Source organism: Dendropsophus ebraccatus, chromosome 9 (assembly GCF_027789765.1).
Source record: "Dendropsophus ebraccatus isolate aDenEbr1 chromosome 9, aDenEbr1.pat, whole genome shotgun sequence".
Taxonomy (NCBI): Eukaryota; Metazoa; Chordata; class Amphibia; order Anura; family Hylidae; genus Dendropsophus; species Dendropsophus ebraccatus.
In genome coordinates, this window is record NC_091462.1 from 44,420,700 (window position 1) to 44,542,595 (window position 121,896).

Consider the following 121,896-nt stretch of genomic DNA (forward strand, 5'->3'; position numbering starts at 1 on the left):
GATCTGTCACAGAGTTTCCAATGATGTTACAAGGCCAGTAACGGTTTATTCAGCCATCCACCAAACTCCTCATCACTATGTTCCTGTTCTCAATGTTATGAGTCATTGACCATATGATCAAGAAAATCAAGTCTGTTTACAAGCTTTTACAGAACGGACATGTAAAAATGTCACATGTATAAGTAAATTCTATAAAGGCAATTGTCATTTGAATAAATATTACATTTCTCTGATGGATCAAGAAAGACATGATTTTTTTCAATTGAAAAAAAAAAAAAATTACTCCATTAGAATCAATGGAGCCGCGTCACAGAGGGGAGGGGAGATTTTCACACTGGGACTGACGGACCTGTTGCCAGTGCTTCATGCCCATCCGGTGCTCGGTAATAGACCGGCACCGCGCGCAGGAAGGCGGTTCAAAAAAAGGACCGGGCTACTGGCATGCCGGCTTTGGTCTGTTCGTGTAAAAAACAAAAAAGCCATGTACTAGTGGTACGTTCACTTTAAAATGGAAGTGTCATTCCTTTGCTACAGTACACTCACAGATCAGAACTAGGTACTAAAACACCTTGGACAGAAATCTTTGCAAGAACAAGTGTAAAACCTTAAAAAGGATTCTTAGTACGGACTAGTCCCAAGCTCCTGAAAGGTTCCTGTATGTGTTGATCCTTTCATGCAACAGCATTACTGGTAAATTGTCTGTCCATAAGTATCACAGGTAAATCTGTAATAAAGGTATCTGTTAGACACGGCAAAAACCTTTAGGGTTCTCTTTAAGGTTAAATTAGTGATAAGGTATTCTAAAGTTTCACCATTAGGTGTCAGTGTTTTATATATGCCTATGTATTTCTATGCACAGCTGCAGGACATTATGGGTTATTGTTTCTGTTATACCATGTGTCCGTTGCTAATCAGTAGGAGGTGCTTTCTCTTTCTTTGCCTATCCCTGCTCTTTACACACTCACCACCTGTAGGAGAAGTTGGTTAGCTCCATTTGGGAGGAAGTCAGTTAAGGCAGTTTAGACTAGACACCACAGTGTACAGATGCAGTTGGAGACAATCAGTTCTTTTACTGCTACTATTTTATCTATTATGCAGTGCTAAGCACTTTAAAGGGAGAGGTCACCAAGGAAGACCCTGACCCATGCTGAGAACATGTCTAAAAGGAGCAGGGCAGTATCCTAAACCAAGAGGAACTAGCCTCGATGGGACAAAGCAGCCAGTTCTGAAGGCCTACGTATCCTATCGCGCAGTGCAGGTAACTGGGACATCCCGGAAACTTAGCTAAACCCAGATAACCATGACTGGGGCTTGTATTATCCTACTGGGACAGATTCAACGATACCAGGGGGCAGAAGATGGTCAGACCAAAGAAGTCTATACACAAATACAAGTAAATTTCTCACTATAAAGATATTTTCAGGTTCCATTGCTACACTGGGTTGGGGCTCGTCTGGCCAACTCCTCTCCTCTACGCTACTCTACTTCAGTGCTTCTCAATTCCAGTCCTCAGGCCTCACCAACAGGTCATGTTTTGAGGATATCCCATACAAAGAACAGCTGTGATAATACCTGATGCACTGAGTATACTTACATCACCTGTGAAAGATTAAGGAAATCCTCAAAACATGACCTGTTGGTGAGGCCTGACGACTGGAATTGAGAAGCACTACTCTACTCTACTCCAGTCTACCTTACAAGCGCCGCTACAACTACCTCTCTTAATTCTTCTCAAGGACCTCCTTGAGTACAAAAGGTTAAACACTTAAGTCTGTGTAAAGAATTATCTATTTTGTGAAATGTGTACTGTTATCCTGAGAAGCCTTACAGTAAAGCTGTTTTATTTTTATATTATCGGGCCTATACACACAACACTGTAAACCTTGGGTCATTTTTCCCCTTTCTGTGGGTGGCGGTACTGAAAGCCTGGGTGGGTCAGTTGCCACTCAGGACTGCCGTGACAAGAGCCCAAGGGACCCACAACAACCAGGCAGGTTACCGACCATTTGGGGAACAGAGGCAGCTATACAACAAGCAGGTACCAACATCACTCTTGTGTGCTGGACAAGCACTGGTGTTACGACATTAACACCACCGGCTGAGCTGACACAGGCAAACAACATCTGCCTAACCGAGCCACCACACATTGACACCAGTGATGTAACTACAGAGGGTGTAAAGGCCCTGGTGCCTGAGGGTGACACCAGGAGTATAAATGGCATATGGTAGGTAACGGTGCTCTATTAATACGTTTTTAGTATATTAGACCCAGGAGCTTTAAGTTACATTTCTGAGTTAGGAATTTTTGGTTGCTGCTCGTAAATTTACAGTATTTGTTGTGATGAATAACAGCTAAGAATATTTCTATCAATTCCATTAAGAAAAATCTCAGCTATATAGAAAAGAATTGCAGACTGTCTCTGTAGCTTAAGTTTTGGTCATCGTTTTTCTTAGTCTGTGGATTCATATATTTTTTCACAGTTCCCCCTTTCCATATCACAGCATTACTCCAGACAATAGCAGCAAACGTTATTACAGCCTAAAAGAACTATGAGGCCACTCTCATGGAAACATAGATGATTGACAGCATTAAAAGACCATTTCATCTGCCCTTATATTGTTTCCTCTTCTTTCACTTGCAGAGTATTTTCTGAACATCTAGGTAATCTAATAGGCCACTGGTTATTATATTATTTGTCGACCTCTAACCTACAATTTTTTCTTTGAATTTATTGGTTTGAACTGTAACTAGTCCGGATGTGGAGCATTACACTGGTAAGAGTTTATGCTCATGTACATAATACTGCAGTCACTTTTCCTGTCAGACCTTATAGCGTCAGCATGCAGTTATTACACTGTGCTCCGATATACTACTGTGCAAAGGCAGGCAGGCATGGGGTAGCTCACCAGGATCAATGAAAAGTGAGGCCCCAGAATTCCACTGGTGGGCCTTAGGCAACCCAGTCCAAGACTATAAGAAGGTATAGAAATAAAGTTACATTGTAAGAAAAATCATTCAAACCTATAAGTATTAAAGGGGTACTCTGGGCGGGAGGGCTTTTTTCAGTATGGCCTGGGAAGGAGTGGATGAAAGCAACAACGTCCGCTTACCTTTCTGGTTTCAGCGCTGGGTCTCAGTTTCAGTGCTTTATGGTCTATGATGCGGCTTGAGACATGACGTTTCAAGCCCAGTCAGCCATTCAGCGGCTGTAGCAGGATTCCGCCTCTGAACTGGGGGGGTAAGAGGACCGTGTTGTTTTCATACACCCCCTCCCCAGCCATAGTGAAAAAAGCCCTCCCGTCCACAGTACCGCTTTAATAGCATTAAAGGGGTATTCCACTTAAACATTTGACTTTTGATATGCTGTCACCCATGGTGAGACTAACAATTCCTTCCATACTTGTTATTATCTATTCAGTCTCCTCCCCGTTCTCAGCGGCTTCCTTCGGCTAAAGACACAAAAATCTGTGCATGAGCCTTTTTTCTCACAGTGATTAATCCTCCCAGCATTACAAAGAAGCAGCAATGTTGCAGATAAAGCCAGTCAGGGACTTGTTTACATCAGCCATCTCAGAAGGGAGGGGGAAGGAGGGAGAGACAGAGAAAAAAAAGTTTCATGCACAGATTTTTTTTCTTTAGCAGAAAGGGACTTGTCAGGGACTTGTTTACAGCAGCCGTCTCAGAAGGGAGGGAAAGAGAGAGAGGCTCATGGACAGAATTTTGTGTTTTCAGCAGAAAACAGCAGCTGAGAACTGGGGGGAAAGGAGACTGATGAGATAATATCAAGTATGGAATAAATTGTCAGTCTTACCATGGGCAGCAGGATATCAAAAGTAATGTTCGAGTGGAATACCCCTTTAATAGTATTTTTATAATTTAATGAAAAGCAAAGTGACTGAATAGAAGAGAAATCAAAATCAGTTCTTGGTAGGTAAGTAGGCAGAGGTTGTTCCAAACATCTGGGAGAGGTGAGGCCAGATTCTATGGATGTAGGATTGCTCAAATCCTTCTTTTCATGTAGTCCCAGACAGACTAGCATCACTTCCAGGATCGCCCGTCTTCTTCTTTAGGCTGTAGATAGTTCTTAGATGGACATTGTCCTTTCATACAACTTAAAAAGTTGTAAATTACATTAACAAAATATAACTCCTTAAAGCGACTCAGTGCCCACAATCTCTCCCCCCCCCCCCCAAACCACTTGTACCTTCGGATAAAAACAACTTTTAATCCTGCAGCGCTGAGTCTAACGGCTGGGGCTTACATTTGTGTATGCATTCGGCTGGCACAACCTCTCTGTCCTTCCTCCCCACCCTCCTCATCATTAGGAATGATCCAGGAACATTTACTGCTGTTTAGGCTTTGCACAGGTGTATTAACGATCCAGCCCATGTTCATTGTAAACACAGGTGGGGAATAGTAAGCAATCTGCCTGGAGCATTCCTAATGCTGAGGAGGGTGGGGAGGAAGGACGGAGAGGTGGTGCCAGCCTAATGCATATACAAATGTAAGCCCCGGCCATTAGACACAGCGCTGCCGGATTAAAAGTTGTTTTTATGACAATAACTGCATCCCCTGCCAAACGGACCCAATGACAGATCTTGGATTAAAAGGAGCTATCTGAAGGTACAAGTGGTTTGGGGGGGTCAGATTGTGGGTACAGAGTCGCTTTAATAACCCAGAAAAACCCAGATTACATTACAAAAGGCTAGCTAGCAAATCTGTTATCTGTTTAGTGATTCTGCAAATATTCTATTTCAATGGTATGAGGATAAATGCTTTTAGTATGTTGTATGGATTCCCAGCAGAGGTCTTGCAGGGTTAGTTTATAAAAAAAAAAAAAGGGATATTCTGGATATATTAAATTCCTCCTAATTGAGAGAGCATTTCTGATGGGTCATTAGTGGTATTGCTGTAACTGCAGAAACTTATGCTACGTTTACACGGAGCGATAATCCGCCCGATCGTACAATTAACGATTTTGAAGTTACAATTTTTTTTTATAACGGTCAACGCTTAGATGAAACAATATATCATAAAGAAAATTCAATTTGCGATTGTTTTGCGATCAATTTGCCATCACTTAAGCCTATCTCGCACATAGGTAAAATCGGTGAATGATTGCTTACACAGAACGATCTGCGAACGACGATTTAAGAACATGTTCAAAGATCAAAATGAACGATTTCTCGCTCGTCGTTCGAGCGTTTGCTGCGTTTACACGTATGATTATCGTTCGAACACGATCGTTATTGTGCAAATTCGCACAATAATCGTTCCGTGTAAACGCAGCATTATCGGCATCAAAGGGCTTATCAGGGAGTATATAAAGAACTCAATTCGTTGAGTACAAGTAGTACACTGACTTCTTTATTTTTGGCCCAAACTAATGGTAGGAAATTTCAAACTGGACACATATAACGGATACACATTGACCCACTAATAGGCATACTATATTAACAGCTTGCCATCAAACTTTTTTAACCCCCTAGATGTTCCCTATTTTAATAAATCTGGAGACTGTATGGCGTGTTCTTGCTGAAAAGGAGCTAACAAATCGAACACAAGAAGATAATGTCCGAAAGAACATAAGTGTGTCCATCGCGTCCCTTTCAAGATCATTTATTTAAAAAAAAAAATGTCAACAGCACATATGGAAAGCAGATGACCCACCATCAGAAGGAGGATTTAGAGAGCCTAAATAATAAGATGATGAAGACTCTGGCATGTTAAAAGCAGAAGGGATGCATCAAAGACATCCAGATGTGAGGAGAAGAAAGTGAGCTCATCTCAAGGCACATGGCGCCTGCAAAAATTCCAGATGTTTTAAATACAATTCTTCTATCCTTAGTAAAAGACATGGGTGCCATCAGGTGTTGGATCTGTGCACCTAAATCTCAATATGTACTGTAATGTTGCAGAGTACTGATACCATGTGTGGAACTAGATGATGATTAGAGATGAGCTAATCCGTGTTTTCCCAGACTCCCTAGGGCTGCATCCAACTTCTTCAGGCACTGGTAATCAAATGCCAAATAAACAGACTCAAGCATGCTTAAGATAAGGGATGGTCCGAACCGAGTTCGGTTCGGATTCGTACAAACCCGAACCCTCTGTAATGATTCCTGCTGTCTGCCCGCTCCGTGGAGTGGGCGGATCCAGCGGGAGGACCGCCTGGAAAGCTGGGATACAGCCATAGCCATAGGCTGTATCCCAGTTTTCCAGGCGTTACTCCCGCTGGATCCTCCCGCTCCACGGAGCGGGCAGACAGCGGGAATCTGCTGCCGAGCGTTCGGGTTGTTACTGTCGTTGTAACTTTCAAAGTCTAAATCAACAGTAGATGTGATATAAAGCAAGTTTGCAATATACATTCATTATTTATGTTGTTGTTATCAGGCTGTAAAACAAGGCTAACTTACAAGGAATCCAGGTCCAGTCTCCTGAAGGCAGATTTTCAGACTTGTGCTGGTTAAAAAAAAAACAGACTAAGCACAGGAATTCCGGCCAGTACAGAGAGTCACGGCTCAATGTGTCCATCAGTCACATGACTGCCTTCTCTCTGTGAGCGCTCAGATGGCCTAAGATACACAGGACTTCCTGTTTTCTGACTGTATCCTGTTTTTTTTTTTTTTTTTTTTTTAAAAAAAGGTCAGAAAACAGGAAGTACTGTGTTTTCCATCATAACTAAAAAAAAAATGAATGTTAATTGCAAACTTGCTTTATATATATCTACTGTTGATTTAGGTTTTGAAAGTTATAAAGACGGTGACACTTTAAGTTGCGCTCATCTCTAATGAGGACTATCTGATGTTCAGTGGCTTGTAGAAAAAAGCTGGTCCTCAATAATAATACACTCAACCAACTATTACAATTTACATTAAACTGACTAAAGTAGAGATATTGGAGGAGCTAATAGTTAATCCTTAGCCTAGAAAAAAAGCTCAATCTACTTCTTCTACTGCCTGTTTTTAGGGTAGTCCTGTCATTAGGAACAGATAGGCCAGGGCAGAGCACAGAAAGTAGGGGTGGGGCTTAGATACTGCTATCTACAAGAAAGAGATATAGTTTGGGTTGGGCTGTGTTCCTGCAGCCTGTGAGCCTGTCTCCAGCCTCCTGAGGCTCCTTACTTTTCCTAAAAAGTAGATCAAGGTTTCCCTCTCACCTCAGCCGCATTAGCAGTAGTTAAATACCTACTGTTGCCAATTTCTTGATGTGCTGCTGCTGTTTCTTAAATGTATGCTCATACACCACAATGCAAAGCCAGGGCATCAGTTACACCTTCTCTCTTAACATGACATGTATAATACTGTTTTCCTGTGATTGGCTAGAGAAGTAAGACAAAGTGTGTACTACTGGCAAACAGCCCAGCTTCAGACCTGAAATGGAGAGAATGAGAAATAGATGTGCATCATGGAAGGGATTCTCATGGGCACTACAAACGCGGTAAGAGCGCTATTGTCACCAAGGGCCAAGATCTAAGAAAATCATGTAGGGAGAAGCGATAGGTACATATTAAGGCTATGTCCACACTACGTAAGTTTCCGGTCGTAGCACGTTCTGTGAATAAGCGGCCGGAGACTTACGTAGTTTGCGTACAATGGAAAGTATACGATGTACGGCTGCACAGTTCCCACTACGTACGAACTTACGCCCGGATCGTACGTGGCGCCGTAAAAAATAAACCAGACCATTGTTTGCTGACAAAAATGCCGTAACTTACGCCCGTAGTGTAACATGCGGTCCCGTACGTAGTGGTGATTTCTTCATTTTTGCAGCTTTTTGTGCCGATCCAAAAGGTTCTGTGGGGTGTCCGGGGCTAGGCGAAGCTTTCCAAGTAAAAGACCGCTGTCAGACCGCTACATAGGGCGCTCGGGAAGCGTAAGTAGACTACGGGCGTAAGTTCGCGGTCCGTACGTAGCCGGCCGGAGTTTACCGCTTATATGTCCGGCCACGAAAAAATGCGGCCGGAAATATACGCAGTGTGAACATAACCTAAAGTTCAAAATAAAAAGTGCCTAGATTTAGGCTTTGTTCACACATCGTATTTCCATTATTCTTCTAGGCCATCTTTTTTAACAAAAATTAGGAGAGGAACTTACAGGGCAAAATTATAATGGAAAGATTTGCTTAGTTTCTGTGTTTTCAACCCATATTTGGTTTTGGTTGAAAAAAGACTGACCAAAAGACTGATCGAAATATGTGTGAACGTAACCTAACACTGATGTCTGGGCCTCCTAAACTCAGACCTCTAAAATGATGGCAGCCAATGTCAGACTATCTTTCTGGAGCCCTAAGAAAATATCTAAAGGGTCTAGGTTCTGGGAACAAGATGCAAGATGAGTGCAACTCGAGCATTCTCTAGTCCAATGGTTCACCACTTAAATGCTGGTGGCTGAAGAAGTTGGATGCAGCCCTAGGGAGTCCAGGAAAACATGAATCCAGCCATTGGCTCCCTGCATCCAACTTCTTCAGTCTACTGTTGCTAAACGATTGGACTCTGATACTATCTATCTACTTGTGTCACGGGTCACTATAACACAGTACAGATCACTTTACAGCAGCCTCCTCTTATCACCACAGTCACAACAGAAAGTCCCAGTTTAAAGTGACACTGTCACCCCTTTCTATACTAGAAGTTCTCCACAATATCACCAAGATTACATGCAGCACATTCCCAATCTACCTCTATAAAAGTTGTTTTTTTTGCTGAAAAAAATGCCATATATCATATATCATTGGACAGCGTCTCGACAGGGGGGACTTCATGGCCGTTGAGTCCCTGCTCCTTGCCTCGGTTCAATGCCATACTACATGCCCCCCCCCCAGTAACGTTGCAAAGTGCTATAGTTGGAGGGGCCCATCAATGCAACGTTACTGTGGCTTAATATAGTATGACGCTGGACCAGGGCGTGAAAAGGGGATTAAACGAGCGGGAAGCCCTACCTCAGTACAGCACCATATCCCATGTGTTGTCGCATCATTGGGCCCATTCAAATTCTGCGCAATCGCTGTGTAGCGTCTCTGTGGCTTTACTGCCCCACCATGCCTGAGCCAGTGAGACATTACACAGCGCTTCTGTTGAGGTACAATTATGTAGCACGGCCATAAAGCCCTGCCTTAATGACACTGTCTACCAATGATATAAAACCTTTTTTTTTTTTTCAAAAGAATGATATGGACAACTTTTATAAAGGTAGATTGGGAATGTACAGCATGTAATCTTGGTTATGGTGCGGAGAACCCCTAGTAAAAGGGGGAGAACCCCAAGTACAGAAAGGGATGTTTCACGACAGTGTCACTTTAAAGGACAACTCCGGCGAAATTTTTTTTTTGGCTTATTTAACACACATTACAAAGTTATATAACTTTGTAATGTGGTTAAATACCCGGTCTGGCCCCCTTCCCCCACTTTCCGACTCCTGACCCCCCACCCCGGAAGTTAAAGAATGTATACATTACCTATTACGGTCGTCACTGTCCTCTTCTCCCGGGCGGCATCTGGTGACGGGTGACGTCAGAGCTGGGGGGCGGTCCGGGTCTTCTTCCTCTTCAGCATCTTCATTGAGAGTGAATGGGAGAGAAAAGGCTGCTGGTGCACATGCGCACCAGCAGCCTTTTCATTGGCTGGAGTGCATTACATGGCTTCCAGCTTGCTCAGCCCTGATTGGCTGAGCTTGCTGGAAGCCATGTGATGCGCTCCAGCCAATGAAAAGGCTGCCGGTGCGCAAGCGCACTGGCAGCCTTTTCTCTCTCATGGACGGAAGCAAGAGACATCGCTGGACGGCGGACGCAGGTGACGGTGAGGCGGACGGCGGGCGAATGGAGTGGCGATCGTCACCGGAGGGATGGTAAGTATGGTGTCTGTGTTTTTTTTGGGGGGGGGGGGGGTCCCGCCGGAGTTGTCCTTTAAGCTTAGTTTTAAGTGTAAGGATGAGAATGAAAACTTCAAGATTTTAGGATTATTTTCTAATATAGGTAGTAAAATGACAAATTTGAAGGAAAAAAAATTCTCAAAAATATGTTTAGCACAAAATCTTGATTTAAACAATAGGTCATTTTCTGATGACACATTCCCTTTCAAACTAGCAAAGAGACTTTTCACACATTGAAAGGAAAATTTATAATAAAGTAAAATAGTAAAAATATTTCTGGGTCTCTATGGTTTTTGTGAATCGAATATTAGGCATACGTGGAAAGTGAACAACAAATGAAGCTGTTAGTGTTGGTTTTAGAAAACGTAGTCATGTCTTGTGACCTTAAATTATGACACACTCATTTATATCAAGACTCAATGTACTTACACTAATATATGGAAAATCTTATAATACTCCTGTTTTGGTGCCCAAGCAATAAGATGTAGAAACATGATTTGTTCGTAACTCACATTAATTCCAGAATCCTTGGCTTCATTGTATCCTTGACGTAATTGTTCAAGAAGACTAACAAAGTTATTCTATTAAAACTTCTACCATGCCAATACGTCTCCTGGTTTTTTTTCTGTTTATTTGTATATGGTTAGGCACCTGGTCTCAATTTAAGCAGGCAAAGCGTTGTCAGCAAAGTTTGCCGTGAACTTACAATCACCTTTGATTTTTGGCAATTGATTTTTGTACTCTACATTACCAAAAGTAGGACACTTTGTTCTAGGATGACTGGCATTAATGCTCCATTTACACAGATTGAAACAATATGTAATATCCATTTGTTATATCCACTTGCACTTAGGCCAAATTGTTGTCACCATTTTACTTAATTATAATAGCATTCAAGCAGGCCCGCTTCTGCCATGAGGCGGAATGAGCATTCCGCCTCAGGCGGCAGATTTTGGGGTCCTGCAGGGGGCGGCATAATGTTCCCCCTGCTGTCATTTGTGTTAAGTTTCACTTAACAAAAATGAGAGCAGCCGTGCAGCCGCTCACCTGTCCCGCTGCAGCCAGCCCGCCGCCCACGGTCACTGCTGTCCCCACGTCCCGCTGGGCTCCTGCGACGTCACCCCGCAGCACTCCTTGGCTGTGGTGAGTGGCCGGGGTCGGCGGGGTTCGCGCTGCGGCGATCACTTCTCGGGGGGGGGGGGCGGTGCTTGCTGCGGGTTGGGCGTGGCGGTTCGGGGCTTGCTGTGGGTGGGCGCGCAGGGGGGGTTCGGGCGTTAGTGAGGGGGCGGCTGCCTGAGGTTTGCCTCAGGCGGCAGAGACCCCAGAATCGGCCCTGCATTCAAGGGAACAGGCCAAAGACTAGTTTTGTAACAGAACCAGTCAAACACCTGACAGATAATACGTTAAACAACGTGACAGCATTTTGATCTGAATAACTTTTGTGAATTATGAATTTGATGCCTTATTTTAAAAATGGGCAAGAGCTTTTAAAGCCTTTACCATTCTATTTAATTTCAATAAAGATTCAGTGAAATTTGAAGATGGAAACTGTTAAAGAGGCAGGTCCCCTATTTTTTTTTATTCTCCGCTTGGGAGTATGGTGGTACACTTATCCAGGCTGATCACTGCCTCCAGCCACCATGTTGTTTCCCGGTTCAGAGGCCCTTCTGGTCCTTCTGTGGGATCACATGATCTTGACTCTGACATTATATTATATAAGGGTCCCCACTTTATCATATAAGTGAAATAAGATTTTCTTTGGTGCAACTGCTGCCCCATTTACCTGTTTCAAGCAGTTCAAACAAATCCTCATAATTATTAACATAGCCCTCCACCCTGCCAACCTCGATACATGAGAAGAAACAAAATATAATCTAAGATCGGGCATGGAGAAGCCACCTTCCTTCCTAGGTCCACAAAAAGAACTACATTTAAGTCTCACACTGTAAACCCTGCTCACTCTCTTAGCTAGTACTTTAGCAAAGAGCTTAACGCCCATGTTCAAAAGTTAAATATGACTATATGAATTTTGGATCTTTCCCCTTTTTTCTTAGTAAGATCATGTGAGCTTACCTTATAGTCGGCGGCACCATCCAGACCTGGGGATGTATTACCTGTTATAGAACCCAGCACCTCCTCTAACTCTGGAAGTGTTATATCCTCATCCATCCCTTCTGTATCCTATATATCAAAAACAGGTGTGGGTAGTAGGGAGTTTAAAGTGTTCACCTATGTGGAATAATTTACATTTGCCAGAGTTCACAAAGATTCACAATTGGAAATTTTGGTATGATAAAGGTATGAGGAAGGGTAGACTGATAAGTTTGGACTAGAGGATAAGCAGTTTTTTATATTCAATTAGTACATGCTGTTACATTACCTGCTCCGTGATCTGGCTTCAGGGGTTCCCGGGGGACGTCCTGCTCAGCCAAACAGTGTGCTGCGGCAGGGCAGCACACTGATTAGCTGAACGGGATGTCTAGCCGAGAAGCCCCGAAGCCAGCCGGATAGCGGAGCAGGTAATGTATATGCTCTGGCAGGCGGGGGGTTAACGGAGCGGTCTCCTTACATACCCGCAGCTGTATGTCAATTCTACTGCGAGTATGCCTGCCCATAGACATTACAGGGCAGGTATCCACTGCAGATCTTGATGCAAATTCGCAGCGAGAAATCCGCTGCAGATCCGTTGTGTGTGTTTGTACCCAAAAACATTTCCTTAAAGGTAATGTATCACATTTGTTTTTACTGATTAGCTACAGATACTTTTTTTTAAGGCTAGGTTCACACTGCGTTTAACCCTTAGAGGACCGGGCCAATTTAAATTTTTGCGTTTTTGTTTTTCCCTCCTTGTGCTTAAAAGGTCATAGCACTTGCATTTTTTCACCTAAAAACCCACATGAGCCCTTATTTTTTGCGCCACTAATTGTACTTTGCAATGTCAGGCTGAATATTTTCATAAAGTACACTGCAAAACCAGAAAAAAATTCAATGTGTGGTGAAATTGAAAAAAAAAAACGCATTTCTTTTATTTGGGGTTTTTTCGTTTTTACGCCATTTGCCCTGGGATAAAACTGACTTATTATAGATGTTTCTCAAGTCGTTATGATTACAACGATATGTAACATGTATAACTTTCATTGTATCTGATGGCCTGTAAAAAATTCAAACCATTGTTAACAAATATAAGTTCCTTAAAATCACTCCATTCCCATGCTTATAGCACTTTTATCCTTGGGTCTATAGGGCTGAGTCAGGTGTCATTTTTTGCGCCATGATGTGTTCTTTCTATCGGTACCTTAATTGCGCATATGCAACTTTTTGATCGCTTTTTATTACAATTTTTCTGGATTTGATGCGACCAAAAATGTGCAATTTTGCACTTTGTGATTTTTTAGGCTTACGCCATTTACCGTGCGAGATCAGGAATGTGATAAATTATTAGTTTGGGCGATTGCGCACGGGGCGATACCAAACATGTTTGTTTATTTATTTTTATTTATAACATGGGAAAAGGGGGGTGATTCACACTTTTATTAGGGGAGGGGGCTTTTTATTAATAACACTTTTTTTTTTACTTTTACACTTATACTAGAAGCCCCCATGGGGTACTTCTAGTATAAGTGCACTGATCTCTCATTGAGATCTATGCTGCATAGATATGCAGCATAGATCGATGAGATAGGCACTTTGGCAATCGAGGGTTAAGCCAGGATCAGCGCCATTATGGAACTGAGCCTGGACGGAGGAGGATGTGTGGATCGCTCCTCCGGGACAACGACCCGGAGGAGCGATCCACCCCACTAGACAACAGGGATAGCTGTATTGAAGTAATAGGATGTCAACTTTGACAGCTGCATCAGGTTACTTTATTAGCGGGCACAGCGATCAGACTGTCACGGCCACGGCGGCGTCCCGTGTTCCGGGCCGCCGCCACGACCTCCTCCTGCCCCATGCAGCCGCCGGGGTCCTTGTGCAGGGACCCGGCGCTGCTGCTAGTTCGGCCCCTGGGGGCGCCTTACCTCTCCTCCGCTCCTGTCTCCGTCTGTGCCGGCCGGCGCGCGCGTCCCCGCCTCCTCGGGCGCGCGCGCGCCGGCTGTCTAAGATTTAAAGGGGCCAGTCCGCCCCTAATTGGTAGTTGCACCCAATCACTTCCTATAAATCCCAGCGTGCCCTGTCCCTCGCGTTGGAGCCTCTACATGCTTCCCATAGCGTTTGGCCCAGCCCCCTGTTGTTCCTGACCTTAGTCCTTGTTCCTGTCTCCAGTCCTTGTCCCTAGTCCTTGCCCGCTGCCTTCCCGTTGTTCCTGATTCCTATCCGCTACCTGGTCCCTAGTCCTTGTTCCTGGTTCCTGCTCCCCTGTTACACCACTGCTCCTGTGTTCAGCCTGTCACCTGCGGTTACGCCTACAGACCTCTGCCAGCACCATCTCCCGCCTACTGCTCCTGCCACGCCTCGCCTGCCGTCACTAGCAACCAAGCCAGGGGTAGCGACCTGGGGGTCGCCTGCCGCAGCAAGTCCATCCCGCCTTGCGGCGGGCTCTGGTGAATACCAGCGGCCCCTTAGACTCCGCTCCCTGGTAGTGCCATCGCTGGTGACGGATCCACTACTCCAGGCGTTACACGGACCATGCCCGCTAATAGCCGCGGCACCCGGGACTGCGGCGGTTTAGAGCGCGCCCGCCGCGCGGCCCCGCTCTAAATACATGTAGGCGGCCCTGGACATACAGGTACACCCAGGGTCGCCTAAGGGTTAAAGGGGGGAAAAACGGATGCAAAAACAGATGTTAAAAATATGGTGTTGTGTGCCATACTGCAGGATCTGTTTTCTATTCTGTTTTCCATTATTTTATTTTTTTTTAAAAGGGATCACAAATAATCAGTTTTTTATGTTTTTAATGTACACAAAGACGAGGTTGACCATGTTGTTTGTACACTAGAAATAAACATATTGTAACTGATACGGTGAAACAAATGCAAAAACCCAGTGTGGTTCAGTGTGGTAGCCTTATCTGTTTTCATTTTCCTTTTGTAAGTTTTTAACACATTATTTTTAGTATATTATTAGGGGTCTGCCATCTTTCCTCAGCTTTTTTTTTTTTAACAGCATTTAGTGACATGCTCTATGGCAACTTCATGGACATAGACATAATAATCATCTCCAGACCCTGTTCTGTGCATTTGTAAGTATGTTCCGTGTCCTGTAAAATAGTCATTCCACAGGGTAGGTTGAGCTGATAAAAGCTTAGTTTTAAGCCTGGTGGCCAGAATAAAGCAGCAAGATTTCCAGATTATTATTTTATAATAGTAAAATGGAAAATTAAATTTTTTTAAATGTGAAAAGAATCCCATTTCCAATTACACATTCCAGATAAACACAAAGCCACCAATTAAACTTACTAGCCACAGTCACACCTATTAATCACATCCCAGCTTATATGCTAAATGAAAGCTCATTGAGTTACTGCGTTTCCTGAAAAATTAGACCTACCCAGAAAATAAGACATAGCTTCAAGGTCAGCTGTCAGGATCACTGACATCTGATGCCAAGCACCAGCCAACCAGAGCCAGACTTGTTATGCTCCGCCACCAACTGCTTAACACGAGCTACAGGGCAGGCAATAGTGGCAAGTAGATGCGGAATGGAGGGTACATAGGCCAACTACAGAGGGAGGAAGGTTCTCGTTCCCATTTCACGTTGACAGCGCTGGTCTATTCCAGGTATGAAGCACTGGGGGCGGGCCCGTCATCACGTTGAGGTGAGCCTTCCAAAAATGGAGTTCGAGGCCCTTGATGTGAGCCCACAATAATAATTAAGTTTGAGGCTCTTACGGTGAGCCCTACAAAAATTTAGTTTGAGACACTTGAGGTGAGCCCTCCAAAAATTTAGTTTGAGACACTTGAGGTGAGCCCTCCAAATATTGTGTTTGAGGCCCTTGAGGTGGCCCTCCAAAAAAGAATTTTGAAGCCCTTGAGGTGAGCCCTCTAAACATTGTGGGAGAGAGTGTTGTGGCATCCTGCAATAAAAAATTACATGCAATGGCATGTTAATTTGGTTGTTAAGGAGGAGTAGAAAGAGAAAATGGTCTAAACGATGCACTTTATGTGCTTTGTTGGAGTGATAGGGGTGCATGGGAATTGTATTTCAGAGCTTAAGAAGACACATGGTACTTCATGTTTTGCTGCTTTCCACCGGTGAACAAATGGAATGGACCCAACTTCAGTGCTACCCTCTGCAGTATAGACAACAGCTTCCTTGTCCTCCTCCTCCTTTTGAAATTGGTGCTGAGAAACCAACACGAGTGTGCTCTGGGTTTCAGGTTTTCTCCCATCCTGGCCTCCTCTGTACGTAATGCGCTCTCCCTTATAGTGATCAGAGATTCTTTGAGTACACAGAGAAGTGGTATTGTTAAGCTGACAATAGCGTCATCGCAACTCACCCTCTTTGTTGACTCCTCAAAGATGTGTAAAACACTTTGCATATGTCAGACATCCATGGTCACTTATGGCTAGCAAACTGTGGACGCTGAGTGGGAGGCACATGGGGGTTTTGGAGATGATTCTCCATTAACACTCTCTGCTGCTCACAAACCCTGGCCAATATGTAGTATGTTGAGTTCCATTACTGACAATGCTGACATTGCACAACAGCCAGTGAGTGACAAATAGAATTTAACAGCAACTAGGTCAACACAGGCGTATTCAGGAGAATTAGCACCTTTCACTTAGAGCAGCGGCTTGGACATGACACAGCTGCTTTTATTATTTATAAAAGTAGCACAGAGTTCTAAAACTTGGCCCCCAACAAATAGAATGTAACAGAATTAGCACCTTCCACATATGGCAGCGGCTTGAACATGACACCACTTGTTTTTCGTTTGTTCTTTTTACGTAGCGGATAGAGCACAAAAACTTGTCCCGCAACAATTAGAATGTAACAGCAAATAGATCAACATAGGCGTATTCAGTAGAATGAGCACCTGCCTGCCTGTCTGTCTAAGTAGCTGATCTGCTGGTAGCCGGCCTATCCACTGTATGGATGGAGCTATACGCTGTGCTGGGTTTTTGGGGTTTTATCCGCCTAAGATCAGTTAAAATCCTAACTCTCCCTACTCCGAGATCTCTCCCTCAACTTGTCCTGCAACAATTAGAATGTAACAGTAAATAGTTCTACTGCAGCCTATTCTTCACAATTAGCAGCTGCCGGCCTGTCTGTGAGAATAAGCAGCTGATGTGCTGGTATCCTGCCTATTCACTCTATATGCTGTGCTGTGTAGTAAAATAACCCTAAGAAGGGCTTTTGGGGTATTGCCTGCCTAAAATCAGGAAAAATCCTCACTGTCCCTACTCCAGGATCTTTCCCTCATTAGCTTCAAGATTGCATCTGATAATGAGATGCCTGCATGCTCCTAGGGCCCATCACAGCCTCCCTGCATGGTTATTGGCTAGAAAAAAGTGCTAAGCATGGTGGGAGGAGAATCTAATTTTTTCTTCATTTTCACTCGGACACTTGATCAAAAATGTATACTGTATATCGAACTGTGCAATATTTAATAGAATTCAAGCTACTTGATCGAGTACTAATCATTCATCTCTAGATGTTACAGTACCTGTAGGAAAGTTGTGTACACCTTAGCTGGTTGTACAGATTAACTATTACCACATTATTCTCCTCTTATACACAGTGTTGCTAAGCATTATGTAACTATCAGCAATAATCAGTTATATTCTGATAAGTTTTTTAGTTCCAGTTAGCACCCAAGTACTGACCAGGTATTCATTCATGTAAATTGCAGAACAGAAGAAATAGAAAAGTAGCCAACAAGTGCTAACCATATAGCCAGAACTGCATCTAGACTGTTAGAATGATACTTCATGAAGTCACCTGAGAGAATGTAGAGAGTGTATAAAGCTGGTATCAGTGACTGTGTTGGCAGTGGATGAATCTAAGAATAAGTTACACTGTTTAATTACTGTATGTTTCCAGGTATTAAGTTAGGTTATTGAGTTTTGATGGGTTCACTGCTATCATTCTAGATTTCTTTAGACTATAAGGCGAACCTAGTTTATGTTTCATATGCGTGTCCATATGCATGTGCAAGCAATATGTTATAAACCAACTGCGCTTAACAAGCTAGAACCAATAATTATCAAGGCTGAACACATACACACAAGCCATCATATACAGGGATTAAGGAAGGAAGGAAGTGTAACGCTCTCATACAAGTAACAACCACTTTTTGTGGGAGTGTATTGTTTTTTTGTTTGTTTTTTTAATTTAGAAAAACAAACCAAAACAATCTATATAATGAAAACATTATGAGACTACACCACAACGTCAGAGGGTGGAAGATAGGAGGAGCGTGGGTAATGCTGGAAAATGTCGACCACAAACCCCATTATTCCCCCTCCCCATCTCTCTGGTGCCAGTGGTGCCCACTTGTGAATAAATTATTTGCAAAACAATAATTAGATTTATTCGCAAATGGGCCCTTTGCGCCACATGATAAATGTCTCCCAATATGTACATCTAAAGTACCAAAGATTAGTAATTTACTTTTATTTAAAAAATCTCAAGTCTTCCCATACTTATCATCTGCAGGAAGTAGTATTCATTCCAGCCTTTAGAGCAGGAGAGGTTTTCTATGGGGATTTGTTACTGCTTTGGACAGTTCCTGACATGGACAAATGTGGCAGCAGAGAGCACTGTGTAAGACTGGAAGGAATACACACCTTACCGCAAGACATACAACAGCTGAAAAGTACTGGATACTTAGAAACAGCTTGCAATATCCTACAATATTGTGGTGTCCTACCACGGGTGTTGCTATTGGTTACACCCCTAGTAAAAGCCTGTATTTGTTAGTAGTGATAAAGTTTCACCACTAGATGTCGCTGTTTTGGGTATGAGTACTCAGATGCTGCACAGCTGAAGTATGTAAAGAGTTAATGTTTATTTGTCTGTCACCTGGTTCTGTGAACCTATAGGAGACTTTTTTTCTTCTATCCTATCATCTCTCACTTTACTTCTTCTAATGCACTCTACACCCACGCACAGCGCACTTTAGACCCGCTGGGGAAGGAAGTCACGTGGGTGATAGTAAGTGTAGTTCAGTCTTAGTCAGATCCAGTATGGGTAGGAAGCAAGACAAGACACAGCTAACAGTTTCTTCTCAGTCTACGCTACACAACACTATGCATTGCTCTTCTCAGTTGCCCCTAGCAACCAATCAGATTCCACCTTTCATTCCTCAGACTCTTTGAAAAATGAAAGATGGAATCTGATTGGTAGCTAGGGGCAACAAAGCCAGTTCTACTTTACACCATGTTTGATAAATCTCCCCCTATAGTATCTAAATACCAACGAGACTGGTTGTGTTTTGTTAAATTGTTCTTGTACCTGTATGGGACGATTGTTCCTCAGCTGTTGTTGTATGTAGTTTAAAATAGAAACATTTTATAAAAATGTAAATAAAAAAAAAAGAAAACTAAAAATCTTTTTTGTATCTTTACTCTGCAGCAACACTACCATACCATATCAGCAAATGGGTGCTGATATCGATTGTCTTAGTTGACTGACATCATCATATAATAACATTTATCAACCAATCATCCTATAATATTAATTATTAGTATTGTTTAGCTTTTAAAAGTGGGAGGACGTTTGAGTCTTAATCTACCTCTCTGGTGGGAGACCCTACTAGATTTTTTCTCACCACCATAAAACTGTAGAAACTCCCTCTAAGCGTTCAGCCGTTACTTGGTAACTGGGGATCTGTTTGCCAAACCTCTGCAGTCACACCCGTTATAGCGGGAAATGATGATAAAAATAACTTTTCCTTGCTATTACCATAATTGCTTTAGCTTTTTTTCACTTAAGGAGCTTTTCCAAGCTCATGCTTCCCACACCCGTATTTCCATTCTGACACCAGACACCGTACACTAGTCACATTTATATCAGCTGAGGACTGCTACTGAGTGACATCAGTGACGGAAAATGTGGAAGGGCTTCAATATATTGGGTCCAAGTGCCACAACGTCTCTTACAGTGTAAATTAGTTCAAAGCTTCGGTTCACATAACGTATAAGGTTTCCATCATTTACATATGAAATATTTTTTAACAAGATTTTTTAAAGAAAATTTTTGGTAATGGATTTCTCGGTTACTGCTGCACTGTATGAAGTCTAAGCTGTAATTGTCGTAACCGAAGCACAGGGGGTTAAATTCTGATACCCCTATTTATAACCTCAGCTCTGCTGCTAGGCAACTGAAAATATTTGATGCTGCTCCACGGAGTCGCTCTGGCCCTTTTAGAGACAAACTGGTTGCAGATGTGTTCAGCAAATGTATTCCAGATGTTCCCTGAGATCCTGGCTGTTACTTGAACTCACCAATCTGCACCTTTTATGGCACATTTTTTCGTCTCCTGGAATTGTTCTTTCAGTTTCCAGCTATCTATTATTAAATCTACAGAAGTAGGGTATATAGAGATTCATCGGGAGATCCTATAGGGAACGCGTTCAATTACTGCTTATTAGAAAGTTAGGTCTTGTTGTAGGGGAAGGTGACTTATGGTCACATCATGGATGTTTTAGAGAAACAAAGTATACAACTTTTTATATTCGGCTTCATACACACAGCCATACGAAGCATCAACACCATGCAGTACTTTACAAATTCAAAAATAATACCTGTAAAGTTTTATATCGTATCATATTTTAGCCCTACATCTCGATATATGTACACCATATCGGCTCCATATCCTTTGGTATATGCTCCATAGGCTGTTCCGTACAGTGAATGTTCAGCTTCAAATCGACTCATTATGTTCAAAGATGAAGTTGTTTTTTTTAGTTTTACAGGAAATTGACACCCAAATGACAAATATACTTTATATGGTGACACGCCTCTGTACAAACAGACAGCTGCATGATACTATGGAAACTTCCATAAGATGACATGACCTTTCTATTACAGATACAAAAACTATGACAACTTATAAACTTGTAAAGAACCATAATATAAGCGTGTGCTTGAAGCCTTAAACTCCTATTTTCTAGTGTTTCAATTGAAAACTTGAGGGGTCCGACTACCATACATTATGCCACCATACACAATAATCCCAGGACTGGAAATGGTGTGATGTTCCCCTCTCAACACTGAAAATAGAACACAAAGATTTAGGTTATGGTAAAGAGCAAGAAAGCAATGGATACAGGATCTATCCTCTTCAGAGATGAATCCCACTTCTGTTTTGGATGCAATGAGGTTGGTCTGGAGACCATGTAGTCCATGAGTCCCACTCAGTGTCGGACTGGCCCACCAGAGTACCAGAGGATCCTCCGGTGGGCCCCCAGCTTTAGAACCTGCACTAACACTGGCTGACAAGGCGTTTCTCACTGGTTCTTCATTGGTGGGCCCCCAGGATCATTTCCTCTGGTGGGCCTCAGATACCCCAGTCCCACACTGGTCCCACTTCTGTTTTGGATGCAATGAGGTTGGTCTGGAGATTAAAGCCATCATGAGAAAGTACTAACTCTTTGGATTATGCTGTTGGGTGGCATAATATACAGTAGTCAGACCATTGTAAACTTCATTGCAGGTACACAAACAGTTTAGCATTACATTGATTTGGTCATGAACCAAGTGTTACGGCCCTTTTCAGAAGTTACTCAGGAGGTATTTTTGTACATGATTAATCCACTTATTTATATATCAGTTACGTATACCCCATGGTATACCCCGCTTACCATGTATTGATGGCACTTCTTATTATTGCCTAAATGCACGATTGCCATTTCATAGCACAACCATCCAGAGTCTGCAAATCTTTATATTATGGATGGTAGTATTTGCACATATTTTATTGAAGCCAAACACATAAAACAGAGTGTGGAACCCCTGGGCTGTAACCGACTTGGTGCTGAACAGACTGAGGAATCAAGTCTAAGGCTATGTTCACACTACGTATATGTCCGGCCGTAGTTCGTACACAGCCGGACATGTGCGGCTGAAACTATGTCCATGGGAAAAATAGACATGCGGCCGGATTGCGAACATGCGGGCGAACCACGAACATACGACCGTAGTACAGTTATGCTTCCCTAGCTTGTTTCGAAGAGGTCTGAAGCAGGTCATTTACTTGGAAATCTTCGCCCAGCCCAGTAAACCACACAGAACCTTTTTAATATAAAAATCAAGTTCGATTTGGCTGAAAAAAGTATTCCGTACGGGGCCACATTGAAATCCACGGCCGTGAGTTGGAACAGTTCCAGCCGCAAACAATGGTCTTGTTCATTTTTCACGGCACCGTATACGATCCGGCCATAGGCTCATATGTAGTGTGCACTGTGCGGGCGGATATCGTATACTTTCAAGCGTATGCATCAAAGCTCAAAACTACGGGCGTATATTCAGGGTTCGCACTACGGTCGGAATTATACGTAGTGTGAACATAGCCTAAGGGTGGGTTCATACTGAGGAATTCTCGCGGATAAACTCCGCGGAATTCCATAGTATGTCCGCACGCATGGCCGCGCCTTTCCGCCGGCTCCATAGACACCATTCTATAGGCCGGCGTATTCCGCTATCCGCCGAAAGAAGTGACATGTCACTTCTTTCGGCAGATAGCGGAATACGCCGGCCCATAGAATGGTGTCTATAGAGCCGGCGGAAAGGCGCGCGGACAGCCGACGGAATTTCCCAGATATTATCCGCGAGAATTCCGTAGTGTGAACCCATCCTAAGAGAGAATATCCCCAGGTTGCAGTCCTGAAATTGGCCACCAGTTAGGACATAGTCTTTAGAGCTGGGCTGAAGCATTGTGAACTGAGATTAAGGCAAAATCACCAGATCTGTGGTGGACAAATCAGTCACTGAGCTTGAAGGTAGTCAACAGAGTTGAGCACGATCATAAACATAGGACCCGCAAGTGTATACATATGACTAACAGGTGACAGGCATAATTTCCTGTGTTCCGGACTACTAACCTTATCAGGCTAGTATACCTCAGGTGTGGCTACCGCTAGCAAAGGACCTATCCACACTGAAGATGCAATACTAATTCTTTAAAGGGGAACTCCCCATAAGGAAAACTTGTTTTCTATTAAAAGTACATTAAACGTTATATGAATATTCTATATAACGTATTACCATATATGTACGGTTCTGCTACACTGGTAGCTGAGAGAAATCCAGGAAGTGAAGAAAAATGGCCCCTGTGCCAATGCACATTGTCTCCTGCTCCCACTGCTCTCCCACCTTAGGAGACAAATCTTCCATGCCTCTGTCTCACATTGTGTGTGTTTGCTGAGATCAGGCTGATGATGCAGACAGGGGGCAGGGTGTGATGTCACAGGAGGCTTGGCTGGATCCCCCAATCCCCTGAGTGATTCACCATCTCTGGCCATCCAAAAGCAGCTGCAGCAAATTCACTGTGCGCTATGGGAACTCTAATGCGGGCGCGCGCTGATGCGCCTGCATCAGAGCTCTGCAGCCGGAAAGATCGTCCGGCCAGTACTTAAGTACCGGCCGAGATGATCCGGGCAGAGACCGGCCGTTCCATGACCCGTCCGGGGTCACGGAACGGCCGGTCTCTTACGTAGTGTGAACATAGCCTAAAGCTGTATGTTCTGCTGCACACAAGTACCTTCAGAGTAAACAAGATTTTATTTATGGTAAAGAGACTCTGTGATTCCTCGCCCCGCACCAATACAGTATACACAAACTCCTTGGGACATTTCCCCTTTCTGTGGGTGGCAGTACCAATAGTCTGGGAGGGTCACTACTCCCCTCCGGCCCACTGTGACATTAATCCAAGGGACCCCGTAGCAGCCCGGCAGGTCACTGACCACAGGGGAACAAGGTGTAACCGGCCCTCTCAAGTAAAAGCAGGTGTGCCACCATACCTGTGTGCCCAACCAGCACTGTCTTTGCGACATAACACTCTAGGGTCCGGTTACATCTTGGCCATCCGCCATAGAGCTGGCGTCACACTCTACTACCTAGCAAGTGACTGGCCGTACCACCTCTATACCAACGCAGGGGTGGCTCACCACACTAATGTGCTACACTAATATCGGTGTATGGTAGCCAGATATAAATTATGCACACCCTGCACCCTTGCCTCACATGTGCACAGTATATAATTTTCATAGACAGCATAGATAGTAGCCATGATACTGCCACAACAGCAAACAAAACTGCAGCTGCTATTACTTAGTGTGGTGAGTCCGGGCTCCCTCTGGTGGCTTCTGTTTGGAAATGGTTGACATGACATTTAGAAGACTAGAAAGATCTGTAAGCAGGATAATCCTTCTCCTGGCGTCATCCTATAGCAGCATTTTTCTTTGTAGATGCTTTTTCATTTTTAGAAAAATACGCATTCCTGAGGATAAACAATTTACAGTAGTGTTAAAGGAAAAATATTCTCGTCATATTTAGGGTTTGTATACCCTCCCATGCACACATATGGTCACAGTTTACAATGTATGCAGGATTTTTTTTACAATGCCACACACGACAGTAGCGGTAAGTAATCATGACATGTTGCAGCTGTGTCAAGTATGTCAATGACATGGACTGTGCTCCAGTTGCATACAGGAAATATTCTAGCACCACAGTCCCATGCAACTTTATTACATTTTATATACATATACAGTATACCCTGTTTACACTGAGTAAATTAGGCGTAATCCCCCCTGTCCCAGAATGCCATAGCCTGTCTATGGGTGAACGAGTGGGGAGCGGCGGCAGCGGAGGAGTGCACGTTCTCTCATAGAGAAGCAGTGTCACACTGAGACAGGCGGAATTAAGCCCAATTTACTCAGTGTGAACATACCCTTGCACTGTAAATACTGTATACACTGTAAAAGAAACTGCATGATTGCAACCCTGGCTGCACAATCATCGAACCATGTAATAGGCTCGGTAAGTGGGTGCAACTCTAGCAGATCGGCGCTAGCTTACATTGCGCATTGGGCTGTGTAATATGGCCCTTAGACTGGGTTCACACTAGGTTTTTGCAATCCGTTTTTATCATCTAATTTTGCAAAAAACGGATGGAAAAACAAATGCATTTGTATGGATCTGTTTTGATCCATGTTGTCTTCCATTATTTAAAAAAAGGATCAAAACGCATCCGTTTTTATTAACGTACACAAAACCGTAGCTGACCTTACTTTTGGGCATGTTAAAGAGAAAAACTAAAGCGTTTTGATCCTTTTTTTATAATGGAAGTCAATGAAAAACGGATCAAAACGGATGCACAAATGCATCCGTTTTTTCAGGCCTTACTTTTGGGCATGTTAAAGAGAAAAACGGATGAGTTTTGATCCTTTCTTTATAATGGAAGTCAATGAAAAAACATATCAAAACAGATGCACAAATGCATTGATTTTTTTCGCAAAAAACGTATGAAAAAAGACAAATTGCAAAAGCGTAGTGTGAACCCAGCCTAATTCTTGATTACATTAACTCTGAGGGCCCTATAACACGGGACGGTTAGCGTGCGAAAAATCGCTATATCGTTCGAATTTATGGTTAAATCGTATTTATTGAACCAGGTATCAAAGAAAAAATAATCGATACAAATGGCAGTTACATATAGGCACTTTTGGATGACAAGGAGTCAAGGAAGTAACAGAAATACTTAGATCAACATATAAAAATGCAGAGTGAAACAGTAGGCCATTAATCAGTATAAGGCAACCAGGATGGTGAAGAACAGAAAAATGTCCAACATCAAAGTTACTGCAGTTCCCAGAGACATAAGAGAGTCTCAGAACAAAACAGCCTGAACGGTCGGTGTCCTTGTCGCCACGACTTGGTAGGAAACAATTTAAAGTATGCCATAAATAGCGATACATCAGGTTTAAATAACATAAATGTCCAGAAGAAGAAACATAAAGGTCAGTAAACAGGAGAAAAGACAAAGAGAAAAAGAGAGGAAAAAAAGAGAAAGAAAAAGGAAATTGGGAAGGGGAGAAGATTGGGAAGGGGAGAATGGAGGGTAAGGGTGGGAAGGGAAACAAGGGGGAGGAGAGGAAAAAGGGATCGGGTATTGGAAGAAATGACCGCCTATGGAGGAGAACAAAAGGATCATTAAGAAACAATATCCAAACTACTATTGAAGCCATGCCTTAAATGCGACTGTGTCCCTCTACATATCCCATTGCAGCCAGGTTCGCTTAAATGGAACCTGCTTATCAGTGTCATCAGAAACCATCTCCTCCATTCTACGAACAGTATTCAGGGTTTCTACAAATTCTACCCTTGAGGGTGGACGAGTTTGCCTCCAAAGCCGAGGGATGACAGCTCTGGCAGCGCCCACAAAATGTTGGAGCAGTCCCCTCCGTGCCAGGCGAGAAGGCCCAGGTAGCAAGGAGAGGAGTGCCATTTCAGGGCTCGGTATCACAGAGGAGGAGCTGACCTCATTATACAACTGGAATATTGCGGCCCAAAACGGAGCAATCTTAGGACAACTCCACCAAATGTGGAGGTAGGTTCCCACCGTTCCCCCACATCTCCAGCATGTAGAGGGCACAGAAGGGAATATTGAGTGCAGCCGGTCAGGACATCTATACCATCTACTGAGCAATTTGTAATTCCTTTCCTGGATCCTGGAAGAAATGGAGGAAAATGGAAAATGAAGATGGAAAATCTTGGTCAGCTCCTCCTCTGTAAATGAGCAGTTAAGGTCCCGTTCCCAGGATAGAATAAACCCAGGCCTAGCATCCTCCTCCCCGACTGTAGCTCTGAGCGCGACGTAGACTGAGGAAATCGTGTGAGTAGGTGGATCAGATTGTGTACATAATGTTTCAAAGAAGGTAAGATCCCTATGTATTTGGGTTTGAGGTGAAAGGGAATTCAGATAGTGCACCAAGCGGCCACGGAGGAGCCAGGCCCCAGGAGGAGGCGGTGGATCCCCGGGGAGAGAATGCACCCGTCCACCCGAGACTACCTGTCGTAAGCGTGGTCTGCTACGAAGCGGTATATCCAAGATGGAATGCGTATCTGAATCTATAGGGAATTGGGGGTTGCTAAATAAGGGAGTGAGGGGCCCCGGTCTAGAGGAAAGGCCTGTCTTTTGAAAGAAACCATCCCAGATTGGAAGGATCACCCTCGTCACATAAGGAACAGAGGTACCCACCGGGCGGTCAGAAGGTGGGAGCCACGGGAGGGCAGAGGGGTGGGCCCGGGAAAGTGCCGTCACAAAGGCCACCCATCTCTTGGTGGATCCATGATGGCATAAGTCTAAAATCCGGGTGCAGACAGACGCCCTGTAATAAAGTTTGAAGTCTGGTAGGCCCACACCTCCTCCCTCCCTCGACCTAATGAGGATTTTATGTGAGATGCGCGGATTACCAGGGTGCCATAAAAAACGGGATGTCAGAGTTCTAAGTTTAGATAAGTATGACCCCGGTATGGAACATAGTAAGGCCTGCATCAGATAAAGAATTTTAGGCAATATGTCCATTTTTAGGGCTGCCATCTTACCAAACCACGATAGGGTAAGGGAGGACCAAACTCTCAGGTCTGTCTCAATAGACTTCAGAAGTGGGGGGAAGTTGGCTCCAAATAAGTCATTCAAGTCACTTGTAATATTAACGCCAAGATACTTTAATTGTCTGGGTTGAACCTTAAAAGGGAACTGTGTAGCTATCCAGTCGAACTCTCCTGAAGGTAGGGAGACATTCAGGAGTTCAGATTTGTGAGCATTGACTTTGTAATTACTCAAGGAGCCAAACTCCGCCAGAATAGCAGGTAAGGAAGTTCGTGGAGAGGTAAGATACAGTAGCAGATCATCTGCATAAAGAGAGAATTTATGCGTCTGTCCGCCGAGTGATAGGCCAGGGATAGAAGGGTTCTGTCTCAGAGCCACCGCCAGATGCTCCATTACGAGAGCATATAATAGGGGCGACAGAGGGCATCCCTGTCTTGTCCCGTTACGTATGGCAAAGGGAGAAGACAGGGACCCATTTACCCTCACACAAGCAAGAGCACCCTCATAGAGGGAAAGAATAAATTGTAACATGTGAGGGCCCATGCCCATCTCCTCAAGGGCTAGTTTCATGAAATCCCAACCTATTCTATCGAATGCCTTTTCGGCGTTAATAGAAAGTAAACAAGTGGGAATCTTATATTGTCTGGCGGCGGCCATGAGAGAGGACGTCATGAGGGTGTTGTCCCTGGCCTCCCTCCCGGGCATGAAACCAACTTGGTCGTAGTGAACCAGGGAGGGAAGCAAGGGACCCAGCCGCACGGCAAGGATTTTAGAATACATTTTAATATCTAGATTAATTAGAGATATAGGGCGATAATTGGAGCAAGCTTCCCTATCCCTACCCGGCTTTGGGATAACCGATATATAAGCGGTGAGGGCCTGAGGCGAAAAAAAAGCACCCTGTAAGATGGAGTTGTAGGATTCCAGCAGCGGGGAGGCGAGGGATCCACTGAACGTCTTATAAAAACGCGCAGTGAAGCCATCGGGCCCCGGGCTCTTACCAATTTTTAGATTCTTAATTGCCACGCTCAGTTCCTCAGGGCTCATGGGTTCCTCCAATTCCAACCACCTCTCCTCCGGGATGGTAGGAAGTTTATTTTTACGCAGATATGAAAGAATGTTCTCTTTAGGTAAAGAAGGAGAAAGTTGAGAGAATTTAGGTTTCAGTTGATACAAGGATTCATAGAAGGACCGAAATTCCTCTAAAATTTGAGATGTGGTGTGCAATTTCCCCTTAGAAGCAGAGTTAAGGGAAAGGACGTATGAGGAGGACTTTCTCGCATGCAGAGATCTTGCCAACCACGAGACGCTCTTATCAGCATGTTCATAATAGCTCCGGTGCAATTTCTCACGCATACAGAGATATTTTTTATCCAAAGCTGAAAGAATCAGTTGGCGGGTTGTAGAGATCTGGGCCTGGAGTTCAACAGAAAAGGCCCTCTTATTCTGTGTCTCAGCCTGAGCCAGAGTGGCAAATAGTTGCTGGAGTTTTAGGGAGTTCGCCTTTTTGAGCCGCGCGCCATGGGCCATGAAGATACCACGAACCGTACACTTCAAGGCTTCCCATTTAATAGGTGCAGCTGTAGGATCAGTTCTATGAGTTTCTAGGAAGGTAGTGATGACATTTTGTACCTCAGAATGGCACAAAGAGTCCCGTAACAAATGATCATTGAGCCTCCATGAGAAAGGCCGATGGCTATGCTTATTGAACTCCAGGCCCAAATGAACTGGAGCATGATCAGACCAGACTATGGCATCAATAAAGGCCGTAGGTGTGCATGATAAGAGCGGGTGGCTGACAAATATCATATCCAGGCGGCTATATGAGGAGTGGGGAGAGGAGAAGAAAGTATAATCTTTAGTGGTCGGGTGCAATACGCGCCAGGCGTCTATAAGGTGGCGGGAGTGGAATTCTTTCCTCAGTCTACGCAGCGCTGCAAAGGAAAGGGATGACTTACCGCTGTAGGAGTCCAATTCTGGGTTCCAGACCCAGTTAAAGTCCCCGCCCATGATGATCTTAGAGGAACCTGAAAACTCATCCAAACGGTGAAGAAAATCTAGTCCAAATTGGACCTGGCCCTGGTTTGGGAAATAAACAGAGACAACAGTGAACAATTGTGAGGCGTATGAAAATTGTAAACAAAGGTAACGACCCAAAGGGTCTCTCAATACATTGGTAATGTCCGGCTGAAAGGAGCGATGGAAGGCAATAGAGACTCCCTTACATTTTGCCTCATCATTTGTGGCATGATACCAAGTTGGGTAATCTCTATACGAGAGCTTAGGGCAAGACGCCATCTGGAAGTGCGTTTCCTGAAACAGTGCTATAGAGACCTTACGCTTCTGGAGGTAATATAGAATTTGGCTTCGCTTTTGGGGCACATTCATGCCTTTCACATTAAAGGAACATACCTTTATAGTATCCATAGGAGGTCATCTAAAGGGGAAGCGGGAAAGGGTCAGGGGGTAGGGAGGGTGGTGACTAGGAAGGGAGGAAGGGAAGGAAGGAAAGGAGGGAAGGGAAGGGAAGGGAGGAAGGGGGGAGGGGGGTTAGTAGCAGGGAAGGGTAGAGAAGGAAAGAAAAGAGACAGAATGTAAGAAAACAACTGAGAAAACAAACAAAAGAAAGATAAAGTCTTCCATAAGAAAAGCAAGTGCAAAACATAACTAAATATGAATCTGTGCTCCACTGAAAAAAAGAAAAAGAAAGATACAGAATACAAGTATGATCGTAGTCAGCCAGCTGGCTACAAGCCCTACTGGGGGGGATAAAAGCCCAGGAAACCAAAAGGACCCGTAAAGAGGCTCCGCACCCACTTCAAAGGCTCCCACCCGCGTTCAAAGTCCTCTTTCGTGGGTAACGCTTTTATATATGTCTTGAGGTCCCAGTCATCATCAGATTCCTCCATATCTGTACCCCGGGAGCGACCTGAGGGTGTCGGGGAGACCGCGCCATGTTCATGCAGGCGGGCAGTGGCGCGTGTGGCGGCGCCGGCCATCTTAGTGCTGGGGCTCTTAGAGCTTCTACCTGTTTTCTTGTCAAAGAAATGCCGGATCGAGCCCAAATCAGTCTCAGAGGTAGCCGGAGAGTTCCTCTTCTTCCTCCGGCGGTTCATGGGATAAGAAAAGGTAGGTGGTTCAGCCTTAACGGGGTGTTAGGGTGAGGGCTGGAGCTGAGCAGAGCCAAGACGCGTCCTCACTCCTCTATTGGCAAGCCACGCCCCCATATCGTTCGAATTTAAACGATAATCGTTCTGTATAATTGCAGGCAACGATCGAAAAATCGTTCGTATGTCGTTGACCGTTGATTTAGATCCGAACCTAAAATTATCGCTGTAATTCCATGTTCGCTCAAGTTCTGCATTTTTTTCTCTAATCGTTCAGTGTAATAGCACATTACCCATTGTTTTCCTGAGATCAGAAGGAATAAACGATTGCAATAACGATCGTATCTAACGACCATCATTCTGTGTAATATGGTGAAAGATTTCAGGTTAACGATAAACAATCTCGTTTCGATCGTTTATTGTTAGTCGTTAAAAATCACTTTGTGTAATAGGACCCTAAGAAAGCTACTTGAAACTAAAGATCCTAGTATTATCTGGAGAAGAAGACAGATATCACCCCATGCAATAGCACTAATGATCAGCCGACGCCCTAACAAACTTTTTGACCTGTCAAAAAATAAGTGACTGTCAGCTGCACATCTTCCTGTATAATAGAGGATGGGTAGGTGACGGCTGAATAAAGCTAAGGCCACACAAACAATCTAGTGATTGTTCATACCAGCTTAGCTGCACGATTATCTAACCACATAATAGGCTCTTTTAAAGTGGTACTCCGGACAGGAGCCTTTTTTAATATATGTCTGGGGATAGGTCGTTGGAAATTAATAAAGTGCACTTACCATCCTGGCTCCTACTGCGCTGCTGGGATATTACCAATCTTTTCCACTTCTGGGTCTGCGACGTTGCAGGCCCGCCCAGCCAATCAGCGACTAAGGCAGGACACCACAGTGGGACAGGTCAGTAAAATACTGAGGTGCAGGGAGGTAAAAGAACTTTATTATTTTCAAACCTATCCCAGGGCATAGATTTAAAAAGGCTCCCATCCAGAGTACCCCTTTGATGTGTGCCGATTTAGTGCTCTCACTGCTGTTACTGAGTTCCTGAGAGTGTCCCCCCCATGGTGCACAGTTACTCTCATTCTTTCCATTTCAGTGACCACAGCTCAGCTGCTTGCCAGCAGGACTCACACATGGGAGGGAGATAATTCAAAACTGTCTAATTCTTAGACAGTGTACAATTAGGCTAGACAGTGTAAGAATGTGCCAGATTTTTAATAGTGACTAAAGAAGCTTATAAATCTGGAGCATCTGTAGCAACTGAGTACAGATAGAATCAACCAGGAAGGAGCTAAGGGAAGATTGAGCATTGAAGTTCCCTTTCACAGTCTGGGTCAGAGTGGACGTGGTGCCTGCATCCACCAGTCCTCTCATACTCTCATACAGGGAAAGACGTCACAAGTTAGATGGAAAAACGTGACTTCACTGGGTGTAGTGGTTGGCCGAGGTATAGCCCTGCCCAGTGGTGATTTGTCGTGATGGTTGGGCACACAGGTATGCTGGCACACCTGCTTTTATTTTGAGTGGGTTGGCTATACCTTTTCCCCTGTGGACAGTAACCTGCCGGGCTGTTTGGGGGTCCCTTGGGCAATTATCATAGTGGTCCGGAGTGGAATAGTGAACCACCCAGACTATTGGCACTCCCACCCACAGAAAGGGGAGATAACCCAAGGAAGCTATGATTACTGAGTCCCATTAAAAAAACATATACTCTTATTTACTGTGAAGAAAGTTGATACAGGGAAATACAGTATACTTTTGTCTTAATAAATTACTTTCAGACTTGAAAAATAGGAACAGATCTGTACTGAGAGTGAAGATGATTGTGAAGAAGTTGCGTGCTGAGGGGTAGAAAAGGATCAGAAGAGTAGAGAGGAGGATCTCGAGAGTCCCAACCCAAGTAGTACTGTGCTCTGCCGGAACTTTGGAGGTAGAATACTTGAAAGTAGAGAGAATACTTGTGCCCGTGTTTTGACTCCTTGGTCTTTGCACCACCTATTGCCCACCAGTGTCGGGTGAACTTTCCTAGAAAAGTGTCACAAGCCCCACACCTTGTTACCTGGGATGAGCAGGCGAGATAGAGTGCTTAGGCTTCTAGCAACTTTGCTCTATCCGGATCAGTTCCTTTACTTCTTGTGGATACTGTCCTGATGTCCACAGCGTGGCTTGAGATGATCCCTGACTTGTCCTCTCCTAGTAGTGACTTAACACTGCATAATGTTTAAGAAGGTTGCTTGAGGGAAAACTGTGTCTAGGTTTCACATATGCATGTGCTCTGCTCAATGTCTAGACTACACACCACCCTGGACTGGGGACCTGGCAGGAGCCAGGGCCCAACTTGACTGCTGTAGGAAGCATCCTATCTTGCGTCCTTCCTCTACAGAATCCAAGGCAAGAAGACCTCACACTTCCTCTACCTATGTGACTTTCCTCCTACAGCATATGTAAACTGTGCTGTGAGTGGGTGAGGAGTGTGGGTGTAAGATGTAAAGATAAAGGTGATAGGTTAGAAGAAGAAAGAACTCTCATTGGTGTACAGATCCATGTGGTACATATGAAAACAATAACCCTTTAGTTTCTACAGCTGTGCAATATCTGGACACAAATACTTGTAACAATGACATCTAGTGGTAAAACTTTGGTACTGCTACATTACCACTTACACTTTTAAGTACAGACTTTTGCGAAGGGTGTAACCAATAGCAACACCCATGGTGGGACACCACAGTAGTAGTGGTAGTTTGTGAGGTCCTGGCTCATGGTGTATGGGACATCCATTTAAAGAGATTGAGAAGGTGATAAAGTACCCTGTTTCCCCGAAAATAAGACATCATCTGAAAATAAGGCATAGTGAAGGATTAACAGGGATTTAGCTTAAAGAGGATGTACCATCAGGTACATCCTCTTTAATCTGAGCCAAGGAAGGAACAGCGCCGTCACAGGGAAGCCGTTGCCGCGGTCCTTTTTTTGAACCGCGGCCCAGTTCCCGTGTACGGTACAGTGCTGAAGCACTGGAGGCGGGCCGTCCCGCCCCCACTGGGAGGGAATTCCCTCGGATCTATGACGCGGCTTCATTAGAATCAATGGAGCCGCGTCATACAGGGGCGGGGGATTCCTCCCACTGGGGGCGGACCGGCCCGTCTCCTGTGCTTCAGCTCCTGCCCGGGACCCGTTGATAGAACGGCACCGTACACGGGAACAGGGCCGCGGTTCAAAAAATGGACCACGGCACTGGCTTCCCAATGATGGCACCATCTATCCCTGGGTCAGATTAAAGAGGATGTACCTGATGGTACATCCTCTTTAAAATAAGGCATCCCGCTGAAAATAAGGCATCCTCGAACATAAGACCCCCGACGACAACCAGGGTTATGTCTGGTTATGCTGGTTTGTGATGACAACTACTGTACAGTATATAAGAAATGTTTGTTTCTGTTTTTTTTTTAATGGAAAAATAAGACATCCCCTGAAAATAAGACATAGCGCATCTTTGGGAGCAAAAATTAGTATAAGACACTGTCTTATTTTCAGGGAAAAACAGTAAAACAGAATTCACTGCAGTGTGTTATACACACAGCTTTCTTTATTTGGTATAGTTGGGGGGCAATATTGTATGTTGGCTGGTGGGGAGGGGGGGGAGTGCCAGTCCAGCCTTGCACCCAGTTTAGGGACTAGGCTAGAGGAAGGGCAACTCTTAGCCTCTTCTCCTAGGCATCCTGACCCATGACCTGCCATTATTTTAGGGAGGGGCCCTGAAGCCGACCTTTTACATCGGAGTCCATGAGTTATAAGCCATGACCCTGCCTAAGATGCATTGATCGCACTGCTATGTAATGCTGAAAAATTAAGGGGCAAGTGTAACAAATCCTTTATATATTTAAAATGTACAGATGTTAAATATGTACATATACATGTAGATCTGTTACACTTGCAGTACATTACAGATTATCATCTAACTAAGGTCCACTAGAGGGGAGGAGAGTTGACACTATAGTGTAGTGTCCCACTACGGGTGGTTCTTCTGGTCTGTACATACCCAGGTAAAAACTAGTTTGTTCTGGTGTCACGCCAAGTGATTTTAGCGGCAATCTCCGCAGCAGCTACAAAGTGTCTCACTCCCCCTTTGCACAGCTGCAGTCTATGTAAAAGGTTAAGTTATGTTCTTATGTGATGTTCTTATTTGAAGCAGACACTCTGTACACTTCTACTCTCTCCCTAAGAGCAAGTAACTAGCTAAGATGCAGTGCTAAACCCATGAGATGGGGTAATATAGGAGGAACACCCTTGCCTACGCTGTTGATTCTTCAGACAGGACAGTCAGCCCCTAAGGAAAAGGCAGAGGGATTGATCCCCAGTAAGTCAAGAAGTGAGGCAACTTACTGACGTTCGCTCGTCCACTTGTGTTTATTCCCGATATGGCCACTGTAAGTGAACCCCTGAGATGGTTAAGTCGCAAAGCCGTTCCTTTGGAAGTGGGGCTTTTTGGAACATGTTCCATTTAATGATCTTAAAAAGCGACTTACCTGTGCCACAACTTTAGCCTATTTAAATCCTAATGCACAAACTCAAATTATTGTTAATGTGAGCCCTGTGGGGTTAGGGGCCACTTTAGTCCAGAGGAAACACACAGGCAAATATAGATCTGTTCAGTATGCAAGAAGGTCCCTTACTGATGTGGGGAGATGTTAGACTGAGAAAGAAGCTTTGGCTGTTGTTTGGGGATGCAAAAGGTTTCACACCTATCTCTATGGACTTGAATTTGAAATTGTAACAGATCACAATCCACTAGAGGTGATGGAGGTGATATATTCTCCTCCATCCAAACCATCAGCCAGAATTGAAAGATGGGTTCTTCAATTTCTGCAAAGGGCGATACAAACCTGGACCTATTAATGCAGCAGATGCACTTTTCAGATTGTGTCAGTCTTCAGCACCATTTCATAATGTAGTAGAAGAAAACATTTGTTCTTTTGCCGCTAAAAGCCATTCCCCAAGCATTGACACCACGTGAGGTTAAAGAGTTATTATTAGTGGATCCAGAAATTGCACAGTTGATAAATTGTGTAAGACAAGAAACTTGGGAGGGTTGTATCCCATGATATTGCAGAATCAAACATGAACTAAGTATTCCTGGAAACTAGTATTACATGGGAATCGTATCTTAATGCCTAAAGAACTACAGAAACAAACATTGCACTTATTGTGAGCACTAAACTATGATTGCACAAGAAAGTTGTGAAATCTCTTAGTTGTCGTGGACGATGATTAAAGGTGGCAAGAGGTGATGGTTCTTACTAAAGCAATTTCGTCGACAATAATTGAGGGTCTGAAGCGCATTTTTGCTTCTCATGGTTTGCCTAAACTGGTTGTGAGTGATAAAGGTGCCTAGTCCACTTCTCAGGAACTTGAGGGAGGTGGGGAGAAAAGTTTGGAAAAAGGAACTGTGGCATTTTCTTTTTGCTTATCGAACAACCCCCCCCCCCCCCCCCCCCCTCATATGACAACTGGAGTAAGTCCTGCTGAACTCTTCCTTGTGGGTGCAAATTCAGGACAAAATTGCCAGACATTGGGGGCTCTATAAGTTGGGTAACATTCAGGGAAATTGATGGGGAAAGGAAGATCCAAGCCGAACGTTATGCAAACCACCAGTGCCATTGTCAAACTAGTGGCTTTAAACAAGGATATAAGGTGTTGCTTCAAAATTAGAGGTTTAACAAATTGTCTCCATCCTTTGAAGCTGTGAAAAACTGTCACAGAGTCTCAAAAACACCAGTATGGAGGGGAAAACGTCCTGGGAAAAAAATGGCAAGTTTGTAAGGCATTTTATAAACTTCCATTGACTTCCAGCTAACATCTGGCTGCTGTTTTTTTGTTGGGGGGGGGGGTAGAGATGGCACTCTTTTTGTTGTTTTTGCTAAATTTTGAGGTAGTGTGAAGCCAACAAAAGGCTCCCACATAACCCTGACCCTACAGATCAGATACGTGCTCCCACAGACCCTTAACCCTACAGATCCAAGGAAAACGCTCCCACAGACCCCTGACCCTACAGATCCAAGCAGAGCGCTCCAACAGATGCCTGGCCCTACAGATCGAAGGAGAGTGCTCCCATACACCTCTGACCCTACAGATCCAAGGAGAATGCTCCCACATAACCATGACCCTACAGATCCATTGAGATCGCTCCCATAGACCCCTGACCCTACAGATCCAGGGAGATTGCTCCCACATAACCCTGACCTTGCAGACTCAAGGAAACTACTCCCACATAACCCTGGCCCTGCAGATCCAGGGGAGAGTGCTTCCACAGCTACTACTGTAGTCTACTACCTCAGAGAAAGCCCAGGAAACAGACGAAACTTGCAGCAAAAAAGTTCAGACTGAGCTAAACTGGCTGGCTGCTCACTACTGCTAAGAAAGAGAGAATTGAATCTTTTTTTTTAGGAATTTCAGTGCAACACAGTAAAATACAATAACAAACCTGCTCACAGGTACTAGTGCAAAAACAGTCAATAGTTGAGGTTGAGTTCAGGTTGAAGTGAAGTGAAGAAAAGGGTTAAGACTGAGTGTAGACAAGGTAGGCTAGGGGCTGTGTAGGGGCCCTTGTCTAATTAGTGCAGTACTTTGTCAGGATTGTAGTGTAGATACTTGAAAGAAGGAATCCTCGTACTCATGTATATATATAAACTTTGCATATATGACCATCTTCTGCCCAACCAGATCGGTGACCACCAGGCTGGGTAGTACAAGTCCTAGGTCTCTGTCTCTAGGTAGAGCTCCCACTGAAGATTCCCCCAAGTAGGCGAGCGTTGTTATTAAGATACTTTCGCTCTCCACGGAGCGGGCAGACAGTGGGAATCAGAAGCCGATAGTTCAGGTTCATACAAACCCGAACCTCGGCCGGTTCGCTCATCCCTAGTAAGGACCAGAGTGTTCCTTGAAATATATGCCACTAGACTGCTACTCATGGGCCAGTGCTGTGTGCTTGCCCCCAGGCTAAAACTTTCCAGCAGGTCCCTGCTCTCTACATCCTGGAAGCACAGCTGGATATAAGAACATGAATTACAGCTGAAAGATTATTTTAACCACTTATTCTGCTGCTAGCTCCAGCCACATTGCAAGAAAGATTTCTGCTGGTGTAACTAGTTAACAAATGAACTCTACTTTTCTTCCTACATTGCAGATGTTCTCATTGTATCTGTCTTCTGTTTTTATATTGTTGCATTATTTTAATTTACTTAAAAAAATTATAGTAAAATAACTGAACTAAACAAAAAAAAAAAAAAAGAGCTGAAAAAGTCCAGGCTGAACATATTTTGTTCTGCTTCAAGCAACACAATTTGATGTGTACTGCAATGATCCATTTCTACCACTAGGTGGCAAAACTGCTTATTTGTAGAGGTGCACATTCTCATATAGATCACTACGTTGGGAGGTTTGTTTCACTGAGTAGGAATATTAGATTGAAAAAAAAGAGTTGATCGATACAATCCAGGGTACCGGTTACTTATTTACTAAACAGAAAACACATTACTGCTATTATCATGCTCATATTTAAGCATGCATTTATCTGTTCTTATTTAGACATCATTAAAGGACACCCTGTGTGCATGCAATGTGAGCCTCTGGCCTAAGAAGTGGAAATGTCTACTCCTGCTTCATGCTCTATAAATCACTTTTCATTAATATATATTATATTTTACAAGGTTGTGGGCAGTGTTCCCTTTAAGCTTAGAGGGAAGCCCCACTTACTGCCTCCAGCCACCCGCTCAGCCCAGGATCTCTGAGCGGCAGCTGGCCTCCAGCCACAAAAAGCCACTCTCTCCTCTGGCGCTGCGGCTCATGGCTCAATGTCACTTGCGCGCCTGCAGATTGGGGAAGCAGACGGAATGTTGGGGAGCTGCACAGGAGTAAGTATGGTTGTTTGTATGGGGGATTGCTTACAGGGCATGTGTGGTGTCCCACCACGGGTGCTGCTATTGATTACACCCTTCGTAAAAGTCTGTACTTATTATAAGTGGTGATAAAGGTAGTGATAAAGTTTCACCACTAGATGTCGCTGTTATAGATGTATGTATTCGGATGCTGCACAGCTGAAGTATGTAAAGGGTTATTGCTTGTTTGTGTGTCACATGGATCTGTGAACCTATGGGAATCTTTTCTTTGCTCCTATCATCTCTCTCTTTAATTTTTCTATTACACTCTTCACCCACTCACAGCGCACTTTAGATACGCTGAGGAAGGAAGTCACATGGCATGGGTAGAGGAAGTGCATGAGTCTTTTGTGTTGGACATTGTAGAGGAAGGATTCAAGCTAGAGTGTATTGTACCCTGTCTAGGGAAAGCTGTATAACTTGCTGTGCACAAGTACCTTCCAAGTAAACAAAAGCTTATTTATGATAAAGAGACTCTGTGAGCTAACTATTATATGGGGGCACAGATGGACCAAACTTCTATTTGGGGACACAGAGGGATCAACTACTATATAGGGCACAGAGAGGTCTAACTACTATATGGAGGCACAAAGAAAATCTATACTACACAGTCCAAAGAGGGGACCTATACTACATGAAGGAACAAAGAAGGTCTATACTAATTGGAAACACAAAGGGGGCCTGGTACTATATGTATTATTCATTGTTTGGCCATGTTCAAATTGGGTAAGACAAGGGCTGTTATTTGACACAGCCGTGTCAAATAACGTCCGCTGTCTTACATGTGTCACCCGGCCGATACTGTGTCACCCGGCCGATGAACATCACTTTATTTTAACTGGAATGCAAGCACATTCGGGGGTACCTGCGCTCCAATTTGCTGTAGCCCACAATGTAAAGTACAACCAGGAGCTGTACTTTACACTGGGAGCACAGGCTATCTTGTACGGCCGCTGTTTACTGAATAATGAATAGACCTGTCAGTTATTTTGTGTGGCCGCAGAGAACACCGTTGTTCAATACACTCTAATGTAATTGCACACTGTCAATAAACAGCGGCCGTTGTTTATTCTAAAAATACAGTGTGTGAACATGGCCTTATAATTAGAGATGAGAGGAACTTTCTGACTTTTGGTCCGAAAGCCACTTACTCCAGTGCAGTGTCTGCGATCCCAGGTGCATAGTTGCGCTCCCGGGAATCTGCGGCCGGGATTTTCCAGGGAATTCAAGATACATTCCCTGGAAATCCAGGGAATGTATCTTGAATTCCCTGGAAGATCCCGGCCGCAGATTCCCGTGAGCGCAACTATGCACCCGGGATCGCAGGCATCGCAGGCATAGTAATTGAGCGAAGATGCCGTCGGACCAAAAGTCCGACGGTTCGCTCATCCCTACTTAGTAGTTCATTAAAAAAGTATGTTTGTAATTTCTGTTTTTCTGTAGGTTTCCCAGAAAAACAAACAAATAAAAAATTAAAATGGAAACCATGCAAAAAGTCAAAAAGATAGTGTTAGAAGAGTCACTTAGCTGCTATATATTGTACAATATGACTGATGGTAACAATATATGCAATCACTGTAACATTGTTTCTGTGCATCCATCTAGGACCTGATCTAAACACAGTGCCCACAGTGTGCCCAGCCCTGTACTCATGTGATAAGGCCAATGCTGCTGCCTGGGGCTATGGGAGATGACAGGGAAGGAGGGCAGGGATAAGTGACAGGCAGGGTGGGGCTGCCCCCTTCACAAACACACACAATCTGGTTTTACAGAGAATCCAACAGAGACATTCCAGCTGCAGCCAGTGAACAGGTAACAGCCCCTTGTACCCCTACTGTCTCCTTCTGTCTTGTTACTTATTACATAGGTGGATATTATATATGGGGATACTTCACTGAAACATGTTTTATATTCTATTGACTTTGCTATAGTTTTGGACTGATAAGATGTACTGTGAGATCAGGAAGAATACTAACATGAGATGATCGCGCAGCAGGCGGTGACACTGGAAAAAGATACATTAAGATTAACTCTTAAAGGGGAAAGACTTTCACAGTGTTTATACTGTGATAGATGGAACTTTTGCACCTGGGATATCCCATATGACAAATGCAAAGGGATCTTGGTCGTCTTTTTTCAGCACAGATGTAAATGTATAATGGTACTGTACTTACTGAAATTATCAAATGGAGCAAAATTCTAGAAACAAGAAAATTCCTAAGAAACAGTATGCAGATATGTGATGCTTTGCGCCCTCTTTGGAATATCCTTGGTGGCGGAAATGTGTATTATGGTACTGCGGCACAGTGCAGGTATGCTCAGTTTTTGGGATGTAGCTGTGAAGCTAAAACCTGAAGCGGATCATTATGAATTATATAACATATATATGAACAGTTAAACTTAGTACACTAGCTGCATTTGTCTTTCCTTAGCGGCTCCAAAAAGAATAGATGAAGCTGCAGCATATGTCCATTCAGAGGTAATTTTCAGTTCCCCGTTACTGAGATTGCAGGGGGCCCCAGACCCCCCTACAATCTGCTCTATCCTGTATATACTGTAGATAGGTGTTTAAGTACCCAAGATGGGAACACCCCTTCAAGGGCTTGTACAGTAGTATCTAGTATGGAGTCAGGTGCTAAAGCAATGGAGAAGATGTATCAAACAGTGAAGCAGTTGCAACAATTTTCTTTGTTAAAAAGGCCTCTGAATATGGAAGCTAGAGTCTGATCGGTTGCTATGGCCAACTGCCCTATTTTCCTTTGCTCGAGGTGTGATAACTCTCCGTTTTGGGTGATAGCCAGGGGCCCTGAGCACCATTGAGTGGTGTCTCCTGGGTACAGTTCTGCCATGATTTGCAAAAAAATCTATCCCGCATCTATGAGCACTGGGGGGAGGGCAAACTTGGTGAACAGCCCAGGGCCTATGGTAAAGTTAATCCACCCCTGACTCTCCCCCATATGTATATAAAGGAGAATAGCTGGGTACATATAAAATGGGCATATGGGCAACAATGAGAATTCTACTATAGGATGGTGTGAGGCATAAAATCTGGCATGCAGAGGTACATTAGGGGCCTGTACACTAATACAGACACAACTGCCTGCAACTTATGTAGGGAGCCATAATACATACTACATATATGAGAAATAGAGATGAGAGAACCGGGTTCGGGTTCGAGTCTATCCGAACCCGAACGATCGGTATTTGATTAGCTGGGGCTGCTGAAGTTGGATAAAGCTCTAAGGTTGTCTGGAAAACATGCATACAGCCAATGACTATATCCATGTTTTCCACATAGCCTTAGGGCTTTATCCAACTTCAGCAGCCACCGCTAATCAAATGCCGAACGATCAGGTTCGGATGGACTCGAGCATGCTCCAGGTTCGCTCATCTCTAATGAGCACTAAGGCTAGGGCTGCACAGCGGTTCTGACTGCAACATAGGCCACCGATCGCTGAGTCACATTGCAGGAATTCCATTGCATTAGGTAAGGAATGTATTCATATTTCAACCACAAGTTGCCACCGTTGCAACCCAATAGTAACAAGAAATGAATACAAGGTGGATGTGCAGTCCTCTGGCGTTCCTTCTTTCTCTCAGCTCTGAATTGTGAGGCTGTGACAGAGAGTGGCCTCTTGTGGCTAGAGGTGTAATTTTGCCTCCGGCAGGACGTAGGGCCAATGGCTTCTTGCTCTACCAGTCAGATTGCTGCAGCATTTAACTGTGAGCATCATCACAGTTAAAGGGCCAAATACCAGTCGGGGCCTGCCGGCCCCCTTAGTGCATGGGCCCCGCCCCGTAGCAGTGGTATGGTCTGCCTTTATGGTAGCTATGCCACTGGTACCAACAGGCACCAATATAGAGAGCTTTTTTAGGTCGGAAAACCCCTTCAAGGCTAGATTCACACTGGACATATCTGCAGAGGATTTCACGCTGCAAGTTCGCAGCGAAATCCGCTGCGGATACCTCTCCTGTCTTCCTTTCACTTCCAATGTGATTGCATACTCGCAGCGGGATTGTCATCCTGCTGCGAGTATGTAAGTCCCGGCCCCATTAACCCCCTGCAGCCGGGATGATACATTGCCTGTTCCATGCTTAGCCGCATCTGAGGTCCTTTGCAGCCAATCAGTGACTGCGGCGGGTCGGCACTGACTGGCTGTGCGGGACCTCCAGGAGCCGGGATCCTCAGATGCAGCTAGATTGTGGAACAGGTAATGCATCATCCCGGCAGCAGGGGGTTAATGGGGCTGGGACTTACATACTGGCAGCGGGATAACAATCCCACTGCAAGTATGTAATCACATTGGAAGTGACAGGAGAGGTATCTGCAGCAGATTTTACTGCGAATTTGTTAATATAGTGCGAATCTAGCCTAAGACATAACCCCTTTAAAGAGGACCTGTCACCCCCCGTGCTGGGGTGACAGGCTTCCGACCCTCAGTTAGATCCCCTTATACGTACCTCATCCCGGTGAGTCCCGCTGCCGGAGCCAGTCCCGGGACGAAGATATCCCGGTCAGAAGCCAGCGCAGAGATGAGTCCGGCTCCATTCATTCTCTATGGACGCCAGACCTCTCTCCAGAGCGCGCGCGGCAGCTTCTGACCGGAATATCTCCGTCCCGGGACTGGCTCCAGCAGCGGGACTCAGCGGGATGAGGTAGGTATAAGGGGATCTAACTCGGGGTCGGGAGCTGGGGGTGACAGGTCTCCTTTAAGGGTGCCTTCACACCTACCGGATCCGCAGCTGATCTCACTTCTGCAGATTCACAGCGAGATCAGCTCCGGATCCAGTATCAATTCACCCCATGATAGCACATACTCGCAGCGGGATTGACATCCCGCTGTGAATATGTGCTTTAACCCCCGCTGTCCGCAGCCCCGCCACATCCCCCATCCCCGGCCGCATCAGCCCATCCCGGTCGCATCCAGCAGCCCGCATCCCCCATCCCCAGCCGCATCCCCCCATCCCCGGCCGCATCCTCCCATCCTCCCATCCCCGGCCGCATCCAGCAGCCCACATCCCCCCAGCCGCATCCCCCCATTCCCGGCCGCATCCGCGCATCCCCCCATCCCCGGCCGCATCCTGCAGCCCACCGCCGAGAGCATACAGTACCTGCTCGGCAGTGAGGCTGCCGGCTCCGATCCCGCTCAGATCAGCTGAGTGGCACCAGAGTCGGGAGCCTCACTGCAGCCGCGCGCCGAGCAGGTACTGTATGCTCTCGGCGGCGGGCTGCAGGATGCGGCCGGGGATGGGGGGATGCGCCGGGGATGGGCTGATGCGGCCGGGGATGGGCTGATGCGGCCGGGGATGGGGGATGCGGTGGCGGGGCTGCGGACAGCTTGGGGTTAAAGCACATATTCACAGCGGGATGTCAATCCCGCTGCGAGTATGTGCTATCATAGGGGTGAATGGTACCGGATCCGCAGCGGTTCTCGCTACGAATCCGCAGAAGTGAGACCCGCTGCGGATCCGGTAGGTGTGAAGGCACCCTAAAGATAGTTATAACCTCAAAGTTTCACCATATCTTGAAATAGCTCATAAGGAATCCATTAAGAAAAAATGTGTATATTTCTGAATAAAATCAGAGGTATATGGAGATACAGTATATACCTCATGTGCTCTATGCAGTGTAAACTCTGTTATGGTTAAATGCATTCATATGTCTCCTACAGCACGTGATGCCATTGCATATAACGGGGGTCTGTAACAGATGGTTGTACTGACCCCAAGAGCTTCAAGATACCCCTATATCTTAATATACAGTATTACTCACCCGACCAGAGCAGGATGTATTCAGGACCTGCCCGCATTCCTACAGCAGTGCGTACCTGAGAGCTGTAATAAGATTTAGCTGAGCTATTAGCCACCACTTAGCTATAAAAACAAACCATAAAGGTGCAAGGTTAAATAGGCCGTATGACAGGGAACCCTGGAGCTGAACGTCCTGGACGTTATGCAATTGTGGCATCTATTGTTACGTAACGCTGGCATAATCCCTCCTAAAGGGCAGTAACTCAGGCCTACCATTAGTAGTTTTTATTTAATACTTGGGGACCTCTCTATAGAAGATAACCCTTTCCCCCTGGATACAATCTTGGCCTGACCAGTCAATTTTTGTTTTGTTTTCCCATCGTCTGATTTTTTTTTCCCCAGAGTAAGTATAGCTAGGACAAGTTTATTGCAGGACAAGTTGCACTTTTTATTGGTACCATTATGAGGTTTACATAACTTATTAACACTTTTTATTCAGTTTCTTTTCCTTTTCTTACTACTTTAAAACACATTAAAGGGGCAGTGAAAGCCCACTCAGCCAATCATTAAGTGAAAGGTGATAGCACTGCAGCCAATGATTGGCTAAGGCTAGGTTTTTTTCATCGTTTTTTTGCAAAAAAGTGATGCATTTGTGTGCATTTGTTTTGATCCGTTTTTCCATTGACTTCCATTATAAAAAAACGGATCCGTTTTTTTTTTACAGACACAAAAACGTAGCTGACACTACTTTTGTGTCCGTTAAAAAAAAACAGATCCGTTTTGATCTGTTTTTTTCTAAAATATGGAAGTCAATGGAAAAACGGATAAAAACGAATGCACACAAATGCATCTGTTTTTTTTCATCTGTTTTTCATCCGTTTTTTTGCAAAAAAATGGATTGCAAAAACGCAGTGTGAACCTAGCCTAAATGAGCTGTCACTGCCGAGACCAGCTCACCTCAGAAATGGCAGCTACAGTGAGAGTGGTCAGCAGGGCATCCGGAGATCCCACAGGAGGACACCAGGGGAGTGTACTGAGCTAAGCACAAGATGTTTTTGAAGTTATATATAAGGGCAGCACTAAAATAAAAGTTCCAGATTACAAAGTGTGAAGACAGTGGCTAGAGTTTGTTGAGACCCCTGAGTTCTGGTCCAGATCTTTGAGTTGACCTCCTATAGCAACCCCCCACACCCCATTCCTTTCCTTCCCTCCCTTTCTTGTTCAATTTAAGATATTTCTTACGCCTGGGAGTGAGAATTTGCTCTGATTGTTTTTGTTATGTTTTGTTGGTTTTTTTTCTCTTTATAGCTGTTTTGTTGGGTCCCATTTGGACCGTTTTACCAGACTTTATCATGGACGATTGTGATTGTACTGGCTAACATGATTGCAATTAATGTCCTGTCCTATTGCTGTGTGAGACTGTTATTGGCATTCTCTGTCTTTCCATATTCGTGATGAACTGGTAGCACATGTTATCTTTGAGTGTTCCCCTTAGCTTTCCATGATTTCTTTTTTCTGTACCCAATCTTTCGTTTTGCATTTTTTTAAAATAAAATTTGAATTTGAATGCGGGGAAAAAAAGTTTTAAAGTGCCAGAGTACCTCTTTAAGGTAAAATTAGTTGTCACATTTCAAGACCCACAACTTTTTTTATTTTTCTCCTAATGTAGCTGTGTGAGGGCTTGTTTTTACAGGAAAACTTAATGTTATTAATAATACCGTTTAGGTATTACTTTAGATATTACTTTTTCTTTTCTATTATTTGGAAGGAGGATTTTTTTTAAGTGTTTATTGGACAGGATAAATAATGAGATAACTTTATAGTTTGAATCTTTAGCAAGTGAAATAAAAAAAAAGTGGTGGATTACTATTGGCGCCAAACCCTTATTTGAAAACCGGCCAGGTGTCTCCAACGTCCTAGAGAAATGTCTCACAACTTCTGGAGTCAAGTCACACTTTATTGGTATGCTACGGGTTTCGAGGGTGAGAATCCCCTCTTCATCAGGCATTGGGATGCCTGATGAAGAGGGGATTCTCACCCTCGAAACGCGTGGTATCTTATGAGCCAATCACTTAAACCCTTTAAGGACCTTGAAACATGACTGGAGATTATTAACAGAACTAGACTTGTCTTCAAATAGAAGTGGTACTCATATGTAGGCAACTGTTCTGGGGTTGTTGTCCCTTGTCAGTACAGAAAGTAGGGTGCTGTGTATGTTGTGGGACCGAGGGTAATGTATCTCCTTAAGGAGAGCATCAATCTGGTATGTGGAGTCTTAGGCCATGCAGTGCTCCAAAATATAAGCAAAATAAGAAGACAGCTTGTTCTCTGGTGACACCTTTTGGAAGTAGCATCCCTTCAAGTCAATGTTCAAGAACCTTGAAACATGGCTAGAGGTTACTAGCCAGGACAGAATCTCCTCCCAAAGGAAAAGCCTCCCATCTGTAGACAGGTATTTCACAGTCCTTGCCCCAAGGCAATATAGAACTAGTAGCAGCAGTATATTGTGATGTAAATAACCACAGAGCCAATGCTTTCGTCTATGATAAATAAGACCATTATTAAGTATAACAGATAGGTATGGTATAAAAGATAGATTTCCAATTAATGTCGAGTAATAATGAAATTCTCATAATTCTTAGACTAGGCCAGCACTACTTTGGTCCCACACCTTTTTATCAACCTACAAAAATTTATTACAGAACTATCAATATAGCAACTCACTGTATAATGATGTTAGTCTATTAAACCACTCTCATTAGCCATTCCTATATAGCACACGCAGAAATATAGGAAATCTGCAACTCCTGGCAGTAGCACTGTGAACTGGTCAGTAAAACAGGCCACCTTTATAACAGTACAACCGTAAACACTAGAAGGACTAATACTGTATGATGGTGCGTTCACACGTACAGGATCCGCAGCAGATCTGCAGCAGATCCGCAACACATTTGATGCTGTGTTCAGTTATTTAGATGAAATCTGTTACTGATCCGCTGCGGATGGACAGAGGTGTCCACCAGGAGCATTGTGTAGGATTGGGAAGAACTATATGACCTCCTCCAGGGCATGCAGCAGCTGATAAGCTTGTGGTTTTTTTAAACATAATTAATCAGTATGACTTTCTGGCATTTATGTTACAGGCTATGAAAAATGGAACTATTTCACATGTATTGGTTTCTATAGGACCAGAAATTTTCGTTCCATACATATCTTAACTAAGTATTGCTCTTGGGACATTCCCCCCGCCATCCCTACAATTTTGTTTGTTTATGTCTTAAATCTATGTTATTGCATGTGCCATTATCTAATGCTTATAGCTGTCTATAAATGACAGTCTGAGAGGTCTCTATAGTATATGTTATAGCAACTGAAACTTCCTGTTATCTTCTTTTTCTTCACTGATCATCCAGAGAGGAAGTTGTGTGTGTTTGTTAGGAAACAGGAATAACCACAGACTGCAGACTACAGGATATTAGAGGAACAAAAAAGTGTAGACCCTCCAAGTGTATCCATCAGCATGAGATCTCCAAGTGTAATGCTGCGTTTACACGGAACGATTATCGTGCAAATTCGCACGATAACGGTCGAATTCAACAGGTTCTCAAATCGTCGTTGATCGTTCGCCAAAAAATTTGCGGATCGTTCCATGTGAACAGTCGTTCGCCGATTTAACCAATGTGTGAGGTAGGCTTTAAGCGATCGCAAAACGATCGCAAAACGAATTTCTGTACAGTATATCTTACCGTCTAAACGCTGATCGTTGTGAAAAAAAAACCTGTTACTCCGACATCGTTAATCGTACGATCAGGCGAATTATCGTTCCGTGTAAACGTAGCATAAGGCCCCTATTACACCAAGCGATTATCGGCCATATTTGACCAAATAACTATCCGCCCCAGCTGATAATCATGTGGTGTAATATATATGTTAAAAGGCAACGATCAGTGGATATGCACTATATCGGCTGACTGTCTTTCTGCACGTCAAATCAAAGTGATCACGGCAGTGACGATCTGCTGCCCATCGCTTCGTTTAATAGGGCCACCCAAACAATCTAAGGATTGTCCAGGCAGCCTGTCCAGGCTGCTTTCTGTGTTGTGCAGCCATTCCTGGTTTTAGATAAAGTACTCATCATAATATCATGTAGAAACCCAGCTCTTATCCAAGATTAGAAAAAAACTGCTACTTTATTGCAACAACACCACCCCTGTCTTCAGGTTGTATGTGCTATTACAATTCAGCTCCATTCACAAAGAAACAGAGCTGCAAAACAGCAACCAAACTGAAGACAAGAGTGGTGCTGTTTCTGGAAGAAAATAGCCATCTTTTTGTTAGCTTGGTTAATCCATCTTGATGTCATTTGCTTTCATGCTGCCTGAACTATGAGTCATTGGGGAGACCATTGGTGCTTCCTCCCTATCCCACCAGCCTTAATTGATATATATCCCTTATATTTTTATTTATATATTATTTAGTTTATTATAGGGAGAGATTTGTCAATCAAGGCTTATGGGGTAGGCAGAAGCAGAAGGACCACCTGATGACTCAGGCAGCATGAGTTCAGGCAGCATAAAATTCATGATAGGTTCCCTTCAAAGTAATAGCACTAAAGCAATAAGAAGTTATCTAATCAGCTGCTGCTTTATACCTACAGAGAGGTCATTAAACCCACCCCTATATTTAGCCCAGTATTCATATGTCCCCTGTATACCTCTTATTGTATTGCTGGGTGTATAGCAGGGTCCTAAGGGAGAGTACAGGTTAAAGACAAACTCAGTGCAACAATTTTTCAAGCATTTGGCCTGGAGATGTGTGTGACAAGGACAGTACATGAAAAACTGAGTGCTTTTAATATACGTAATTGAAGCTGACAATAAGACCATTGAAGTCAGTAGGGCGGTCAGGGGCACATGCTATCTCCAGCTATCAGCCCCCTGTGGTATGACCATCAGCTGACTGCCTTGGGTGCAGACTTTTCTGTGAACCATCTCACGCTCATTATGGGAAATGAGTCAATGAGTCCTTTACAGGGCAAGCGAAGCCAGAAGCACATACAAAAGAAGTTTATATATACATTGTAACCTTTAACCTTTTCAATTTTAGCACATTATGGCCCCAGTGCCAGCTACACTTCTACAGTATACAATGTCACACTTTCATAATGCTGCCTTATTCAGCGTTTCATGCTTGACTCTATTATCTCATTTCCTGTTTTCACTTTGCCAGTAGTTATTTTATCAGAAGTCATTTTCAGAAGAAAAAAAAGAAAAATCATGTGGACTTTATGTACACAATCTAGGTCAAGTTGTGCGTGCTATACAATGCTGATCTGCCAGTGCTTCATGTGATACTCAGATAACAGGCTGCTTCATATCTACTGACTCTTCTAGATCTTACTGCTGTTGTGCCCACCGAACGCCGTGCCCGCTGCCATGGGGAAGAAAATGGACTTGTCCAAGCTATCCGATGATGAAGCCAAACATATATGGCAGGTTATAGAAAGAGACATGAATCTCCGCAAGAACGAAGAGCAGAGGCTTGAGTGAGTACACCATAAATAACATAGACATTGGTATAAATGCTGGAACATGATCTATTAGGCTGCATTCACATGTTCCGTGAAGTTGTCCGTGCACACAGATTTATAGTCAATTGCTTTGTACTGAGCTATTCACATGTTTAGTGTTTTCACGGATCTCCAATCCAATACTTTTTAAAATAGGACATGTCATAACACGGACTGGAAGCAGGTAACCGATTCCCTGTAGAAATCAATGAGATCCGTGTTTTTAATGGATGTACACGAATGTTCAACCTTGAAAAACACGGATGTGATGTAATCAATATAATTTTACATGCTTTAAACAGATCTATGAAAAACACGGACACAGATGCAAAGTGCATGACAACACGGACGGTTTTGAACGGATCAGGGAGGTAGCTATCAGACTACAATCACGGACAAGGAAAAAACACTGAACGTGTGAATGCAGCCTTAGAGACTTCCTCTACATGGCACAGCCACCCTGTAATACAGACAGAACACACTTTATATTATAGACCACTAGGTTCTTTTTGTCCTATAATAATTAGTGTCGAGGTCCAAGCTGTCAATTATATGATGGTGTATCACTATGTCCTTTAAAGGGGTCTTCCAGGAAAAGAAATACCTTGGGGGGGGTTCCAGAATTCACGCCACTATTGATCATAATATAGTGATGGCACATCCAAGCGGTCACTCCATTGTGTTATGTGAGGGTTCTATGTCATTGTCTCAGAAATTCATTGCTGCCGCTAACATATGTTATATGTTGTAACCCATGCTGTTTTTTTTGTTTGTTTTTTTTTTACTTTATTTCAACATTATATCACTACAAACTACAAGTGACCATATGTGAAGACTTTTTTCCTAGCTATCGGGTTCTGTAGCTAACAAGGTGTTTGCATCGAGCACTAGAGATACTTATATGCAATTAACTTAGTGGAAGAAAGTAAATACTTAAGAACTTTCTTGCCTTTAAACTCATCCTACTAGCCAAACATTATGTCTGCTCCACCCTGATCAAACCCTAAAAACAAACAGCTCCAGGTATGTGCAGGTAGAATCCAGTGATTCATCCAGTGCTATGTGCTGCATTCTATATTGTAACAGTGACCATCAGTACACACGTCTAACTCTACAGTATATAAGACTACCGTATGAGGTTAGTTTTTCTCTTCTTTTTGTGGGTGTATGTATTCAGGTCTTTATTCCTATCTTCTGAATATATATACTATAATGTGTTTTAATACTTATGCATTATAGCTATGGATGAACCTACTGTGAATGGACTGGTGTATGCAGTGGTGTAAAAGTTTCATCTTCAACTGAACATAATAAAGAAAACAACAAGAATACTCATACTAAATAAAAGAGGCAAAGGAGAAAAAAAAAGATAAATCAGCATTTTGCATTGGTTTTTGCACAGCTTTCATTGGGTTATTGGTAGTCTTTCACTTTTGAAATAACGGACGTTATTATGAAAGACAGACGTCATTTTAATATAGTGTCAACCTAGACAATAACAGTTTTGGGGATCAGAAACACCATGTATACATGTTTCTTAAAGGCTTTAATTTTGACTGAAAATGGGTTAAAAACAGGTTAAAAAAATGCAGTTTTTTTGGGGGGGGAATAAACAAAATAACTGAGCATATTAATTATTTAGATGGTTGTACTCAATTACAGCCCTTATGCTGCGTTTACACAGAACCATTTTCGTTCGAATTTCCGCAATAACAAACGCATTTGACCGATAATCACAGCAAATGATCAAGCGGCGAGCAAGAAATCGTTCATTGTGATCTTTCAACATGTTCTCCAATCATCGTTGGTCGTTCGCTAAAAATTCGCAGATCGCTTCGTGTAAACAGTCTTTCAAAGATTCACCCTATGTGTGAGATGGGCTTAAGTGATCTTAAAAAACGATTGCAATAACGATTTTTCTAACCATTTATTTGTCTAAACGCTGATCGTTACAAAAATCAAATTGTTGCTTCAAAATCGTTAAATGATTGATTGGGCGAATTATCGATATATTCGTGTAAACAGACCATTGGTCTAAATCAGGGAAGGAGAACCTTTGGCCCTCCAGCAAAACGACTATTCCCATTATACCAAAGCTTAAAGCGTCATGTTTTTTTTTTTTTATTGCAGAAATCAATAGTATAAGTGATTTTAAGAAACTCTGTAATAGGTTTTATCAGCCAAAAAAGCCTCCTTCTGTACTCAAGAAGCAATCTCCCAGCCCCCCCCGACTTCTTATCTGTGCATTATCAGGCAAACGCGACTTCTTTACAGAGAAGCCAGTGAAGACGGGCTCTGCTCTCTCCATTGTAAGCCTATGAAGAGGGGAGGGGCCGAGGGAGATGAGGGAGCAGGAAGAGGTGACATGAAGGTCAGCTGTTTGTAGACTCTCTGGGCACCTAAAACGCAGGATTCTGGGATCAGAAAGGTCAGTGCTTATCTATGAACTTACTGAGAGAAGATTGCAGGGTGTTGTGCTTTGCAGAAATCCTCCGTGCTCAGTCACTCCTAACAGCCCCTCCCCTCTCCATAGCCACATAATGGAGACAGAAATCCTGCTTCATCTGATGTGAGGGGGGAGGCTGGGAGATTGCTTTTTCACTACAGAAGGAAACTCTTTTGGTTTATAAAACCTATTACAGAGTTTCTTAAAATCGCTTGTACTATTGATATTTAATGTTTTCAAAAAAATGACCCTGAAATGACAGTTACGCTTTAAGCTGTCCAGACATTATAGGAATTGGCGTTTTCCAACAGCTAGATTCACCAAAGGTTTCATCAAAGGTTTCCTATCTCTGGTCTATACGGTGTGTGCACTGCCAGCCAATTTCCCATTGACTTTAATGGAGTGCATAATCATATTGAGAAGCAGGTGGTAGTGCACATTACTTCCTGACTCACAGCAATCTTTTGCCCTGTTTCTCTTTATGACCTCATAGACCTATAATGGGGCCATCCACAGAAACAGGACTTCGCTCCTAAAGCCGCACTAATCAAGAACTTTTAATGTGTCCCTATGACATGTGCAATGTTTTGTTTAAAATGACAGGTACACTTTAGTCTATAGCAAATGAAAATTTTTGCTTTTGGTGGTTTGGTGACATTTTTGCAGGTATAGTGTTTCCTTGTATGGAGAAAAGTACAAATGTACAAAGGAACAAAGGTTAACACATAACAAAGAAAATACCTAAACCCATCAAAGCTTTTTAAAGGAATCTATCAGCAGGTTAGAAGTATCTAAGCTCCATATAGGGCATGGGGTGCTGAGGAGGAGCGTAAGTTTCATACCTTCATCCTCTGTGGTTTTTCTGAGATATTCAGAGTTTAATCCTTATGGGAATATCTTGTTTTGGTGCTAACACCCCCGATGCACTGATGTGACCTGCGCTCTGCTGATATTCAATAGCAGTGGTGGCCCAGCCAGATCAGTGCACTGGGGGCAGTAGCCCCACACCAAGTGTGCCAAAACAACCTATTTGTGTAAGGATTAAATTCTGAATATCTTGGAAACTGCAAAGAGGATGAAGGTAAGAAACTGTTTTTGCTCATACCTTGTATATTCCTATCTTAGTATTTATCTTTATTATTCTATCATTTTTACTTTCCCAGAGACATAAAAGAAAAACTCGAAAAAGAGAGCAGTAAGAGGGAGATCCTGTGCAGTCAGAGCCATCTGAACACCAGTCACTGCATACACTGCCTGAACCCCTTCCAGTTCCTGATCAACAGCAAGCGCCAGTGCAAAGACTGCCAGCTCTATGTGTGCAAGAACTGCAGCCGCTACAACAAGAAGGAACAGGGCTGGGTGTGTGACCCATGTAGAGCCTCCAGGTAGGGGACATTTGTGTTAGGAATAATACCGCTCTATGCTACTATGTGAGTCCAGAAAGTGGTAAAGATGAAGCAATTCTGATAACAAAGTGTCATTAGACAATGATTATTTATATTATCATAATAAATCCATATTGCTTCTCAGTTTTATCATTTGGTGAATGGTAACTTGGATTCTCCAATTTGGTCGCAAGCCTATTAGGTTTAATAACAAATTAACCTGTTGTATACCTATTAGAGAGGAATTGCATTGAAGCTTATGGCAGACGATACTGAATTGCTCTGCCTATTTTCTCGGTAAAAAGGCCATCTACTGCTACCACTAGGGGGGGCTCACTGCATACAGATTCATTTAGCATTCCTATTCCTATTGAAAGACTTACAACTCTACATGCAATGGGCTTTCCCTAGTGTAGATGGAAACCCATCACAGCTGTTGCCAAACTACAATTCCCAGCAGGCAGAATTTTTGAAGGGGCTATCTCTGACGAGACAAGCCCTTTAAGTCATGGAAACAGAGCTCCTCTATGCTGTCATGAAATCAAGATAAAGCTTTGAAATGAATGGTGAAGTACACTAGGCGGAGGACTCAGTTGGACAATTATTTATGAGGCAATATATCCATTCCGTGTTGGTTGGTATGTTTATTACTATGCAGAGAGGAGATAAGAAGCTGTCAGACACCTTAGATGACACTTATCAGCAAATGTATTTAATTTTCCTCATGTGCCCATGAATAAACTGCTGGAGTTTTATCCCCAGTAATGGGATATGTGATATGTGCACTCCTACGGATGGAAAGGTTTGTGACTAGTAATAGGTCCTAGGTATGTAACACAATCTGTGCATTGTAGTGAGCAAGTAGAAGTCACTTCCTGCATTACAAGCTGCATTTCTCTAAGCAAAATTCCAGTTCTCCCTGATCTTAAATAAGCAAAGGCTGCAAAGTGCACAGGGACAATGTTTGCCAGTAAAGGTAACTCAATATTACTGTATGTAGACACCTTCTGCCACTGGCCATAATATGTACGGTGCTACAAACAAATCCTAGCTTATATTACCCAATATGTTCTCTTTGACCAGCATGAACTCAATGCACTTATCAGACCGCTGTCAGATTCAGGGATTCTAATGGTTTCCAATGTATTACAGGTGGAGAGGCTTTGTTCTGTTTGCTTATCAATATTCCTATATCTTTCACAGAATGGTGAAGATTGGCTCCCATGAATGGTATTATGACCATGTACGTTCCAGATTTAAACGGTTTGGTAGCGCCAAGGTGTTGCGCTCCCTGTATCTGAGGCAGCAGTCCGATGGTAGAGGAGGATCTGGCCTGGCAGGTAAATCTAAGTTTACATTGCGTTGTCTAAGGTGTGCTCAATCAGAAAAAACATTTGTCCCTATGGAATTATTAGATGTGAATGACACGACATGGAGACTGTAATGCACTGTAGGCTATAGAGACTATAGAAGAACATTTAATGGGATGATTCACATCTAGTCTCACAACTAAGGCTATGCACCCATCCATTATAGAGGCTGCATCCAGCTTTGTATTTGCCATGTAAATAATGGACACTTCTGGAATCTGTAAGGCAATGGGATCTGTCAGGTGCCAGTGCTTCCCTTTCAATACAGATGTTAAAGAAGAATACTAAGCCAATGCATGTTTTTATTTAAAAAAACAAAACAAAAAAAAAAACCTTTGCCATGTCATACAAATATGTGTAGTAAGTTTTGATTGCTGGGAGTCTGGGTGTTCAGGCCCCCACCAATAATTAGGAGGGAGAAGGACCCAGCTGAGCGCTTCTCTTCCTAGCTCTCTGTTCTGACAGAAGAAGTCTTCTGCAACAAGGCAGGTACAGCAGTGAGCCATGAAGTGAAATGGTTAGAGCTTGGCAGCTTTCTTCCAGAAACAGCACTACTCCTGTCCTCTGCTTGAATGTAATACCACACACAACCTTAAGGGTATATTCACACGGGCGGGCTCGCAGCGAGATTCTCGCTGCGAGCCCGGCAGGTCCTGTCAGTTCCCATAAACTACATACTTGCTGCGGTCTAAACGACCGCAGCGAGTTTGTAATTATACCGCGCTTAACCCTGTCTACTCCCGCCGGCTCCCCCGCTGTAAGCAGCATACATTACCTGTCCTTGCTGCACGGGTCCGGCGTCCTGCTCTCCCGTCTGGCCAATTAGTGTGTTGCCCAGCCGCAGCCACTGATTGGCCGGGCGGGAGAGCAGGACGCCGGACCTGTGCAGCAAGGACAGGTAATGTATGCTGCTTACAGCGGGAGAGCCGGCGGGAGTAGAAGGGGTTAAGCGCGGTATAATTACATACTCGCTGCGGTCGTTTAGACAGCAGCAAGTATGTAGTTTATGGGAACTGACAGGACCTGCCGGGCTCGCAGCGAGAATCTCGCTGCGAGCCCGCCCGTGTGAATATACCCTAAGACTGTTTTTTTGTGAGAAAGTAGCTGGATTTTTTCCAATACTGGATAACCCTTTTTATTATTATTATTATTATTATTATTATTATTATTATTATTTATTTATTTATTTATTTATAAAGCGCACTTGATTCCAGAGCGCTTTAAATTAGTATTTTTACTTTACACGTTAGGAGATTGCTATTATTATACTGAAATCGACCTATAGATGGCAGCACCAAACCTTCTATCAGATCTGAAACAGGATTATTTGCAATGTGTGGCTAATGATGTACCTGTGTATATGTATATTTTTGGACAGGGCTTCAGGACAGAGTACAGAGCCTGCCTGATATTAATCGTAAGTACACTATTTACTAATACAATAGGAATTTCTAATAAACCAATCTAAGGCCAGACATGTTACATGCAAACTTCTGCCTACAGATGCACCTTATGATTTACCTAATGCAAACCACCTTATTACAACCCCATAGACCTCCACATGCTACAGAGCATACATATAAGTATACAGTATGAGGACTTACTGTATGATTTTTTTTATGAATCCAACAGTTAAAAGAATTAAGTTTTCACATGAACTCCAAGAAGAATGGCGGATGCAGCCGGCAATGTCCTGACCTGTCCATTTGTGTCCCATTATGCACCGAACTGTAATTTCTACCTTAATCCCATGTATCCCAGTGCATGGATTTCTGTTTTTCCATTTTATGTTCTTACTACTTTTTATATACATAATGTCTGAGTACTCTAACTGAGCGGAGGAACCTACATAATGTCTGAGTACTCTGACTGTGCGGAGGAGCCTACATAATGTCTGAGTACTCTGACTGTGAGTAGGAGCCTACATAATGTCTGAGTACTCTGTGCGGAGAAGCCTACATAATGTCTGAGTACTCTGACTGTGCGGAGGAGCCTACATAATGTCTGAGTACTCTGACTGTGCGGAGGAGCCTACATAATGTCTGAGTACTCTGACTGTGCGGAGGAGCCTACATAATGTCTGAGTACTCTGTGCGGAGGAGCCTACATAATGTCTGAGTACTCTGTGCGGAGGAGCCTACATAATGTCTGAGTACTCTGTGCGGAGGAGCCTACATAATGTCTGAGTACTCTGTGCGGAGGAGCCTACATAATGTCTGAGTACTCTGTGCGGAGAAGCCTACATAATGTCTGAGTACTCTGACTGTGCGGAGGAGCCTACATAATGTCTGAGTACTCTGACTGTGCGGAGGAGCCTACATAATGTCTGAGTACTCTGACTGTGCGGAGGAGCCTACATAATGTCTGAGTACTCTGTGCGGAGGAGCCTACATAATGTCTGAGTACTCTGTGCGGAGGAGCCTACATAATGTCTGAGTACTCTGTGCGGAGGAGCCTACATAATGTCTGAGTACTCTGACTGTGCGGAGGAGCCTACATAATGTCTGAGTACTCTGTGCGGAGGAGCCTACATAATGTCTGAGTACTCTGACTGTGCGGAGGAGCCTACATTATGTCTGAGTACTCTGTGCGGAGGAGCCTACATAATGTCTGAGTACTCTGACTGTGCGGAGGAGCCTACATAATGTCTGAGTACTCTGACTGTGCGGAGGAACCTACATTGTGTCTGAGTACTCTGTGCGGAGGAACCTACATTGTGTCTGAGTACTCTGACTGTGCGGAGGAGCCTACATAATGTCTGAGTACTCTGACTGTGCGGAGGAGCCTACATAATGTCTGAGTACTCTGTGCGGAGGAGCCTACATAATGTCTGAGTACTCTGACTGTGCGGAGGAGCCTACATAATGTCTGAGTACTCTGACTGTGCAGAGGAGCCTACATAATGTCTGAGTACTCTGTGCGGAGGAGCCTACATAATGTCTGAGTACTCTGACTGTGCGGAGGAACCTACATTGTGTCTGAGTACTCTGTGCGGAGGAGCCTACATTGTGTCTGAGTACTCTGTGCGGAGGAGCCTACATAATGTCTGAGTACTCTGACTGTGCAGAGGAGCCTACATAATGTCTGAGTACTCTGACTGTGCGGAGGAACCTACATTGTGTCTGAGTACTCTGACTGTGCGGAGGAACCTACATTGTGTCTGAGTACTCTGACTGTGCGGAGGAACCTACATTGTGTCTGAGTACTCTGACACAGAGCTCTCTAGTGGTTATTTATTTTAGATCAGATGCAGAACTAATATGTATTTTATGGAACACCTTTTCCAGGCAATATGATGCTATTCCTAGTTGCACTTGTGATATATATATATACACATATCTGTTAGCCATTAAAATATGATTCTGCCACCAGGAGAATATCTGCGCCAGGCCAGGGCTGGAATGTTTGCTGATGAAGATGATGACGTCCTGGACAGTGCCGAAGCTCAGCGCTATAGTATGGTAGGCGCCCACTTACAATATCTACCCTGATCAAGACACCTAAGTGTTCTCTGCTCTCCCCAAAGTCAAGATATGAATTTCTTAATCATTGAAAATTGCAAAAGTAACAGCTTCAAGGCGGAATTAAAGTGCAAAAAAGTGCTATTTATTACCTCATGGTACAAACAATACAGCGACGTTTCGACCTATACGGTCTTTTTCAAGCTTGAAAAAGACCGTATAGGTCGAAACGTCGCTGTATTGTTTGTACCATGAGGTAATAAATAGCACTTTTTTGCACTTTAATTCCGCCTTGAAGCTGTTACTTTTGCAATTTTTTATGGACTATTGGTTCTCTTTTGTGGATTACAGAACCTGTAACTTTGCTTCATTTCACTATTAAGTATTTTTTAAGTTGTGGAAGTCCTTTTTTGGACCAACAGGAGTGCTTTGGTTTCTTTATACTATTTCTTAATCATTGATCACTACCACAGCACATTGTAACCTATAAGTTATAAAACCATTGCTTTTAATCAGGCCTGGCTATATGACTACGGATAATATGCTTTAGGCCAGGTTAAAAACAACCTGCTATTTTTCAACTCATCTTTGCAGCTTAAGGCCACGTTCACATTACGTGAGAGACCGGCTGTTCCATGACCCCGCCGGGTCACGGAGCGACGGGTCTCTGAAAAGATCGTCCCAGACGGTACTGCAGTAACGGCCGGATGATCTTTGGCGCCACAGAGTTCTGATGCAGGCGCATCCGTGCACGCCTGCATCACAGCTCCCCATAGCACACTATGAAGCAAGCATCCGATGCCGCTCGCTTCATTGCGTGAACTGACAGATCTTTCTGCGGCTGCTATTCAGTGAATAGCGGCCGCAGAAAACTGAAATGTCAGATCTTTGCAGCGCTGCAAGGGATGCTTTCATACAAAGTACGTCCGTTGTTGCCGACTGCAACAACGGCCTTACTTTTACGAAAACATACGAAAACAATATATGTTCACACAACGTAAATACTAATGACGGACGTTGTTGCAACGGCCGTGATTAGTACGGAACTTCTGTTGTGCTGAGGCTGGGGGAATCCCGGCCGGGGTGTATACACATAGTATACACTCCGTCCAGGATCCTTAGTGGCGCCGCAAGAAACTGACATGTCAGTTTTCTGTGGCTGCTATTCAATGAAGTTCACACAATGGAGCGTCAATTTACCCAATGTGAGCAGCACGGAATCCGGCGGCAGTAAGGATCATCTGGCCAGTAGTGCAGTACCGGCCGGGATGACCTTTTCTGAGACCGGCTGTTCCATGACTCAGTTGGGTCACAGAACGGCCGGTCTCTTACAACATGTGAACATAACCTAAGGCCACATTCAGACACTACAAACAGTGGCTGTTCTGTGACACGGCCATGTCACAGAATGGCCACTGTCTGTGATGTTCACCTGGCTGGTACTGCAAAACCAGCCGGGTGAACATCACTTTATGTTTCAGGTGTGCCCGCGCTTCAACTATAGAACACAATGTGAAGTTTGGTCTGGGAGCACGGGCCGCACAAAATAGACATGTGAGTTTTCTGTGCGGCCGCACAGAACAGCGGCTTCGGTGTATACAGTGTATACACTGCGTCTGTTAATCCATAGAAGATAATGTTATTTCATACTTCCAATAAATATCAGATTGCAACACCGGACGTTATTTATTGAAAAAATACATTGTGTGAACATGGCCTAAATATGTGATCTGGGGTTTGAAAACTGGAGGTCTATCCTTCTGAAAAGCAATCATTATTAGGTGAGAAGAAGACCGACTGCTGTCACCCCCACCAATCAGCACATTGCACTTGGGCGAGTACAGCAGCCTCTTTCATACCTGCACATGCTCTGTACTTGCACTTGCCATACCATAAATATAGGGGGTTCAAGGCATTACAGCATTGTCCTATGTAAGTGAACAGAATAATGCTACAATACTGTGCAACATCACAACAAATAGTAGAGTGATTGCAGGTACAAAGCATAGGGAAACATTATAAGGGGCTGCAGCCTCTTCAAGGGACCTGGACCCTTGTTGATCTAATACTGATGGCATTTTAAGTGGATTAGAAAATTATTTATTAGAGTCCATCTAACCTCTGTAAATAGAAGCTCAAGATGCGTTTATTAGGTGTAGCTAAATAAAGCCATTTTAGTTTGTAACATTTGAACTTCTTTTTGCCTTGTGAGTTGTCACAGATCACATACTTACAATGAGCTGTGGTGTTTAAAGGGGTTATCCAGAAACATGATGAAAACAGAGCTGATTTATTCTAAAACCAGCACCACACACAAGCTGAGGACAGGGAGAGGTGCTGTTTTTGGCAGAAATCAGCAGATTTTTCTAATCCTGGCTAACCCATTGTCATCCCTCGGTGGTTTAGATCATGATGAGACCCACATGTTGTAGTATTCTATTTCTGGTATAATGCAGTCATTGATTTGTGTATTTGTCACCTGTGCACAATCCTCATTTTTCTGCTCTTTCTTATTGCTTTACTGCTGAATGATTTTTCCTCCTGAAGATGCGCAAGACCAAGCGTCTGCTGTCCGTTCATCCCTATGACTTTGACAATGATTCTGAGTATTCAGCTCAATCACGCAGACAATCAGTGCAGCTTTCTCCAACTCTAGATCAAGATGTTTTTCAGGTATCTTTGGGGCTTAGGTGCTATGACTATTTTCTGTTGTCTTTTATAACATGGTGGTTGGGTGGCCTATGATGGGTGAAACTTAAAAGCCTTTTCGGTGCTTTTCGGCACATCTGAAATGGTTTATCAGCAAACTAAGCTTTAAGATGTTTCATGGCAACTTTGTTCCACAGTCATTTTCTGAGTATACCTCTGGCAGAGATGGAGCTCGGAAGGAGTCACTCATTCCTGAAGCTGAGCTGGCTTCTGTGTTCCACCAGCTACTCCAGGAGCAAGGCCAAAATGTCATCAACCCGGAGCAGGAGTACAGTACTGAAGTTCGTTTGACTTTGAACTCTCGACGCCGTAGTCTGGAAAACATCCGGAGATCCAGTAAGTACCAGCCCCTAGTCGCCCTTGACTTAATCCTAATATGCTGTGTGCATAATCAGAGGAATGACATAAAGAATGGTGTTCGTAGATTAAATATGTTTTCCGGGCACAACAAACTGATGAGCGTGCACACTACACAGTGAATGGGTTGGAGACAGTTAGCTTCATTCACTGTGTAGTGGTCAGGCCTGCTTACTGAAGTTCAGCTGCCATTCACTTGAATATATTTTTGACCCTGACCATGATTGGTCGGGCAGCAGAGAGGCTTGACTGTTCAGACGGGTGCCCTGAGCTTTGGTGCCCGGAGAGGTGATAGATGAGAGAGAAACAAGCAGACTTGCTCAGTTTGCAGGTGTCCAGTCTTTTTCATGCACTCTATCTATCTATCTATCTATCTATCTATCTATCTATTTGTCAGTTTGTCTCTTCTGCACCAAGCACAAAGTAATCACCATCCTCCACTCCTATAATGTGTCCAGGTCTATCTGTTACTATGGACAGATTTCCCCTGACAACAGGCAGTGGATGCCTAATGGGCAAAAAACTTTAAACTGTTTATCTGGGCTAAAGATTAATTTTTGATAAATGAAGTGATTTACAGATATGTTAGGAACTACATTAGCTATATAGAGGGATGTTGCTTCAAATGAATAAAGTTTATCTAGAAAACCTAAAAAAAACATATTCAACGTAAAACCCAACATCTTTTATATATATATATATATATATATATATATATTACAGGGTACCAGGAAGCTGAAGTAGTCTATAGCAACTATAGATTGACACTTTTGTGCATGTCAAGTGAGCATGCTCAATATCATGATTTGACATGACACCACACTAGGCCTCACATTACCTACTCAGGAGGAAGCACATGGAACCAGGGTTGCTTATTCTAGCAATTGGAGTTAAACCGTCCCAGGCAGGCCACCATTGATCTGTTATTTTTCATCTACATATACATATCACCTGAATATTAGTGGGAAAACAATATGATTATATCAGTAACAGCATCAAACTTTATCTAAAGAAACAATAGGAATGTCTAAAAAAAAGTTAGTCTTGTGTGCCCCTTTATTTGTCAGATGAGACCAAACTGGTCTAACCTGTATGATAAAAGATTACATCTAGAAACCTGCATTGTGTTTTTCCCTGTGTATTGCACCAACAATATTGTTTTACAACATGACTGGAGAGTCACTATGTGCAGTAGTGTACAACTGGCAGCTGCAATACAAAGAGTACATGAAGGTGTCTTTCTGCACCACTGCACCAGGAGCTTTTCACTATATCAGTATAGCCAATTTCAGAAATAATGGCTCATGAGACACCCTTTCTTGTGTTTTTTTAAAGTTATTTTTTTCTGTGGTAAATGGGGTTTGGATACTTGGATGTGATGATATTCCTGATTGTATGTTATAATTATATGGCGATAGCCCATACAAACAGTAGTAGTAGATCTTTACATGTCGGGAATAATGATTCTCTACTGGTTATTACTTTACTAATAATTTTAGCAACTGTGGGCCATTGGTTATATTATTAGGACTTTTACAAACCCATGAGTATCACAGCCCAGATATTTTTTATGATAACTACCTTCAATAATGCTGTTTCCCCCTTTTTACCCTTCTCATCTGATCCTTCAGACCTCCCTTGTTTAACAGAATCCCAAACAAAATGTTCCTTCCCTGATTCCCAACTAACTCGCACCCGCTATCTCCCTAAAGGCAGCCCTTTCCTTGCACCCAAGGCATCGCAGTATTCTGGTGACATGGACACCTCGGATGAAGAAAGGGGGGCTATACCCAAAGCTCCCCCCAGGCGTCGAAGCCGTGCATCATCTCAGGAAAACATCCACCATTCAGGCCCACAGGTAACATCTACATACCGTACAAGAGGAGCTGTCTGCAATATAGACAATGTATTCCTATGGAAGTTTTCTTTAGATTCTGTATTTAATACGTTTGATGATTATCCAGTAATGATCCTGGTATGACATGGGTGTAATAAAGCCTGTGGTGTGCTCGGCTCTGTGTGTTCACAGATGATTTCATTAGACCCTTATATTCAGCGCTTACTCATTAATTTCTACCAGGTTCACATTCATGTTTGATGTAAATGATCTCTCTTTTTCACTTCCCTCTTAAGCTCTTCACTTCTTTGTATGATTTGGCTAATTATATTTTCCGAGCCTTGTTCTTGGAATGAGTACCTCTTAGAAAGAAAAAAAGTCATTCTAATGGTTGATTACCATTAGATGAGGTGTTTGATGCGCACTAGGGATGCAAAAAAAAAAAGTCATAAAGCTATTTATTAACCCTTCTCTGTACTTTTAGTAGGATTTACCTATGGTTCCTGCTTTCGAGAAGAATGTTGCTTAGAATGATAGACAATACATCTTGATCAGTTGTAATTGATGACAAATCCTACTGCAAGTGTTCAGCTTCCTGCAGCACCACGACAGGGAAAAACCAGGGAAAAACCATGCCCACTGAGCTCAATAGACTGTGCATAGAGGTGCTGGGTCCTGTAGAGTGGATTATGCTGCTTGTAGCTGCCCACTACTTTTAGCTAATGGGTGACTGTCCTGAATGGGTTGTACCCCTCTTTTTATTCTAAATTCCCTAATGGGTAACTGGAAATGAACTTTCTAAACCAGGCAACCTCATCAATATGTAGGAATACCATGTTGGAGATCTATGATGTATGCATTTCCCAAATAATCTGACTTAGATACACTTTAGTAAGGTTTTTGAAGAAATTCATATTGATGGGCTATTCTTATAAAGGCTGTTATAGGGGTTTTCCGAAGATTTTTTATTTTTTTTAAACTGTGCTCAGGACACAGTGAAACAGAAAAAAATATATACTTAACCTCCTTAATCCCCCACCACTCGTGTTATCGCTGTGTAAGGGCCCTATAACATGGCCCAATATTAAGGAGCAAGCGAGTGCTGACTTGTCAGGTCAGCGCTCGCTTGCTCCTCGTTCCCCACTCACTGTCTGTGCTATTACATGCACAGACATTGCACGGGGAGGAGCAGGGAGCAAGGGGAAGGGCTGCCCGGACGATCCTTAGATTGCCCGGGTAGCTTGTAGAAGAAAGAGGCGGTCTGCTGCTCCTATTACACAGGGCGATGGCCAGAAGACCATTGTTATCGCTGTCATTTTAATACAACATGTTTTAAGACAACGATCAGCCGACATCGTGCATGTCGGCTGAACATTGCTCTTTTAATGTGACCTATTACATCAAACGATTATCAACTGGAACGGCCGGTAATAGGCTAAGTTCGGACGATAATTGTTTTCTCCTGTAGCCAATCAGGGATGAGGCAGAACATAGCTGTGGCCTCTAATTGGCTAGGCGGAAAGATCCTTGTGTGACACGGAACAACTAATAGAAAAAAAAAAAAAATAGGGAGCGATAGTGTTCTTATCAAACTTTAACACAATTAAGAATGAGTTTTCTGTACTCACATCTCGGAGGGAACAATGGCTGCTACTCCTCCCCTCCCTCCCACAGCCGCAATCGCAAGTAACAGATGTTCTCCTATAACCTGCACCGTTCCAATCCGACACCCGTTCCTTACATCAGCGTCAGGTAAGTGAGCATGAGCAATATATAATTACTATATCTTTATTCTTGTAGTCCAACGCGTGTCGGAGTATCCAACTCTTTCGTCAGTTGTCCCTGATGAAGGAGTTGGATACTCTGACACGCATTGGACTACAAGAATAAAGATATTGGGGGAGATTTATCAAACATGGTGTAAAGTTAAACACCACCTTTCATTCCTCACAGACTCTTTGGAGAATGAAAGGTGGAATCTGATTGGTTGCTAGGGGCAACTGAGCCAGTCTCACTTTATATCATGTTTGATAAATCTCCCCCATTGTATTTATATATTGCTCATGCTCACTAGAGATGAGCGAACCTGCCGGATTTCTGGTTCGTACAAACCAGAAATCTCAGCTTCTGACTCCCGCTGTCTGCCGGCTCTGTGCAGCGGATGGATACAGCATAAGGAACGCCTAGAAAACTGAGATACAGCCTATGACATAGGCTGTATCCCAGTTTTCCAGGTGTTCCTTAGGCTGTATCCACACGCTGCACGGAGCCGGCAGACAGCGGGAGTCAGAAGCCGAGATTTCTGGTTCGTACGAACCAGAAATCCGGTAGGTTCGCTCATCTCTAATGCTCACCTGACGTGGATATACGGAACAGGTGTCAGATCGGACCGGTTTAATAAGGGAAAATCTGTTACATGCAATTCCGGCTGCAGGGGGGGGGGCGGGGAGTAGGAGCCGTTCTCCCCTCTGAGATGTGAGTACAGACAACTCATTCTTAATTGTGTTCAAGTTTAATAAGAACAGGATCCCTCCCTTTTTTTTCTTGGAGACGACTGGTCTGACCGGAGGTTGAGGCGAGCCTGTGCTGCATTGGTTATTTCAAGCTCTGGGATTCAGTGAGTGGTGAGGTGTCGAAACTCACTAGTTGTAAGTCTATCAGTTTTCAGTCTATATTCGCACCTCTGGTAGGGGACTGACACAGAGTGTGATAGGGGACTGACACAGAGATAGCAAAGTACAAACCAAAGAGGCCAAGACAAGAATGGTGCAGTTTTGCCCCCATTGCCATCCACAGTTTGCCCAGTGCCATTCACCAGTAGTAAATACTGCTGACAGTAGTGGTTTTGTGTTCATTATAAGCTTAGCAGTAGAATATGAAGAGAGGATGTTTTGTGCTAATCTAGGTGCTGTGACTTGGGGTGGGGGGAGTGGGCTTTGTTACAGTGGCCTGATTAGCACAAAATGTCCTTTCTTCATACTCTGCATAGGAGAAAGTCTGCTGGGCTGAAGTGATGTCTAAGAAGTGTTTCTAGTAATCTAGCAGACAACATCACAGTGTCAGACAGTTCTATCACCAATACCTGGGAGGGTGTGATGTACTTACCAAGAACAGATACATGTAATAAACAGGTGTAGAGGCAGAAAATATGACACTGATAACACTGTCACAAATTATAAAAGGTGTTGCTAGAAAATGTAAGCTACCAAAGCTCTAAGTTTTTCTAGTCCCTATAGAGAATCTTTAAAATGTGGCATCTTTAGATCTACAGGTGCAGATCCTAAGGGTCCCTTTACATGCTGTAATTTGTCGGCTACAGGGGCCACAAACAAGCGCCGATGTGTGTGTGTGCTGTCAGTTTAAAGATCACAAGCAAAAGGCTATCCCTACATCCATGCTGCTTTTGATCTGGCATGTGCCCTCCAGTCCGGCCGGGGGCCGTATCTTAAGGGTCCTATTCCACCGGACAATTATCATTCACATAATCGTTAACGATTAACGATCTCAAACTACCGCTTTTGCGAAAGACCCAAAAACGTTCACTCATTTCCATGGAACGATAATCGTTACTTATGATCGTATTTGCGATCGTTTTTTCTTCGCCATTTCTTCGCTATTGTGTTAGTATCTACTGCGAACAACCGAACAACGTTTTATGCAATGCGAACGATTTGCGAACGTTTTGCGAACGAGCAACGATAAAAATAGGTCCGGGTCTTATAAAGCGATCAACGATTTCTCATTCAGTCGTTAATCGTTAACTGCATTTCAACCGAACGATTATCGTTTAGAATCGAACGATTTAATGATAATCTGAACGATAATCGTCCGGTGGAATAGGGCCCTTAGGCCTCACCCCTTCCAGAATGATTTACAGTCAGAGGAGGCAGGGCCTGAAGATACAACCAGCGGCCGGCCTGGAGGACTGGAGGAGACGTGCTGGATCACAAGCAGTGAGGATGTAAGTATACACTGCCCGCTCCAGGGACCCGTTCAGCCGAGGATGAGGCATTTTCCCCATCCTTGGCTGATCATGTCACTTTTACACGGACCGATTATCTATTTCTAGCTCGGCCCGTGTAAAAGGCCCTTAAGACCTGACTCTTCCTAGCTGATCTGCATTTCCTGTTTTTATCTTGACACACAGGAAGCGACCCCTCAGCCAATCACAGGCTTAAGAGGGTTACTACTATGACCAGTGACTCAGGAAGCACTGATCAGCAGGATCGGGAACTGTTGGGACAGCAGTGTTAGGGGATGGGGATCTTTTTTATTCTTTAAGATACCCTGATCATGTTTTTCCTACATATTACCTATCTATATTTTAATGCCATAGTGGTATGACTAACCCATGACTGTGGGTGTCTGGTTGTTGCCTGACATTATGCTTCCTGGTGGTGTGAACACATCCTTTCTAAACTTATTCCATAGTTTTCTGATACTGCTTCTAAAATCAGGTCATTGGGTGGTGGGAATATTCTCTTGTGGTGAAGGGATCTATTCTGTGAGCTCCTTTTCCCTCTTTCACAGATTTCTGATCTTAATAAACGCATGTCTGCCATTGAACGCATGCTAAACCGCCTAGAGGAGAGAATCTCTGTGCAGTCTGATGAGGTAATCCCAACTCTTTACTGATTTGCTCAGCACGTAAGACAACAACTATCCATTTAAAGCCTGACACTGTGTAATCTCTTAGTCTACGAGCCATGCAGGTCACACCGATGCAGACTTGGAGGAAGAAACACTTAAACGGAAAATAGGGGAACTTGCCAGTCACTTGAGTGATAAAGGAGGCTCTTCTGATGAGGAGAAAAGACCAAAACACAAGTCAACAATGAAAATTTCCAACGAAGACGCTACTAATCAGACCAAGAAGGTAAAAACATTAAGGCTGCTTGGAAAAGTAAGATGTCATGTTAATCTATCTTGTCTTCTAGATGTGTTATTAGAATAAAGTTAAAATATCTTGCAGTCCTCTTAAGTTATTATACGGGAATGTCCTGGTTAGGAAAGTGAACCAAAAACTAACAGTCAGTAATCTCAGTAATCCTATAAGTGACTCCAATTGTGGAGCTTTTCTATATAATCAAGACTATGTATTTTAGGATCTGTTGACGTGCCAATGGATCAGCCATGTGTCATGTGATATTTATCATTTAGCTTATCAGGTTTTGTGTCTATAGAATTTGCTGCTTTTGGGATCCAAACCTCCATAAATAAACTAATATAAACTATACTATCTACATGGATATTACACTCAAGTGAACCTAGACAGTTAAAAAAAATATTAACATACCGGTAGTGTGATGATACGGAAGGTAACCTTTATGCACAAATTTATTGGCTCCTGTAATAACAGGAACCTATTTGAACTTTTATTTTATTTTCAAAAAGACATAATAGCTTTGTACAATATATACAAAAGGTAACATACAGTATTTAAAGCAACCATGTAGAATTAAGTCACAAAGTGTCCATAGTATAACTATTTGCAACTGAAGTTCAGTGGCCTGATCCTATGGCCAAAATAAGAGGGAAGTCCCACAATAATATTCCATCTTGCAACGCAATAAGCACAAAGGTATGACATAATGCAAACACTTGTTGTCTGGTCAGTACTTTGTCTCCCAGATTACCAATGTAAATAATATAGGCCTAAACAACTACCATGGACGTGCAAAACATAGGACAGAAAAACAGGGAGGGAAGGAACTAAGGAAGGAAGGAACTATTTGTATTTGGAAAAAGAGTTTAACCAGTCACGGAGTACTTAACGTCAGGGACGCTCAATTCGGGAGATTTGTGAAATCAGGAGAAACTTCAAAAAGAATCCAGGGAGACCATGCCTTCAGGAATTTTTCTTTGCGATCCTGTGCCTCTGCCACCAACTCATCTGCCCTCTGAATAGCTTTATGCCATTCAGATAGTGTGGGTGACATGGTGGATTTCTAATGCCAGGGCAGCACAGTCCGTGCCGCCAGGGTCCCAGGTGAAAGAGTGAAAGCAGAGCTAATTGGGGGGTATGTGCAACCCTTTTCTCTTAATAGGCTTCATAAATTTTGAGAACACCCTCCCAGAACTGTTTTAATTATGGGGCACCTGCACCAGATATTTAATATGGATCCCTCCTCACTGTTGCACCACCAGCATCTGTCCGATACATCTGGATACGGAATAAGGAAACTGAGTCAGCTCACCATGTGCAGGATAACGTAGTAGAGTGAATGGTTTCCCAATGTAGGACTGGAGCATGTGTAAAGGGCTGGGCTACACCACCAGCTGGGTAATCATAGCAAGAGGAAGTTCACAGCTCCATAAACGTCCAAAAGTTTATTGGGTGTCCATAAAATACATACAAAAGTTTAAAAATACACGCCGACGCGTTTCGGGATGGTCTCCCTTAATCATGGCAAGATGCCATGCATCTTGCCATGATTAAGGGAGACCATCCCGAAATGCTTCGACGTGTATTTTTAAACTTTTGTATGTATTTTATGGACACCCAATAAACATCTGGATACATTCGATATTAAAGTGTCGGACACCTGTACCATCGAGACAAACTTTTGTAATTCTTTTCCTTTGAGTGTGCATCCAGGGATAAGCCATGTGAGAAAGAACATATTTTCAGCATATCCTCCCAAGAGAAGGTTACTCCAAGCTCCTTTTGCCATGCTGAAAAGAATGGCACTACATCATCATTGCTCAGAGAAAAAAGCATTAAGTAAATTCTCGATAGTGTCCCATTCGCTTCCCCCAAAGGACAGGATCCAGTTGTCAACATCAGTGAGGTCTCGACCAGGAGGGGAGCCTACCGAGGAGGCACACATAAAAGAGGGCAACTGATTGCATGCGAACCAGGATAGGGTCCTGTCAGGGCACGCCGCCTTAAGGGAAGATAAAGTTGGGATCTATGATGCCACCAACAAATAATGCAGTCTAGGGGGAGATGGCAGTATTTCAGATCAGAAGTGAGGATTGCAAATATCCTGGCTCAAAGCTGGGTTGGTAAACAAGGTAGTCATAGGCCCTGACCTGTGGGAGATAGCATGTTTAGTCACTCATGTGTTCCAGACACAAGGGGGGAGATTTATCAAACTGGTGTAAAGTAGAATTGTATTAGTTGCCCCTAGAAACCAATCAGATTCCTCCTTTTATTTTACAAAAAATCTGTGAGGAATGAAAAGTGGAATCTGATTGGTTGCTAGGTGCAACTAAGACAATTCTACAACAGTTTGATAAATCTCCCCAAATGTGTATGTTTAGTAAAATCTGCCTAATCCGTCAGAGACTTTCTTTTGACATTTCACAAGCCATGGGGAAGTGGCAAGATTAGCTGGGGAAATGCAAGATTCTAAGCTACCCATCATGTAGAATTTTCTTTAAGCATCCCATCTATAATTCTTGCAATCACAGCCGCCTCATTATATAGATTCAGGACCGGTAACCCCATTCCTCCATTATGACTTATGTTTTGTGAGGGTCATAATACTGAGACTAGCCCTCCCAGCGCCCCACATATACTTAGCAAAAGCTTGTTGCAGTGGTTTGAATTAGCTTGATGGGATATGTATCAGGACTGTCTAAAAGACATAGAGAAAGCATGGCAACACATCCATCCTCAGTACATTCATGCGGCCAAACCAAGACAAGAACTTTCGTTGGTAGGCCTGCAGCATGTCTAAAGTTCTCTTGTGCAGTGGGAGATAGTTTAACGGAAACAGCAACTCCAAGTTGCTGAGTCTGCCAAATACTTTGAACTCCTTCAAGATCGAAGGGAAGGAGACATGGTGGTGGGTGACATATAATAGCAAGTCTTTGGTGTAAAGTGTAAGCTTATGATGATTCCTAACCTCCACCCCTCCTACGTTAGGGTTGTTACAAAGAGCAAAAGCCAAGTGCTCCATTGTGAGTATGTATAACAGCAGTGTGAAAGCAGAACTCAATTCAAACGTGTTTGTTTTGGGTTATTGTATATAAATGGTCACAGTGGATGTTTAATAGTTAAAGTTCAGTTTATATTTCTGAAGGAGTTTGAGTAGAAAGAAGAGTGGAAAGAATAACCAGGCTTCCCATGACTCCGTCCTCTTGCAATAAGGATCTGCTAATGGGAGCTCGCTGTCCCTTCTAGTATGTTCAGAACAGTTATAGATGCATTGTGAAGATCAAAGTGCCTCTTGAGAAGAGTTCCAAGGCTGGAACTGAGAGCTCTTGAGGAGCTGTGCCAACGTAGACAATTAGCACACCATCCGCCCCCTGCGCCCTACCTCATTCAAACCCTTTCTCATCCATTTACCATAACACGATAGTAGGAAGTTTCATCTTGAGTGTTAGAAATAGCAACATCTCTTCCTGTCTAATGGATCTATTTAACTGTTACTAAAAAGAAAGGTGAAACTTAAGGTGTATGAAGTGGTGGTTATTAGGCAACAGTAAAATATGGATTCACATAAAATATATTCTATATATACACAAACATACGGGTGTTATCTTCCTTGCTGACGCATGTTTACTACTTACAGCTCATGTCTGCACTATAACTTAGAAACATATCTATTATTAGAGCTATTTTCCGCTCTTCACATTTTTTTATTAGTAAACTAGAATAGTTACTGGAGAGAAGGATGGTACTACTGTTGTAGAAAAAATTAATTACCTGGATCATGTTTAGCGGACTTGCTGAACTATTCAGGTTCGGCAACGTTCTCCAAACCAGAGCGCTCGGCATTTGACTCCCAGTGACTGGAGAAGATGGAAGCCGCCCTAGGCCTACCAGGTAAAACATGAATACAGCCTATGGCCATGTTTACACAATGTAAGTTTTGAATTAAGCACGGCCGTTGTTGCCGATTTGCAACAATGGCCGTGATTAATTCAAAACTTACGTGCTCTGCAGGCTGCGGGAATACCGGCCGATGTGTATACACATATTATACACATCCCTAGCGGCCGCACGAAAAACTGACATGTCAGCTTTGTGTGGCTGCACAGACATGTCAGCCCACACAGTGGAGAGTGCGGCTCCGGCCACACTCTCCATTGTGTGCAATGTTGAATTGGGATGCTGGCGCACACGGGTGCGCCCGCATCCAAATTCAACAAAAATGAAGATCAGTAAGGGCCGGGATGATCTTCACAAACACTGGTCATTCTGTGACTCGGGCGGGTCACATAACGGCTGGTGTTTCACTATGTGTGAACATGGCCTATGGTTGTATCTAGAGCTGAACGAATCATCCGTCCAAATGAAGCGAAGCGCTTATCAGCTGTCTGCCTTTCAACTCTGTTCCACTCCCTGCCACTTTACCCCAGGTGTCAGGAAAAGCTAGATCCAGTCGTGGGAAACTGTTCAGAAGTACAGAGTTGAAAAGCAGACGGCTGATAAGCTACTTGTCAATCAAATGAAAAGCTTTGCTTCATTAAGACGGGCAATTCGCTCAAGTTGTATTCTTGTTTTTTGGGATTCCCTAGGGTGGTATCCAATACCGGGAGGGAAATGCAAAGCATTCTGGTTCGGAGAATGCTGTGGAACCCAAATAGTTTGGCAAATCCTCTTAACACTACCCTTTAGGTGTACCTCAAAAATTTCTGCGTTGCATAATCTTCATCCCTATAGTGGAGAGACGCATGCTTGGATGTCGGCTTGCTGAGGCAACTGTCCAACACCCAGCAAGGTCCTAATTATTAGAAAAGGCCTTGTTAATGGAACTCTCTGGGCATTGTACAGTTACCTTGGAAGTGTCCCACCACACTAGAACTGAAGTTTGCACAGGACAAAGCTTTGCAGGAAACTTGAAATGCTGTCTAATCTTCCAGCAGAGCAGGAGCTGAGCAGATTCAGATCTTGTTTTCAGTATTCAGCTTGTACCTTATTAGTTGAAATCCCTGCTAAAATCTAAGCTTAGGAGTCCAGTGGGAGGTCTCACTCAATAACAAAGCTTTCCCTGTCTGGGCCTGTATAAAGGCATAGCTATCAGTTAGTGATTAGGACCGCCCATTGGACTCCCAAACAACATAAGCAGAGATTAAAATTAATAAAATACCCATGCCCTCTATTAACCTTGGGTACATGGACCGTCTGAATGGACAGTAACTTCTCCCATCTGCAGAGAACAGCAGCTCAGGCTCTCTGTGATATCACGGCAAAAACACTGAGGACCTTAAATGCCACTGAGAGAGTCATGCAAGAAGCCTTTGGTGGTGAGATACGGCAGCACTTTACTGCTTACAGCAAACCAGGAGGCAGCAGCGAGGCACGGGTCGAGTTCCAGAAATTAGAAGAAAATGTAAGGAATAGGATTTGGTGAATCATCTTATATACATTGGTAGTTTGGTCATGCAACTATGTGTCTTGTATCATGATAGACTACAGTATGTTTTTACATTGAACATTAAATAACCATGAAAGTACAAGTGGATGAATTATATGCACATATAGATGGTCTTCTGAAAATCTAAGAAGTTACCAAGTGGAAGATCAATTAGGAAGAAAGAATTAAGAAGAAAGTTTGAGGCACATTTTAATTGATGAGTATATCTAGTAAAAGCTCTGCTACGGGGCAAGTTCTAATTTTAGTTACAGCTACTGTATATGTTATCTCTATTAGGCCATTCAATATGAACCTCCAATACCTGGTTAAAGCTCTATCTAATGTGTCATACTGTAGGTGTACATGGTAGCAGAAAAGACATATGGACTTGAAAAGAACCTCCAGGATCTGGAAGAACGAGCACATCAGAGTGGAACCACCGACTCTGAGCTTTCAGAATTAGAGGTCGGTGTGGCATCTGCCATGGCTCAAGTGCAGCAGGCAGAGAGTGAGGTGAGAGGCAACAGTCCATTCCTTCCATTTTTATGTCTTTCCCATTTAATCTGTCTCATCTTTGTTGTGTTTAGGTGTCAGATATTGAAACCAGGATAGCTGCTCTGAGTGCGGCAGGACTCACGGTGTCACCTTCAGACAAGGCCAAGAAGAAGTCCAGCCCTCGGGTAATATAACCAGTGTCTTGGGCCCACCAGAGAAAATAATTCTTGGAGCCCACCCTTCAGCCCCCACACTGTTAGGACATGTTTGCACAAGCATTAACCACATGGTTAACTGGTGTTTATTTTATTTCCATGTCAAAAACTAATACCATCAAACTGCTAATGAAAAAAATCTACTATACAAAGACCAATATTTACCCCCTAGAGTGGCTATATAAAGGTAGATCTGAACTCTACACTTACCACATGAGATATTACAGTGCAGTTACATTCAGTGATTCACAGGTGACATCTTCTCTGATCAAAGTCATTCACTTCCTTCTTTTCTCCATCCTGCCCGGGCCATCATGAAGACTTCTCTTTGCCATAACTCATTTCCACAGAATATGCCAGACAAACAATTTTAAGAGGAACTATCAGCAGGTTAGACAAATCTAACCTGCTTTGAACCCCATTTGGGCATGCGGCGCTGATGATGAAGGTGTTACCTTCATACTTGGCATCATTTCTGTGCTGTTGGCTATGAAACCCTCTGCCCGGTAAGCTGCTGGGAGCACTGGGGGTGGGGCTACCGATCCAACTGCCTTCCTTGATAATCATTAGGGGGCGGATTGTCACACAGAAGGTGGGGCCTCTAGGGGCGAGCCGAATCAGTACTCAGTAGCCACACCCCCAATGCTCCTAACAGATTACCAGGCACAGGATTTCAGAATAAACAGCATGGGAACAGTGCTGAGAGTGAAGGTAAGAGACATACCCTTATCCTCAGCACCCTGTGCCCACTAGGGAGCTGTTAGCAGGTTAGAATAGTCTTAGTTCTCCTTTAAGCTCCCCACCCCAACAACATCCCCACTTCTATACAAATTCCCCATCTATATTGCCTACATCTTTGCCCTCATATAGTAGTTCGACCCACCTTTGTACCCCTATGTAGTTTTAGGCTCACCTCTGTGCCTTCATATAATATTAGGCTCACCGCTGTGCTCCCATATAGTACTTTCTACACATTAGATGGCTGTCCATCAAATTAGTGGGTCACTTCCATTTTTTCTAATGTGTAACTGTTGATAGTGTCTTAGAATTTGTATGCTGTGCCTTGCTTAAATTCTTTTCCTATCATCTAACAGACTACGCCTTCTGCTATATCCAGAAGTACAGAGCCATTTCTGCCTCTATCGCCAGAATTCCAGAATCTTCATTCAACACCTAATGAAGTGAAGGTTAGCTCTCTGTTATATCAGATATTATATATTGTAATACCAATGTATATATATTTTTTTAATTTTGATTGTAGAAACTTCACAGAAATTTAGTTCAGTACTAGTGGAAAATTAAGAATCATTTAGCCTATATCAGAGAACATGTAGAAATATGTAGAAGACGACACTTCCGTGGCAGTGGTGCTCGAGGTGAGAAAAATGTTCAGATATTAGGAAGAGCCCGGCACTCACCAAGTAAATTATGCTTCTTTATTGTAGTGTAGCAAACATATGGTACAAGGACGCGTTTCGGCCAAGCATGGCCTTCATCAGCTTAGGGGTGTACCATGCGAAGAGTGTACTCTATATTCACTTGTTTCCTTTAGTGTTTCTGTCTGTTTCATTTGTTCATTCATATGTCAGTCTGCTAATGCACATATAGTATTATTTACTATGTGTGAATACCAGCATCTTGTTTTGACCTTAGATGCCTCTTTAGACCTCCTAAGTAGGTCACCAAGAAAGAGGGAGATCATGCATAACCACAGAATCAGACTACACGTTCGTTTTACTTGTAATCGGTCACTATAGAACTAGTGCTAAGGTCTGCATAGGAGCTACTGTATATATACTGCAAACACATGTTCTATATGTATCTGTATAGAGAAGACACTGGTTTGGCTACTATGAGACAGTTTTCTGCCTGGAGGAGAGCTACTATAACTTGCTAACTTTAATGCACATAAACAAATATTGTACATGCACACTTTTCCTTTAACACTTCTTTTTATCTGTCCTCTTATATAGATTCTGACAATGCAAGAGGCTCTAAGAAAGAAGTTTAATATTGATCCAGACATGGCAGGTGAGTAAGTGTAATAATTCTGACAGGTCACTAGACTCCAGAACTTGGCTTCACCTTTAGCAATGGCCTTTCCCAGGACCTATCAATTGCTTCCGATAATCAGATACCCACCATTCATTCTCTGCAAAGCTGCAATCAGCTCTCTTCAACGCCTTTTATAGAAAATGAATGGAGTGGCCCACATGTGCGGCCGCAGCTCCATTTAGTATGGATTTCAGGGTCCTCTTAATTGAGATTGTGAGGGTCCCTGCAATCTCTTAGTAATTGCTTATTCTGTGAATACTGCGGATAGGACATATTTACTCCCTTAAAGGGAACCTGTCACCCCCCGTGCCGGGGTGACAGGCTCCCGACCCCCCCGTTAGAGCCCCCTATACTCACCTAATCCCGCCGGGTCCCGCTTCTGGAGGTGGTCGGGTGATGAAGATCTCAGCCGCTGCAGCCCGGCGCGCGCGCTGAGAGATGAGTCCAACGCTCATAGAGAATGACGGAGCGCTGGACTCTCCTGTCATTCTCTATGGGTGTTGGACTCATCTCTCAGCGCGCGCGCCGGGCTGCAGCGGCTGAGATCTTCATCACCCGACCACCTCCAGAAGCGGGACCCGGCGGGATTAGGTGAGTATAGGGGGCTCTAACGGGGGGTCGGGAGCCTGTCACCCCGGCACGGGGGGTGACAGGTTCCCTTTAAAGGTCTATGTACAGCACCCGGCTGCTGAGTAAGCTGACACCAACCCTTAATAGTCCCCTGCTCTATCACTCCACTTGACTGCACTCTTTCCCTGTTTTCTTCTCTGTGTCCTCTCTGACAACATGCTGCTCCCTCTTCCCCCCTCCCTTCGTAGACACAGGACATGTGATCTCCTCTCTGGGGGCCAGGAGGCCCACAGGAGACATCATCTGCTGATTCTCCATAAACCTGTTCATTGCTAATCAGGGTGAAAGTGCTGCTTCCATAGACGTACAGGTGTCCCTGAGCCTAGGTTTCTGTAATATGAAAAGTTATAGTTCTATCTTGGCAGTGAATGCAGGCATATATACCTGTCTTTGTGTCACAGCTCTTTATATTGTAAATGTTATGGATGTTCTTAGAGTCTGGATGGAACCAGAATGTTTTAATTCACAGTCAGCAAGGAGAAATCTAAACCCACACTACACCCCCACCCCGGTAAACAGACAATGTTATGCAGCACATTGCTACATCATGCACACATCAGCTCTGCTACATCATCAGCTAGTATTGAATACATACTGGGGTAATGTGATGCAAAATCAGTGAAAAAAAACTGTCCTGTGCAATAGTAATAACAGCAGGGGGAAGGGAATAAAGATAAGGGGGCGAGTAGACAAATGGACCCATCAGGGAGGTGCATGATTGAAAATGTAGTTTCTTGGTCGACGCCATCTTGGATATAGATCGGCTTTTAGAAAAACTTGTAACTCAGGAATAGCAGCAGCTAGAAAGACAGGGGATGGCTTAAAATACTCAGGGGGACTTGGTGAGTAAGACCAGCTAGGTATGAGAGCATTTCATTTTTTAGCTTTTAGGTGGATAACCCCTTGAACGGCTGATGTAACATGCAAGTTTTTTGCCCTATACACTGACTTTCATTCAATGTCTTTCTGTACTCAGAGATAAAGATGCTTCCTGACCCAGGGTTTATACTATGATGTTCCATTTTAGTCATAAACTAACTGGATAGGGTGACCTGAACAGCTTCAATTAACCTCCATGTAATGTTCTCATTTCATAGAAGCTTATCTCTGTGTGATTATTGCTGTCCTCTCATCTGAATCATTCTCCTTTACTCCTAGTCAAGTGCAACTACATTATACAAAGTCCATAAAAAACTTCACATATAATTTTATAATTAGATCTTGAACGTTGCATGTTCCTAATTGCAAAGTAAAAACTGCATGTAAACACAGCCTAAAACTAGCATCTAAAAAAGAACAGCCCACAAGGCAGATTATTATACATAGCAGCAAGCTGACATAAAGAAGTAGCTTCACAGAGTTAAAACCCAAATATTCCACACACATAACAGAGACATAAGGGTGAAAGGTGACATAGGGACAAACCTACACAATTGGGTAGTCTTGCCACTTATTTTAACCGTTCTGGAAATCGCTAATTGACCCAGTTGCCACAATATGTAAACTAAGTTGAATAACTATACAAAATGGAGGAATCAGCATTGGTTAACTGCAACTACCTAATATTGCTGAGAACCTGGAAACAATGTAAAACCTCTTGTACATCTCCTTATTTTATGACCATATCATCCTCATCTCAATAAAACTCTTTTATGATTAGCCTCTTATAAAACACAACACAGCTAATCGACAAATACATAAAGAAAATTTGGCCTCCCTCTTCATGATGATGTTTACACAGTGACTGGTATTGTTCTACTTACTACTACCTCTCTCTATTGAGTTAAAAACCTTAATGGTATGTTCACACCCTATTAAAATGACCATAATTTCGCCTCAAAAAAACATTCTGTGACCATACATTGAAAAACAATGTTTTCGGGCAAAAACTACATTTAAAACTGACCAAAAAATATCTTTTTCTTTTCTTTCCACTGTTGTCATTTGTTGTTTTACAGATGGATCATTTGAGCGCAATGCACTTTACCGTGGTTCCTTGACACAGCGCAATCCAAATGGGAAGAAAAAGCTGGACCGCGTCTTTGCTGTAAGCACCATAGATTAATCATGGGGGGCGAAGTTTAAAATTATAGACGAAAGAAAAAACTGTAATAATCAAAATTAAAACATAACTATCATAATATAAAAAAAAACTTTTCACGTGTCACATGGACATGCCCAAACTCTTGATAAGTGGGGTCCCAATGCTGTAACACCCATCAATATGGAGAATGAGTGCAGAGCAGTGTGCTGTCAGTCATCTCGGGTAGGGCAGCCCCTAGACTAAGGCTAGGTTAACACGCTGTAAGACAGTGGCTGTTCTGTCACCAGGCCATGTCACAGAACGGCCACTGTCTGTAAAGTTCATCCTGGCCAGTACTGCAAAATTATTTTTTTATTGTTATTGGAATTTGGCTTTGGCTTTAAAAATCTGGAGCTTTCTGTACAGAGATCACTGAGAGCTGAGGAATGAAATGTACTGCCATGTGCTTTTCCCTGCCTATTCTCCTGATCAGTGGGGTCCCAGCACAGACTCTAACCAATGTGTTCCAATAAACTCTATGAAAAGGAAGACAATACACACAATTACCAAAATTATGACTGTTATTTAAATTTTAGAATTACACACTTTACCATAGACTTTAAAGGGATTATCCAGCGCTACAAAAGCATGGCCACTTTTCCCCCTACTGTTGTCTCCAGTTCAGGTGCGGTTTGCAATTAAGCTCCATTTACTTCAATGGAACTGAGTTTTAAAACCCGACCCAAACTGGAGACAACAGTAGGGGGAAAGTGGCCATGTTTTTGTAGCGCTGAGTAACCCCTTTAATAGAACTCATTATTAAAATAAAAATAAAAAACTGGTGCTTTTTATGGCTACTGTATGTTCACACGCTGTACAAACAAAGTCTGTTCCGCCATGAATGGCCGTTGTTTAATGATACCTACCACTGAAATTAATGATCATAATCATTAATTCCAGCTGTAGATAGAGTTAAACAACGGCCATTCGTGGTGGAACGGCCGTTGTTTGTACAGTGTGTAAACATAGCTTGTGCCTGTTTTACAGCCATTTTTGTTTTTTGTTTTTTTCATTCTACTGTGTGTGTGAACCTAAACTATAAGCACACCAACTTTTTAATTTAGATTTTTGGCCTAAAAAAACTGCCATTTATTATGCAAACAATTATATTATTTAATTTATTTCTTTGAAACATTCTTTCAGACACTTCTTTTCTACAGCCAATGCGGCTGTGCAATTTGCAAATCATTAATTTTTGAGATGATTCACCCGTCTGTTTTCTCTCGAGTTGAATAGAAATAATCAAAGAACATCTGTTTCTTAAGCGGTTTTTAAGCCATAAAATGATCTTAAAGAGCAACTGTCATTGGAAAACATAGACAGTATTCAGACTGTGACCAATCAGGAAAGCGAGCCAAAAGAAGTCTGTGCTGCTGTACTCTCCGCACTCTGTGTCCGTCAGACCTGGATGACTCCATAGACTTGCATAATGTGGCCATCCAGGTCGTGAGTAAATGCACTACACACTGACTTGTCTCAGCTCCTTTTCTTGAACGGTCGTGGTCTGAACACTCAGACCAATTAAAACTTTTGTCATGTCATTACAAAACTTTTTTCTAATGACAGGTACTCTAAAAAACTAGTCCTAAATGCTGTGTACACAATACTACTTGTACGTATCCAAATGGTGCAACAATCATAACAATCCTCACTCATTCATTGATCATCTCTTCTTAATGGAATATTGAACACCATTGAGGAACTGAACTTCTGAACTCTGGAGATGTATGAAGGTTGAGTGTCAGGTTATGTAATATAGAGAGTAAGAGTCATTATATGGCACTTGTGTCATTACAACGTACTTGTCTTGCAGAAACCTGTTCTCAGCCAGAGATGAAACAAGGATCAAAGCCTTCTTCAAACTCAATGGCTTCTTTAGCTTCATCTGCTGGACACCAAGAGGATTAAGTCCCAGCTTACAGCAGCAAACTTTATGTAGTCGTGTCTGCCATCAGTGCCTGGAAGTAGGATGTACAAAGCCTATAATAAATGTTATTATAAGAAGTTATCATATTCCTTACTGTAGTGTTCTACAATTCTATTGATGAAATTCTATTATGTACTTACATATATCGCTAGACCTAAACTATGCAGTAAAGGTGATTGTGAAGGTAAAGGGGTACTCCAGCTAAATCTTTTTTCTTTCAAATCAACTGGTTTCAGAAAGTTATATTGATTTGTAAATTGCGTCTATTTAAAAATCTCCAATCTTCTAGTACTTATCAGCTGCTGTATGTCCTGCAGGGAGTGGTATATTCTTTCCAGTCTGACACAGTGCTTTCTGCTGCCACCTCTGTCCATGTCAGGAACTGCCCAGAGCAGGAGAGGTTTTCTATGGGAATTTGCTGCTGCTCTGGGCTGTTCCTGACATGGACAGAGATGTCAGCAGAGAGAACTGTGTCCGACTGGAAAGAATATACCACTTCCTGCAGGACATACAGCAGCTGATAAATACTGGAAGACCTGAGATTGTTATATAGAAGTAAATTACAAATCTATATAATTTTCTGAAATCAATTGATTTGAAAGAAAGATTTTTGCGTGGTACCCCTTTAAACTCTATACCTTGGAGGAAGGACATATATTTGTACATAAATAAGTGGTAGCAGAATGAATGGGAAAAAGCAACAAGTTAGAAATCACAGAATGCATATAATGAATGTAGCCATAGAGTTGTCTCATGTCAAGTTGAAATTGCCAGCCAACAGTAAGGCGTACATCAGAATTTGTTATTCTTTTGCTTTTAATGCTAGCAAAATAATTTTAGAAAATGCACATTTATTTCTGGGCTATTGACTGTTCCTCACCATTGGGCTCTGTAGCTAGGAGAACCAAAGAAATTGATGTTACATTATATCTATTGTGTTATGTTTATATTTGCATTTTGTCTTTATAGTATCTATATGTATTCTCTTGCTCCAGAGATATCAGTGTGTTAAAACCAAAAGTTACTTGATGTGTTTCCTAAAGGTAGTTCAGAACAATAGTAAAGTTTCTATACTAACAGATAGTATAATTGATACGGCGCTTAGTTCTATGGCTAAATGTAGCTCGCAGCTAGTGGATACGGTCTGGAGAAGGACCCGTTCCCTCCAGGTAGTAGAGTTTGTAAATAGTTAAACGTATGTACCCAGCGCCACTACTCTCACTCTGGTATCCAAATGACAAATAAGAGCAATACGGTAAATGAAACTTACTCAGTCTCGATGTAGAAGCTGGTACGGTATCCTCTGTGTGATTATCCTCAGTTGGCTTGTTTTAGTAGCAGTTGTGGCAGATGCGTGTAGCGATTCAGTCTATGGATTCTATGCCGGGAGCGCGCTCCGGACGGTAGCGCAATCTCAACCGGCTTCAGCGTTCCATGTGCGTAGAGTGTGACGTCACGCCAACTGAGGATAATCACACAGAGGATACCGTACCAGCTTCTACATCGAGACTGAGGGTGCCTTCACACCTACCGGATTCACAGCGGATCTCACTTCTGCGGATTCAAAGCGAGAACCGCTGCGGATCCGGTATCAATTCATCCCTATGATAGCACATAACATCCCGCTGTGAATATGTGCTTTAACTCCCTGGTGCCCGCAGCCCCGCCGTCGCATCCCCCATCCCCGGCGGCGGCACATCCCCCCCATCCCGGCCACATCCCCCCATCAACCCATCTCCGGGCCGCCGCCGCGAGCATACATTACCTGCTCGGCGGCGCGGCTGCAGTGAGACTCCCGGCTCCGGTCCTGCTCAGCTGATCTGAGCGGGAGCGGAGCCGGGAGCCTCACTGCAGCCGCGCCGCCGAGCAGGTACTGTATGCTCTCGGCGGCAGGATGCGGGCCGCGGCGGGCTGCGGGTCGGCTGATGGGGGGATGTGGCCGGGATGGGGGGGGGATGCGCCGGGGATGCGGGCACCAGGGAGTTAAAGCACATATTCACAGCGGGATGTTAATCCCGCTGCGAATATGTGCTATCATAGGGATGAATTGATACCGGATCCGCAGCGGTTCTCGCTTCGAATCCGCAGAAGTGAGATCCGCTGTGAATCCGGTAGGTGTGAAGGCACCCTGAGTAAGTTTCATTTACCGTATTGCTCTTATTTGTCATTTGGATACCAGAGTGAGAGTAGTGTCGCTGGGTACATACGTTTAACTAGTTCAGAACAATGGAGTAATGTGAATGAATCCAACTGAGGTAGTTTTATTTTTTTTTTAAATGGGGCCTTGGGTAATAAGAAAAGAAGAGCTTCTCCTATTTGCAATTTATACAAACTTTTTATAATTTTACCCACATGACACTACTATACCATACACTAAGGGGACATTTATCAAACATGGTATAAAGTGAAACTGGCTCAGTTGCCCCTAGCAACCAATCAGATTCCACTTTTCATTTTTCAAAGAGTCTGTGAGGAATGAAAGGTGGAATCTGATTGGTTGCTAGTGGCAACTGAGTCAAATTCACTTAACACCATGTTTGATAAATCTACCCCTAAATACTTATAATACAGCCTACATTATAGTAACATGCATAGTTGCCAACAGTCCCGGTTCTGAGGAGACAGCCCCGGCAAAACCATGTCCCTCTGCCCTCCGCCAGATGAAGATGAAGGGACAAGAGGATGCTAAAGGGAGTACTTGTATGATGATGATGGGACAGGAGGAGGATGAAGGGGGAAGTAGTATGATGATGGAGGGGCAGGAGGATGAAGGGGGTAGTAGTATGATGATGGAGGGGGAAGGAGGATTAGAGGGGTAATACTATGATGATGGAAGGGCAGGAGGATGAAAGGGGTAGTAGTATGATGATGGAGGGGCAGGAGGATGATGAAGGGGTAGTAATATGATGATGGAAAGGCAGGAGGAGGAAGGGGGTAGTATGATGATGAAGGGGCAGGAGGATGGAGGTAGTAGTATGATGATATGGGGTGCAGCTGCATCATATGGGAACAAAATACAGTATATACAGTCAGTCAGTCAGTCAGTAAAATGCTATCTGAGTCTTAGCCTGCTCTGAGTGGGGTGTGTAATATACTGGGGACCTGATACTGGGTGGTGTAATATTCTGGGGACCTGAAACTGGGGGGTGTAATATACTGGGGACCTAATACTGGGGGGTGTAATATACTGGGGACCTGAAACTGGGGGGTATAATATACTGGGGACCTAATACTGGGGGGTGTAATATACTGGGGACCTGAAACTGGGGGGTATAATATACTGGGGACCTAATACTGGAGTGTGTAATGCTCCTTTTGTGTTGTTCTGACTGTAAATTCTAACTTAAAAATTTTAAACCCACACTCATGATAGGCCACACCCCACCAAGACCACACCCACAATAAGCCACACCCCTTTTAACGCTAAAGTGTCCCTGGGGGAAAAAAAATCAAACGTTGGCAACTATGTATCATGTAGTGAACAAATAACATGCAGTATCCAAATTATACTTCCTACAGAGCCAAATTAATACTGCCAAGATCACCCAATATCCACTGCCATCTTAATGTAGAGCTCCTCAAAACAGTATTGGGCGTAACAGTCCTGATTCTCTGACTACTTAAGAAGCAGTCATAGTTTTATGAAGTTTTGAAGAACATCACATATGGATTGGTATCGCAGTTATATATGTTTAGTGTATCTGTAAGGTGGTATGAAATTATAAGGGGTTATCCAGGTTTAAAAAAACATACTGTAGTTGTTTTCTTTCAGAAACAGCGCCACTCATGTCCTCAGTTTGTGCGTTGTATTGCAGCTGAGTGCCATTGAAGTGGAGCTACGTCGTAATACCACACACAACCTGAGGACAGATGTGGCACTGTTTTGGAAAGAAAGCCATGCTTTTTAACTCTTGTATAACCGCTTTTAAAGAGATACGTCAAACAGGTACATGCTGGAGCACATTTTTCATGTCAAATGTATGGTTAATATTGTGGATAAGTAATTTAAAACTAATAAAAAGAAAAAAAAATGAAAGATGTTGAAGATGGTGTTAATTCCTATACTTGATGCAAGCTACAGTATATTTGTTTGTATTTCACTCATTGACACATCGCATATGGCTATGTTTTGCATAGATACAGAAGACATATGGGGGGAGATTTATCAAACATGGTGTAAAGTGAAACTGGCTCAGGTACCCCTAGCAACCAATCAGATTCCAGCTTTCATTTTCCAAAGAGTCCGTGAGGAATGAAAAGTGGAATCTGATTGGTTGCTAGGGGCAACTGAGCCAGTGTCATATTACACCATGTTTGATAAATCTCCCCTATGGTTTTTAAGAGGATTAAGGAGACCGTGCATGTCTCTCCAAAACAGCCACCCCCTTTGTTAGTTCCCGGAGCCATTTTCTGAGGCCCTGGGGACCTGACAGGTTTTCTCTAAGATGATTGAATTAACCTAGAAGTGAAAACACTCCCAAAGATGTGTGATGGATTTTCAGTCCACCATACATTATGCATAGTGGCCATTTTTTTTTAGAAGACCACCTGATGAACATAAACTGAATTAGAAGCCAAAAAGGGTGTCTTCACACACACCAGATACGCAGCGGATTTCATGCTGCAGCGAAATCCACTGCGGATCCAGTGCCCGTTCGCAGCGGGACGTCCCACTGAGCCAATCAGTGACTGCGGCGGGGCAGCCCACTGATTGGCTGAGCGGGACGAGCAGACGCGGGGGACCCCCAAAGCATGCCGGAGCAGGGAGGAGGTGATGTATGCTCCGGCTGTCGGGATGTCAATCCCGCTGCAAGTATGTATTCTAATTGGAATGAACGGGCACTGGATCCACAGCGGATTTCACTGTGAATTCACAGTGTGAAATCCGCTGCGGATACGGTGTGTAAAGGCACCCTAAGGGTAGCTTCACCGGATCTTCATATCCGTGGATCCATGTAGTGTGAAGGTATATGGGGTTACATATCTGCAGCTGAATTTTCATTCCACTGCAGATATGTAAGCCGACCCTTTAACCCCCCGCCGCCCGGAGCATACCCATTCAACTTAGGGTAGCTTCACACGTACCGGACCCGCAGCAGATTTCACGCTACGAGTTTGCAGCAAAATCCGCTGCAGATCCTGGTAGTGTGAAGTTGAATGGGTCACATACTCGCAGCGGAATGTACAGACATACAGTATCCTGTATGTCAGTGTGATGGAGGTCACCCAGCTTTCCCAGTATCCTGTATGTCAGTGTGATGGAGGTCATCCAGCTCTCCCAGTATCCTGTATGTCAGTGTGATGGAGGTCACACAGCTTTCCCAGCATCCTGTATGTCAGTGTGATGGAGGTCACATAGCTCTCCCAGCATCCTGTATGTCAGTGTAATAGAAGTCACACAGCTCTCCCAGCATCCTGTATGTCAGTGTAATGGAGGTCACACAGCTCTCCCAGCATCCTGTATGTCAGTGTGATGGAGGTCACACAGCTCTCCCAGTATCCTGTATGTCAGTGTGATGGAAGTCACACAGCTTTCCCAGCATCCTGTATGTCAGTGTAATGGAGGTCACACAGCTCTCCCAGCATCCTGTATGTCAGTGTAATGGAGGTCACACAGCTCTCCCAGCATCCTGTATGTCAGTGTAATAGAGGTCACACAGCTCTCCCAGCATCCTGTATGTCAGTGTAATGGAGGTCACACAGCTCTCCCAGCATCCTGTATGTCAGTGTGATGGAGGTCACACAGCTCTCTCAGTATCCTGTATGTCAGTGTGATGGAGGTCATCCAGCTCTCCCAGTATCCTGTATGTCAGTGTGATGGAGGTCACACAGCTTTTCCAGCATCCTGTATGTCAGTGTGATGGAGGTCACATAGCTCTCCCAGCATCCTGTATGTCAGTGTAATAGAGGTCACACAGCTCTCCCAGCATCCTGTATGTCAGTGTAATGGAGGTCACACAGCTCTCCCAGCATCCTGTATGTCAGTGTGATGGAGGTCACACAGCTCTCCCAGTATCCTGTATGTCAGTGTGATGGAAGTCACACAGCTTTCCCAGCATCCTGTATGTCAGTGTAATGGAGGTCACACAGCTCTCCCAGCATCCTGTATGTCAGTGTGATGAAGGTCACCCAGCTCTCCCAGTATCCTGTATGTCAGTGTGATGGAGGTCACCCAGCTTTCCCAGTATCCTGTATGTCAGTGTGATGGAGGTCATCCAGCTCTCCCAGTATCCTGTATGTCAGTGTGATGGAGGTCACATAGCTCTCCCAGCATCCTGTATGTCAGTGTAATAGAGGTCACACAGCTCTCCCAGCATCCTGTATGTCAGTGTAATGGAGGTCACACAGCTCTCCCAGCATCCTGTATGTCAGTGTGATGGAGGTCATCCAGCTCTCCCAGTATCCTGTATGTCAGTGGGATGGAGGTCATCCAGCTCTCCCAGTATCCTGTATGTCAGTGGGAAGGAGGCCATCCAGCTCTCCCAGTATCCTGTATGTCAGTGTAATGGAGGTCACACAGCTCTCCCAGCATCCTGTATGTCAGTGTGATGGAGGTCATCCAGCTCTCCCAGTATCCTGTATGTCAGTGTGATGGAGGTCATTCAGCTCTCCCAGTATCCTGTATGTCAGTGTGATGGAGGTCACACAGCTTTCCCAGTATCCTGTATGTCAGTGTGATGGAGGTCATCCAGCTCTCCCAGTATCCTGTATGTCAGTGTGATGGAGGTCACACAGCTTTCCCAGCATCCTGTATGTCAGTGTGATGGAGGTCACATAGCTCTCCCAGCATCCTGTATGTCAGTGTAATAGAGGTCACACAGCTCTCCCAGCATCCTGTATGTCAGTGTAATGGAGGTCACACAGCTCTCCCAGCATCTTGTATGTCAGTGTGATGGAGGTCATCCAGCTCTCCCAGTATCCTGTATGTCAGTGGGATGGAGGTCATCCAGCTCTCCCAGTATCCTGTATGTCAGTGTGATGGAGGTCACACAGCTTTCCCAGCATCCTGTATGTCAGTGTGATGGAGGTCACATAGCTCTCCCAGCATCCTGTATGTCAGTGTAATAGAGGTCACACAGCTCTCCCAGCATCCTGTATGTCAGTGTAATGGAGGTCACACAGCTCTCCCAGCATCCTGTATGTCAGTGTGATGAAGGTCACCCAGCTCTCCCAGTATCCTGTATGTCAGTGTGATGGAGGTCACCCAGCTTTCCCAGTATCCTGTATGTCAGTGTGATGGAGGTCATCCAGCTCTCCCAGTATCCTTTATGTCAGTGTGATGGAGGTCACCCAGCTTTCCCAGTATCCTGTATGTCAGTGTGATGGAGGTCATCCAGCTCTTCCAGTATCCTGTATGTCAGTGTGATGGAGGTCACACAGCTTTCCCAGCATCCTGTATGTCAGTGTGATGGAGGTCACATAGCTCTCCCAGCATCCTGTATGTCAGTGTAATAGAGGTCACACAGCTCTCCCAGCATCCTGTATGTCAGTGTAATGGAGGTCACACAGCTCTCCCAGCATCCTGTATGTCAGTGTGATGGAGGTCACACAGCTCTCCCAGTATCCTGTATGTCAGTGTGATGGAAGTCACACAGCTTTCCCAGCATCCTGTATGTCAGTGTAATGGAGGTCACACAGCTCTCCCAGCATCCTGTATGTCAGTGTAATAGAGGTCACACAGCTCTCCCAGCATCCTGTATGTCAGTGTAATGGAGGTCACACAGCTCTCCCAGCATCCTGTATGTCAGTGTGATGGAGGTCACACAGCTTTCCCAGTATCCTGTATGTCAGTGTGATGGAGGTCATCCAGCTCTCCCAGTATCCTGTATGTCAGTGTGATGGAGGTCACACAGCTTTCCCAGCATCCTGTATGTCAGTGTGATGGAGGTCACATAGCTCTCCCAGCATCCTGTATGTCAGTGTAATAGAGGTCACACAGCTCTCCCAGCATCCTGTATGTCAGTGTAATGGAGGTCACACAGCTCTCCCAGCATCCTGTATGTCAGTGTGATGGAGGTCACACAGCTCTCCCAGTATCCTGTATGTCAGTGTGATGGAAGTCACACAGCTTTCCCAGCATCCTGTATGTCAGTGTAATGGAGGTCACACAGCTCTCCCAGCATCCTGTATGTCAATGTGATGAAGGTCACCCAGCTCTCCCAGTATCCTGTATGTCAGTGTGATGGAGGTCACCCAGCTTTCCCAGTATCCTGTATGTCAGTGTGATGGAGGTCATCCAGCTCTCCCAGTATCCTGTATGTCAGTGTGATGGAGGTCACATAGCTCTCCCAGCATCCTGTATGTCAGTGTAATAGAGGTCACACAGCTCTCCCAGCATCCTGTATGTCAGTGTAATGGAGGTCATACAGCTCTCCCAGTATCCTGTATGTCAGTGGGATGGAGGTCATCCAGCTCTCCCAGTATCCTGTATGTCAGTGGGATGGAGGTCATCCAGCTCTCCCAGTATCCTGTATGTCAGTGTAATGGAGGTCACACAGCTCTCCCAGCATCCTCTATGTCAGTGTGATGGAGGTCATTCAGCTCTCCCAGTATCCTGTATGTCAGTGTGATGGAGGTCATTCAGCTCTCCCAGTATCCTGTATGTCAGTGTGATGGAGGTCACACAGCTTTCCCAGTATCCTGTATGTCAGTGTGATGGAGGTCATCCAGCTCTCCCAGTATCCTGTATGTCAGTGTGATGGAGGTCACACAGCTTTCCCAGCATCCTGTATGTCAGTGTGATGGAGGTCACATAGCTCTCCCAGCATCCTGTATGTCAGTGTAATAGAGGTCACACAGCTCTCCCAGCATCCTGTATGTCAGTGTAATGGAGGTCACACAGCTCTCCCAGCATCCTGTATGTCAGTGTGATGGAGGTCATCCAGCTCTCCCAGTATCCTGTATGTCAGTGGGAAGGAGGCCATCCAGCTCTCCCAGTATCCTGTATGTCAGTGTAATGGAGGTCACACAGCTCTCCCAGCATCCTCTATGTCAGTGTGATGGAGGTCATCCAGCTCTCCCAGTATCCTGTATGTCAGTGTGATGGAGGTCATCCAGCTCTCCCAGTATCCTGTATGTCAGTGTGATGGAGGTCACACAGCTTTCCCAGTATCCTGTATGTCAGTGTGATGGAGGTCATCCAGCTCTCCCAGTATCCTGTATGTCAGTGTGATGGAGGTCACACAGCTTTCCCAGCATCCTGTATGTCAGTGTGATGGAGGTCACACAGCTTTCCCAGTATCCTGTATGTCAGTGTGATGGAGGTCACACAGCTCTCCCAGTATCCTGTATGCCAGTGTAATGGAGGTCACCCAGCTCTCCCAGTATCCTGTATGTCAGTGTGAAGGAGGTCATCCAGCTCTCCCAGTATCCTGTATGTCAGTGTAATGGAGGTCACCCAGCTCTCCCAGTATCCTGTATGTCAGTGTAATGGAGGTCACACCTTGCAGACTTTACTGCACCAAGCAGCAGAATTACTATAGTTTAGGAGCCTATAGGAGGGAAAAGGGAAGGAAGTTGCTGGATAAGTGCAGAGCCTGAGATGTCTGTCTGGCAGTTTCTGAGGAGACGAATTGTAGGTGCAAGAAACTATCATGGTGGTCCGGTTGGAGAGGAGAAGGAAAATGGTGCCTCAGATCAAAGAAAACAGCACCTGTGAGTCCCTGTATGATGATTTTGTATTTGGTTGAACATTATCTCTTAGGCCCCGTTCCCACTGAGCAAAGGTAGGGGCATTCCGCGACGGAATTGTCCGCTGCGGAATGCCGTTAGCCTCCCGCTCATAATGGGAGTCTATGGGAGGCGCGCGCTCCTGCTCTGTACGCGCTGAAGAATGAACATGTTCATTCTTCAGCGCGTACAGAGCAGGAGCGCGCGCCTCCGATAGACTCCCATTATGAGCGGGAGGCTAACGGCATTCCGCGGCGGACAATTCCGTAGCAGAATTCCGCTACCTTTGCTCAGTGGGAACGGGGCCTTAGGGGTGCCACACTGCTCTATGCAAAAGTCAATATATGGTGCTGCTGCCATGTTAAATAATAAATAGGCCATGCTTACCTGTCCACGCTCCCCTGGTGCACTCCTGCTTGCGCATCCGATCCACCACTCACTGACAGCCTGCTCATCCAACCACTGGCTTGGATGGGAGAGATCCAGCTGATTGGCTGAGCTGGCTGTCAGTGCGTGGGCAGAACCAGAGCCACAAGCAGGAGGCCACGGGGGGAGAGCGCAGACAGGTAAGCATGGCCTCTTCATTATTTTTAACATAACAGCAGCACTATAAATTCACTTTTAGGGTAGCTTCACACACAACATACCCACAGCGGATTTCACTGCAAATTTGCAGCAAAATGCCCTGCAGATACTTGCCCATTTACTTCAATAGGCTGACATACTCGCAGTGGGACTGCCCAGCCGCAGAGCACTGATTGGCTGACCGCTTGGAGACGCCAGAAGGCCCTAAAGCAAGCAGGAGCGGGGACCCGATATAGTATCTTCTCGGGTGGCAGGGGTTAATGGCGCTTAGTTTGACATTCTCGCAGTGGGATGACAATCCTGCTGCGAGTATGTCAGCCCATTGAAGTGAATGGGCAAGTATCCATAGCGGATTCGCAGAAAGAAATCCGCTGCAGATATGTTGTGTGTGAAGTTACCCTTACAGTGCTCTGAACTCCATTCTCGGAGTGGAATGAAAATCTACTATGAGAATGGAGTACCCTAGACTTTAATGTTAATCAGAATTGTGTCGGATTTCACTGCCAAACTCAGTAAAATCTGCTTCAATACAGTACATGTGAACGTATACTTATACGTGAACATAAGAAAATGTCGTGCTTGGCTGTTGTCGGTTGCTGCCCCCCTCTGTTGGCCACAACCAGGTCAGAGAGGGCTAGGAGGCCTTCAATCTCATGACAAGCGAGGGTGTTGGGACCCATATCTACAGTATCAGACAATCATGGAATGGCCCAATGAATACGCCATAAATGTCCCAGACTGAAATACTACTGTAACTCGCGCTGCAACTTAGACTATCTGAGACCATTGTAATGGTGCACAATGTGAAATGACTGCTGAAATTTAGAGGTGTATTGCAAGTGGGTACTCAAGGGTCCTTTTTAGGATTTCATCTTTTCCTGAAGACTTTTTAAATAATTTACTTCTCTCACTATATAAACCTTCACGTATATTTCAAGAGGCAGTGCTATTGGGAGGATATACAGGAATACAATATGTGCACTTAGGAGCAAAATGAACTCATAAGGAGGTGTAACGTACAACGTACAACTTAAATGCTCATTAATACCATGAGATGAGAAAAGACCTGGCCTTTCCCTTTCTTTATTAAGAACTAAATGGAACTTGAAAAGATAAGAGTCACATGTGAGTCATTAAAAGCCACGGCTAGAGCTGGTTAAAAAGAAATTAACATAATGGATTTCAGGGGCTAGGTAGGTGAGGGGAGGATGCGAGTGCTGATAGAGGGGCAAGGGGCTGCTACTGACGTCAGGACACACACAGCTAATATAACCGGATGGTGAGGGGAGCCGGCACAGGAGGACAGCTGGGGAGAGAATCCCCTGCCACGAAAAACTGTGAGTATGATGGCTAACCAATACTTATTCCTTCTTTTATATGAGTAAAGTGTCATTTTTACACCCAGTGATATATATGTAGATAGTATAAGGACATTGGCAATAACACAAAAATTCATTATACTCATTTAGCCAATCAACCGATTCTTCCCAATGTGTTAGTTGGAAGTCATCATCTGGACTAGGTAATGTGGTATGAGAGATGTCATAAAGTGCGTGCCAATGGATGATATCCAATACAATTGGCATGGAAAGTGATAAAAAAAAATTCTAATATACAGCCACTTAAGAATTTTTTCTCTGTGCTAAGAAGTTGTGAACCACTAGCATACAAAGGTATACAGTATGTTTATGGACACATTTATAGAGTCTGGTAAGTCAGCACTCCAGAACTGTATGGGCAGAATGTACAGAGTGAATATATGGCTGGAAACTGGAAATGTGGTTAAGACCAGTTGACGAAAATGTTTACACCATTGGAAAAGCCATATGGTGTCTACACAAATAGGACTAACTTATAATAATGTTTACATTTATAACAAGTATCCAGAAGAAGTATGTGATGTGCCATTGTGTTTCTACTGTATTCTTCCTTATGCCCTGCTACTCTTCTTCACCAGCCATCAGTGGGTTGAAGAAACGTAGAATGAAACTGGTGTGTGCCTCTATTTCCTGCTTGTTGCTGCTGTGCTTGGCCATCCCCGAGACTCAAAGCCGAGTACTGCAGCCGTCCATAGATATCCGAAGTGAGTATTCACAATAAGACCAGGCAGTGACATTTAACATCATCTATATACATGCATTACTAGGACTTTCAGCCACTGGATCAGCTTATGCCACAAACAATCTGCTGATAGGTTTCATCTCCTGCAATTGTGATTGTTTTCACTGTTCACCTGCTCTGTGCATCAGGTTACTTTGCCAATTTGGAAATTATAACATATATACAGTGGTGCCTTGGATTACGAGCATAATTCGTTCGGGGCCATGCTTGTTATCCAAATCCCCTCTTAAACCAAAGCAAATTTTCCCATAAGAAATCACTGATATGCAGAGAATTGGTTCCACACCCCAAAAATAATGATTCATTATTCTGAATAACATATAAAACTAATGAAACAAACATTCAGAAACAGCAGAATATTTGATATTATAAGTTACTGTACAGTAATGGAGAAGATGGGAAACACAAGGGCGGACAGAGACTGCAGGGAGCATGAAGGAATGAGCAGGGCAGATAGGGGCACATACATACATGTCCAGGGAGAGAAGGGTTACAGCTATGAAGAGATTACCTCCACAGTCCTGTCCCCTGATGTAAGCCCCAGCCTGAAGTGGATCTGCCATGATTTGTAAGGTGAGGGAGACTTCCTGGGTCAGAGTACAGTCCCCACTATGCAGACCATGCCCCTCCACCACTCGCACTCCCACCCAGTACAGGGAGCTCTTAAACCAAAGCAATAAGCAATGCACTTAAACCAAGTCACAATTTTGAAAATCTGTGAGCTCTTAAACCAAAACACTCTTAAACCAAGTTACTCTTAAACCAAGGTACCACTGTGTATATATATATATATATATATATATATATATATATATATATATATATATATAGTTATATATATATATATAGTTATATCATGCCTTGTGTCTTATTTGGATTTTTGTGCTGTAAAGTTCATTAATGGCACATCAATTATTTAGCAATGTCTTCTGTATATCTCAGATATAGTTCTTGATTGAATTCTGTCCTCTTGCTTACTGTTGCCTAAGACATCATACGGTGGCAGGATGGGGGGGGGGTGCTGATTTAACCAAAGTAATAAAAGCGAATGTTGTGGCTGTAAAGTTTATGCAGATAGGGGCCTTTTAGGAAAACAAAATAATAAAAAGACAGCGAAGCGATATAATCTTAATATAATATAATCTTTATAATCAGATTTTGTGTAACACTTTACATTGTTGCCACTTCCACCACCAGATTTGTAATTTACTTTTATTAAAAAAAATCTTAAGTCTTCCAGTACTTATCAGCTACTGAAAGTCCTACAGGAAGTGGTATTTTTTCCAGTCTGGAGAGCAGGAAAGGTTATCTATGGGGATTTGCTACTGCTCTGGACAGAGGTGGCAGCAGAGAGCATTGTGTCAGACTGGAAAGAATATACCACTTCCTGTAGGACATACAGCAGCTGATAAGTACTGGAAGATTTTTTAATAGAAGTAAATTACAAATCTCTGACACTTTCTGGCACAAGTAGATTAGAAAGAAAAATAATTGGTGAACAAACTATTTAAGTTTTACTTGCTTTCTGCCTAATTTGCAATATATCAATATATTTAGCATAAACTAATAATTTTGAAACCAGATATATCACAACATTGTGTGCTAGTTTGATGCCACATGATAAATAATAAGTAAACGTAGGTGGGGAGCTTATGGTAGCAGGAGACCTCAGACAGAAGCCAAGGGTTTACATAAAGACTAAGCAGCTTTTATTCCATCATATCTAACTAAATTTGTTTTAACCTTCTTCACTAGGTCTAATCCCTAAAATGGCAACAGCTGCACACAGGAGAAGCGGTATGTCTATCCACGTATAGTTACCGTATGTGTTTGTCACATCTATGAATGTATATATAGGAAATGTGCATTTCACATGTTCTTTAAAGCGCTTCACATCTGGGCACGTTTAGTGACCCATTTTACATCCTTATCTTGCTATAAGATAACTTGAAGTATATATATGGCGTCTGGGCATACAGTGGTTCCTTTTATAGAACAGTTAGACAGAGCAGAATGATATCAAAGTTTTTTCTCTTACGTAGACAACACACTAAAACATGTAAGTGGATTATTATTCCAGAGTCTGCAGCTATTGCCTTCACTCCCTATCTTATATAAGCAGACACACTGCACTAGTTTTCTATTATCTCATACAGTTTGTACTTTCTAAATTTATCAATAAATAATTCAGTTCAGAAAACTTGGCCATGGGGTTGGGCATATGATTCAATATTTTTGAACTAGGGGGTTACCTGCTTACCCCCACCTTTATGTCTCCTGCGGCCGACTATCACAGAGAATACACAATCATTGTAAGATACATTACTAGTTATACTGTCAGCTGCAGGCAGAGGGCAGCATTGCTTTCCTGCACAATAGAAAATGTTATATTGTTAAATGCAAGAAACTAGGGAATATTTATTCAGGCTAAGGCTAGGTTTACACTGCGTTTTTTGTAATCTGTTTATTTCATCCGTTTTTTGCAAAAAACGGATGGGAAAAAAAACAGATGCATTTGTGTGCATCCGTTTTGATCCGTTTTTTCCCTTGACTTCTATTGTAAAAAAAAAAGGATCAAAACGGACACAAAAACGTAGCTGACACTACTTTTCTGTCCGTCAAAAAAAAAAGGATCCGTTTTGATCCGGGTTTTTTTACAACGGAAGTCAATGGAAAAACCGATGCACACAAATGCATCAGTTTTTTTCATCTGTTTTTTTGCAAAAAAGGCATTGCAAAAACGAAGTGTGAACCTAGCCTTAGAGAAAAAAGGCAACCTAAAGGGGCAACTGTAACTTAGAGCTACACATAAATGGTGCAGAGAGCTCACATCAGTACATGGCTATGTTCCCACTTCGGGACAGCTTGTTAAATAGATGGTGGCTAATGATGATCATAATCATAAGACAACGCCTTAACCATGATATGTTCTGAAGTGGAAACATAGCCCATGTCTGCATTATAATAAATCGTTTTTCTGGGGAAAGTTCGGCACTATGTGGGTACACTGTATGCAGCAAATGAGATAGATCTGTTTGCATGTTGAATGGTTGAATGGTACTATAGAACTATGGTGAGAGAATATAACTATACAATTGCTTGTAAGTTACAGACATATTTGAAAACCATTTTATTTTTATTATGGTAAAAAAAAGTCTTTAATGAAAAATGTGCTTTTTTTATGTGCAGGCTCAGCAGTATTCTGTATGAGCTTGTACTCAGTCTATATGATTCCCCTCAGCAGTCTGCCTTGTATCTGCTCTCCTTTCTATCTACAGCCTATGTGAGCTGTCCTCCAGGGTCCTGCCCCCCACCCACCTCCCTCCACAATTTGAGCTGGTATGTACCCTCCTCCCCCTCCTGCTGGCATCTCTAACACTGAGAGAGCCGAAAGTCTCTTTACTTTCTATAAGTAACAGCTAAATGGTGAGATTTTTTTTTTTTTTTTTTAATGAAGACTATTTAGAAAGTTACTTAAAGGGGAACTATCAGCAGGTTAGACGAACTAACCTGCTGACAGTCCCCTATTGCACAGGAGACACTGAGAATGAAGGTATGTCTTTACCTTCATCCTCAGCGCCGTTCCCATGCACTTAGTCGTGTACTCCCCGGTTAGGAGCACTGGGGCACTGTTAGGAGCACTGCCCCACCCCCATATCGCCGATCGGTCCCCAGATGACCCACCCCTTCTAATGGAGTTGGGGCAGTGCTCCTAACCATCTTACCAGACTAAGGAGTAAATGACTAAGTGCAAGCGAACAGCACTAAGGATGAAAGTAAAAGGCATACCTTTCTCCTCGACGTCTCCTGTGCAATAGGGAGATATCAGCAGATTAGAATCGTTTAATCTGTTGATAGTTCCCCTTTAATTCTGCAATCAGGAAAAAATCAGCTTAACAATAATAATAATAATATTAATAATAATAAAAACTGTGCAAAAGTGTCCGTAGCCTTTAAATTGCCCAGGGGAAGGATGAAGAATATGGCTGACAGTGAAATGGAATCATCATGGCTATCACTCCTTAGTTTCCTATACACCTTCAACAACTATCGTCCCTTTTCTCTATTTTCTTGCGGCAGATCCTGACATTGACCCATCATGGTACACCGGCCGTGGGATCCGTCCTGTGGGCCGGTTCGGTCGGAGAGGCACTACCTGGGAAGACACTCAGAACTCCGTGTACAGACCACTGGGGCAGACGTGTGTCCCGATAGAAGACAGTGCTGAGCTGAATGGCGACATCTAAAACCTCCTACGTTGTGGTGTCAAGCTATCTTTCACCAATATACTGTATATATTTAGGAGATAAACAGCCCTTAAAGTTGTTCTATCGCCAATGAGAAGTCTCTGTAAGAGGCATCTCCATTACATACTGGAATCATATCCATATTCAGGGTCTGATTATCTTTTTATTACGCACTCATGTATACGATATGTACTTATTTTTTATTCTTTATTAGTTTAATAATTTAATATCACAGACACTCTGTAGACCTGTACAGAGAACACATTCACATCTGACACTGTCTCCAATGGAGCTCATAATCTCATATCTCTGTCTCAAGTATAAGCACACACTTATAGGGTCTATTCCACATAAGCATAATGTAAACTGGAGAAGACCCATAGGAAGAGGTAAATTGTATACACATACATCCAAGTTGGATTTTAAACCACAGCCCTAAGCTGCTACGGAACCCTGGGGGAGATTTATCAAACATGGTGTAAAGTAGAATTGGCCCAGTTGCCCCTAGTAACCAATCAGATTCCACCTTTCATTTTCCAAAGAATCTGTGAGGAATGAAGAGTGGAACCTGATTGGTTGTTAGGGCCAACTAAGCCAATTCTACTTTACACCAGTTTGATAAATGCCCCCTCCCCATGTGATTGGAATACATCATAACATATGATACATTATATGCACTATACAGTAACCTGCAGCCAATCAGGTTTTAACTTTCTAAATTCCATTAAATGAAGCCATCTCTCATGTTATCTGAGTACATACATGTGTTATGTAGCCTCCCTGCCTGTGGTTGGAAACAATTGGTAGGTACGCTTATAACATTGATCATCACAGGATCTTCCTCCGTTATTTGTCAATTATCTAAGGTTGATATGGGGAGTAGGCTTGATCGAACAGCGGAAAAATCTAGGTTTGATCGAACTTGAACCTAGCCGGACCTTCCGCATTTGATTGCTGATGCCTTCACGGTCTGTGCGGAAGGAGGAGACATCCCGGGGACCTCCTGGAATACCGGGATACAGCCTATTACCTAGGCAGAATCCCTGAATTCCAGGCAGTCCCCGGGATGTCTCCTCCTTCCGCACAGACCGTGAAGGCATCAGGAATCAAATGCGGAAGGTCCGGCTAGGTTCGAGTTTGCCCAAACCTAGATTTTTCCGCTGTTCGATCAAGCCTAATGGGAAGTAGAAATTAGCTCATCAGCTGGGGGTGGGGGGCAGTGGTCAGACCCCACAATCAAATATTGATAAATAGACTATAAAAATCCTAAAAATTTCCTTTAAATGGGCATTACAACTAATTAAAGTTACCATCCATCCACATAATTGGGAATAACTAGGTGATTGGCGAAGGTCTGATCATGTCCCCAGCAATGAAAGAAAGTTTGGTTGATTAAGGGTGAATCTTCGTCTTCTTCATCCCTTTTCTTTTTCTTCTTCTCACATTTATGAAAAGTTTTAAAATAAATGCACTGTCTTTACTCCTTTCAAAATGGAATATTTTATACCAATCTAAATAAAAGCAAATTGCTTTAAAAGACAAGTTTTCCTGGAAATCTGGGCTCTCTGCGGATGTTAGTCAATGTTGTGTTGCTCCTGTCCCTACATTTCACAATCATCTATTATTCCCTACACAGTCGATGGTAAATTCCACTTGAGTATTTCACATTATATTATGTATTTTATATAACAATATTTGTATTCTTTACTACTTGCATATGCTACAGCAGAGATACTATTCCACACACGCTGCTGCTGACTCCAGCTCCAATCTTTTTCTTTCAAATCAACTTGTTTTAGAAAGTTATATAGATTTGTAATTTATTTTTATTTAAAAATCTCAAGTCTCCCAGTACTTATCAGCTGCTGTATATCCTGCAGGAAGCGTTGTTTTCTTTTCAGTCTGACCCAGTGCTCTCTGCCGGCATCTCTGTTCATTTCTGGAACTGTCCAGAGCAGGAGAGGTTTTCTATGGGGATTTGCTGCTGCCCTGGACAGTTCCTGTCTCGGACAGAGGTGGCAGCAGAGAGCACCATGTCAGACTGGAAAGAACACACCACTTCCTGCAGGACATACAGCAGCTGATAAGTACTGGATGACTTGAAATTTTTTAATAGAAGTAAATTACAAATCTATATACTTTTCTGAAACCATTATTTGAAAGAGAAAAAAAATTATCGGAGTACCTCTTTAAGTGTATGTTCACACAATGGAATTTACATAGTAAAAATCCATTAGATTTCTATGGCAGAAGCTGAGGCACACCCTTGGATTTTTGTAGCTTAAGATTATAAGCCCATTTAAAGGGGAACTCCAGGTAGAGGTTAAAAAAATTAAACTTCTGCAGAAGCATATAGCATTACTCACCTATCTATCCCAGTTTTGAAACTACCAAAAATCCATTTGTACTTCCTGGTTGAGCAGTTCCCAGAATGCAGTACTGTTTCCAGAATGCAACGCTTTCCCTCAGCTGTTCATCACAGTCCACAGTCCTTGCTGCACCTGCTTCTGGCCGGTCAGAGATGGTGGATCACTCAGGGGATTGGGGGATCTAGCCAAGCCTCCTGTGACATCACGCCCTGCCCCCTGTCTGCATCATCAGCCTGTGCTCAGCAAACACACACAATGTGAGACAGAGGCATGGAATCTTTGTCTCCTAAGGGGGGAGAGCAGAGGGAGCAGGAGACAATGCAAATCGGCACAGAGGCCATTTTGTTCACTTCCTGGATTTCTATCAGCTACCAGTGTGGCAGAACCGCACAGATACGGTAATACATTGTATAGACACATCTATATAACTTTTAATGTACTTTTAGTAGAAAACAAATTTTCCTTATGTGGAGTTCCCCTTTAAAGGGGCTAATCCATGTCTGGTTACCTGATACAGATTTTACATGAAGAGGTGACTCAATGAGGACTTCTTCTTTGCCTCAAGATAAATTTCAAATCAATCAATACAACACAGATTTCAAATAGATTTCATGAACATTTTAACCGAGGATCCATGAAAATTGATAGAGAAATCAAGCTGTTATTGGAAGTTGCAACATCTCTGCCTTATGCCGGAGGGATGGGTTTCTTCAAGAGTGAAGTGAAAGTTTCTTCTAAGTTGCTTGTCCTTATTTTGTTGTTCCAAAGTCAGGAGTTCACTGGCTACAGATAGATGAAACAGGGCCGGGATCAGTAAGACTTACAGGAAGCATAACACCATTAAATATGGATGAGCATTAAGTGGTAACAGAGGAGTGTAAAGGATGTGCCTGGTGTGTAAAGTATGAAGAGTGCCCGGGCAGTAGCAGACTTATACAGTGGACAAGACAATGATGGATCCTAACACTAAGCGACATAACTTCCCTGTGACATGTAATATAGCATCTGTATTACCACAGCCTCCATTATACACCACAATACTGCTGCTACATCATGCTGTGCTTACTGTACAACCACATCATTTGAGATGGAGAATACTGATAAAACGTTGTGGTGAATATAAAGATACAAGTGCATCTTATTTTATAGAGAATGCAAATACATCCAATAAATGACATGGTGTTGTGCAGAGATTGAGCTAAATCCTTATACACCTTACATAATAATGGATGTGTTAAACTCTGGAAGGAAAAAAAAAGCCATTCTCATGTATTATTTATGCCCTACTCTTAATATATATATATATATATATATATATATATATAAAATGGAGTACAATAAACACATCAGTATAGTTCTGGATTGTGAAAGGAAATCTAGGCACTATACTAATACCGGTAGGTATACTAATATTATTATACACTCAGCAGGGGCGTAGCTAGGGGTTCAGCCTAGGGGGGGCGAGCGAGTCTCAGTGGGCCCCCAACCGATTATGTTACCCATAGGGAACCTCAGTAGATGACGATGCTTTCGGAGTAATAAAGGGTATTTTCTACTACATTATTTATAGTGAACAGGGACTGAGAACAGTGGGAAAGACTTTCTACATGTCACATATATAACCATGTACAAATTAAAGGGGTTATGCAGCATTACAAAAACATAGCTGTCTTTTTCCAGAAACAGCGCCACTCACCTCCAAAGCTTGGATGTGGTAGTGCAGATCAGTTCCACTAAAAGTGAATGGAACCAAGTTGTAGTACCACACACAACATAGGGGCAGCTATGGCGCTGTGTTTGTTTTCTAATTAGCCATCCTTCCATCCATCCATCCATTCTTCTATCTCTTTATCTCATATCTATCTGTCTAATTTCTATTGGGCAGCATGAGGACTACACCATAGCTGATGGTCAGTGACCAAAGAGGCAACACCCGCAGGGGATACCCGCAGAACCAATAGTGTAAATTTATAGTACAAATGCAAGGTAATAATAAATAGTCCCATGAAGTCTAAGGCAACTATACTAAATAACCTATATACAAAAAAGCCAGACTACTGCAACATAACTAAATGGTATAATTACTGTATGATATCTATTTACTATAGATTATTAACCATTGTTGATGGGCCTGGCATGGGGCACACACAACAGTTAAAGACTGCAGCAAATTTTAGGATGTGTAAAAAAATAATATTACATATATATATATATATATATATATATATATATATATATATATAGTTAACATAAGACAATTTTACGAGTAATACCTCAACACCACCTTCGCACCATAGTGACTAATACCAGGGGGGTCAAACTCACCGCCTTCCAGATTTTTAAAAATTACAATTCCTATTAGGCTTGAATAGACAAAGCACTGGGGGCGTATTCTCCGCATGAAATGTAATGACGTGTTTGCTAGGTGGTTTGCTTTTCCTTTTTCCTCTGTCTGGCTCGGCCATCATGCAGACTTCTCCTGGCGATGCTTCGTCTCTGCCAGACAAACATTCTAGGCATCTCACCAAGGCACCATCCCTATGTGTATTGCTCTACACTGTTACCCACTTTATGCCCTCATGTAGTATTTAGACGCAGTTTTAGCCCTCATATACAGTAGTTCCCTCTATGCTCTCATATAGAAAAAAGGCCACCATTTATACCCTAACATATTAGATTATCCCCCCTTTACCTCCATGTAGAAGACAGACCCTCCCTGTGCACCCCCATATAGTAGTCAGGCCCCTCTGTACCTTCATGTGAAATTCAGCTTCTCTGTGCATCCATATGGTATAAGAGAAACAGAGTGCTGAACTCAGGGAGATCAGCCAAACGACAACACCGCCGGCTGCTAGTGAAAGCGCTCAATGCAGTGAAGTCCTAGGTGCATTGCCCCCTGGGAAACATGAATATGCAAAAGAGGAGTCCGTGGAGCCTCATTGAAGAGTCTCAAAACACAGGACTAGCCAGATATCCCTCCGGGAAGGACCCAGCCAAGGGGCAGCTCCTGTTAGGAAACTACCAAATCCACCATATTAAGTGGCCCTATAAGTCAATGTAATGACAAGGGATAAACCAAGGCTAAGTAACCACCCACATACAGCTGTTTCGGGGTGTTGCCCCTCATCAGTGTGGAGCAGGATTCTGGCTAGGTGGGAGCAATGCCTAGTAGAGCCATAAGAGAAACAGATTGCTGAACTCAGGGAGATCAGCCAAACGACAACACCGCCGGCTGCTAGTGAAAGCGCTCAATGCAGTAAAGTCCTAGGTGCATTGCCCCCTGGGAAACATGAATATGCAAAAGAGGAGTCCGTGGAGCCTCATTGAAGAGTCTCAAAACACAGGACTAGCCAGATATCCCTCCGGGAAGGACCCAGCCAAGGGGCAGCTCCTGTTAGGAAACTACCAAATCCACCATATTAAGTTGGCTGGGTCCTTCCCGGAGGGATATCTGGCTAGTCCTGTGTTTTGAGACTCTTCAATGAGGCTCCACGGACTCCTCTTTTGCATATTCATGTTTCCCAGGGGGCAATGCACCTAGGACTTCACTGCATTGAGCGCTTTCACTAGCAGCCGGCGGTGTTGTCGTTTGGCTGATCTCCCTGAGTTCAGCAATCTGTTTCTCTTATGGCTCTACTAGGCATTGCTCCCACCTAGCCAGAATCCTGCTCCACACTGATGAGGGGCAACACCCCGAAACAGCTGTATGTGGATGGTTACTTAGCCTTGGTTTATCCCTTGTCATTACATTGACTTATAGGGCCACTTAATATGGTGGATTTGGTAGTTTCCTAACAGGAGCTGCCCCTTGGCTGGGTCCTTCCCGGAGGGATATCTGGCTAGTCCTGTGTTTTGAGACTCTTCAATGAGGCTCCACGGACTCCTCTTTTGCACATCCATATGGTAGTTAGACCTTCTGTGGCCCAATATAGTTATTATTTCCCTCAGTTACCATATAGTAGTAGTTAGGGCCCTCTGTGCCTTCATATAGAAGGTATTATTCCATCCCCTCCAGCACCATCTCATGTAGGTAATCCTCCCAGTATCTATTCCTCATGCAGCCACCCCCTTCCCCAGCGGTAATCTCCCTGGTAATCCTCCTGATGGTTAGACACCCCACCACCACCACCAAATGTACCTCAAAATTAGGTACCCTCTTTTCAATTAGCCAGCACATCCCATACCACAACCCCCATAGGTAACATCCTTTCCAGGAGTTAGCCCCACCCACCCACATAGGTCTCTTCCTTTATAATTAAGGGTAAAAAGCCATACTTACCTGCTGTGCGGTTGCAGTACTTTAGTCTTCTGATGTCAACTCTCTCCCTGCTCTGTAAACACACAACTGACATCACTGAGATCCCACAGCTCTAAGGGAGGGAACAGCCTCTTGTGGCCACAACAGTGATTGGTAGGGTGGAGAGCCTTTTTAATCACTGTGCCTCATTCAACCCTATGTTCTCTTCGAATCAGGCACAACATACGGTAGCCGTGTGGGCCCCCAGGAGATCTGGTTGCTGGCCAGGGGCCACCTACAGCCAATAGACATTTGTTAAGTCTGTCTGCATAAGCAATAGCTTTTGCGGACTGCATTAACTGGTGAAATCATCAGTGGGCCCCCTGCCTGTGTGGGCCTGGGAGCGACCGCCCCCTCTGCCCCCACCAAATTACGCTACTGACACTCAGATATAGTTAGGATATTTGCACCTAGGCTTTGAGGGGAATCTGTCAACTCTATCTCATGGTGGATGTGCTGAGCTGCAGAATGCTAACCACCTACCTTCCCACCGTTCCTGCCCTGTATGATTGATGTGCAGGGCTTTGCTTCCAGCATTGAGCCCAGTTAGTCACGGCAGGGAGGTGTGAATGTTGTGGTTTAGTAACACCTACTTGACACTAAGCATGATATAGAGTAGAGATGAGTGAGTACAGGGGCATTACTACCACTGTAGCAGCCATAGCGGCTGCTATGGGCCCGTTGCATCAGGGGGCCCCATTGCCCCCTTCTGCAATACACTGGGCCCCCTGAGCTGTCATCATTTGCAGCACCAGGTGGCCAAGCGAGCCTACCGGGTTCTCCAAATTCTGACCACTGCTTGCAGTTATGGCTAGACTTTAAGGCTTAGTAGTCAGTCTGGAAGGGCAGGCCCCGATCAAAAGTTTGCTATGGGACCAGGCCATTTCCAGTTACGCTTCTGAATGAGTATATTCTTTCAAGCTCACTATTTACTTGAGTATCGTGGTACTCGGAAGTACTGGATACTCGAGCGACTACCACATGGTGTTCAAATGAAATTGACAGTAAAGTTGAGCAGATTGATATATAGTTTTGTTAGAAAAGTTCCAGTACTATATTTCTTTAAATTTCTGTTTATTCTGGGCTTAGGAGTCCAGTGGGCGGTCTTGTCAGTGAGTGACGGTTTTTCTGTATAATTGTGTGAGTAGATGAACCAACTAGACCCCTAAGTCCAGAACGGGCAGAGGTATAAATGGATAAATTACCAGCTTTACTTCATCTTTTCACACAAATAAAATATTTGTCAATCTTCTCTATATCATAGCGCTTTCACTTTGGACTGTGTATTCAACATGAAAAATAAATGGGAAGTTTAAGCAGTTTTGTAAGTATATCTGTATTATTATTCATTTTTGCAAAGGTGAGGTGTGTCCAGTGTGGTTGATGCCTATGAATAATATATTTATTTCTACTGCCCTACTACCATTTATACTTTACTAAACTATCACTAAATTTACTATTTTTTTATGGAGTCAATCTGCTTAAAATAAGAACACTTTTACCGAGGTCATTTAAATAGAGATGAGCGAACCGGGTTTGGGTTCCAGTCGATCCGAACCCGAACGTTCGGTATTTGATTAGCTGGGGCTGCTGAACTTGGATAAAGCTCTAAGGTTGTCTGGAAAACATGGATACAGCCAATGACTATATCCATGTTTTCCACATAGCCTTAGGGCTTTATCCAAGTTCAGCAGCCCCCGCTAATCAAATGCCGAACGATCGGGTTCGGATGGACTCGAGCATGCTCGAGGTTCACTCATCTCTACATTGAAAGTATGTAGACTCACCCACTTTGTCAAAAATCTCTTTCACACCATTTCCAGTCTTGGCTGAAGTTTCCATAAACAGAAGTTGGTTCATTTTTGCAAACGCTTGTGCATCCTGGGAGTGATATAATTTATTGGAATAGGTCAGTGATGAACAATTAGCACAATGTAGTATTATAGACAACAGGAGTGTAAATAAGCCAATGGCTACATAGAGTTATAATCATCATGATTTGTGGCATACCATTTTTCTTAGTCCATAGTCCTTTCCAGTGCCTTTTTGTTAATTTGTAAATAAGGCTCAAAAGCCCAGTGGGCATTCCCCAGCATAGTAAAATAGTCCAGCCTATGTCCTTGTTATCTAGTGACTGTCAGTTAAAAGGGGTAGATGAATGCTAGCAGGTACAGAGGTGCTGAATAAGAGAGCATGGACTTGATTTACCTTGGCTTTTGCAATGCTCGGGAACGCCCCCCTGGACTTTTGGGCATCATTTACTGTATGTATTTGCAAAAAATCTTACTCTTCAACATTGAAAAAGACTATTGAGATAGCCATGGGTTTATTTACACCACCAGGTCTGCTTTAAGCCAAGATCACATGTGGCGTAGCTGTTGCAGATTTCGGGAACCTTGTGCAGTAAAACGTAAGTCATGGGTCTCCAAACTGCGGCCTTCCAGCTGTTGCGAAACCACAACTCCCATCATGCCTGGACAGCTAAAGCTTTGGATTTGGCTGTCCATGCATGATGCGAAATGTAGTTTTGCAACAGCTGGAGGGCCGCAGTTTGGAGACCCATGACGTAAGTGAATGCGATGTTTGCGGAAACCCATTTATGAACTAGGGGAAAAAAAACACTGCAGTTTATAAATGCTTGTCTTTATATGGATAGGTGCAGAAGATTATGCATTGTCTGTATATGGATAGGTGCAGAAGATTATGCATGGTCTTTATATGGATAGGTGCAGCAGATTATGCATGGTCTGTATATGGATAGGTGCAGCAGATTATGCATTGTCTGTATATGGATAGGTGCAGCAGATTATGCATGGTCTTTATATGGATAGGTGCAGAAGATTATGCATTGTCTGTATATGGATAGGTGCAGCAGATTATGCATGGTCTTTATATGGATAGGTGCAGCAGATTATGCATTGTCTGTATATGGATAGGTGCAGCAGATTATGCATGGTCTTTATATGGATAGGTGCAGCAGATTATGCATTGTCTGTATATGGATAGGTGCAGCAGATTATGCATTGTCTGTATATGGATAGGTGCAGCAGATTGTGCATTGTCTGTATATGTATATGTGCAGCAGATTATGCATTGTCTGTATATGGATAGGTGCAGCAGATTATGCATTGTCTGTATATGGATAGGTGCAGCAGATTATGCATGGTCTTTATATGGATAGGTGCAGCAGATTATGCATGGTCTTTATATGGATAGGTGCAGCAGATTATGCATGGTCTTTATATGGATAGGTGCAGCAGATTATGCATTGTCTGTATATGGATAGGTGCAGCACATTATGCATGGTCTTTATATGGATAGGTGCAGCAGTTTATGCATTGTCTGTATATGGATAGGTGCAGCAGATTATGCATTGTCTGTATATGGATAGGTGCAGCAGATTATGCATGGTCTGTATATGGATAGGTGCAGCAGATTATGCATTGTCTGTATATGGATAGGTGCAGCAGATTATGCATGGTCTTTATATGGATAGGTGCAGCAGATTATGCATGGTCTGTATATATGGATAGGTGCAGCAGATTATGCATGGTCTTTATATGGATAGGTGCAGCAGATTATGCATTGTCTTTATATGGAAAGGTGCAGCAGATTATGCATTGTCTGTATATGGATAGGTGCAGCAGATTATACATGGTCTTTATATGGATAGGTGCAGCAGATTATGCATGGTCTTTATATGGATAGGTGCAGCAGATTATGCATGGTCTTTATATGGATAGGTGCAGCAGATTATGCATTTTCTGTATATGGATAGGTGCAGCAGATTATACATGGTCTTTATATGGATAGGTGCAGCAGATTATGCATGGTCTTTATATGGATAGGTGCAGCAGATTATGCATGGTCTTTATATGGATAGGTGCAGCAGATTATGCATTGTCTTTATATGGATAGGTGCAGCAGATTATGCATTGTCTGTATATATGGATAGGTGCAGCAGATTATGCATGGTCTTTATATGGATAGGTGCAGCAGATTATGCATTGTCTTTATATGGATAGGTGCAGCAGATTATGCATGGTCTTTATATGGATAGGTGCAGCAGATTATGCATGGTCTTTATATGGATAGGTGCAGCAGATTATGCATGGTCTTTATATGGATAGGTGCAGCAGATTATGCATGGTCTTTATATGGATAGGTGCAGCAGATTATGCATGGTCTTTATATGGATAGGTGCAGCAGATTATGCATGGTCTTTATATGGATAGGTGCAGCAGATTATGCATTGTCTGTATATGGATAGGTGCAGCAGATTATGCATGGTCTTTATATGGATAGGTGCAGCAGATTATGCATTGTCTGTATATATGGATAGGTGCAGCAGATTATGCATGGTCTTTATATGGATAGGTGCAGCAGATTATGCATTGTCTGTATATGGATAGGTGCAGCAGATTATGCATGGTCTTTATATGGATAGGTGCAGCAGATTATGCATTGTCTGTATATGGATAGGTGCAGCAGATTATGCATGGTCTTTATATGGATAGGTGCAGCAGATTATGCATTGTCTGTATATGGATAGGTGCAGCAGATTATGCATTGTCTGTATATATGGATAGGTGCAGCAGATTATGCATGGTCTTTATATGGATAGGTGCAGCAGATTATGCATTGTCTGTATATGGATAGGTGCAGCAGATTATGCATTGTCTTTATATGGATAGGTGCAGCAGATTATGCATTGTCTGTATATGGATAGGTGCAGCAGATTATGCATTGTCTTTATATGGATAGGTGCAGCAGATTATGCATTGTCTGTATATGGATAGGTGCAGCAGATTATGCATTGTCTGTATATGGATAGGTGCAGCAGATTATGCATGGTTTTTATATGGATAGGTGCAGCAGATTATGCATTGTCTTTATATGGATAGGTGCAGCAGATTATGCATTGTCTGTATATGGATAGGTGCAGCAGATTATGCATTGTCTGTATATGGATAGGTGCAGCAGATTATGCATGGTCTTTATATGGATAGGTGCAGCAGATTATGCATTGTCTGTATATGGATAGGTGCAGCAGATTATGCATTGTCTGTATATATGGATAGGTGCAGCAGATTATGCATGGTCTTTATATGGATAGGTGCAGCAGATTATGCATTGTCTGTATATGGATAGGTGCAGCAGATTATGCATTGTCTTTATATGGATAGGTGCAGCAGATTATGCATTGTCTGTATATGGATAGGTGCAGCAGATTATGCATGGTCTTTATATGGATAGGTGCAGCAGATTATGCATTGTCTGTATATGGATAGGTGCAGCAGATTATGCATTGTCTGTATATATGGATAGGTGCAGCAGATTATGCATTGTCTTTATATGGATAGGTGCAGCAGATTATGCATTGTCTGTATATGGATAGGTGCAGCAGATTATGCATGGTCTTTATATGGATAGGTGCAGCAGATTATGCATTGTCTTTATATGGATAGGTGCAGCAGATTATGCATGATCTTTATATGGATAGGTGCAGCAGATTATATATTGTCTTTATATGGATAGGTGCAGCAGATTATGCATTGTCTTTATATGGATAGGTGCAGCAGATTATATATTGTCTTTATATGGATAGGTGCAGCAGATTATGCTATTTGCACTGTGAAACATTTAATTGCAAAAACTTTCACCACAAGTGAATTTAGCGGCACATGGAGAATTTTTAGATGCATTGTCATCCATGTAATAAATGATAATTTGCTAAATTGAGAAATGTTTGTTGTCAGTGACTTCTCGCCCTGACTCACAGAGTAGGGGGCCAGGTAAGGGACCCACTCATGTGTTGTCTTTAAAGGGGTACTCCAGCTCCAATCTTTTTCTTTCAAATCAACTGGTTTCAGAGAGTTCTATAGATTTGTACAATGCACAAAAAAACATATTTTCTTTGCTAGGTGTCACCAAGGCCAAGACAGAGGAGACTCTCTGTATAAATAATGCTGCCATCTGCTGGCTGTGCTCATTTTCTACTGTAAATCCCAAGCACAGTATATAACAAGCACATATTTAACCCAAGCAAGGTATCACATAGAACTACACTTAGGCTGGGTTCACACACAGTATTTTTGCTCAGTATTTTGGTCCTTATATTGCAACCAAAACCAGGAGTGGATTGAAAACACAGAAAGACTATGTTCACACACTATTGAAATTTAGTGGATGGTCGTCATTTTATGACAAATAATGGCCGTTATTTCATAAGAATGGCCGATGTTTTAAAATAGCGCCAATTATTTGCCATTTAATTACGTCCATCCACTAAATTTCTACAGTGTGTGAATATAGCCTTTCTGTGTTTCCAGTCCATTCCTGGTTTTGGTTGAAAAATGAGGACCATAATACTGCCTCAAAGTGTACCTGCAATGTTTTTTATTTATTTATTGATTTTTTTCCCCCCAGAAATTAATATACTGCAGCCTGGAGAACAGCATTCTTTTTACATTAGGGAAATTATTATCATTCCCAGCGCTGCAGGATAGTCATTTCTGGGAGAAAAAAAGACACTGGAGGTTCTGAAAAACTGCAATAAAAAACAAAATTTGCATATATTGTCATTTATGGTCAGTCAGGGGGAGAATGAAACCCTAAAATGAAAATGCCAGAAAAACTGTGAGAAAAAAAAACAAAAAGGAGGAAAAACTGATATTTATTAAAGCATATCCCAGTCTATAACTGCAGATTTAGCTCTATTACAATCTAAAGAGACAGTGCACAGGTTTGTTGTGTTCCTTACAAAGATCTAATTTTTTCTATTGTTTTACTACTGACCTTCCTTCTGATTTCTGCCTGGCTCATCCTACTTTACTTACCAGCCATTGGAGGAAAACCATTGACTGTAGCTTTATCAGACTGTGATCCTGCCTGTCAATTCTGTACTGCATAAGCTGTGGGCCTCTCTAGTTTGTGTATGTTGTAGATGTAGAACATCCAAGTGGTTTCAGGCATACTTGTTATGGGCCACAATGTCTTTTTGGATAACAGTGGTAACAGTGTAATTTGTGGTGTCAATGTTTTTACTAAAAGTGGACACATGCACAGAGGTTTGTGCAATTTGTAGCTTTCTGTAGTTTTTTTGTTTTTGTTTTTTGCTGCTACCATTAGGGTTCTTTCTTACTTTATTCAGGACTTTCCATTGTGTTCTTGAATTGATCTTAAAGAAGCAGTTCACTTTTTTTTTTTTTTGCCCCCCCGGGTAGCCGCTGTCATGTATACTTACATAAGATGATCGGTGTCCCGTTCCCGTCGGTCAGTTCCGTCCCGCGGTGCCGTTCACATCGGGCGCGCGCTCACTTCCGCCGGCGCTGTGACTCCTTTTCTCTCCCTTGTCATTTGAACGCCGGAAGTCACGCGCTTCCATAGAGAATGCATGGAAGCGAGTGACTTCCGGCGTATAATCACTGGGCAGAGAAGAGGACTTGCAGCAGCCGGCGGAAGTGAGCGCGCGCCCGATGTGAACGGCACCGCGGGACGGAACTGACCGACGGGAACGGGACACCGATCATCTTATGTAAGTATACATGACAGCGGCTACCTGGGGGGGAGAGAAAAAAAAAAAGTGAACTGCTTCTTTAACAGGATGCCCACTCCCAGGGAGAAGAGCAGGAGTCCTGAATTTCCTGTATTTGTCGACAGTTCGTCTAACCGTAGATTGACCAAAGTCTTAGGCAATGCTTTATGCATTGACCAGGTCTTTAGCAATGCTTTTGCAGGCTTTTACAGCTTTATATGTTTCTTATAACAAATCTTTAATTAAAGGAGAAGTCCGGTGAAAGTTTTATTAAAACTTATACAAATCACCAAGTTATACAAATCACCAATATACACTTATTACGCATAAAGTGCTTTTTTCCCTGCACTTAGTACTGCATCAAGGCTTCATTTCCTGGATAAAATGATGATGTCACGACCCGACTCCCAGAGCTGTGCGGGCTGTGGCTGCTGGAGAGGATGATGGCAGAGGGATGCTCAGTGTCCCTCCAGTGCCCTGTGTCCCTCAGTGTCCATCCTCTCCAGCAGCCACAGCCCACACAGCTCTGGGAGTCGGGTTATGACATCACCATTTTTTATTGCATATTGGTGATTTATATAACTTTTGGGGGACAATACAATACTTTAATAAAAACTTTTGCTGGACTTCTCCTTTAAAAGCAATCAGGCACTTTTTGTGCCCTGCTCCATCATACAATAGTTAGACATTACCCACATATTACATGATTCTGCTCATAGCTTTCTGGGTACCATACCTCGCTTGGGACTGTCCTATAATCTTGCAGGTCACTTTTGTTTCCTACCAGTGCAATAACCATGTCTCCATTCAGGGCATATTTCTGCAGTTCTTGAAGCCAAAACTGAGCTCGGCTGAGGGTCTCCTAACATTGAAAGAAAATAAATGGTAACAAGAATCAGAAATGCTATTCAATCTGTTTATTCATCTACAAATAATTTGCTAACATAATCCATTTCTTTTCCTGCCAGTTGCTTGTTGGTCTTCTTGTTGGTCCATTCTTTCAGACCACTTTCTCCCCAGTTCTGCTTTTTGCCAGCCCAACCCTTCCACGGCTTTATTTGTTAAGCCATTTCTTCTTCAACTTTTTAATTCACCAGGTGACTCCTTCCTCAGTTCTCCATCATGCAAGATCCTTGGTTTCTTACTAGAGATGAGCGAACCGGGTTCGGCTTTGAGTCCATCCGAACCCGAATGTTCAGCATTTGATTAGCTGGGGCTGCTGAACTTGGATAAAGCTCTAAGGTTGTCTGGAAAACATGGATACAGCCAATGACTATATCCATGTTTTCCACATGGCCTTAGGGCTTTATCCAACTTCAGCAGCCACCGCTAATCAAATGCCGAAAGTTCGGGTTCGGATGGACTCGAGCATGCTCGAGGTTCGCTCATGTCTATTTCTTACCTTTCCCATGTACCCTCCTTCTATAACTCTTCCATGTACCACACATTGGGCCACTGGTCTCATCAGGGTCTGGATGTTCAGACACCCTCTGATCACTAGACGGTGCTGGGAGAAGCATGTAACTCAGTGCCTCATTCCCCGGCCTGTTGCTTTGCCTGTCTTGCTGCATAGATTTAGGCCTCATTAACACAGCAATAGGCATGGAACCTAGAGAGTAGTCCTCCCCAATGCACAGACCCATTCATCGGTGAATGGTGATCCATGCAGCAATTGTGGTCCGTACTAGGGCTGACAAGTATTTTTTGCAGCACGTCTCTCGGTCCAATAACACGTATAACTTTCTATGGCTAGGGCTCTAATTAGGAACATTAACCCACTACCACACTATAAGATTTGTCTTAGGTTAGATCAAAAGCCAATTTTTTTTGGGACATTCTAGTCCCTCAAAAAACGAATGAACTTTATGCATTCAATACTCAGACTATGAGCTCAAAGTAGTTTCTAATAGCAAATGCTGACACTAGTTTGTAAACATTTAACTACTGGAATTGTTAACATGGTTGTTTAAATTTGAGGTCAGGGTTAACATCGCTCATGTAACATGATAAGATAGATACAGGTCAGGACAGGCAGCAATCAATAGCCAGAAAATAATCCAGAACAAAACCAAAAAAGTAAGCAGCAAACATGTTTACAAATGAACAGAACGCAAAGATTTATGTTGGTTAGATGAGATGTGCAGGTCTTGTTGGGTTTAGTCATATGATAGAGACACCTGCATTACAATGCCATGTAAAAGACTGGGGCTAATAGGTAGTGTAGGTGTAGTGTCTCAGTACAGGTAGTTTTTAACCGCCTTTGTGAAAGTATCTCTGTCAGGTGCCACACCTAGGAGCTGTGATTTCCACTCCAGCCACTAACAAAGTTCCTGTGGCACTGACTAAGCAAGCCTGGCTTAGGCCAGAGCCCTTGACGGGGACTGAGATTATTCTTATGAGAAACTGAAATAACAGTATGCAGTGCTAGACCCTTAGAAGTGGGGTAACCATAAACATGGGTAAACCCTTGTCTACACCTGGGGTCCTTATAAGGTCAGGACAGTCATCCCCTAAAGGAAAGGAGGAGGGACTGATCCCCCGTAGAACAAAGTTGCTAAGAGCCAAAGTACTCTACTGACTATACTCTACTACCTAGGGAAACCTTAAGGAGTTAGCTACACCCAGAGACAGACGCCTGGGACTCTTACTGCCCAACCTGGTGGTGTCGATTTAGTTGGACATTACCCACATATTACATGATTTTTATGTGCTGTGCTGGTCAGTTTACTTGTGCCGCACCTGTCCCTGCACCAACACACCTCACTACCGTTCTACCAAGGAAGGGTGCCCTTGTATCTGGGGGTGGGTATCGCCACTCCTGGCCACCACAACATCTGTAACCAGCACCTAGGCCACGACATAGGGTTTAGTCATAAGTTGAGTACCAACAGCTGACATGTGCTTACCCCTTTAAGATTTGCTTGATGTCCTTGGTCCTGTGGGGTGCTATCAGAGAGACAAGGAGCCGCACAGGTAAGTGCAGCAACGAGTACTAAAACCACTACTCCTGCACCTCTACTTGTTGTACGAAAATGAAAAAAAAAACAGAAGTCTTTTTTTTACAGTTCAGTGAGGACAAAGGTTTAATGTGTGCTAAATGTTACTGTTAGGCATTGTAATGCTCAGATCTATTTACAGGACCAGAGGAATTATATGTGAAGCTTTGGCAGAGCGGTGGATGCTTGCCCTAATCTTACAAAGGATCCACAGTTCTAACTATACTCCTGATGTAATACAGTGAGCTAGGCCAGTGCCCTGTACACTTGCTGGGGATTAGAGATCATCTTCCTCTGTGCTAATGTTATAATATTCGCAATATGACATAATTATATTAGGAAAGTCATCCTAAGAGAAGCAAATTGTCTTTTAGGTTTAGTTCTGACTAGAGGGCATGCTCAATACCCTGGAATAAAAGTATATACAGTGGTACCTTGGTTTAAGAGTATCTTGGAGTGAGAGCGTTTTCAAAGAAGAGCTCACAGTTTTTCAAAATTGTGACTTGGTTTAAGAGCGTTGTTTTGGTTTAAGAGCTCTCTGTACTAATTGGGAGCGTGAGTGGAGGAGGGGCATGGTTTGCATAGCAGGGTCTACAGCCCTGTACTCTGACCCAGGAAGTCTCCCTCACCTTCCAAATCATAGCAGATCCACTTCAGGCTGGGGCTTGTATCAGGGCACAGGACTGTGGAGGTGTAACGCCTGGAGTAGTGGATCCACTGGACCGTCACCAGCGATGGCACTAACCTCACCAGGGAGCGGAGTCTAAGGGGCTGCTGGTTTTCACCAGAGCCCGCCGCAAGGTGGGACGGACTTGCTGCGGCAGGCGACCCCCAGGTCGCTACACCTGGCTTGGTTGCCAGTGACGGCAGGCGAGGCGTGGCAGGAGCAGTAGGCAGGAGATGGTGCTGGCAGAGGTCTGTAGGCGTAACCGCAGGTGACAGGCTGAACACAGGCGCAAAGAAGTGACAGGGGAGCAGGAACCAGGAACAAGGACTAGGAACCAGGTAGCGGATAGGAAACAGGAACAACAGGGGGCTGGGCCAAACGCTATGGGAAGCATGTAGAGGCTCCAACACAAGGGACAGGGCATGCTGGGATTTATAGGGAGTGATTGGTGCAACTAACCAATTAAGGGCGGACTGGCCCTTTAAACCTGAGACAGCCGGCGCGCGCGCGCCCTAGGAGGCGGGGACGCGCGCGCCGGCCGGCACAGACGGAGACAGGAGTGGAGGAGAGGTGAGGCGCCCCCAGGGGCCGAACTAGCAGCAGCGCCGGGTCCCTGCACAAGGACCCCGGCGGCTGCATGGGGCAGGAGGAGGTCGCGGCGGCGGCCCGGAACACGGGACGCCGCCGCGGCCGTGACAGGAGGTAATCTCTTCATAGCTGTAACCCCTCTCTCCCCAGAGTGCTGCTATACTGTGCCCACATATGCCCTGCTCATTGCCTGCAGTCTCTGTCAGCCCCTGTGTTTCCCATCCTCTCCATTCCTGCTATAATGTGCCTGCACTTACACTCAGCTATACACACTGGTTACACTCAGCACTTACACTCAGCTATACTCCAATGGTTGCTGTTGCACAAAAAAATACTTTCAGGTTTACATAATTTTTTATACTTTGAGAGGTGTGCACAGCCTGATATCTGACAGTGGTTTATCCCTGCACTTTTAGGGCACTATAAGACACTATTTTTATATAATCGCACTAAACCAGTGCATTCACCCTTGTAAGGGTCGTTGTAAGGTCATACATATTATAATAGCAGTAAAAATATGCCAAGTTTCAAGTGAGTTTACCTTGGAAGTAATGTCATATACCAGCAAAGCCGCATTGGCACCACGGTAGTAAATATGGCACAAGCTTTGGAATCTCTCCTGTCCAGCAGTGTCCCAAATCTCAAGATTTATGCTTCTGCCTTGGACATAAGCTCTATGTGAGAAAAAGGCACCTGCCATATACAGAGACAAAGAAAGACATCAAATATCATGAAAAGGCAAACTTTTTATGTGCAGATTAGAACATGGAAAAGAAAGCATTCCTAGTAACAAGTCTATAAACTCTATAGAGAACACATTACGGATATTTTAAGGGGTTATCCAGGATTTTAAAAAAAAAAAAACACACACAGAGCTTCTTTCTTCCTAAAACAGAGCTATACTTGTCCTCTGGTTGTGTATGGTCTTACTACTGAGCTGCAGTACTACACACAAACTGAGGACAAGAGTGGTGCTGTTTCTGGAAGAAAGCAGACGTGTTTTTTTCTAATGTAGCATGGAGCTGAAGTCCAGTCCCCATAGATGCAGGGAAATGTAAAATATAGTGGTCAAGTGTTGCATATAGAGGAGACTTAGCTCCTGAGCCTGCACTATATTCAATGGCCACCAAGCAACTATAAAAAGACACATTAGCTGTCATGAACAGAGGTGGCAGCACTGTTTTAGACTAAAAAGAAAACACCACTTTCTGCAGGACATACAGCCACTGATAAGTACTGAAAGACTTGAGTTCCCCTTTAAATGGATGATAGTGGTGAGATGTAATACCAGGGCCAGCCTAAGAAGTTATGGCTGGTCAACAAATATGAAGTTGGAAGTTTAAAGTGTCAGATAACCATTTTACCTGGGGTATTTTGGAGAATAAAGCCCATCAAGTCCACTGACGGCACGCCTTATGCCACTCCATCCAGCGTTCAGCATTGTGGATAGTGATTTAAAGGGGTTATCCAGCGCTACAAAAACATGGCCACTTCCCCCCTACTGTTGTCTTCAGTTTGGGTGGGGTTTTGAAACTCAGTTCCATTGAAGTAAATGGAGCTTAATTGCAAACCACACCTGAACTGGAGACAACAGTAGGGGGAAAAGTGGCCATGTTTTTGTAGCGCTGGATAACCCCTTAAGGACATGGGGCGTACATTTACGCCCCCGCTGCCCGGGCTTTAAGGCAACAGGGCGTAAATGTACGCCCGCTGTGTGAGATCGGGTAACGATGGCTGCTATAACGCATAGCAGGCCATCCCGGCATGTCGCCCCGGGGGGGGGGGGGGATTCCCCCCCGCGGCGACGATCACTGCCATTGGCTGAACAATTCCGATCAGCCAATGACAGCTGATCACGGACTTTCCGGGGTCCGGTGACCCGGTAACCCGGAAAGTGAAGGTGATTGGTGCGGTCCGATACACGTGTTGCCCTACACGTGTTGCATTTATTTTCTCTTTTAACCCCTTGTGGAAATGAAAAAAATCAAGGCTAGACCAACATTTAGTGTAAAAAAATTTTTAATTTTTACACTAAATCATTTCTCTAGTCTTTATTTTTTCTTTTTCACAAGGGGTTAAAAGATAAAAAAAAAAAACACTAAATGTGTAGCGCAACTTCCCCCAAGTATGGAAATACCCCACATGTGGACATAAAGTGCCAGGCGGGTGCAGGGTAAGCCTCCGCAAGCAGGGAGCGCCATTTGGCTAGAATGGATGGTGAATGCCATGTCGCATTTACAAAGGCCCTGTGTTGCCAAGACAGTGGAAACCCCCCAAAAGTGACCCCATTCTGGAAACTGCACCCCTCAAGGAATCTAACAAGGGGTGCAGTGAGGATATGGACTGCTTGATGACGGGCACATTTGTGCTGTGAAAATGAAAAAATGAAAATTTTCACGTTCACGTCACATTGTTCCCCATTTGTGCCCGTCACCAGTGGGGTCCATATCCTCACTGCACCCCTTGTTAGATTCCTTGAGGGGTGTAGTTTCCAGAATGGGGTCACTTGTGGGGGTTTACCACTGTCCTGGCAGCATAGGGTCTTTGTAAATGCAACATGACCCTTGAAATCCATTCCAGCCAAATCCAGCTTCCAAAATCCAAATGGCGCTCCTTCCCTTCAGAGGCCCGTCTTGCGGCCGCATGGCACTTTATGTCCACATGTGGGGTATTTCCGTACTTGGGACAAACTGCTCTACACGTTTTGTGCTTTTCTTTTTTTTTTAAACCCTTGTGAAAATGAAAAATTCACGGCTAGGCCAATGTTTAAGTGTAAAAATTTTTATTTTTACACAACATCATTGATCTAGTCTTGACATTTCTCATTTGCACAAGGGGTTAAAAGACAAGAAACAGAATAAAACATGTAGAGAAATTTCCCCCGAGTACGGAAATACCCCACATGTGAACTTAAGGCGCTATGCGGCCGCAAGACGAGCCTCCGATGGGAAGGAACACCATTTAGTTTATTGGGGCTGGATTTGGGTAGAATAGATTTCGAGGGCCATGTTGCATTTAAAAACTCCCTGTGTTGCCAAGCCAGTGAAACCCCCCAACAAGTGACCCCATTATGAAAACTACATGAAAATGAATTATTACATTTTTTACACTATAATGTTGGTTTGGCCTTGAATTTTGGAGGCTCGTCCTGCGCCCGCTTGGCACTTTATGTCCACATGTGGGGTATTTCCATACTCAGGAGAAACTGCGCTACTGTGCTGTGTATCCCTTTGTGAAAATGAAAAATTGAAGGCTAGAACGTTTTAGTGTAAAAAAATTATTTTTCTTTTTTCACGCCACATTGTTCTGAAAATCTGTGAAACACCTGTGGGGTCCAAATGCTCACCGCACCCCTTGTTACATTTCTCGAGGGGTGTAGTTTCCAGAATGTGGTCACTTGTGGGGGGTTTCCAGTATTTTGGCACCCCAGAACCTCTGCCAACCTGAAGTGGTACAGTGAAAAATGACCAAATATAACAGAGGCGTTGAAATTCACTAGGCGCTCCCTTATATCTGAGGCTTGTGGTTGCGTCAAATAGCGCAATAGGGCCACATATGGGGTATTTCTATAATCTGCAGAAACGGGGCAATCAATATTGGGGTGCATTTCTCTGGTAATGGGTTTATTATTATGAAAAATATTGGATTACAATAAAATCTCTGCACAGAAAATTTCAAATTTCAAATTTCTTACACACTTAGCTTTTATTTCTGTGACTCTCCTAAAGGGTTAATAAATGCCGCCAACATAAAGATGACATGTTGCTACTGCTATTTAATATATAATTTATGTGGCATAACTATTTTCTGTATAGGCAGAAGAGTTTCAAAGTTGGAAAAATGCAATTTTATGCAATGTTATTTTGTTTTTTTATCATAAAGATTTGTTATAAGTATCGACTCCAATTTAACAGAAATGTAAAGAACAATATGTCACGAGAAAACAATCTCAGAATCAGCCGGATAGGTAAAAGCATTCCGAAGTTATTAATGAATAAAGTGACACAGGTCATATTCATAAAATGTGTCTCTGTCCTTAAGGCCATTTCAGGCTCTGTCCTTAAGGGGTTAAGGCTTGTATGCAGCTGCTCGACCATTGCAAACCATGTCATGAGGTTGCACACAGTTTTTGTGCAGATTTTGATGCCTTTAAGACTTTTTATGCACTTTGTACTACACCTAAATGCTTTATCTTTTCAGTAGAACCACTCACAGCTGATTGTAAAAGGAGGGAAGAAATTTCACAACCTGACTTGTTGCAATAGAGATAATCTATTACAGTACCAGATTAGTCCGCTCTTTGGAACGACCCACTCTCCTGAATTCAGTGATGAAGAGGTGGGGGCCATACTACTTGTCCCTATTGAGTAGTTTTCTATAGAACTAGTTTTTGTAAATTGGCAGAACGACTCCAATTTTCCAAACAAATCATAGTTGTATTGTTTTATGTCAGCCAAAAGTCCACTATTTCATGGCAATATTTATGATATCACTTTATGACATAATTAAACCATGAAAAAAAAAATTATTTTTTTTTCATTGCAACACATTATGATTGTAATTCCCATTCTCTGTACCAGGAAGAAATAATATAATATGTATGTTATCTTGGGGCACCATAGCATATTCATACCTTAAAGGGCTGCAAATTGATAAACCAGTCATAGCGCTTATACTGACATCCAGTGAGTGCAAAGAGCGCCCACAATGGGCATGTGAGCATCAGAACTGGACAAAGGAATAATAGAAGAAGGTGGCCAGGTCGGATCCATCCGGTTCATCATGTGAATGGCAGCAAGCACACACTTACCTGGGAATGGGGTGGGACAGGATGCAGATATAAGGTGCCATTGTTATTTCATTTTATTGTGGTGACTTACATCCTGTAGTAGAGAGGGTTTCCCGGAATACATCTCTTACATATCGGATGACCAGACTTGACTTTCCCACCTCACTGCTCCCCAATAACACCAATTTGAAGACATCATCTGTCAGGCTCTCACATGACTCCATTAGCGCCATCCCTAGAATATGACATGATAGTGTGAGAACCATCAGAAACACTACACAATACAGTATCCTGCAGGGACTTCCAAGCAGGAGGAGCATATGTCATACTGTAGCTACTTTCTTTACTCCCTGCTTGCTGGAGTCACAGCACAAGCCATACATATACTCTACAGACAGGTGTCCTTAGAGTTCTATAGATGTGTCTTCTCAACAATATAAGTCTATATGAATGAACTGAAGATAGATAGATAGATAGATAGATAGATAGATAGATAGATAGATAGATAGATAGATCGATCATAAATATATTATAAATGTCTTTGTACAAGCTGTAACACTAGATGACTTGTACACCACTTGCTATTGATTTCCCACCTGTGTTCTAAGCATCCACTACTCTTTAAGTAACAATATTTTTTTCACACTGGTTCCGATGTTCCCCCAACACGCTCTAGCAGTGTTCAGCTTTACCGATTGTCAGCTCACCTGTACCAGAGGCCTGCTCCCTCAGTGCATTGTGTGGCAGAAGGGTTTCAAACTTCTCAAGAATTCTCCAGACTGTAAAAGGTGTAAAGTCCTAAGTAGGAGGTACAGAGAAATTGCAGGTATTTTGTCTTTTATTAGCCTGCATTTCTCCATAGGGAAACAAGCTTCATAATCTCTTGCCAAAGCATTCCTATTAAAGTGCCACACACCCAGGGGTGAATCTAGTCTCTCTGCTGTCCATGTAAAACTATAAAGAGCCCCCCACCCCCATATTAGAAGGGCAATACTGCCAAGTTCCT

General features: G+C 43.4%; 3 protein-coding genes across 12 annotated transcripts; 2 read left to right on the forward strand and 1 right to left on the reverse strand.

Moving 5' to 3' along the window:
• Positions 1 to 40,165: 40,165 nt before the first annotated feature.
• MLPH (melanophilin) lies at positions 40,166 to 81,102 on the forward strand. Of its 8 annotated transcripts, none has more exons than XM_069983143.1 (18): positions 40,166 to 40,237; positions 49,570 to 49,721; positions 53,355 to 53,576; positions 54,780 to 54,916; positions 56,325 to 56,363; positions 58,319 to 58,407; positions 60,955 to 61,080; positions 61,254 to 61,452; positions 63,105 to 63,331; positions 67,841 to 67,924; positions 68,007 to 68,186; positions 73,420 to 73,596; positions 73,978 to 74,133; positions 74,208 to 74,300; positions 75,425 to 75,517; positions 76,304 to 76,361; positions 78,974 to 79,062; positions 80,912 to 81,102. In XM_069983143.1, exons 2-18 carry the CDS (start codon positions 49,612 to 49,614, stop codon positions 80,933 to 80,935), a joined length of 2,103 nt encoding a protein of 700 aa, XP_069839244.1. In that variant the 5' UTR covers positions 40,166 to 40,237; positions 49,570 to 49,611; the 3' UTR covers positions 80,936 to 81,102. The 8 variants fall into 8 exon arrangements, with proteins under 8 accessions (XP_069839244.1, XP_069839248.1, XP_069839251.1 ...); XM_069983147.1 differs by having other exon boundaries at positions 40,176 to 40,237; positions 63,186 to 63,331; XM_069983145.1 differs by lacking the exon at positions 40,166 to 40,237 and adding an exon at positions 40,717 to 40,737.
• A 12,160-nt stretch (positions 81,103 to 93,262) lies between these two features.
• PRLH (prolactin releasing hormone) lies at positions 93,263 to 98,119 on the forward strand. Of its 2 annotated transcripts, none has more exons than XM_069985204.1 (2): positions 93,263 to 93,362; positions 97,481 to 98,119. In XM_069985204.1, the coding sequence occupies exons 1-2, from the start codon at positions 93,263 to 93,265 to the stop codon at positions 97,645 to 97,647; spliced, it is 267 nt and encodes an 88-aa protein (XP_069841305.1). In that variant the 3' UTR covers positions 97,648 to 98,119. The 2 variants fall into 2 exon arrangements, 1 of the variants encoding a protein (XP_069841305.1); XR_011364676.1 differs by lacking the exon at positions 93,263 to 93,362 and adding an exon at positions 95,156 to 95,197 and having other exon boundaries at positions 97,481 to 97,551.
• Positions 98,120 to 100,422: 2,303 nt separating this feature from the next.
• RAB17 (RAB17, member RAS oncogene family) lies at positions 100,423 to 121,658 on the reverse strand. Of its 2 annotated transcripts, none has more exons than XM_069985205.1 (6): positions 121,598 to 121,658; positions 120,982 to 121,125; positions 116,643 to 116,794; positions 112,587 to 112,712; positions 106,101 to 106,194; positions 100,423 to 100,799 (listed from the first exon to the last, which is right to left on the reverse strand). In XM_069985205.1, the coding sequence occupies exons 2-6, from the start codon at positions 121,121 to 121,123 to the stop codon at positions 100,678 to 100,680; spliced, it is 636 nt and encodes a 211-aa protein (XP_069841306.1). In that variant the 5' UTR covers positions 121,124 to 121,125; positions 121,598 to 121,658; the 3' UTR covers positions 100,423 to 100,677. The 2 variants fall into 2 exon arrangements, with proteins under 2 accessions (XP_069841306.1, XP_069841307.1); XM_069985206.1 differs by having other exon boundaries at positions 100,692 to 100,799; positions 106,105 to 106,194.
• Positions 121,659 to 121,896: the final 238 nt, after the last annotated feature.

Excerpts from the sequence above, each read along its gene's own strand:
- RAB17 (XM_069985205.1), bottom strand. The coding sequence starts at position 121,123 with ATGGCGCTAATGGAGTCATGTGAGAGCCTGACAGATGATGTCTTCAAA. Across the intron at positions 112,713-116,642 it reads TATATGACATTACTTCCAAG|GAGACCCTCAGCCGAGCTCA; the intron begins GTAAACTCACTT and ends TTTCAATGTTAG. Across the intron at positions 106,195-112,586 it reads ATAGGACAGTCCCAAGCGAG|GATGCACAAGCGTTTGCAAA; the intron begins GTATGGTACCCA and ends TATCACTCCCAG.
- PRLH (XM_069985204.1), top strand. The coding sequence starts at position 93,263 with ATGAAACTGGTGTGTGCCTCTATTTCCTGCTTGTTGCTGCTGTGCTTG. Across the intron at positions 93,363-97,480 it reads GCCGTCCATAGATATCCGAA|ATCCTGACATTGACCCATCA; the intron begins GTGAGTATTCAC and ends TTCTTGCGGCAG.
- MLPH (XM_069983143.1), top strand. The coding sequence starts at position 49,612 with ATGGGGAAGAAAATGGACTTGTCCAAGCTATCCGATGATGAAGCCAAA. Across the intron at positions 61,453-63,104 it reads GGAAAACATCCGGAGATCCA|ACCTCCCTTGTTTAACAGAA; the intron begins GTAAGTACCAGC and ends CTGATCCTTCAG. Across the intron at positions 74,301-75,424 it reads AGAAGAAGTCCAGCCCTCGG|ACTACGCCTTCTGCTATATC; the intron begins GTAATATAACCA and ends ATCATCTAACAG.